Raw genomic sequence first — 142,843 nt, 5'->3', positions numbered from 1 at the left:
GGTAGCCATCCATTTAATTAGGGGTAGAAATCAAGTTGAAAGGGGAAATGCAGGGCATTGAGTCCAAACCTATTATTTTATAGGTAAGGACAATGAGATCTAGAGAAGGAAAGCAATTCTCCCAGAGTTCCAGGCTGGGGGCCGGGAGCAGTTCTCCTGATCCCCTGAGACCCTTCTACCACTGTGAGATCTGCTTCCCCCACACCCACCTCCCCATTCTCATTCCCTACAGAATCATGAAACTGTTGTGATTGCAAAAACATAAATGTGTACAATAGATAGACACCCTTTAATGAATACAGAAAGAGGAAAATATTCCATATATTGCAGGGGAAAGGCGTGAGCAGGAGAGTTTCCCATTTGTCTGTTGGGAGAGTAGACAAAATGCCTTGAGTGTTTCTGTAGCAGCAGCTCTCTCTTGAAAGCTAATAAAAATCATCTCCATCCTTCACCATATTCTCTCACCCTCCCTCTCTTTCTCTACCATGTTCTGATTGCTTTATCTTTCTGCCTTTCCCACCATCACTTCATGCCACTTCCTGGTTCTCCCTCTCCACATTAAGAATGAGTAAATGAATGATAGGGGACTTGATGCAGTAAGGGAAGCAAGGAGACCTGGGACACTGGTCAGACTCTTTCTTTCTAGGGGAAGGAGGAGCCAAGAAGGGGAGACACCAAGGAGACACACACAGAGGAACAGAGCTGCTTGGGATGCTGGGCTAATTAATCCTAATTGTGTCCTACAGTATTGTATTGATTAACAGTGATTACTCAAGAGCTCTCAATAAAAGAGAGCTTCAGAAGTCCAAACCTCAGGAAGGGACAGTTGCTTTTCTAGCCTGGCTCTTCACATGCATCAAGCAGCTCCTGAGTTGGACAAATCCAACCTATCAGGATCTCTGACCATTTACTGGGAACAAAACCTGGGGCTTTGACCCCATCACCACAGCATGCCCATCACCTTCTGTCCCCTTCCTTAAAACTTGGCAATAACCTGTACAATAATTACTTCTATTAGAAGTAATTCTCTACCTACTGGAACGGTGTTAATTAAGTGGAATGCAAATACAGTAATTAATACAGAATTATCCAAAACAAACATGCTAAAGAGCAGTCAACATAGGTGGTGGAAAGGAATTCTTAGGGGCACCTGTGTGGCGCAGTGGGTTAAGCCTCTGTCTTCAGCTCAGGTCATGATCTCAGGGTCCTGGGATAAAGCCCCACATCAGGCTCTCTGCTCGGCAGGGAGCCTGCTTCCCTTCCTCTCTCTCTGCCTGCCTCTCTGCCTACTTGTGATCTCTCTGTTGAATAAATAAATAAAATATTTTTTTTAAAAAAGGAGTTCTGGGACGCCTGGGTGGCTCAGTTGGTTAAGCAGCTGCCTTCGGCTCAGGTCATGATCCCAGCTTCCTGGGATCGAGTCCCACATCGGGCTCCTTGCTCATCGGGGAGCCTGCTTCTCCCTCTGCCTCTGCCTGCCATTCTGTCTGCCTGTGCTTGCTTTCTCTCCCTCTCTCTCTCTGACAAATAAATAAATAAAATCTTTAAAAAAAAAAAAAAGGAGTTCTTAGAATTCACACTTGACCTGGAAATTCCAAACTTACCTTGAACTAAGTTGCCAAGAGGTTAAGAAGTAAGTCCAAATTTTCTGCTCCAGGATGACAAGTCTGAGCACAGCACTGCCTCCTGCCTCCCACCTGAGGGCATTTTTCTGGGAGATCTTAGGTCCCTCTGGAAAACTAGAGTGCAGCTTCTCTCAGGAAGGCGTGTAGAGGTGTGTGTGTGTATGTATACACACCTGGTACACGCCCCAGACATAAACACAAATCTGCTCTTGTAGCAAAAGGGAAACAAACAACAGCCACACATATATTGATAGGAGAGAATTGAAAAGAAGGCACCCATCACTTAGAATGTCTGAATAGTTTCCTAGTCCCCAGTCACCTGCTTATTGTGCTTGGGAAAGAAAAGAAAAAAGACATTCCCCACCCCACCAGTCATTGTCAACTTGTGAACCAAGAGCACACTTAGGTCAGAGGAACTCAAGTGTCACTAAATGGCAGCTTTGCCATTGTCCTGAGCTAATGCAAGAGAAAAGACCTTCCTTCCTTCCTTCCTTCCTCTCCAAACATTTAAGCACCATTCACTAAGGCTGAGTGGAGAGGTCATAGGAAGAGGAGAGAGCCTGAGCCGCACCAGCAGGCGGGAGAAGCAGGCAGAATCACAGCAAATCTGAGGACTGCCTCGGGGCCAGAGGACCGCAGGCTCGTGGAGGGCCAGGGACCAGCTCCACTCGGCAGGGTTAGGAAGTCTTCATGGCACAGGGCTGGGAATGGAGACAGGGCTGGGATTCGCCAGACAGAGAAGCAGGAGGATGCAGAGTATTCCAGGCGGAGGAAATAGCATGTATGAAAGCACCAGGCGATATAATTAGATTTCTGTTTTGGAAGAATTACTTGGCCCCGGTTAACAGATTCAGAGAGCTGAAGCAGTAAATGTGAGCAGGTGCCTGGTGTTTGGAAAGAGCACTGCACCAGCAGTTAGGGCTTCTCAGTTGTAGGACCGGCTCAGCCACTGACGAGCTGAGTGTCCTTGAGCAGGCCTCTTAACCTCTCTGACCTCAGGTCCTCGAGGGTAACAGAGGGTAAGTGAGGGGTGGGTCAGTTGCTTTCCAAGGTCTTCTTGCTATGATTCTCACTCTTCTGCAGACACTCCTTACAATTATGTTCTTTACCGTATTTATGCACTTTGCCCTTTCCATGTGTAGAGCACTTCCAGCTTACAGAAGTATTTTTCCATTTTATATCTTTTGGCCTTCACACTCCTGTGAAGGGGATAGCTCCACTGACACTCTAGATGATTTTGCTGAGCTCCATGGTGGTAAACACCACCTCTGTGCTGATCACATCCAAGGTTGTATCCGAGGCTCTGACCTTTCTCTTAAGACCCAGATGTACAGACCTGACTATCTGCTGCTCTCCTCTATGTGAACATCTAATAGACATCTCAAACTTAACATTCCCCAAGCCTAACTTCCAATTTTCTTTTCTTTTTTTTAAGATTTTATTTATTTATTTGTCAGAGAGAGAGAGGGAGAGAGAGCAAGCACAGGCAGACAGAATGGCAGGCAGAGGCAGAGGGAGAAGCAGGCTCCCCGATGAGCAAGTAGCCCGATGTGGGACTCGATCCCAGGACTCTGGGATCATGACCTGAGCCGAAGGCAGCTGCTTAACCAACTGAGCCACCCAGGCGTCCCCTAACTTCCAATTTTCTTTTCCAAAGCCAGACCTTCCTCCAACTTCTCTAATCTAGTAAATAAAAACTCTGTTCTTAGAATTCCTCAAGGCCAAAATCTTGAAGTCATCTCACACCCACATCCAGGCCATCATAAATCCCATGGTCTCGACCTTTGAAATGTTTTTAGAAACAAACTGCTTCTCACCCCCTCCTCCACTAACACCTCAATTCAAAACAATGTCTTCTCTCACCTGGTTGTTTGCTCTTCCTGCTTTCACCTTTGTACCTACTGTCTTTGTACCTATCGTCTATTCTCTACATAGAAGCCATTCTAAGTAAGATGCTGTCACTCTTCTGCTCAAACACCTCCCATGGCTCCCCAGCTTGCCAGAGGAAATGCTCCATCCTTAACAAGCATACAAGGACTTGCTGACACCATCTCCTACCACTCTCCCCTCCTTCACTTCTCTTCAGCCTCACCAGCTTCTCCACTATTTCCAAAACACTTAAGACTGTCACCTCAGGGCCTTTGCACTTGATGTTCTCTCTGCCTGGAAAGCCCTTCCATCAGATACCCACCTGGGTCATTCCCTCGCTTCCTTCAGTCTGCACTCAAATATCAGTTCATTAGAGATACATTGTTATCCTTTCAAAAATAGTAAACCCCTTTCACTCTATCATCACCCAACATTGTTCATACCTATTTATTGTCCGTCTTCCCTGACCAGAATATGAATTCCACGGAAGTAGAGACATTGCCTGATTTGTTCATTACTATCATCCCAGCCCACAGAATGGTGCTTGATAAACAGAACTGTGCAATGACAATTATTTGTGTGAATTATTATTATCCCCATTTTACAGGTAGGAGAACTGAGGCACAATAGCAAAATTGGTCATTTTCAAAGTAGAGATTTGAGCTTAGGTTTTCCCATATTAAACTGTGCTCTCCAACTGGTTATTAATTAACATCTATATTTGCACTTAAACTTTTTAATGGAAAATGTATATTAGAGGGAAAAATATATTAATTGTTTTCCACCCACTTAACCACACAGGTCTATTGACCTACACAGTCAAGACAGAGTAGAGTTAGCTCTGAAAACCCAGAACCTCTAGTGTCACTAATCCCACATGCACATACTCATCCTGGCATCCTTTTTTTTTTTTTTAAAGATTTTATTTCTTTATTTGACAGACAGAGATCACAAGTGGGCAGAGAGGCAGGCAGAGAGAGAGGAAGAGAAGCAGGTTCCCCACTGAGCACAGAGCCCCATGCAGGGCTCAATCCCAGGACGCTGGGATCACAACCTGAGCTGAAGGCAGAGGCTTTAACCCACTGAGCCACCCTGGCGCCCTCATCCTGGCATCATTTTGTTTCTTGTGTTACAGTTCTGGTTTTTCTTCTCAATTCCTGAAAAAGTAAATCCCCTTCCAGGCCATCACATAGTTATCCTCAGACATTATCTCTGGCAACATGTATAAGTGAGTGTGTGCATGCATGCATGCTTGCACAACACACACACACACACACACACACACACACACACCATTTTCATGTCTTCTAAATCAGCGGTGTGGTGAGAGAGAAGGAAGGTTCCCTGCATAGCTCGCCCTGGGACCAACACTGAAGAGTAATCACATGTCTGTCCCTAGGCACTCAAGAGTGCCTCTCCACCTTCCTCTTTCCTGCTGTCCCAGCAAATACCTTCAGGTCTGGGCTGCGGATGAGTCGGGAGGAAGTGAGGTATGGGAGGGGTATGAAGAGCAGAAGGAAGGACAGAGGCCCAGTTGGCCCAACAGATGACACCAGACTTCCCAGTGGATGAGCTACATGGACGAGTCAAAGACTCAACGCTAAGCCAGCAAGCAGGGGTCACTGTCAGGACATTTGGATTCAAGGAAGAACACAAAGTGTGGTCACTCTTCTCAAAGACATTTGAAAACATAAGATCTGGGTCTGTGATTTTCTCTCAAGATCAGGGTGAAGCCACAGAGGTCCCATATTGATCAGGACAGGATGGATGTTGGCCAAGGAAACATAAGGCAGTGTTCCCAGAAGGGGGACCTGAATCCTGTTAAGAAGAGGATCCCAAGTTGTAACCAAGAAGAGATCCAGGCCTGGCCCTAAGAGGACCTGAGCAGGACCAGACCTCTGGACAGGAAACAAGGAGGAATGGGAAGGAGACCTGCTGCCTGAGTGGGCATGGAAAACCACTAACCTGGTTGAGAGGTTATGGAAAGATTCCTTTGCCCTGACCAAAACGTCTCTCCTCTGGTGTTCAGTGACCTCGGAAATCCTCCCACTGGGGGAACAATAGGTTGGCATAATGCCTTATCTAGACAAGTAACCCATAAACTAACAGCACTTTTGAAGGACTGGGGATAAACAATCATTCTTTTCAATTTATTTACTGAGCACATTTTCTTATTATTCACTGTACTGGGACCTCAAAATGGTCCCAGAACACTAGCCCGAAGAAAAGAATCATTCTAGACATTGTTACTCATTGAACACTAGGAAGATATAGTAGGGAGTGATGCCTGTCCGGCCTATGAGCAAAGCCAGATTGGAGAGGCCTTGAATGCCATGGAAGGGGGCTGGATTTAATCTTACAGGCCAGGCGAGGAGCATCATCTGAGGTTTGGAGCAGGAGTCTGATGGGTTCAGCTGGGTGGCAGTGGCTGGATGGGGGAGGGAGGCCAGCTAAGAGACTGTTAGGACAGCCCCTGCAAGCCACTGAGACTTTGACCAGGGCAGAGATGACAAAAAAGCATGAAAACCCATGTCCACCTTTGCTGCACGAGGTAGGAAGCTAAGGGATTGGAGTGCAGGATGGAGAATGGAGACAGAGTGGGGTGGAATGACTAGAAGCAGGAATACGCGCGCCCAGGAGAGCTGGGAGCAGGGGCCAAGTGAATAATGGGGAAGGCCTGAAGAAAAGAACTTTGCCACCCCAACCCCACCCCCAGTATGGCTTAGCCTTGACTCTTCCCCACATCCGGGAAATGCCGGGGGGGATGATCTGTGCCCTTAAGGCCACCTGGTGATGCCGGGGGTGGGGGTGGGGGGTGGCAGCTCGGATCTCAGACATTGGCTGAGAGGAACCGATACTCAGGGAAGAGCAGCAGACTCCTTCATTTCAATTAAATAAGAATTTTCCCCCCTCTGTTATTTGCTCAGTTCTGCAGCGAGGCCAGAGAAGACAACAGAGGATGAGCAATTCTTAGGGGATGATCGTGTTATTGGGAGTGTGAGGTGCGTGCAAGAAGTAAATAGCAGGTAAATGCCAGATTGGCTGTTGCAGGTGGTCAACAGCAGACAGGCTCAAGGCAGAGGGAGCCTGTGGAGCTGCATCTGGGAAGGCTTCTTGAAGATGGGAATTGCCTAGACCACACAGAAAATGGAGGAGCGGGCAGACACCGGGGAGGGAAGAGACCCACTTAATGGAGTTCTTTGAGACAGTAAAAAATATATATAAATAAATAGAAAGGAGAAATAACTATAATCTACTGAGACTTTTTTTCAAAACCTTTGACCAAGTTCTCTAAGAAAGGCTCTTTTAAAAGTTTAAGTCACCGGGGCGCCTGAGTGGCTCAGTGGGTTAAAGCCTCTGCCTTCAGCTCAGGTCATGATCCCAGTGTCCTGGGATCGAGCCCCACATCGAGCCCCACATCGGGCTCTCTGCTCGGCAGGGAGCCCGCTTCCTCCTCTCTCTCTCTGCCTGCCTCGCTGCCTACCTGTGATCTCTATCTGTCAAATAAAAAAATATATATATTAAAAAAAAAAAAGTTTAAGTCACCCTGTGGCTACAGGAGGGAATGAAGTCTCTTTTCTTAAGATTAGTGAATAAAATTAGGAGCAAATTTTGGTCTCTCCAGATGGTGCCCTGTTCAAACTCCCTTTCCAGGTATGGATGCAATGCGCGGAGAGATAAAATGAGGTAAGACATACAATGGAATAGTATTCAGCTCTAAGAAGGAAGGAAATTCCGTCACACCCTACAACATGGGTGAACCTTGAAGATATTATGCTAAGTGAAATAAGCCAGACACAGAAGGACAAAGATTGTCTGGTTCCAATCATATGAGGTACCTAGAAGAGTAGAGCTAGAATGGTGGTTGCCAGGGACTGGGGTGATGGGGAAATGGGGAGTTGGTACTTAATGGTATAGAGTTTGGAATGATGATAGAGTTCTGGAGATGGATGGTGGTGAAGGTTGTACAACAGCGTGAATGTACTTGATGCCACTCCACTGTGCATTTAAAAAATCATGAAGATCGGGACGCCTGGGTGGCTCAGTTGGTTGGACGACTGCCTTCGGCTCAGGTCATGATCCTGGAGTCCTGGGATCGAGTCCCACATCGGGCTCCCAGCTCCATGGGGAGTCTGCTTCTCCCTCTGACCTTCTCCTCGCTCATGCTCTCTCTCACTGTCTCTCTCTCAAATAAATAAATAAAAATCTTTAAAAAAAAAAGAAAATAAATCATGAAGATGATGAATTTTATGTCATGTGTATTTCACCACAATTAAAAATAGGGGGGAACCCAATATAGATAGGATAATCCAGTTTATATATTTTAAAGGAAATATATATTTTTTAAAGATTGTATTTTTTCATTTTTTGAAGTTTATATTGACTTAAGCAATCTCTACACCATACGCAGAGCTCGACCTCACAGCCCAAGAACCAGAGTCGCGTACGCCACCTACTGAGCCAGCCAGGCTCCCCTAAAAAGGAAATTAAAAAAAAAAATAGTCAACATGCTAAATGTTACATTATGTATACTTTATCACCAACACCAACACCACCACAACAAAAGAATCTATGCTGAGACTGACCAGATTTAACATGTGTATACATGTTCTGGAGGGAGGGAAAGTCACAGGACAGACCTCCACCTAGCAGACGACTACATGTAATCTGGATACGGTAGAAATAAACTAACAGGCTCTGAGCAGAGCAATGGTCCTCAATCCTGGATTGAGGATGGAATCGCCTGGGGGCGTTTTTATGGCTATTTGTATCCTGGACCCCAGTCCCCAGAGAATCTGACTCCACTGTCCTGTGAGGTGAGGGCTGGGAAATTGGTGCTTTTTTCCAAGCTCCCGGGTAATTCTAATCAACAGCCAGTTAACTGCATAGATCATTCAGGCTGAAAAATCTCAGCCTCTCGGGGGTTGAGTCTAGGCTCTGCCATTTACCAGCTGTGCAATGATCAAGTTACTTTTTCTCAATATTTCTTAATACTCTCATTTCTCAATATTCTCAATATTTTGCTTGTCAGTATTCTTGTCTTCAAAACTGGGTGATAATAATCCCTACCTCGGAGGGTTGCAGAGAGGATTAAGAAAGATACTGAGCATTTAGCATGGTGCCTGGGACATTTTCAGAGCTTACTAAGTGTTAATTACTATTGTTATTGACCGACTGGGTGTAAATTGGCAGGGAAGGGGCAGATGAATTTAACATGCATGTGCAAATATGTTTAAAAATAAGCAAATTCAAACTTTGTGACTAACACCTCTGTCAAAAGCCAGGAAAGAGCCTGTATCTTTGGAAGACACGAATTGGAGGGCTGCTTTATTCCAGGCCAAGAAAACAGGCATCCACAAGGGGTGGGGGCGGAGACTGAGAATGACTGAGTTCATACCCTTGTGTTTCTCTAAACACCATACATCTTCCCTTCATTGATTCGTGGTGAGTTCTAGTCAGCAAACCTCCGAAGGGATATTCTGACCCTGGAGAAGGAAAGGAGATAGTACAATTGAGGTCTAAGGAGGGCAGATAGGCCATAAAGGTTAGAATTCTCCAGCCTGGAAAAGGACACGATGGAAATCAGTAAACTCATCAATAACCAGGAGAAGGTGAACAAGGACTTATTCAACTCAAACACTCGCTGGAGGGGAAGATGAGTGAGGAACAGTTAGGACAAAAAAAGGAAATGGATAATAAACTCCAAGATATAGCTCATGAGGGAGATATAAATGAATTCACAAAGGATCTGGACAAATTAATGTCAGAATGTAAACGGATGCCCAGGGGAGCTGACATATGCCCACTTTGAAGGTCGGGGTTGGGGAAGACAATGAGCTTGTCCTTTCCAACAATGGCTGTGGAGACCGTGGTCTGACCAGGATGTATATTGCAATTTTCTTAGTGTCCCTATGGAGGGATTTGGGAAAGGGTTAAGAATGAATATGAATGTGCTACATTCAGCGGCAGTGAGAAAAATGGTTTGGCTAGAGTAAAGGGGCCATGTTAGGAAGTGAGGTGGTTTGGTCTGGATTTGCAAGACCGGGTTAGATTATCAAAAGTGCCCAGAGTGGAGCCGAGGGGCTAAGATTAGTTCAAGAACCACAGAATGTTGTAGCTCTTCCAATCTATCCCTTTCCTCTTTAGGATGGAAAACTTGAGCACAAAGAGACGAATTCACTTGCCCAGGATCCCACAATGTGTTAACAGCAGAGCAGAGGTAAGAATCCTGAGGTTTTTCTATGAAACCACACGGTGGTCTGGGTCTGGGAAGGACTTTGGAGAAAGATCATTACTAAATCAATAACCTTTAACAAGTGTCTTAACCTCCTCTGAGCCTCTGTGAAATAAATAACCCTCCCCAGGCTGCATTAGCCTGGGGGTAAAAGCAGAGACTTGGCAGAAGTCACAAAGTTGTATTTCTCGGACTCCACCCCCTTCAGCTTGTGGAATTGTAGCTTTCCCCCCAATTCCCTCCTGGTCAGTCTTTGCACACTCCCCAGAGATCTCAGTCAAGTTCTGGGCTCAAGACATATTGGCTGCTCTTGCTTTATTCTTCCTCTTTGCTTTGGTTGATGGGGTTAATGTCGTCAACCCCTACTGAGGTCCCATCGTGGTGGCCAACAGTACCTACAAGGCCTGTCTTGAGGCTGGCACACAGAACATTGTCCCACAGGATGCAGAAAGCCCTGTTTTCCTCCCACTGCCCTTTTGTATTGTTTTTTAAAAAATGGAACCAAAATGATTTTTGGTGTTGGTTCACTTTGTACTTCAGTTGTCATACCTTGGGAGAGGGGTTTGGGTGACAGGACAGTCTGAGTGGTTCACTGCCTGCTGCTCTCAGAATTCACCCTCCTCTCCAAAACTGGCTCATTGCCCTTCAGTTTCTCACAATTGTATCCGTGGTGCCCAGCACATTGTAAGGACTCAACAAATATTTGTCCAGTGAATTAGTGTGCAAATTTCTCTTGCAGTGGATTCTTTCTTTAAACTTAGGAAATTAATTTTTTTCCCAGGAGGTTCAAACCAGCCCCTGAATACTTGTTCACCTCATTCTTTCTACAGATTCCAGATGGGCTGTCTGAACCTTAGGGTAAACATGGCTTAGGCTTCAACTAGGATCCTACAAATTGAGGTGCGTGCAGTGAGCTAATGTAGATAAACGTGTCCAGCATAGAGCCTGGGATATCATAGATAACTCAGCATTGTTATCCCTTTTCTTTCTTTTGCCTAACTAGGATCACTGACTCAGAAGGGGGAAAAACATCAAAGGCTTCACACAAAGAAATTGACTCAAAACGAAAGCAATTTGGAAACAGGAAAATTATGGTGCATCTACGTATGACATAATGTGGGTAGTTCTACTCACTGAACCTTAAAAAGGCTACACGGATTTTATTTATTACAATTTTACTTTAGATGCTCATCTATTTCCAGACAGGATTGAAGGCAAGTAAAAAGGTTGGAAAACAAACACTATATAAGAAAAGAAGGAAAAGAAGAATAAATATGTCAACCAGTGTGAAAGGCATATGTGATGAAAGAATGGAGAGAGTAAGGCTGGGGACAGAATGACACGTCCAAGGTGCAAGGCCCGGTGGCTGGGGAGGGCAGAGATGGTTGTCAGCAGCACTCATAGGTGAGTTGTTTGGGGGCTGACACTATAGGGGTACATCTGTGGGAGCTCTTGGATGAGGGGAAAGTGCTCAGTGTTTCCTGGTCAATCTAAGAATAAAGTAGATCTGGTTAAAAGGGAGAGAAAAGGGGCACCTGAATGGCTCAGTCAGTTAAGCATCTGTCTGGCTCAGGTCATGATCCCAGTTATCTGCCTTTCGGCTCAGGTCATGATCCCAGATTCCTGGGATGAAGCCCCGCATCAGGCTCCCTGCTCCTCCCTCTGCCTCCTGCTCCCCCTGCTTGTGCTCTCTCTCTCTCTCTTCCAAATAAAAAAATAAATAAAATCTTTTTTAAAAAAAAGGAAAAGGCAACAAAAAAAGGTATGTTGATTAATTTAAACTTGGAAATGAAAAATAGTAGTGCTTGGAAGAAGACAATTCGTGTGGTGCAACAGAATGACTTTTGAGATGTTAACCACTGTGTTCTTTTCTTCACCTCGTTTTCCACTTCTCCATCTCATTCTGGCCTCAAAGCAAGAGAAGAGAAAGATCCCTGGATTTTCTAGACCTTGGGAGGGACGTGAGAGGGCACATCTAGCTCCTGTGAATGGAGCAAGAGCGTTAACTGAGAGACCACTGGAGAGCCCTCCAGAGAAAACTGGAACCCTGGGTGGAGTGTCTCAGGATCAAGAGACAGCCGTCAGGAGGTGTGATGTGGACAGTCCCCACAGCCAATCTGATGAGGGCGTGACCACAAGTCAGGGAGCACCAGCACCAGGACCGTGCAGTCTCCCTCCAAAGGAGGCCAAACGTTACCCCAGCCAGCCCCAAATATCAGGGTCTAAAGAAGTTATAGAAGGACACCACCATCCACCTCCCAACCCCACTGTAGGGAGAGCATTTGCAGAATTCCATCTTCCTCCAGGAACTCCGTACCATCCCCAGGGGGAAAGGGGAAATCATCTTAAACTGACTAAATGTTAAGTAAAAAATGGCCAAGAAATCTGAATTTTATTGAGTTTTCTTGAAAGTGACTAGAATATATTTCTTGCATCAAGCAGAATGAGAGCAGGAATTAACCTGAGTTATAAGGAAATGAAGTTCGATGTTTGCACACCCTCATCTGTGGATGTGAAATTTGTACCTGCTATTTTGGTTTTTATTGTCTCTGTTGCTATAGTAACACTTCAGTTAACCAGAGAGCAGCCTTCCAGGCTTTAAACTTCAGGCGTAGCCCCAAAGTGGAGACTAAAGCAATTTCTAATGACAAATGTCCCCGGATGTGGAGTGACAATGAAATGGTAAAAGCAGGAAAGGTCTGAAGAGCTCACACTGAGATGGTTGATTTGTATGCCAGAAGTCTTTACAGTCTTGTCTGTCTTCCACCACATCTTATTTGTGTGACCTTGGATAAGTCATCTAACCTCTCAGAGACCAAGAACTGCTGTGGGAGATGTGTGGGCGCACTTGGGAAACCGCAGGGAGCTACACATGTGCAATGCAGACTTTCCCTATCAGACCATGACTTCGGGTCACACTGGGCTGCGTTTGCCTCTCAGCCCCTGATCCAGTGCTCCCCAGGGCTAATTGCTCACTGTATGTGACTTGAACTGAGCTGAACAGGTTGACCATAGCTAGTAAGGTCGGAATGCTCCTTGGGAAAATGAAGAATAAAAGAAGAGGGATGAGGAGAGGAAGGAGAAGAAAAAGGGCAGGGAGCAGAGCAGAATGAACAGAGCAAGAAACAGTGGAAAAGTCAGGCAGGAGCACTCCAGAGCCAGACCCACTAGCTGTGTGACCTTGGCCAAGTTAGCTCATCATGCCAAATGGGAGTAATAATAGTACTTACTAAAATAAAATAAAATCTTTAAAAAGGGGGTGGTGGCACCTGGGTGGCTCAGTCGGTTAAATGTCTCTTGGTTTGGGCTCAGGTCACGATCTCAGGGTCACAAGATCCAGCCCCGAGTAGGGCTCCCTGCTCGTGGGAGTCTTCTTCCCTATCCCTCTCCCCCTGTCCCTTCTCCCTGATCACACACACACACACTCTCTCTCTCTCTTTAAAAAAAAGGAAAATAAAATCTTAAAAAAAAAACAAACAGTAGCACCTACTGCATAGGATCCCTGTGAAGATTACATGAGTTAGCAGAAGCAAATTAAGAGTTCTGCTAATTATTTTGATTATTAGACATATCCACAGGGCATATGAAAAATGGGTACTTATTAATAATTAAAGAAATGCAAATGAAAACAAAATACCATTTTCACCTGTTGGCAAAGATTATTTTTAAAAACTATAATTCTTGAATCCTTCACATTCTATGAAGATATAAATGAAGTACAGGGGATGGCGATTGGGGAGGAAATAATTACTTTAAGAGGATTTCTTGGAGAGTGTTGTGCTGAGAATCACACGCGTGTGTATACACACAGACACACACACACACACTCTCAAGGTAGGATCCCAGTGCCTACCCATCAACCCAAGCCTGGTGAAGGGGATTTCAACAGGAGGGCTCAGAAAACTAGATATGTGACCCCTACAGTTGGAGGAGGGGAGTGCAGGAGGCTGGTATCTGTTCCCATGAACCTAGAGGGCAAGTGAAGCCAATGGACCCCTTGGGAGGCTGAGAGCAGGAGAGCTGCCATCAAAGAGACACAGCAGGGAAGCCTCAAACAGATACATGAAAGTTCCCATAAGAGAGTCAGCTTTAAATATTTGCTGTGCTATGAGGAGCACAAGGCCATTTCATGATAGTACCAGTTAAATACTTTCTTTTCCTCCTTTCCACTCTCTCTTTCCCTGCTGTGACCACGGAGGGATGAGAACCACTAGGTAGTGAAAAGGAAAGAAAATAGGCTGACCAGTCACATTGCCAAAGGCAGACAGCTTGCCCATAGCTGATCCCAATTGGGGAATGGGGGAGAAGACCTATCTTTGAATGAAGATTAAAGAGCTAATAGCATTAACATTCTATTACTGAATTTAACACCATGTTTGCATCTTGGAGTGATCACAGGCTGTTTCACTCTTTAAAAATGAGTAAAGTTTATACATTCAGGGACAGAAAGTCGATTTTGTCCGCTAAGCGGGATTAAAGAGACATGGGCAGCAGGACAAAATGTTGTTTTATTATTGCATCCTATGATTCCTTGTTACTAATTGTGTATTGTTTTCAGGCGGCGGTCTGCTGTTGCTACGGATGGCTGTATTTGCCTGTCCAGCACCCACCTACCCCAGTAGCATCCCCTGGATTTCCTTGTGTGTCTGTGGGTGGGGGAAATGCCTTCCTCCAGGTGCTAGTTTGGGGAGACATGTTAATCAAGACAGACCCTCACTCTGGCTAAGAGAAGGGCACATACCCAAGCTAAGTCTGTCGGACTTTGTCTCCAGAGTCTTGGACCTTGAAAGCAAGACTGGTATGCTGGAATTACTTCATTCCTGCCCCTCTGATTAGATCCTCTACCCAGGATAGGAACTCTGGAACTTTCCCTCCCTCACTCCATGGGCCACCCCATGTCCTTCAAATAAATGTCTTTTATTTTAAGTTTTTTTATTTTTGGGTTTTGTTTTTGTTTTTGTTTTGACAGAGAGAGACATAGCAAGAGAGGGAACCGAAGAAGGGGGAGTGGGAGAGGGAGAAGAAGGCTTCCCACTGAGCAGGAAGCCTGATGCAGGGCTCGATCCCAGGATCCCAGGATCACGCCCCGAGCCGAAGGTAGACATTTAATGACTGAGCTACCCAGGTGTCCCTAAATAAATTTCTTTTGCACATATATGCGTCATTGCCAGTTTCTACTGCTTGTAACGGAAAGATCCTAAGTGTTAAACCAGAGAGAAACCGTATGTGACAGAACAGAGCTGGCCATGTGATGAGTATCCTCCTATGAGGGGGATTCCCAAGTTCCTCTAATGAAAATGTCACAGAGCACATCTCAGCTTTTGTAGAATGTGGACAGTTATGCAAGGTGGCAGGTAGGGAGGGAGGGAGATAGCCAGATGTATATGCAGATATGGATAAAACGTTTATTTCATATATTGTACAGCCGTCTCTCTAGCCCAGGATGGAAATGACATATGGCTGTGAACGAGCCAGTGTGGCTGACGGAGTCACGTATTTTCTGAAGAGCTGCTTTGGCATTTCAAAATGAGGCACATAATTAGAAGGTTATACCAAGTTAGTGAAAAGTAATCACTTCGTTACGAAGCTATAGACCAATTTTGTGGCTTTTTCAGGAAACTGTTTTCTGACTACTGTCTCTCTTGAGCAGTTTTATAGTGTTTCTGAAACTGGTTTGTTATTATGTGAGGCTTAATGATCTCTATCCCAGTAGGTGTCAATGAATCAAATGTCCTGAGGTTTAAGTGGAATAAAATAGATTAAAATTAAGAAATGCGTTGAGCCCTGTAGTAGACGCTGTCACTGCCCTGCTAAGAGCCATCCTCCCACCATCACTTCTTTGTTAATAGAATATGTGTGCTGTTCAGATGTCAAGCCGTCATGTAGTTTGAGGATATGTCACCCCAGCCCCAGTCCAACGGGTAATCTTAGTCCTTTAAAATAATTCTATTTATTTTTCTAGTAAACAGCTTTGAAAAGGACATGTGACTGAATTCTGTCCACTGGGATATTAGTATCTATTTGCTAAGCAGAACATTTCTTTTTTTTCTTTTTTCTTTTTTTTTTTAAAGATTTTATTTATTTATTTGTTAGAGAGAGAGAGAGAGGGAGCGAGCATGAGCACAGGCAGACAGAGTGGCAGGCAGAGGCAGAGGGAGAAGCAGGCTCCCCGCTGAGCAAGGAGCCCGATGTGGGACTCGATCCCAGGATGCTGGGATCATGACCTGAGCCGAAGGCAGCCGCTCAGCCAACTGAGCCACCCAGGCATCCCTGAGCAGAACATTTCAAGAGAGACTGCTGAGTCTTAAACAAAAACACCAGAAAGAGGGGCGCCTGGGTGGCTCAGTGGGTTGGGGCCTCTGCCTTCGGCTCCAGTCGTGATCCCAGAGTGCTGGGATTGAGCCCCGCGTCGGGCTCTCTGCTTGGCAGGGAGCCTGCTTCTTCCTCCCTCTCTTCCTCCCTCTCTGCCTCCCTCTCTGCCTGCCTCTCTGCCTACTTGTGATCTCTCTCCCTCTGTCAAATAAATAAATAAAATCTTTAAAAAAATAAATAAATAAAACTGTCTTACCTTTAGACTTCTGCAAATTAATAGTCTTTTTTACTTTTTTCAGTCATTTGGAATTGTTTTCCATATTTGGAAGGCTTGTTCCTTGAGGATTTTACATTCTCTTTTAAAATGTTTGCAGTTGCTGTCAGACAAAGATATTTTTCCTAACTGGTACTAACATCCTTTGAACTTTATATGAAAGATTACTTGAGAACCACAGAATTCCCTGGGTAAGCAAAGCTATCCTATTACTAGATAATTATAAAATGCTCCCTAAGGTTACGGTCTGATAATATTTTTACCAGCTTCCTGCCATCCCCCATCACCTTCCCCACTCCATGTTACTTTCCCGATCTGGCCCATGGACCAGAGGATATGCTGAATATGAAATATTATTACAAAACAAATATCATGAGCAAGCTGCTTTATCATGTAGACACTACAGAGGATTTCTTCCGTCTTGTGACAATATTAAAGATATGGCTTTCATATTGCTTGTGCCTGGGAGTCTGTCAAAAGTCAAACATTAAAAAAAAAACAACTTGAGGAAATCATGATCAATGGCATATTTGGAGAAAAGTGTCACTTGATGAGAAAGAGGATGATAATATCAATGATATTTAATAAATTGGTGTCCAAACACTCTTGCACAACTTCTTGGCCATGGCAAAATATAATCTTCCTTCACACCCCAACATAAACCTCCCACACATGTGAAGGCATAGTGGGACCCAGTACAATCTACCAGGTAGAGAGGATGGCCATGGTGAAAGGGAAAAGCTCTTCTGGAGGGCCAACCAATCATTGGGGAGGAGGCAGCTCTGACCTTTGGCTAATTAATTTTGCAGAAAGCCAAGTTATAGTACATTGCCCCCAAAAGCAGGCAAGATACAACCTTCCCCTAGCTTTATGAAAGAGAAGCAAATAGCCAAAAAGCAAGCTGACTTTGGGATTTTCCAGGAGAGCAGCGTGCAGGGTTTCCTGGGGTCAATGATCATTTAGCCCTATGGCCATCCTGCCTGCCACAATTACTACAGTGCAAAGTGATGGCCAGTGTTTGAGAGGCTGACGGGAGACTGCATGGCATGGGGGGTGGGGGGGACATCCCGGGCTTTGATTCCACCTACCTCCTACCACTCCTGCCTCCAGTCTTCACCCATCCCCAGTTCTGCGACCTCTGGCAAATTCTTGATCTTCTTTTAAACCTTATTTTTTCCTCTTATAAAGTACAGATAACAGGCTCACCTGCCTTATTATAAAGACTAAAGGAGATAATATGAATACAGTGGATGCTTATTGCTTTGTGGATCCATAACCCCTTTGTCTTAGAATACTTCTTTCTACCTATAAGATTTTCGGAGTGTTCATCTAATTGGAACCAAGACACTTGCTTCATGGCCACGGTTGATGGGCCCAAGACACACACTGAAGTGTAGGAACGGAAACAACCCAGAAAGAAAGGCTAGTCTCATTCTGAAACTGAGAACCAATAAACTGAAAAGAAGGTAGCCTTATATTGTAGAGCAGAAAAACATGGTCAGCAAAGAGAGAAAAAAAGGAAGGAGAACCCCAAAGATAAGTAGAGATGAGAAGAGGGAATTTCCCCTGCTTTCCCCAAAATTTCCCCACCCCCTCCCCCCAGGGCAGGGCTCCAGCTTGGTCCCAGTCATTTCCTGGTGCTCAGACCACAATTAGAGACCCCATAAATCGCTCTGATCATCTCCATTTTTGCCTGCCTTAGCAACAGTCATTTTCTGAGAATAGCAACAGAGTCCTCCGTAATACAGTGTATTATACAAGAGTGGGTTCTCACACATTCAACAAATGTATCTCTGTGCCCACTCTGTGCCAGGCATGTCTTTGGGGATGGGGTACACTGTCCCAAACCTCATGGAACTCCCAGTTCCTTGGGGAACACGGGCATTCACACAGATAATCACCCAAATAGATATATGATATACTCTTGGTGCTTTTCCCCTGCGTTATTAGAAAAAGGCTAAATTATGCCCCATACAGACCCTGATGAGATGGAGGACCATCTTAGTGGGGTTAAAGGTCAAGTCCTGGCACTTCAACAGTTAAACATCAGTCATGTGGAAAATGTCCTAATCCTAACAGCTTATCCCCTCCTGCCAGATGAGTGAGGCATCCCGTTTCCCATCATCACCTTTATTGCTCTCTTTAAATCCCAGGGTTTCAATTTCCCTTCCCATCAGAATGACTCTGCTTTTAACAACCCCAGACCTTTCTCCCTGTTATTCTATAGCCCCAGGGTGGCGCATCACATCATATAAGAGAGCCATCTCTCCCAAGCAGAGGGTTGCACAGACCCCAAGGAGCTGTGTTGTCACTGATTTATGACTCCCTGTCCTCTGCCTGTTGAGGGAAATCACTTTATCAAGATGAAAAGTCAGGGGTGGGGGTGGAGCGAGGTTTCCTGTTTGGCTCCGCGCACTCTCCTGCATATTCCAGAAGCACTTAGATCTACAAGTCATCAGGACTGCGTGTGAGTGATGGGGAGAGAAATTACCAAATATTGAACAGAGCTGTGTGATTTGCCTTACACATATTCAGTTATGCTTTTAAGGATTTCAACACAGGCTGGGGAGCCAGAGAAATTCTGAATGTAGAAATAAGGAGCGAAGGCACCGGTCTGCAGACATTTTAAGGGTCTGCCTCCTTAGTCTCCCATTCAACGACTCTGAATGCACCTGTCGCTCGTTAACATCATCTGCATTGTCACATTTCAGAACCGGACATTTCTTGGGCATCCTCCTCATTGAACCCATTGTTTCACAGATGAGAAAACTGAGGCTCAGAATGGGGGACCAATTTGCTCATGGTCATCCTGTAAATTGCAGGCGGGGACTAAAAAGCAGACCCTTTGACAATTATCAGGACTCTTGGGCTGGGTGAAGCACTGGGAGCTGTTCAGGGGCCTCCGCAAGGTGTGTAGTGACTTCCTCATTAAGGTGTTCCCAGTCTCAGACAGACGTCTGAAAATACACACAAGGCATTTGTTTCCATTGAAGTAGTAACGCAATCACATGATAAAATCTTGGGGAGTAGGGAAGAGAAAAAAAATGATCCTATCATCATCATCGTCATCACCACACAATCTATGTTAGCATTTTGTTCTTTTCCTCTCTAATTATTTTTCCTTTACATTTAGTCTTGCCTGCATGCAGTTGTGAAGAGCGTGTATCTGCACAATCTTCATTTGAACAAATGGAAACAAATTTTCATTTAACTTTATGGCACAAGCACTTTCCATGTTATTGCTTCGTCTCCATGACTATAATTTTCAGGATTACTTAATATTTTACCAAATAGATGTGCCACCGCTCACTTGCCCATTCCTGTATCATTGGACATTCAGGTCGCTCTGGTTTCCCATCAATACAAATAATGCCGCAATGAGCGTCTTCCGCATAGAGCGTCCCCCCCCCCTTATTTATGTTATTTCTCTAGGATAGTTTCCAAAAGTGAAATAACTAGGCCAACAATTCTAAACAGTTTTATGGCTCTTGACACATATTGCCAAATTGACCGCTAAAAGCTTCTTACCAATTTACATGAACAATTTTGAAGAAGGGTCAAAAAGGTGACCAAATAAAAACTTAGCAAGGAATTAAGAACCCCTTCATGTATGCACCATGTATGCACCCCAGGTCAGTGCACTCTGAGTTGTCTGTTGTGGGATAATCCTCTCTCACGGGGTTGAAAGAGAGGACGAGAGTAAAGACCCTCAGGCTTGTCACGTTGTTATCATCTCCTGGCTTCTAGGCTGTAGTTCTTGTGATTATACAAGAGAAGCACCTGAAATACTTCCCAAACTGCTAATGTCCCGGGCGGGTCCCCAGTGATTCTGGTTTAATTGGCCTGGGGTGTGGTCCAGCTCTGAGATTGCAGAAGTTTTCCAGTTGATTCTAATGGGCAAGCCAGCTCCCCTGCATGGACTCAGAGGCAGGCAGGGAGGCAGAAGAGGTCAACAGAAGCAAAGACCCTGAGTGATGTCTCCAGACATACTTCCTTCTCTGTTTCCTGTGCCCCAGGGAAGCCGCAGCCCATGGGTGCCAAAAAGTCTCCCACTGCTCCTCCCATCCTGAGGCCGGATGTGTCTGCTGCATTCAGCTCTCACACCCTGACTTTAGAGGCCCAGGGTGTCCAGCGATTAAGACATGTGGAAGAGTACAATGTCAGGGACAACCGGGGAGACTCTGAGTTGTCAGCCTTAGGGGACTTAAAAGGATGGGAATGTCCAACCTCGAGCACCTTATAGTACCTCCATTCACCTCGTGGAGTGTCATTCGAATATTACAGAATTTATTTGTGCTACAATGAAATGTTCTTCAAGATACTGAATGAAAAAAGTAAGGTGCAGAAAGGAAGTACAGAATGTTCTGATTTGGAGATAAAAAGAACCTATTGATAGCAAATTCACTTGCATACACACGGAAGGTGTCTGAGAGCTACATAAGGAAAGAAAAGGAGGGGCACCTGGGTGGCTCCATCGTTTGGGCCACTGACTCTTGATTTCTGCTCAGATTGTGATCCTGGGGTCATGGGATCAAGCCCGTGTCAGGCTCCACACTGAATTCGAAGTCTGCATGAACTTCTCTCTCTCCCTTTTCCTTTGTCCCTCCGCCTGCATTCTCTCTCTCAAATAAATAAAATAAAATCTTTAAAAAAAGAGGAAATGAATAGGGGTGGTTGTCGTAGCGTGGGGTTGAGGCATGGGATGAATGAGGGGAAATTGAGCTCTTCACCTCAAGCCTTTCTCTCCCGCTTCATTGTGTGTCTCAAGCATGTGTTACTTCTAACTGTAGGTGTAAGAAAATAATTACAAGGTTTTCCAGTAACAAGGGGCAGGAACAAAAGACAACCATAGCAATAATAAACTTGTACGTCCTTCAGTACCTTAGCGTTTTAAAAGCACTACTACTATCTCTTATGAGATGAGTTGTGTCAGTATTTTTCCTGTTTTAAAGACAAACTGAAGCTCAAAGAAGTAAAGAGCATTGGGACTACTAAGAAGTAGAGTTCAAGGCTCCAGACTTCCAGCTTCTGACCCCAGCATCCTTTCCATAATCCCATACTTCAGAAACAAATTCCAGGGGAACAGCGTTCGGAGGACCCAGAAAACACTTATTTTCATTTGCCCTAGCTTCTCCTGTCCCTGCCCCATACATGGTGAGGCCTCAGGTAGTATCAGAGGAGCCCAGAGGAGATGGGAGGTGAAGAAGAGCTAGGTAGCTCACCTTCCAGGACCTCAATGGCAGAGATGAGACCCAACAGGCAAGCAGGGTCCCTCTCCCAGAGGGTCTACAGTGATAGCTCTCTGCCTCCCAGCCTGCGGGTTGAACAGAGGAGAACGGCAGTCTGAGAGTGAGCTGGCTGGAAGGGTTTTGGGGGAGAGGAGAAAATACAATCATGGACAACTGAAAATGCAACACACGGCACGAAGCTTACTGGCAGCTCTTCAAGCAGCCAAGACCTGGCTCCCAGCCCAACCCTGTCAGACCTGGCCAGAAACGGTTAACCATCAATCACCACCTGAGTCTGGCCCTGAATTCCCCCAGGTCTGGGGCAGAGCCCTCCAGAGTAGAAGAGAGAGACTGAGTGAAACAGAGAGAGAGAGAGAGAGAAGAGAGAGAACCGGAGAGAGGAGAGAGGGAAGACAGAGACAGAGAGACATACACGGAGAAAGAGAGTGACAGAGACAGAGAGGTAGAGAGGGAGAGACAGAGAAGAGAGAGAGACAGACAGACAGAAAACACCTCCAACACTGTCAGAGCCCCATAAAACACCACACCCGCAGAGAGTATCTTTTAAAGGTCATCTGTGTAGCTGCCTTCCGTGCTGTCTCTTTTCACCTCTCCTCAAGACATCTGGAGTGCTGGAGGCTGAAGTGCTGGGAACGGGGCGGCAGGATGCCAGGGGCCACCAAAGCTCAGAGGGAGACCTGGACCAGATTCTCCTTCACAGCCCTCAGGAGGACGCCCTGCTGACACCTTTGCTTCAGATTTCCAACCTCTAGAACTGAGACAATGAATTTCTGCTCAAGACACCCAGTTTGTGGTACTTTTTTATGGCAGTCACAGAAAACTCATACACACTGCTTTTGGTGAAGGTCTCCTCCCCTTGCAAGCCCATGGTTTATTCTTCTGCCTTCTGCTCCTGCTCCCTCCTCAGGGCCGTGGCTGTCCTGATAACACAGAGCCAGCCAAAGGTCCTTCATGGTAGGCACCACTCCAAGCACTCTAAATGCAATCTTGGTAAAAATCTGTGAGGTGGGTCCTCTTGTCATCCCTATTTTACAGACAAGGAAACTGAGGCATAGCGACCATAAGTGCCAAGTGTCACACTGCTAATTAATCACAGCGGCAGGGTTAAAACGCGGGCAGTCTGACTCTGGCATCTGTGTTCGATCCTCTGCGCTGGTCTGGCACCCCTCCCACCTGGCCCAGGAGTGACAAGACGTGCCCCGAACTGGATCAATGCGAGCACACTCTAAGGATTTTCTTAAATTGGATTTTGTGGAGAAGAGCCAACCTTCTCAGGAGCCAAGATTTATCGGGTGCCATTAGTGTCCTTTACCATGTGGAAGGAGTAGGCGTACATTAAGGAAAGGACACTCGCAGGCAGAGATGAGAAGTGGAGAGATGAATGACATCCAGTCCCTGTTACCCTCTGTCCAGGAGGCCTCACGTCCACCCTACCCATCCTGAAGCTTGTTTATCAGAGCCATAAATCATGCTTTTGTCCAAGCTAGTTATGTTGGGTGTCCATCACTTGCAAGGAGAAGATTCCTGACGGGCACACCTGCAGATTGGAACCCAGGACGAGAGACTCCATTTCCACTGGGGAGTAGTTGCTTGAGTGATGGGGATAAAAATCAACCTTGGCTCTAGTGAGGCATCACCCTTGTCCCAGGGGCTGAGTACCAGAGAGAGCTCGGTGTGCGGGGGACATGGAGAAGCAGAGGCTGAGAAAGGCAGAGAGGGGATGGAGAGAGAACCCCGTGGAGTCCCGAGAGTTTTCCAGTTGTGAGGCTTGGTTGCATTCCTGCCCTTGGGTTCTAGGAAGTCTCCCCTTATCTGAGTAATCAACTCCTGTTCTCAGTTTAAGCTGTCACACGATGGTTTCTGCAGGCTGCATGCAAAGAATCATAAATAATACACACGCAGTAGGAACTCAATACTTCAACTATAATTGAAGCCCTATCTTTTAAGGGAAGGGCTGAGTAGAATGGAGACTGTTCCTTAGGAATCTCACTCTAGAGCCTGTGTGTGGGAGAGACTACTTGGGGGAGCCTTGGAGAGGTGCCTACAGAAGCCAGTGTGAGAGAGGGGCTGGGCCTCAGTGGCTGGAGAGATGTGGGGGATGCCAAGGGAAAGGACATGAGATGTGAGGGTAAAGAACAAGGAATGTCAAAGAGGACAGGGAATTGGAGCCTGGTTTCCAGGACGAAGGATGGTGCATTAATAGAAAGAGGGAGGCAGGCAAGAAATGAGCAGGCTTTCACACACTGATGAGCCACTGAACAGAAAGAAGTGTGTCCTGGCATTCGGGAGACAGGTCGGCAGTAAGAGTAGAGACCCGGGGGTCACCCTCAGCTGGGAGGCCATGGCAACTGAAGGAGAACCTACCGAAGAAAAGACAGAGGCACCTTGCTCAGGAAGCCAGAGAATAAAAAAACAGAGCAGCTGAGGGATGGGGCAGGCCCATGGCATGCACATTGTAGGAGAGATGGAAGAAGGAGATAGTTTCAGAAGTGGTCCTCAGGGGCCAGAGACCAGGCGTTCTAACTCAGCAGGGAGCAGAGCTTGGGAACTCCCAGGGAGGTGTGAGGTGATGATGAGGGTGGAAGACAGATATCAGGGAGTCAGGGAGAGGTGGGCCCTAAGGAATTGAATGCCACAGCAATCTGCAGCTGCTTTTGCCTTCTCAGGGAGTGGCGGGGATGATCTCACAACTGGGAAAATATCTGGACGGTCTGCCTGAGGGAGAAAGGTGAAGCCTTCAGGACAAATCTGGGCTATGCCTGGGAGAGCAAGAGAAACCTGAGCCTGAACTCCCCTGCCTGAGAAAGGGGAGGGCTGAAAGCCTGAGGCAGCAGGCTGGGGGACGAGGGGGAAGGTGTGAAGAGGTGGTACTAGCCAGCGCTCTCGGTTGCCAACAGCAGAAATGGACTCTAGCTAACTTCCACAGAGAAAGAATTTATTGGAAGGTTCTTGGGTGGCCTACAGAATCCACAAGGGCCTTCGCTGTTTATGCTACATCACAAAATGATCTCAAAAGTTAGAGGCTAAAAACATTATACATTTATTATCTCATAGTTTCTGGAGTCGGGCATTCGGAGCAGCTTAGTGGGGGTGGTTCAGGTTTGGGGTCTCTCAGTAGGTTGTAGTCAAGATGTGGGGGGCGGGGGGGTTCAGTCATCTGAAGTTTGACTGGAGCTGGAGAAACTGCTTCCAAGTTGGCTCACTCACTTGAATGTTGGCAGGAAACTCCGGTACTTCATTGGCTATTGGCAGGAGGCCCTTTTCCCTTGCATATGGGTCTCTCCATAAGGCTGCCTGAGTGTCCTTATGACATGGTAGCCGGCCTCTTCCAGAGGGAGTGATCTAGGAGAGTATAAGGAGGGAGCTGCCATGCCTTTTATGACCCAGTCTTGCGAGTCACACGTTGTCACTTCTACCATATTCCGTTCATGAGAGGCGAGTCACAAAATCGAGCCTATCCTTGATGGGAGGGGAAGGAAGCCCCAGCTCCTGAAGAGAGGAGTATCAAAGAATTTATCGGCATATTTTTGAGTGAAAACCATTCCAGGAAAGTCGGAGAACTAGACTTGAAAAGCAGGCTGGAAGAGGTACCACAAATGGAGTCCTCAGATGACCCCCACTTTTGCCTGCCTGACTATAAACTTGGGGTTTCCCACAATTCCTCTCAGGTTTGATAACTCACTAAAATGACACACGAACCCAGGAAAACACTGTACTTATGTTTACTGGCTTGTTACAGAGGATATTCCTCAGAAATAGCCAAACAACACAGTACATGGCGGGGAGGGCACACAGAGCTGCCAAGCCTTCTCCGGGGACACCACCTTCCCAGAACATCAGTGTGTTCACCAACCCAGAAGCCCTTCCCAATGTTATTTTTCAGGAGTGTTTACTATATCTCAATCTCCAGCTTCCTATGCCTCCCTGGAGGTTTGGGTGGTGGCTGTAAGTTCCCACCCCCTAATCAGGTGGGTCTTTTTGGTGACAGGTCCATCCAGAAGCTCTCTAGGTTTATACTCCTTAGCATAAACGCAGATATAGTCAAAAGAGGCTCTTTATGAATAACAAAAGACACTCCTGTCACCCCTTGGGAAATCCCAAAGGTTTCAGAGCTCTGTGCCAAGACCTGGGGACAGAGACAAAATATGAATATGAATATAAATATGAATATTTTGGGTGGGGCTTGAATCCAGACCCTGAGATCAAGACCTGAGCTGAGAGTCAGATACTCAGGGGCACCTGGGTGGCTCAGTGGGTTAAAGCCTCTTCCTTTAGCTCGGGTCATGGTCCCGGGGTCCTGGGATGGAGCCCTGCATCGGGCTCTCTGCTCAGCAGAGAGCCTGCTTCCTCCTCTCTCTCTGTCTGCCTCTCTGCCTACTTGTGATCTCTGTCTATCAAATACATAATAAAATCTTAAAAAAAAAAAAAAAGAGTCAGATACTCAGGGGAATACAAATCAAAACCACAATGAGATACCACCTCATACCAGTCAGAATGGCTAAAATGAACAAGTCAGGAAACAACAGATGTTGGCCAGGATGCGGAGAAAGGGGAACCCTCCTGCACCGTTGGTGGGAATACAGGCTGGTGCAGCCACTCTGGAAAACAGCATGGAGGTTCCTCAAAAAGTTGAAAATAGAGCTACCCTACAACCCAGCAATCATACTACTGGGTATTTACCCTAAAGATACAAATGTAGTGATCCAAAGGGGCATGCACTCCAGTGTTTATAGCAGCAATGTCCACAATAGCCAAACTATGGAAAGAACCTAGATGTCCATCAACAGATGAATGGATAAAGAAGATGTGGCATATATATACAGTGGAATACTATGCAGCCATCAAAAGAAATGAAATCTTGCCATTTGCAATGACGTGGATGGAACTAGAGGGTATTTTGCTGAGTAAAATAAGTCAATTTCATTGAGTGAAATTGAGTGAAATAAGAATTATCATATGATCTCTCTGATATGAGGAATTTGAGAGGCAGGGCAGGGGGTTTGGGGGGTAGGGAAGAAAAAAAGAAACAAGATGGGATCAAGAGGGAGACAAACCATAAGAGACTCTTAATCTCATGAAACAAACTGAGGGTTCCTGGGAGGTGGGGGAGGTTAGGGAGAGGGTGGTTGGGTTATGGACATTGGGGAGGGTATGTGCTATGGTGAGTGCTGTGAAATGATTCACAGACCTATACCCTGGGGCAAATAATACATCGTATGTTAATAAAATAATTAAATAAAAATAAAGAGTCAGATGCTTAACTGACTGAGCCACCCAGGCACCCCAAAATATATTTTGATTATACCATAGTTCCAGAGAGAGGGGATGTAGTAGCATGGTGATGGGGCAAGGAGGAGGTCTGAGAAGAAACCCCAGCCAGCGAGGAGTTCCTTGGGGCAGATGCCACAGGCTTTTATTATTTATTTTTTATTCCATTTAGGCCATTTGCCATTTGTGGTGTTTGCCTGTTAGTCACATATTGCAACTCTCCTCCCTAATCAGTAAAGCTTTCAATAAAACTCTGTTGGATCCTTGTGTTTATGCTTGTGGATCCTTGTGTTTATGTTTATGGGAGGAAAGGGGACTGCATCATGTTTGTGCCAGCACAGGACGGAGAGAAACCAAAGTGCCAGTGAGATTCAAAAGCTTCAGTGGAAATCAGATTTGCGTTCTCAGCCCTGAGACTTCTCAGAACCCTATCCTTGATTATTCCCAAAACCTCTAGAGGTACTTGGTGGGGGAGGGTCTTGGGTTTTCCACCCTATGTGGGATGGGGTTTTGAGCCATTTACATGTAACTATTAACAGAAGGGTGACCCCACAAGGCAGAAGATATGAGGACATCCTGGCTTTTACACTGGGCTTTAAATGTCAACTCGAAGTCTTCCATAATGTGAATACCGTTGTTAAGGAAGAAAGTGGTATCATCTAAAGTCAATTCAGGATTTAGTTTGAGCAAGCCAAAGATTTTTTTTTTTTTTTTTAAATGAGCTAGAGCCTGAGGCTGTGTAGGTGAAGTCAGATAGAGAGCTAAGTTCTAAGAAGAAAGGAGAAAGTGAAAAAGAGGTCAGGGACATAACTCTCTCGGACATCTTCTGACCATGACAAAGGAGTCGGGGTGCACAATTTCAGGGTGCTATGGTCTCACCTCTAAAAAGACCTAAAAGCTCAGGCCAGAGGACAGTCACATGGAAAGGATGACGGTTCCAGCCGAAGGACAAGAGGTCAGCTCGAGGGGCCTCGGGTTTAGGCAGCAGCCTGCTAACCATAGGTAGGAGAGGCCAGTGGGAAAGAGGGTGAGGCAGTTGGAAGAGAGGGATCAGTCTCCGAGAGGACAGCAGAAAAGTGCTCTCACTGACTCACAAACTGGGCTTTTTAATGTGATATTTTTTTTAATGAAATGTCAGAGGGAGACCCTGCAAACGAGCCTAGGATGGATGTTCAATCAATGTCCAATAATGAATTACTAATTATTATTCGATGAACAAGCACACTCTTTCCAGGCCTGCCATGGAAACGGGGGCTGACAGAGACCCTGAAGGGGTCCCCTCCACACCCTGGTTTTGGGAAGGACATGCTCTAACCCAGACCTGTGAGGATTATTTTTTGGTCTTCAAATTACTTGATCAGCCTGTTCTGCCATTTGTCTGGATTAATGTTGAGAAGGTTTCCTTTTCTGTGTTGTCAAAGCCTTTTGCTAAACTTCACTTCAAACATTTAATGAGCTCCTGCTATGTGCCAGGCACTGGCTGACCACTGGGGACAAAGGCAAACAAGGTAAACCAGAGGTAGTCTTTGTCCTCAAGGGTTCGCATCTAATGCGCATGTGTGTACGGGGGTGTAGGCAGTTATGGTGGTTGAGAAACGGGAAGCTGTAGGAAAGTATAATGCTTTGTAAAGAGGGTTGTCAAATAAGAAATAAACATTCATACAGTAGAAATGCTACCTAGATATTTTGCACATATAATCCCAAGTAATCCTCAATACTGCCCTGTGAGGAAAGTACTCCTCCTGTCCCATTTTACAGAATGGGGATCTGAAATCACGTGACCTCTCCAAGGTCACACAGCTAGTGAGTGGCAGAGACAGGACTCAAATGTGACCTTTGTAAGGTCACATTTCATTTTTTTAAAATTGTGGTAAAATAGACACAACATAGAATTTACCATTTTAATCGCCTTTTACAAAAAAACTAGAGTCTTATTCTTTTACTTATTTTGACATTTGACATTTCATTTTTTATACTTTCAATTGTTTTAAGTTTGGGTTTTTTTTTAAGATTTTATTTATTTGACAGTGCGAGACAGTGAGAGAGGGAACACAAGCAGGGGGAGTGGGAGAGGGAGAAGCAAACTTCCCGCTGAGCCAGGACCCTGGGATCATGACCTGAGCTGAAGGCCTATGCTTAATAGCTGAGCCACGCAGGTACCCCTATACTTTAAGTTTTTAAAAAATTGTGGTAAAATATACATAACATAAAATTTACCATCTTAACCATTTTTAGGTATACATTCTGTAGTGTTCAGTATACTTACACTATTGTGCAACCAATCTCCAGAACTCTTTTCACTTCCCAAAACTAAAACTGTATATCTATGAGACAACAACTGTCCATTTCCCTCCTCCACCAATCCTGGACAACCACCATGCTGCTTTCTGTGTCTATGAGTCTGACTACTCTAGGTACCTCCTATAAATGGGCTCACAATATTTGTCTTTTTTGTGACTGACTTATTTCACTTAGCACAATATCCTTAAGATTCATCCGTGTTGTTCACATGTTGGGATTTCCTTCCTTTTTTTTTTTTTTTTAAAGATTTTATTTATTTATTTGACAGACAGAGATCACGGGTAGGCAGAGAGGCAGAGGCAGGCAGAGAGAGGGGAGGAAGCAGGACCCTTGCTGAGCAGAGAGCCCCATGCAGGGCTTGATCCCAGGACCCTGAGATCATGACCGGAGCAGAGGCTTAACCCACTGAGCCACCCAGGCGCCCTGATTTCCTTCCTTTTTAATGTGGATCATACTCCGAGTCTTGAACAACACAGAGGCTCTTCTGTACAGTTGAAAATCCACATATGGGGGTGCCTGGGTGACTCAGGCGATTAAGCAACTGCCTTTGGCTAGGGTCATGATCCTGGGGTCCTGGGATCAAGCCCCAGGTTGGACTCCTTGCTCAGCAGGGAGTCTGCTTCTCCTTCTCCCTCTGTTTCTCCCCACCACTCGTGTTCTCTTTCTCTCTCTCAAATAACTAAATAAAATCTTAAAAAAAAAAAAAAAAGAAAGTCATAGAGAATAAAAAACACATTTATAGTACTGTCCTGTAAACAATTTGCTTGTGAGTGGACCCTCGCAGTTCAAACCCATATAGTTCAAGGATCAACTGTATATTCCACATCTTATTTATCCATTCATCTGTTGATGGATACTTGGGTTGCTTCCACCTTTTGGCTATTGTGCTGCTATGAACACCTATGTACAAGTATCTCTGAGATCCTACTTTCAATTCTTTTGGGTATATACCCAGAAGTGGAATCGCTGGATCATTTGGCAATTCTATTTTTAATTTTTGAGGAATCACCATATGATTTTATATAACTGCTGCAACATTTTATATTCCCACCAACTGTGTGTTAGGATTCCAAATTCTCCACATCCTTGCCAACGCCTGTTATTTTTTGCTGGGTTTTTTTTTTTAATAGTAACATCCTAATGGATATGAGATAGTAGTTTGTTGTAGTTTTGCTTTGCATTTCCCCTGATGATTAGTGATGTTGAGCATGTTTTCATGGGCTTGTTGGTCATTTGTATATCTTCTTTGGAGAAATATTTATTCAAGTTCTTTGCTTGTTTTTTTAATGTTGTTGTTGTTATTGAGTTGTAGGTATTCTTTATATATTCTGGATATTTACTCCTCTCAAAAGAAACATTCAGAACGTTTTATTTAGTATGAATATTTTATTGAGCAAGAAACAAACTGTTCAAAAACAAAGGCTTCAAACCCAAAGTGGTTAGAAGCTTGTTTCCAGCAGTGACAGCTCAGTTTCTAAAGGATGAATGAGGCACACCTTCTTCTCTATTGTGATTGATTATTAGAATCTTATATTCTTTCTCATGGCATAAGCTTGCTTATTTGTAGTTGACTGGCTTGGAAGCTAGAAGATCTGAAGAAAGCTTAAGTTGAAGCTCTAAGTCAGCATTTGAGGAAAATTGGACGAGTTCTAAATTCTGGTTATGTGACTATGAATGATAGGTCCAGGGGTATATTCAAACCGTGGCCTGTGTTTTGGTTTTTCTTTAATGTCTCCTTGAATATATGATTTGCAAATATTTTCTTCCATTCTGCAGGTTGCCTTTTCACTCTGTTAATGGTGTCCTTTGATGTAAAGTTTTTGTAAAATTTTGATGTTGTCCAATTTATTTATTTTTACTTTTGTTGCATGTGCTTTGGTTTCATATTTAACAAATTGTTGCCAAATCCAATGTCATGAAGTTTTTCCTACGTGTTTTCTTCTAAGAGTTTTATGGTTTTAGTTCTTACGTTTAGGTCTCTGATCCATTTTGAGTTAATTTTTGTATATGGTATATATAAGTAAGGCTCCAGCATCATACTTTTGGGTACAGATATCCGGTTTTCCCAGCACCATTTGTTGAAAAAATTATCCTCCACTTTTAACCATTTTAAAGTGTACCATACAGTCGTAGTAAGCACTTTCACATTGTGGGGCAAACATCATCACTTTCCATCTCCAGAACTTTTCATCATCCGGCTGAAATTCTCTACCCATTAAACAAAAACTTGTCATTGTCATTCCCCTCTCCCCTCAGCTCCTGGAAATTACTGTTCTACTTTTTTTGTCTAGGAATCTGTCACAATCCCTGCTCTTAAGGACCACGTTCCAACAGGATGGTATTAAGAGCTCCATGCTCTGTGGGAGCCCAGAGAAGGGACACTTAGACCCAGATGGGTGGGGGTATTGGTGGGAGGCTGATGAGTGTCCCAAGAGGTGTTTGGAGCAGAGGGGGGAGGGTGCCCCATCTGGGTGTGTACCAGCCGAGCAGGGGAGGGGTGGGGGAGCAGCACACCAGCTGACATGAAGAACAGAGGCAAAGGTTGGTGAACAGCACCAGGAGATCTGGGCACTAGGAGTCATCGTGTTCAATCTCTCTTTGTTGGGACTAGATGCTCACCCTGGTGTAGGGATTACAGAATGATTTCCCAGCTACCTCTTCTTCACAAGTTCCCTTCTTTTCACCTTTCCTTTTCAGAGCTGAATTTTCTTTCCCTCCCTCTCCTTCCTCTTTTTTTTTTTTTGTTCTTAATTGTAAATTGTAATTGTAAACTTAATGAAATGTAACATATGTTCAGCTTCCCCTGTGAATATGGGTGATGAATTTTCACCAAGTTGGCCTCCCCAGGTGCTCTGTGCTCAGAGTCACAGAACCCCAGCACTCCAAGAGACCCCTTCTGGCGATTCCCCACACCCTTCCCTCAAAGGGAACCACTACCTTGACTTCTCACAAAATAGGTAACTTTTGCCTTTTTGTACCTTAAATATATGTGGCATCATATGGAATATACTCTCATGTCTGGCTTTTTGGCTCATCATTCCTCCTGTTTTGTTCTGGCCAATTCTCATCTGTGCTTGAATGTCGTGAAAATGGTCATTGTGTTAGACCTCATCCGAGCTGAGATGATGGAGAAGAGCTGGCTACACAAATATAAGGTGGCGACACAATTCACAGTAAACTGCAGGACAAGAAGTTTCTCTGGCCTGACCCCTGTGGCCACTGCTGGAAAATGGATGGCTCCCACGGAGGGCTGTAATGGAGGAGGGACAGCACTTGCCCTGTGCTAGTCTCCTAATATTTCAAGGAGAATGGAGCTTAGAATTGTTAAACAATCCCAGAAGGGCCATAAATCTCATTTTAGTTAGTTTCAATTGCAGAATGAAATGGCCTGTTTTCTTGGCAATTTTTATTTTCCCCTCTCAGTCCCTTGCCCTCTGGTTCTCTGGCTCACAGGCTCATGACTTCCTTCCTTCCTCTCCCGGACTCTTTCCCTTTTGGCACTTAAATTTCTGCAGAGTCCAGCCCTCTTCCCAACCCGGGAGCTTTTAGACAGCCCTGGACTCTGGAGATACAAGAATTACAAGGGATGATAAAGATGAGTGGATTCACCCTACCCTGCTTTTTTTTTGACTTAAAAAAAATTGAGCATGATTTACATAAAGTGCATGAATCTTAGAGTACAGCTCATTATAATTCAGCTCAATTAATAAGTCAATTTTTACATATGCAGGCTGTTATGTAACTATTATTTAATCAAAATACAGAACATTTCTAGCACCAAGATTTGCTCATATTTTTTCCCAGTTGATTTCTCCTTGCCATCTCGCCCCACTCCACAACACCCCGCATTGGTAATTCCTAGTTCTCTTCTAACACAATAGATCATGCTTGCCTGTTCTTGAACTTCTGATAAATGGAATGATACAGTATGTACTTTTTGTCTGGTTACTTTCATTCAACATCATGGTTTTGACATTCATTCATGTTGTATATCTCTACATTGTTCTCTTTGCTGCACAATATGCTATCATTTATTTAACTATTTTTCAAGGGCATTTGGACTGTTTCCAGTCTTGGCTACTGTATTAGTTTGTTAGAGCTGCCCTAACAAAGTGCCACAGACAGGGTTGCTTAAACAAGAGAAATTTACTCTTTCACAATTCTGGAAGCTAGAAGTCCAAGATCAAGGCATCAGCAGGGCTAGCTGCCTTTTTTTTTTTTTTTTGAGTGGGAGAAGAATTTTTTTAAATTTCTTTATTGAAGTATAGTTGACATACAATGTTATGCTAGTTTCAGGTAGTTTCACAATTCTACACATTATGTAATGCTTACCATGATAAGTGTACTTACCATCTGTCACCATACTAAGTTATCACAATATTATTAGCTATATTTTCTGTGCTGTGCTGTTCATCCTCATGTCTTACTTATTTTATAGCTGGAAGTTTGTGACCCTTAATCCCTTTCATCTGTTTTGCCTGTATTCCCTATGCTGTACTTTTTATCCTTGTGACTTAACTGGAAGTTTGTACCTCTTAATCCCCTTCACCTATTTCAGCCACCCTCTTTCCTCTGGCAACCAATCGATTGTTTCTGTATTTATGGGGGGTTTGTTTGTTTGTTTGCTTGCTTGTTTTCTTATTAAGTTTCCACATATAAGTGAGATCATATGGTATTTGTTTTTTGCCTGGCTTACTTCACTTCACATAATACTTTGTAGGTCCATTCATGTTGTCACAAATGGCAAGATCTCATTCTTATTTTTTAAAGAATTAATTTATTTATTTGAAAGAGAGAAAACAAGAGAGAGTGAGAGAGAGAGAGCACAAGTGGGCGTGGAGGGAAGGGCAGAGGGAGAGGGAAAAGCAGGCTCCTTGCTGAGCAACAAGCCTGATACGGGACTTGATCCCAGGACTCTAGGATCATGATCTGAGCCGAAGACAGATACTTAAATGACTGAGTTGCCCAGGTATCCTAAGATCTCATTCTTTTTAATGGCTAAGTAATACTCCATTGTATATTATGTGTATATATATATTACATCTTCTTTATCAGTTCATCTATCAATGGGCATTTAGATTGCTTCCATATCTTGGCTATTATAAATAACACTGAACTAAACAAAGGGGCACATATATCTTCTCAAATTAGTGTTTTCATTTTCTTTGGGTAAATACCCTGCAACAGAATTACTGGGATTGTGTGGTAGTTCCATTTTAATTTTTTTTAAGGACCCTCCATACTGTTTCCCACAGTGGCTGCACCAATTTACATACCCACCAACAGTGCACGAGGGTTCACTCTCCTCCACAGGACTGGTTTCTCCTGAGGACTTCTCTTCTTGGTTTGTAGATGGCTGTCTATCTCTGTCTTCACATAGTCTTCCCTTCTGTCTTCCCTACTGTCCCTTTTTGTAAGGACACAAGTCACACTGGATAAGAGCGTCCACCCAATGAATCCACCTAACCTTAATTAATTCTTTATTTTTTTTAAAGATTTTATTTATTTATTTGACAGAGAGAGATCACAAGCAGGCAGAGAGGCAGGCAGAGAGACAGGAGGAAGCAGGCTCCCTGCTGAGCAGAGAGCCCGATGCGGGACTCGATCCCAGGACTCCGAGATCATGACCTGAGCCGAAGGCAGCAGCTTAACCCACTGAGCCACCCAGGCGCCCCTTAATTAATTCTTTAAAGGCCTTCTCTCCAAACAGTCAAATTCCAAGGTACTGGGGGTTAAGATTTCAATATATGAACTTTGGGGGACACAACTTAGCCCACAATAGCTACTATGAATATAACTGCTATGAACATTTTGGTACATACCTTGTACTGTTGCCCAAAGTGGTTGAGCCAGTTTTCACTCCCATTAGCAAGTGTGAGAGCACAGTTGTCCTAACATCCTCACCAGCCCCTTCATCAGATAGATGAGAAACAGAGACCCACAGAGCTGAAAGGCCCACTTTCCCCAGTATAGATCATGAACTTGAAGTTCAGAGCAGAACATACAGAGAAAGTCCTGTTCCCAACCTGCATTAGGATTTCTTGAAAATCCCCAACATATCCCCTTACCTAATCATCCAGTCACTCATCAAGAACTCTGAGAAACACCAGAGGCTCTGGTCCTATGCTAGGCTCGGAAGGTGGGTGGCAAAAAGAGAGATGTGAAACTTACATTTCGTTTGTAGCAATAGACAATGCGACTAAGTGTATATTGCAGATTGTGGTAAGTGCTGAGCAAGAGATGAACAGAACCTGAGCTAGAGAATAAGGGGCTTGGGAGTGGGGAGGGTAAAATCTCCTGGAGATGGGTGGCTCCAAGGGCCCATCTGAGTGGAGAGTCATGGAGGATTTGAAGGAGCCAGTCAGACCAAGGGCGAGGGAAAATGTCAAGGCAAGGGATATAGGAGGAGTATTGTCCCAGAAGCAGTAACAGCTCTCAGGTGGGAGATGGGCAGAAAAATGATGGTCTGTGTAACTGGAGACAAGTGCACAGGGTAGGGGAGAGGCAGGAGATGAGGTCTAGAGGGCTGGGCCCAGAGCATGCAGGGCTTACAGGTCATGTGGAGGGTCTGAATTTCATTCTAAGGGCAACGGCAAGCCATTAGAGGGTTTCAAGGAAGTGACAGGCAAGCTCCAACTGACATTAACAAATGCATTGTAGCGGGTATGAGGAGGAAGAAGCAGGAAATGCACCAGGAGATTTTACCCTTGCTCAGGTGAGACATGTCAGTGACTTCAACTCAGGAAGTGGCAGAAGAGATAGATAGTGGAGGTAGAAATGATGGGACATGGTGATGGGTTGGATAAACTCACTGTCAGTTGAGAACCGACAGTGAGTCAAGGATGTCTTCTAGGTTTTGAGCTTTGAACCTCTAGACAGTGAGCAAAGATCTTTCACCTATAACCTACTAAGCCCAGTCTGTGCACTCCCTTTTTATCTCACTAGTGTGTATCTTGAGCCTCAGGATGTAGTAGGTGTTCAATAAACATTTTTGAATGAATAACTGCATGCAAGAATGTTTTAGCATGGAATGAGTTCAATAGAGGTTTTTTTTTTTTTAAAGATTTTATTTATTTATTTGATAGAGAGAGCACAAACAGGGGAAGAGGCAGGCAAAGGAGAGCAGGCCCCCCACTGAGCAAGGAGCCCAATGTGGGACTCGATCGCAGGACCCTGGGATCACAACCTGAGCCAGAAGCAGACACTTAACCTCCTGAGCCATCCAGGCATCTCAGTAGAGTTTTGTGGGTTTTTTTTTTTTAAATTTTTACTGATGTAAAATTCACATAACATTAAAGTAACCATTTTAAAATGGACAATTCAGTGGCATTTAGCACACTCCCAATTTTGTCCAATCATTACCTCTTTCTAAAATATTTTTACCACCCTCAAAGGAGGTCCTGTACCCACTGAGCATTCACTTCACAAACCCTCCTCCCTGCCAGCCCCAGGCAACCACTAGTTGCTTTCTGTCCTGATGGATTTACCTATTTCTGGATATTTCATTTAAATGTAATCATACAATATGCAATCTTTTGTGTCTGGCTTCTTTCTCAGCATAATATTTCAATAGATAATATTTTCTAGGTTCATCCACATTATAGCACGCATCAGTACTTCCTTTTTATGCCTGAGTGATATACCACTGTAGGGATGTACCATATTTTGTTAACCATTAATCCTTCAATGGACACTTGAGTCGGAAAACTCTTGGCTACTGTGAATAATGGTGCCAGGCACATCTGTGTACAAACATTTGTTTGAATACCTATTTCCAATTCTTTTACGTATATGCTTAGAAGTGGATTTTTAGGTCATGTGGTAATCCATGTTTAACTTTTTTTGAGGAACTGCCATAGTGTTTTCCAATAGCTCAGTAAAGTTTTTCTGAATGAACAAAAGACAACGTAAGTGTGAGATTTTTCTACCCTCCACAAGCAGCACGTTTTGCTGCCTTTGCACCTTTTGCAAATTATGTGATTTGAGGCAAATTACTTAACTTCTCTGGGCTGCCTCTTCATCCTCAGAGTGGGGAAAATAAAACTTACCTCCGTTTCTGAAACTTCAGGCACAGACTTAGCCCTGCAAATTAATTGTCTTCCCTTACAGGCTGACCTTGCCATTTCGCACTCCACTCAGGCGCCTCTGTGCCCTTAGGGCCAAGTCCACGCTAGAGGCTCCCAGCCCAGCCCTGCTGCAAACTACGACTCCCAGCAAGCACCTCTTCCCGGCCGCCTCTCCCACCCTGGTGCGCATGCTTTGGCAGACGTGGCACCGGGAACTCGGAGGCGGGGAGCGACTGGGAAGTGGCCGTGGCTGTTGGACCCTACGGAGCTGCGGGCGCGGGAGCGGGAGTGGAGAGCGGAGCCCGCCGTAGGCAGCGGCGGCAGGGATGGCGCGGGTCGGGCGGGCATGGCTGCTGCTGCTGGCGATCTCGGTGAGGCTGCGGAGCTGGGGTCCGGGCGGAGGCGGCACGTGCGCCCGGCGTTGGGGTCCGCGCCCCCTGCTCCCGGCCCTCGTGGGACAAGCGGGGAGAAGCCCCCAAGTCCCGGGGTGGAGGCGTGCGTGCTGGGCAGGCAGGGACCCGGTGGCCGTGGGGGAGGCGGCGGGGCGGCCCCTACACCCTCCTCGCGGAGCGCTCCAGGGCGCAAGGGTTGGAGGGAGCCGCGCTGGATGCTTGCGCCGCGGGCACAACTTTGCGGGGGTGCAAGTCAGGGGGCATCCGCCGCCTAGGGCGGGACCCCGGCGGATTGTGGGGTGCGCGGCGCCCGGGCTTTGGGCCCTGCACCTGTGTGAGTGCTGGGTGGCATGGGGGTGCTTTATACCTGCAATGCCGGAAACCTCGCTTTAGGGCCACCTCGCTCTCGGTTTTCACCCTGAGCAGCCGGGAAACTGCCTGTCTCCGCCTGGTCCCCCGCCTGCAGGCACTGCCGGGCGGGCTGGGTGGGGTCCGCGGAGGAGTTCTGCTCATACACCCAACGGCCTCCCGCTCGAACCCCAGCCACTTTCTAGCTTGTGGCGCAGACTATCACTTAATATATCTGACTTAGTCTTTTCATCCACGAAATGGGGACGGTAAAGGCACCCCGCTCACAAGGCCGTCAAGGGGGTCGGATGAAGGAAGTTTTGGGAATTGCAAAATCGGAGGAGAGTGAAAGAGGGGTGGTCGGGTCGGTGTGCTGGCAGTGGTGGACTCTCTGAGAGGAGTGTGCTACACTTGGGGTTGGGGGTGGTAGCTGCCCCGGGGCATCCCTAGAAGAGGCCAGAATGTGTGTGGCCACCGTGCCCTGGACTCTCTGGGTTTGGCCTTGGTGTTACTGTGGGGGTGTGATGGGATAATCCGGCCTGTTTCCACTTATCTCCATAACTTCTGGTCTCCCTTGTTTTAGGGCAATCTTGGTTCCTTTTTTTCTTTATTCCCTGAAGTTCCAGTGGAAAACTTTATGCTGCTAGCACCCTCTCCAGCCCAGATTTTTCAGTTTTTTTTTTTCTTTTGGGTGTGGCAAGGATGCAGGGCAACATGAGGAAAACTGGAGTGTGGATTTAGTTACTTGAAACACTTCCATCTCCAGATACCCTGCCTTTTGGGGATCACCAGTGAGGAGTGGCCCTGTCTCTTCGGGTTATCTGGAAGTGGGTGGGAAAGGAAGCTCCCTGCCTCCTGGATCTGGCCTTTCTCCCTCTGGGAGAGAGTGTGGAGTGGGACCGTGTCCCTTCACCTGCATCTGTGTGTGTAAGATCTGTTTTGCATTCTGTTTTCCGGAGCCAGCTGGCCAGGGCTGGCCTCTAGGCCAGGTGGTGCTATAGGACTGGGCAGAGGGGGCCAGCTCCAGCAGGAGCCCCTAGCAGGTCTTTCCACTTGGGCTGTTTTAGGGGGTCCTGCTTCCCTCTCCCAGCCCCCCTTCTGTAAAAGTAGAGGGCTTGGGAACCTGACTGGGAAGAAGTTTCATTCAGCAAACATTTATTTGTCAACCACATTGTTTGGCGTTGGATTGGATTTTGGATGGAGAGCAAAGCACAGATTGTCCCTACCCTCCCCAGTGCTGCGCTGGTTTGGGCAGGGGAGTCAGTCCTGTGACCAAATAAAGACAGGACAGTGAACTCTAATACCCGAAAGGCTGAGAGCCTCCATTGAAGAGGGGGCCACACATTAATTTGGTGGGAAGGTCAGCCCCAGCTTTCTTGAGGCAGTGGGTTGTACAGTCTGGAGGGAGGGTGGGGAGAGTGCAAAGTGCCAAGACCAGCCTTTGAGGTCTGCTGGTGCGTTGAGGTACGGAGGGGTGGTGAGTAGGTTTTCCAGGAGCACTAGAATGGGGAATCTGCAGCATGAAATAGACATTGTCCTTTCCCCACGCCCTAGCTCGGCTCAGCAGGTGTCATTGGTGCAGTTTCATTGTCGAGTGGCTTGTGGATACCAGGGTGGGCCTCTGTAAATTTAAACTCTATGTCCATCTGATAAGGGTTCCCAGGTCCTGGGAGTGTATTGGGTTTCCTTGTTCACTCAGTATTTACCGAGAGCTGATATGTGCAGACCACTAGGCTGTGACCCAAGGAACATGAAGCAGTATAAAGGGGTCTACAGAGATTCATGGACAGTGATCCATACCTACCGCATTTTTTACAACAGCAAAAATTAGGAAATGGCTTAAATGCTCAACAATAAGAGCACGGTTTAAATGACTTTTGGTCCTGCCCATGCCGTGGCAAGTGATGTTTATAAAGAATGTTTGTAGTTACTAGAATGCCATGATTATCAAAATATTTTATGATGCTTATGAGGAATATTTAGGGACGTGGGAAAGTGCTTGAGTGTGATAATTAGGGGAGAAGCAGGGTACAACATGAATCCCAGGGTGGCTGATGGTAGCTGCGTAACTGGTTGAGGAATTAGCCCTGCATTGGACCGCCCATAGCGATTGTTGAGGAAGGCACAGTTGTGGGTGATGTTTGTTTACTTCTTTGCTTATGCTTTTTTTTTTTCTGTTCCCCCAAGTTTTCTCTATGAATATGTATTGGTTTTTGATCAGAAAAGTTAATAAAGGAAAAAAAATGTTCCTTTGGGTCCGGCCTCTCAGCCTTGCACAAGAATATGGGGATGAAGAGAGTCACAGTTAATTCTTCGGACCAGTTAGTTCCAGCCCCTCCCTCCTGGCTGGCTGTCTCTGCCCTCGGCCTGGGGAGGCTGTGCTGTCCTGCCCGTGTCTCTGTGGCTGACTGTCCCTTCCTGCTGCCCAGCTCAGCTCCCCTCTGCGGCTGCCCCTTCCCCAGACCGTCCACGCTGACTGTGGTGTAGTCTTTTTCCAGTTCTCAGGATGGAGACTTGTTGCAGCTGGAGAGGACGCTAAGTCACCCAGCTCAGCTGGTTCCACAGTCAGGCCAAGGACCGAAGCTGGGCTCTGACAGTTTTCATAGGATAATAGACACATTGGAAAAGTAACCACAGTGAATGCTTTTTCCATGAATCCAGATATTTTCAGTTTAAAAACTTGTCTGCTTTTTTTTTTTGACGTGATGTCATGTTGGAGGGAGGGGGTGGCTTTCAGTGTCCTTTTGAAAAATTAAAGTAGGAATCATGTATCGTGTGCTTTTTAGAAGGTATTGATAAAATTCTTTTAAATATTGAATATACATTATATATTATATTTAAAACATATGTATTTTAAAGTATTTTTTAAATATATGAAATATATTTAAAAAACTATATATCCTGACAATCTCTGAGATTCAGAAGTCTGAGAAATACCAACGTAACTCAGCTCTTTCATTTTAGAAAAGCGAGGCTTGGCGAGGGAAGGGTCTCGAGGCCACCGTGTTTGTAAAAGCAGAGCTGGGATTGGTGCCAGGCTCCTGAATTATAAATCAGGTTTCCTACTGCTCCATCTCTGCCGTCCCAGCCCCCTACCTTCCACCCGCTTCCCCCTTCTCCAGCCCCTGCTCTGGCCTCTGCCCTTGACAGTGGCTTGAGGCTCAGCACCTGGTGGGATATGGGCAGGGCTGCAGGAAGCGGGAGATGTCTGTCCCCAGTCTTTCCCGAGGAGCTTTCAATGTACACGTATTTAGGTTCTACACCATTATATATCTAATAGGCTTTTGTGGGCTGGCCTGGGGACCTAATTGCCATTTATAATGCTGTGTGGAATCTGGAGTGCACTTTTCCCACAGAAATAAACACATTACAGAGGAAGTTTTAAAACAGAACCGGCACGTGAGTTGGAGGAACAGCTGAGAGCCATATGGGAGGGAGACACTGAGCGCTGTGGATCTGGGCCAGGGTGGGGCCACGGGGCACCTTGTCACTGAGCGCTGTGGATTTGGGCCGGGGTGGGACCATGGGGCACCTTGTCACAGAGAAGGGTCCCAGCTCACGCCGTACAACGAGAGCTGACTCCTGAGCTCTGTGCCAGTGGGGATCCTCCTGGTTCTGCCCATTGTGTCCCCAACACCTAGCCCAGGACCCAGCATACAGTCATCCCTAGTCCATAGTTAGCCGAGGGAACCATTGTCACAGGCAGAGAAAGGAAACTGTCTGAGACAGAAATACGGGCAATGAGGAGTTATGGTCCAGGCTGAATGGAAGGAAAGATTTGAGTCTGGGGAGGGGGAATAAGATTGGGAAAGTGGATAGTGAAGAACCTTACATGACTGGCGAAGCTTTGGGGACTTGATTCTGTAGGTAGTGGAGAGATGTGATGAAAGCTGCCCTTTTAATAACAAGAGCAGTCAGTGCACAGTGTAGGCTTGGGTTGTTGTGGAAGAGACTGGATGAATTTTCCCAGAACAACACTTTCTTCTCTGTTATCTACAAGATAAAGTCAAGTGTGATGCTGTGGACAGAACATGGGTTTTTAGCCAGCCTGACGCTCAGGAGCTGTGAAACCTTGGGCCCTGCCTCCGTCTTCTTTCTTGTTAGTGGTGGTGATGATACCCTTTTGCAGAGTTGAAAGCATCAGAAATAACACAGGAAGCAGCCAGCACAGTGCCAGCACACGGAGGGTGGGGGGGTAGTAAATGGGAGCCATGGCAGTTATCTCAAGTTGGAGAGGAGAGGTGCTCAGGAAGCCAGTTAGGAGGCTGTGGCCGTGGAGGGCCAGAGGGGGTGTGAGCAGAGGCTTCAGGCTGGGAGTTGGGGGGCTCTGCTGCTGGGATTCTCCCGTCACAGGCCCTCTGAGCTGGGCTCTGGACTCTCCGTGCCTCTCAGTGGGTGGGCCCCCACGGAGCCCCTGGATGAGCGAGAGGGGCTGTGGAGGGGCTAAAGATTTAGGCGCTCTGGGTTTCTGTCCCGTTTCTTCTGAACGTGGATCCTCTCTTGAGAATGAGGAGAGTAACCACACCGTCTCCCCAGAGGGTTTGCTCCAGCTGTGTGGTTTTGTTCCCTGGGGCTCTCGTGTGTCATTTAGTGGTGGTGGCAGGTTTGGGAGGCTTAGTGACAGTGGGTCAGAGAGTGATGCATGGTGTGTAAGGAGCCCAAGTTCTCTTGTGTTCCTAGGACTTCGTGGTTTCTTTGACTCCCACCCGCCCCGTACCTAGCATCTTAGGTCCCAGCGGGGACAGGAGGAGCAGTGATGCCTGTCCATCGCTGGGCTGCCTGGCGTATCTTGCAGCGCTGACTGGAGCTTCTGGCTACCCAGTTGATCTGTTGTCGAGGAGTATATGACATTTGGCACATTTGTAGAGGATGTTAGAGTTTGCAAAGCATCTCCATGTATTTTATGCTGGTGAAACCACTTCTAAATACTAGCTTTGCCATCATGGGGTGGGGGATTAAATACATTCAGATGGACTGTAGGGTTAGAATATCCTTCTGATGTCTTTTTATTCTCCAAGGTCATCCTGAGCCCCCAGGTAGACGCGCATTTTGTTGCCAGATGGCCTGATGACAAGCCTGTGGCTGACTTCATGGCAGCTGGCTGGGGTCAGGGTAGAGGTGTCCACCCTCTGCCCCGCCCCCCCATCTTACCATTCCCCCAACCCTTTGGCTTGAGCAGATGTCTTTAACTCATGAGCAGATGCTTTAGTCCTTGCTTTGGAAGGTATTGATGGAGACCTAGGTCGAGGGCTCTGTGCTGGGGCTGAAACATGGAGGTGATCTAGTATCGAGTTGAGAAGTGAGGTTGCCTGGAAAGTTCTGTTGTTGGGTTGAGTAGAGCTGGCTTGCAAAGACTAAGTGGGTCTGCTTTTGTCAAGGGGTCTGACTTTGCTAGGCCCTGGACAGAGTACGGTACATGCTCTGTATCTCTAAGGCATGTGGACAGACATCTGCATGCTACTTGTGTCATGGTGTTCATTCATCCCCCAGGTCTTTCTTTTTTCTTTCTTTTTAAACAGATATTTCTTGATGGTCTTACATGTTAGATATATCATGCTGAGGTATTAGGGCCATAATGGTAAATAAGATGGACATCATCCCTTCCCTTGTCTGGTGGGGGAGCCACTAATTTATTAATTCAGGTAGGAAGTGCTGGAAAGAGGAAATATAAGGTGATAAACTAATGTATAACATGGGTCCTAACCTTAATGCAGGGAGGCAGGAAAGGCTTCTCTGAGGACTTATGGACCCTTTCTTAGAATAACGTTTTTTTTTGTTTGTTTTTTTTCAAAGATTTTATTTACTTGACAGACAGAGATCACAAGTAGGCAGAGAGGCAGACAGATAGAGAGAGAGGGGGAAGCAGGCTCCCTGCAGAGCACAGAGCCCGATGTGGGGCTCGATCTCAGGACACCGGGACCATGACCTGAGCCGAAGGCAGAGGCTTTAACCCACTGAGCCACCCAGGTGCCCCTAGAATAACGTTTTTAAATATATAAAACAATGCGTAAGATTACAAAGCAAACCAGTGGTACTGAAATACAGTTACCAAAATACTACAACAAGTACGTGATAAAAATATTTATATTCATAAATGCATCATTTAAGAAGAACTGATGGCAGGTTTGGTATTTTCTGTACTATTTAGTGATGAGCATCAACGGTGTTTCAAGATCTCTGCACCTTTTGTTATGAGAAAAATGTGGTTTCTGGGGGATGAGGGTAAAAAAATTTGTACGATTTCTGCGTCACAGACACCTACTAGTGCTTCTGTAGTTTGTTACCTACCTTTGTAATAAAGGTAAGGCTAAATTTCATTTACAGGTTAGTGAAAATAAAGATAGAATTTTTCCCCACCCAAGTTCATAGACCTCAGTGTAAAGAAGAATTATCCCAAAACTTGGAAAGAAAAGCTGATTTAGTGTCTTTATAATGTCATACTAGAGCATTGTCTAAGAAGGATGGCTAAGGGCCACCTGGTGCTCTAGGGAATATAACTTTGTATATTATTCTTTAGGACACATACTCTATAGGTAGATGAGATGCAAATGATTTCTATTTGGTAGAGAAGAGAGTGGAGGTGGTGTCCCTGCAGGACATTAACCAGTTTGACACCAGATTTAGCAGCCTTCTAACAGGATGCCTTTTCCTCCCTATGACCTGTATGCATATTAGTTTCTTATAACTTCTTTTTTTGAAATATTTTTAAGTCTTTTTTTCCTTATATCTTTTTTTGATGTCCCTTATTAAGAGCTCAGTAACATTTTGGAAGAGGCTCTGTGTCTCTTTGTATGAGATTTAGGTTTTTAACATTTGAGAATTCTATGTGACCCCCATTTAAGAGCCACTGAGTAGGTATGATGTGAGGACATGGCATCGAGGAGGGAGGTCTGGGCTGGACATGTTAACTCAGGGGTGCTGCTCCAGAGGTGGGTGAGGCCCCCATGGTGAGTGTAGAGAGGGGAGAGAAGGTGGAGGCAAGTGAACCCCGAAGAACTTCCACATTGAAAGGCTGGGGGGACAAGGGATTGCAAAGAAGATGGGAAGCATGGCTAGAGAGGTAGAGGGAGGCCAGGAGTGACCCACTGGGGCTCACAGGTGAGGCACAGAACTGGAGATGTCTGTGGGGCTATCTGTGTGGAAATCATTGCGGGTCCTCCTCAATCAGCGTCTTCTTGGTGGTGGTGGTAGGGGAGCATCTGAGGGGGCTGAGGAATGGACGGGGGGTGACCGGAGTTGGGGGATTCCGGCTGTGAAGGAGAACGGAGTGACGTGGAGTCCAAACATGGGTGGGTGGCAGAGGTTTCCCAACCTGGCTGTGGATCCAAATCCCCTGGAGGGGATACGTGTACGGTTGGATTCCCCGCCTTCCGGGATCTGTGGGCTGATGCTCTTCAAGGATCAGGCCCAAGAATCTCTTTCTAAAAAACCTATACTTAGAGCTGTTGTGCCTACAAAGCAGGAAGATTTACCAGTTTTTGTGCATAGTGTTTTGCCCGCCTAGGCCATTACTCTGGGCTGAGTGGCATGGAACATGCTCTCCCATGTCGTGATCCATGGGACGCTGCGAGGTGGCCCTTGGCTCGAGCCTGCATTGCTTTGCTTTCCTCTGAAGGCGTGTAGGGAACTGCAGGGAGCAGGTAGCAGGGGAAGATGGGTCAGGTTGTCGCTGCAGCTCCTTGACTTGATGTCCCTTAATGGCTGCCCCGGAGGGGAAGGCGGTCCTGGTGGCCTCTCTGGTCTTGTTTTGGGTGGAGCTCTAGGGAGCCCAGCAGGCTTGAAGGATATCTGGGAAGTGTTCGTGTGGACTCGCTGTGCTCAGAAGTCAGGCAAGTCTTTGGCTTCACCTGAGGGCTGTCCCTTCGCTTCCGTGAGCCTCAGTTTTCACGTCTCTAAAGTGGGGATAACACAACCTCCCGCCCAGATTGTTTATGACAGTTTTTCGATCATTTTTACTGCAACTGCTGCAAACACAACTCTACATTTTACATCATTGCCAAGTGTATATGTATGTAACTACAACAGATATAAAGGTTTTACAGAACACTTAGTCTTGCTGTTTATGGTACATACTGATGTTTTCTAGTTAGCGTCATTTTTAAAATGCTGGTGGTAATCCACTGAATTGATTTTGTGACTCGGCTCGTGAGTTGAAGCCTGAAGGGGAGAAAACACTGGTTTAAACCCTCAACCTTAAGGGACTGAGAGAGAGAATGTGTGTAAAAGCATGGATATACACCATGGGTCGTGAGTGCCTGAATTGTTACCTTCTTATCAATTAACGGAGCTTTGAGGCAGAGTTGGATTTCCGGAGTGGGAATTTACCTGCTCTCCCTCCCTCCCTGCTGCCTGATTCACTGCTCCCTCTACCCCCTCTTCCTTGTTAGCAGGCCTGGCACACCAGGCTGGCAGCGGCCCAAAGCCCTCTTGGCACTAGGAGAGGTTTTTCAAAACATTAAAAGCTTTAGGGACTTAAGTCCGGTTAAATGCACTGCAGTTGCAATTTCAGGATAAGAAAACCTGTTTTCGTAAGCTCTCAGATCAGTTGTCCTGCCCCTGAATTGTCCCTTGTTGACCGCCACATGCTGTGGGGAGCACTAGGGAGGAACCCTGTATTTCGTGGCCCACATGTGCGGTGTGGTGTTTAAAGGAAGCAACATAGAGGAAGTGCACCTGGCTTGGTGTTTAGACGACCCAGCAGGGACATGTGTGTGGCTCCAGGGGTCTGTGGTCTCTGTGCTCCGGCTGGGGCATCCGAGCCTGTGAGATGGGGCTCTGGGTCACTGTGCACCCATCTACTCGCTGTGTGATGTTGAGCAAGTTTCTTAGCTCCTCCTCGTCTCAGTTTCCTTATCTATAAAATAGTGATACCAAAAGGACCTGCTGAGTTCTCTTGTCAAGATGATTAAGTGAGACGGGCATGTGGATTTCTTAGCTGCTCCTGGTTACACAGGAAGCACTCTGAACTTGGAGCTGTTGTCGTGATTGGGGGCTCATCCCTAGGCCCTGGATTTAGGGACTGGAGAATTTGGTCTTGGGTTCTGTTCCATGCCAAGTGCTTTCCTATCTCTCTTACTTAATAAGCACATTTAGCTCCTAAGCTGCAGCTAGTCAGGGCTCCACCACTCAGAGCCAGGCCCTCTCTGTGTGTCTGACACACACATACACACACACGTACACACACACTCACACACACACCCCGTTCAGGGACTCACGGTACTTGTTTTTATTTCAAACGCTGCTGGGTAGACATTTACACATTGGGAAGGATCAGTGGTGAAATTCCCAAACTTGGTTTCTGGTGAGGCCTTCATTCCTGGCAAAGAGCGCTGTTTAGCCGTGGTGGTTGGTGACAGATGCTTAAAATTTGCCTTATTAAAGGGCATAAATTACCCATATTTAAAAATGAATGTTCTTTTGTATTTCTTTTTCTCTCTCATCAAAGCCGTTCTAGGTTTGTGCTGCGTGCAGAGTGCTTTGCAGATTTCATATAATAGATCCTATAAAAAACTACAGTGTCAGGTGAGCAGAGGAGCAGAGAGTCAGCTGGAAGGGAAGAAGGGCAGATAAGCACTCCTCCTACCTTGGAAAGTGCCCCCAGTGTGTGCTGGCTGGCACAGGGTTTCCGGAAGAGTTGGGGACAGTATTTGCTTGTGTTCTGGGTATCTTTTTTTTTTTTTTTCTTCCCTGTCTTTTTTTAGGGAATTTTTTTTTCCTAACTAATTTCAGACTTACAGAGGAGTTGCAAGAAGAATACAAAGGATTCCCATCTGCTCTTTACCCAGATTCCACACATATTAACCTTTTATCGCATTTGTTTTATCACATTCTCCCCCAACGTTTATAAAATTCAGAGACATGATGCTCCTTTGCCCCCTTCAGTATTTCCTAAAAGCAAGGCTATTCTCTTACATAGCCACAGTACAATGATCGCAGTCAGGATTGTGGCATTTGGCTCAGAACCCAGTTCAGAATCACACGTTGAATTTAGTTGTCGTATCTCTTTAGTCTGCTTTAATCTGGACTAGTTTCTCAGTCTTTGTCTTTCGTGACCTTGATAATTTTTAAGAATGTCCTTCAACTTTTTTTTTTTTAAGATTTTATTTATTTGTTTGACAGAGAAAGCACAAGTAGGCAGAGCCACATACAGACAGAGAGGAAGAAACAGGCTCCCCACTGAGCAGAGAGCCTGATGCAGGCTCAGTCCCAGGACCCTGGGATCATGACCTGAGCTGAAGGCAGACACTTAACTGCCTGAGCCGCTTAACCGACTAAGTCACGCAGGCGCCCCTCAGCTGGGTTTTTGATGATGTTTTCATTCAGTGCGTTCTGTCTGGAGGCATATGATGTCAATTTTACCCATTATCTGTGTTGCTAGCACTGGTCCCTTAGTTAAGGACATTTCTGCCAGGCTTCTCCCCTCTGAAGTTATATTTGCTTATGGGGTGATAGTGTGAGATTGTTAATTATTTCCATGATGGTGTCCAAATGGTGATAATTCCTTTTTTTTTTTTTTTTTAAGTTTTAAATTGGACATGCATATTATGGTGACAGAAAAATAGACAAAGGGGAAGAAGAATAAAATCTATCCAAGGACAGAGTTTTACTTTGGTGCATTTTTTCTTTTCTTTTTTTTTTTTTAAGATTTTATTTATTTATTTGACAGAGAGATCACAAGCAGGCAGAGAGGCAGGCAGAGAGAGAGGAGGAAACAGGCTCCCCGCTGAGCAGAGAGCCCGATGCGGGGCTCGATCCCAGGACCCTGAGATCACGACCTGAGCCGAAGGCAGCGGCTTAACCCACTGAGCCACCCAGGTGCCCCATTTGGTGCATTTTTTCATCCAGTCTTTTTCTGAGCATAATTTTGTGTATAGTTGTAATCATACTATGCACATTTGAATTGTTTTTAATTTAATTTTTATTTAAAAAATTTTATTTCTGTATTTGAGAGAGAGAAAGAACAAGGGCCCACACACAAGTGGTGGGGGGGGCAGAAGGAGAGGGAGAAGCAGGCTCCACGCTGAGCAGGGAGCCCAATATGGGACTCGATCCCAGGACCCTGAGATCATGACCTGAGCTGAAGGCAGACCCTTAACAGACTGAGCCACCCAGGCGCCTCCCTGGATTTTATTTTGTAACACATAATATTAAAGCAAATATTTTTTCATTGCGCAGTCTTTGAAAACATCACTTAAATGGCTGTGTTATTCCATTGAATGGTTTCCTCTAAATAACCATTCCCCTGCTCTTGAATATTTAGGTTGTTTACAATTTTTGACTCTTACGAGTGGGACCCTGTGAGTCATCTGTCAGAACCTCTGCTCATTTCCTTAGGACAGATTCCCAAAAGTGGAATTACGAAGTCAAGGAGCATAAATACTTTTAAGATACTTGACAAATTGTGCCAAGTAGCTTTCCAAAAGAACTGTACTTTTGCCAGCGCTGTATGACATTTGGGCGCCATAACTTAAGAGATTCGTTAATGATGTGTCTCGGCATTTTTTTTTTTCTTTCTCACTGTGACCCACTGGTCAAGATTTGTGTTGAGATTAATTTCCTATATTTTGAATTATGAAAGCAGAGGTATTTATTTCCCAGAATAAATTCTAGGAATATAGCACGTTGTTCTTTCCAAGCTCTAAAACTCTGCTGCTGGCATGGGATAGCTCCGAGAGTCATGAGCATCATCCTGTCTGAGGTACATCATTCAGGACGGTGAAGGGCTTGAGGGCATAGGTGAGGAACTGAGGTATTTTACCTACAGAATCCTAAGAAGGAATGTATTTGCCATCTTCAGAGTGTGATGGGCTGATAGAGTGGCCTGGGAGAGGGGGCCATTTTTACTTTCTAATGACCGAAGCTATCTGGGATGAGATGGTAGTGTGGAGGACATGGACCTATGAATATTTAGTTCCCAAAGCCTTGGGGGCCCACTACGTTGAACAGTATCCAGTTTTGAGTCCTTGGTCTGGAGGGCTACCTGGAGGCTGCATATGGCATGTGAGGAATGTGGAGAGGAGTCCTGTATCAGGGAAACTGACCAGCCCTACTCTAGCCTGGGAAGTGCAAGGCCTTTTGGTCTCCTGCAGTGGCCCCACTCTTTAGTAGTAAAAGCCTGAGGTTGCTGGGAAACTGAAGAGCTACTAGCTAATTTTCCTTTCATTTGTGGGTAGTTGTCACTAAGTGACCAACACACCTGCTTGGAATAGACATAGTGAAGCACACAGTAGATCAAGTAGATCACAGTAGATCAAGCCTTTGATAGTTTCTCTGTCTCCTTCCTTATAGCAATTTATCTGAAGTATAATACATGATTTAATACCTTAGACACTTTGAAATATCCCAACTGGAGCAGGTGTTAATATTTCTTTCTAGTTTAAGCTTTTGTTCCACAATGGATCCTCAAGATCTATTTGTATGTGTGCCGGAACACCCAGAATGATAGTACCTTACAAAGATCATATATTTCACTCATGTCAAAGCCTAGAAAGCAGTGTTCTAAGGCCAGTATATACCCGTGGAAGTCAGGGACCCAGGTACTTCTATCGTACTACTATATATCTTTAACAGATCCATTCTCCTCATTGTTTCAAGGTGGCTGCCTGAGTTCCAGCCATCTTGGCAGCCATCTGGCAGGGGGAGGAGGGGACTAAGACACAGATGTCTATTAGGAACAGTTCCTAAAATTTGCACATGACTCCTCTGCTTATATTCCAAGGGCTGGAGTTCAGTTACATAGGTACGCTTGCTGCAAGGGAGACTGAGAGGAGTGGCTTTTAATGTGGGTGGATGTATATTCAGAGAAATTTGGCAGTTTTTTTTTCACAAGGTATAATTACTTTGAGGTACTCTCTGGTAGTGTCATGAGGATGGATTTACCACAATGTCACAGTTGCAAATAGCTTTGGAAAAATCACTTTTGGTCCCTTTATTTTACAGGAACTTAGAGAAGAGAGAGGACTTGTCCAAGGTCACACAACCAGTAAATAAAGCTAGTGCAAAACTTCGGTTTCTAGCTGTTTCCACCGAACCTTCCGCTCTAAATTCTCAGCCACCTCAAGTTCTCTGATCTTGGGTTCAGGTCATCTGTTTTTAACATTTTTTCCTGGATTCGTTTACCACCAGCTTCTTAAGAGTCTAGACTTTCAGATTCTGACATTTGAAAACTATTTTGAGCCAAATGTGGGTTACACTAAATTAAACTGGTTTCTTCACAGCTCCCAACATAAGAAGGGTATCTTTTTTCAGGTGACAGAGTGAAAAAGGTCAAGTCCCACCTCCACCCTTTTTCCTAAATGCTAAACTTCTGTCTTCAAATCCTCTTTCTTCAGCGAACTGCTTTTACATAACGGAATACCTCCAGCTTCGTGGTCAGCATTGAGGAGTGAATCTGTAACACCAGCCTCCCCGGCTGGAGGGAACATGAGGGTGCCGGCATGCACCCCAGAGAGCTGGAGCTTTTTAAAGCCGAGGGTGTGATATGGCAAGGAGTGTTCTCCCTGTTGTTTTCAAGAATTGTATTGCTCTTTATCTCGTTAGTCTGGTGGGGATCATGGGTGAGGTTAAGTGAAGAGAGATGAGCTTATGCGTGCTGTGGGTCAGGGAGAGAGGGAGCTAGAAAGGGGCACAAACTCCTGTACATGACCTCTGATGAGCAGCGTATCTGGACCAGTTGCCCCAGCAAACTGAGAACCAGGACAGACAACTGGGCCCTGTGTGCTTGTAGGAAGCAGAAGTTTAGAAATCCCTTCTTGCTGTGGGATTCTGGAAGTTCAGGGCTTTTCTCCAAAAGGCCCTGCCTGGGAAAGAGGTGCTCCTTTTCTGCATAGGTCCAGGGAGCTCATAGGGTTGAGAGAAATAAACTTCCTCTGGCCAGGAGCTGGGAGACCTGAGGTGTAGTCCCAGTTCTGCTGCTTACCTACTGTGTGACCTTGGTAAGTGATAGAACCTTGCTGAGCCTCAGTTTCCTTTTCGTGGGATGAAGCTAGTCCCCAGTTATTGGGTTTGGTGTGGGGCAAACGGGCCTGAAATCTGTAAGGAGCGCTCTGCCTGTGCTGTGTGGGCTCCTGGTCTGGGTTGCCATGCGGGTGGGTGATGATTTCAGGTTTTACATCCTGAGTGTGTGTACGTGCATGCTCCTTCCTGCCTGGACTTGCTGTTTTGCCTGATTGCAGCCAAGGCCCTGGAGAGGAAGAGGTGGTGCCCATTTCACTGTTGTTTTTGCTCTATCTCTGATTTGTCTCACTAATAGTACTAATAAAGATAATTATGATTATTATGTACTTCTGTGTGCCAAGCATTATGTTAGGTTCTCTATGTACTTTTCTCCTCCTCATTTAACCCTCAGCCAGCCCCAAAAGGGAGTATCAGTACTGTCCTCCCCTCTTTATGGGTGGGGAGATGCCCCCCTGAGAGGGCTACTAACATCTGAGGTCATGTTGCTGTAAATGATGGCCCCTGGGTCTGACCCCAGGTCTGTATGACTCCAGAAGCAGTGCTCTCTCCCTGGTGTCTGAGGGGTGGGACTCCGATGAGGGTGGGGGTTCCAGGCTGGCCGTGATACAGGCAGGAGCACACTCGGGGTGTCTGGAAGATGAGAGGACCCATTGCCTCCAGCTCTGGTGGAGGTGGGGCGAGGGCTCCTGCCCCTGAAGAGGGCCTGGGGCCGGTGGGTGGAGGCCCGAGGGCGGAGGTGGCTGCTACTCTGATGGAGGTGCCTGCTGTTCTGAGGGGGTGTGTGCTGTGATGGGGTCGGGGGTGGCATTGGGGGCCTGGATTCCTGGGCAGCAGAAAGAGGGCAGCTGTCCTTCCCAGCCATGGCCTGCCCTGCATTGGGTGGGGGGGGCAGTTTTACGGGCCTCAGCCCAGCCCATGGTGGGCAGCCCAGCCTTGCTGTAAACACTGCTGAAGCTGAGGGATGGTGAGCAGAAAGAAAGCAATCATGGGGAAAGGTCAGAAGGAGTTTGCATGGTGGACAAAGGGGATTTTTTTTTTTTTCTCTCTCTCCTCTAACACCAAAGCTAGTGACTTAGAATGTAAAGAGCCTGCCGCACCCAGGGAAAGTTCCGTGGCTGGCTGGGCAGGTGGCTGGCTTCTCAGATGCCGCCCTCTCCTCCAAAGGCTTGACAACCTGAGCATGTGTGCACCATCAACATGGTTGTTATTGCTGTTATTTGTGGGTTGTGACTTAGGAAGTCTGTGGGAATGTGCTTGGCTTGGCAAGGCGATCCGAGGCTCACTGGAGCGGCGTCTCAAGGAAGGGAAGGAGCGTGCACTCTGCAAAGGTTAAAGAATAGACAAAAGTAGAGGAGAAGGGAGAATGTTAAGTGGCTGGAGGAGAGGCTTAGGGGAGGGCGGAAACCCTGGTTGTGAGCTAAGGGGGTGGTCCCTCCTGGGCCAGGCACCAGGGGGCCTTTCATCCTTACCCCTCTCAGTGATGTTAAGCCTGCCACCTTTGCTAAGCACACCACGCCATCTGGTTCCCCTGGATCTGGCTCTCCTGACTGGGTTTCCTCTCTTGCTCCTGAATCTCCTCCTCTCTAGGCAGTCCTGCTCCCCTGTGCCCACACGTACATCCCTCCACAGGGGAGACCGCCCACCCTTCTCCTGACTGGCTGGGCCACCTGTGCGGCTTCCTGTTGTCAGTCACTGCAGCTCCCAGGCTGGGTGTGCAAGCTGGCTTCTGGCCGCCCTCCCCTCTTGCTGCTGGGGTTCACTCATCATGTCCCAGGGGACTTCGCCATGGCCTCGCCTGCAGGGTCATCACCCCCTTTTCTGTGGTTCTCCTCCCTGGTCTGTGTTGATGCAGCACTTCCCACCTTCTCCTTCCCGACTTTCCTCTCAGTCCTCTTCCTCCCCTCAGCTGAGGTGTTGCCTTGTTGTCTCCCTCTGAACCTGGCCCTGGAGCCTTCACTGGCCTCAGGGCCCACTCTCCAGCCTGGAGGATGTCTGTACTGGCCACATGTCCACACCTGAGTGTATTATCTACCACCTTCCTCAATAGAAAACCACAGCCTTTCCTGCCACCACTGCTCAGTTCTTCCATTTTGGCTGTCGTTGTGCACGCCTAGCCCAGAACCCTTGGAATCATTTTAGCCTCTTCTCCCTTCCTTCCCTGCTTACATAGGAATAATTGCCGAGTTCTCTTGTTTCCCCCTGAGGCCCTTGGGTAGACCCATTTCTTTCCCCTTGGGCAGCTGCCCAGATGGTCCTTTCACCTCCAGGTGGTGGCTGCCCAGTCTAAGGTCATGGCTGGATGAGGCTCTTGAGCCAGGTTTTCCAGACCCCCCAGTTGGTCCCACCCATGCTCTCCCACAACTCTCCAGTCCAGCTGATGACTGCCCTGTGGTCTGTCTGCTTTTGGTGGTCCCTCCTGGGTCTCGCAGGAGCTGCCACAGACTCACTTTATGACCTCCTCTGTAGAGGTCAGGAGTGTGGTGACCAGTGTGATTCTTCATGGTTATGATGCTGAGCAGACACTTCCTGAGGGCTTTCAAGGGGCCAGGCACCATGCTGGGCCCCGCCCTCCAGAGCTCTTAGTCTAGGGGTGTGGTAGGGATGGAGGGAGAGGGGGAAGGAGACACTTCTATAGGGAGTTCTAAACCAGGCTGGCCACGGGCAGTGCCCAGTTTAAACCCTAGCATCATACTGGGTGATAGTGTTCAAGCATTCGGTTAGCTCAGTGCGTTTCTTAGGGTGAGCTTAAGTTCTCTGCTGTGTGAGGGTAAATGTTGGGTCAGAGGCTTTGGTGGCTGGCTAGAGAGTGGTTTGTTTACTGTGAGGGTAGCTATTGGTTAGATGATCGGAGGGACTGACTGGGTTTTAGAGAAAGGAAGCTGTGGGTATGCCATTGGACTTGACTCTTGAGGTTTCTGCTGTAGACCCTTTGCTGTCAGTGGCCCAGTGGCATGCCACTGCGCTGCCCAGGCAGGTGGGCACTGGGCCTGGCCTGGCTCCTTTCCCCTCCCCTTCTTCCCAGTTCCACAAGGGTAGGTGCCTGCCAGTCTCAGGAGGGCTGGTCTACAGGGCAAAGTACTGAGGCACTGGGCAAGGGCAGTTTGTTTTCCCCAAGTTACCGTATTATCTGAGGATTAAAACCACAGCAACATCAGTGTGTTTTTCCAACAGATTCTTTTCTTTTTTTCCTTCAGTCGTGTGTATTGAGCTATGGACTTTTTAGTCTGAAGTCCATTGGCAACCTGAGAGCAGTAGAATAACAGGTAATAATATAAGGGAATGAACTTTTTAGTGGGCTCTCAAGGTGGGTTGCCCGGCTCTGGCAGGACAGAATGGGGGACACAGAGTTCTTCAACTCTTCCTCTTTGATGGTTTGACCCTGGGGAGAAGGAATGTTTGAATTCCAAAGGCAGATCAGATTTAGAAATGCTAGAATATGGCCACATTTTGGTTTTCTACTCTGCAGAAATGGAACATTGTATTATATATAATACTGATACCGTTCAACTGGTTCAACTGATACCGTTGGGGTGCTTTATGATTTATAAAGCATGTTTGAGAAGTTACCCCATTTCATCCTCACAGCCATCCCACTAGGGAGGTATCATTATTTCCATGTCAGATGCAAGACACTAGGCTGTAAAAGGTCAGCTGATATTGACTAGGCCTCTTAGCTACTGACTGGTAGAGCTCAGATGCAGCCCAAGACTTCTGGCTGCAAAGAGGCAATGGACTAAGAGGGCATTGGGTCTAGTAGAGAGACTAGGGTTCAGGTTCTGGCCCTGTTACTTATTAGTTGTGTAACTTTGGTCAGATTATTTAACTGATCAATACAGTTAAGCATATCAGATAATCTATAGTTGCCTCCTTTTATTGGCCACATTCGTCCACGACTCTTTGTCCTTGCTCCATTACGGGCTGGTTGCTGTGTAGACTACAGGATATGTATCCTGGACTCCTGTTCACCATCAACATAGTAATTCTCCTTGCCTCCCTCTGTGGGATCCTTTGTTTCCTAGATTCCCTGTCTTTCTCATTTTTTACTCATTTGTTTTAATAGAGCAAGACTTCCAGTATTTTCCTTCGAAAGGGCATATTGGTGGTAAGTTTTTCACATCTGAGCTCTTAAGCCTAAGTAAATCTGTACTTATAATTGACAGATAATTTGGCTGCATATAGAATTCCAGTTGGAGATAGTGTTGCATGAGAATCATGGAGGCAATGCTTCATTGTCATCTTGTGTGCTGATGAGCAGTCTTAGGCCAGTTTTGACTCCTGATCTTTTTGTATGTGGTGGTTTTTTTTTTCTTTGAAACTTTCAGAATCTCTTCTTTGTCAGCAGTGTTCTGAAAGTTTTCAGTGATGTTCTTTGGTGAGAGTCTTTTTTTATTCATTGTGTAGGACCTTCTCAACTGGAGACTTACATTCTTGAAGTCTGGGGTATTTTCTTGAAGTTGGGTTTTTTTTTTCTTTTTTAAGTTTCTTTTCCTCGAGTTACTTTAATTTGGCTCTTGCACTTAATGGATCCATTTTCTTATTTTTCTTAACTTTTTCTTCTATTTTGTATTTCTCAATTTTGTATTTTATTTTCTAGGAGTTTTTTCAAAATTTTATTTTCAACTCTATTGGATTTTTTTAGTTCTTTGAGAGTTTTACTTTCCAAGAGTTTTTCCTGATCCTCTTTGACTATTCCTTACTCATGACATTCTATTCTTTTTTTTTTTTTTTAATTTTTAAAATTTATTTGACAGAGAATACGAGCAAGAGCACAAGTGGGGAGAGCAGCAGAGGGAGAGGGAGAAGCAGGCTCCCAGCTGAGCAGGAGCCCAATGTGGGGCTTGATCCCAGGACCCCTGGCATCATGACCTGACCTGAAGGCAGACACTTAACCGACTGAGCCATCCAGGCGCCCTGCATTCTATTCTTGTTTTATGGATGCGGCATTTCATTTCTCTGAGAATAATAATTGTAGTTTTTCTGTTTTCTGTTCTTTTTCTTTTCTTCTAAGTATCCTCTTTCTTTTAATTTGTTTTCATCCCTCTCTTTTCTATTGAGGGCTTTCCTCAAATATCTGGAGAACTTGGGTTATCCATATTGAATAGCAAGTCACTAGCACATGCACTGGAGACTGTGAGTGTGAGGAGGAGGTAGAGGGCACTTGTTTACTGAGAGGGTCTCACAGTGGGCATTTTAGTGGGAACTCAGTTATTTCATTGGAGGCTCTCCAAAACACCATCTTTAGGCTGTTTTTCTTATGCTCCTCAGTTTCCACAGAGAATCTCTAATCTCCTGCCTGGGAGAATAAGACTGGCAGCATTCTGGAAGAGGGAAGGGAGATGTCAGGGGAGTAGGGGCTCAGGGGGATGGGTGATCTCCAAGTTCAGTTTGCAGACTTTCCCTTAATCCCCTTGTTTTCTCTCAGGGCCATACTTCTACTGTTTGCCTGGTGTCTCCCAGCAGAGCTTTTCTTATTCAGTCTCTCCATATAGTAGCCCTGTGTTTTCCGTCAGCTAGGCAAGGGGCTGCTGGCCAGCTCTGTGGGCTGGGTAAGGAGATCTGCTGTGTGACTGTTCCTTATTCAGACTTTTTTTTTTTTTTAAGATTTTATTTATTTATTTGTTAGAGAGAGAGGGAGCATGAGCACAGGCAGACAGAGTGGCAGGCAGAGGCAGAGGGAGAAGCAGGCTCCCCGCTGAGCAAGGAGCCCGATGTGGGACTCGATCCCAGGACGCTGGGATCATGACCTGAGCCGAAGGCAGCCGCTTAACCAACTGAGCCACCCAGGCATCCCCTTATTCAGACTTTTAACACATTTCCTCCCCAGCCTGCTTCCAGCCCACTCCTCGTGCCTGCAGAGGTGCTTGGGGCCTCCAGTACCCAAGGTTGTTCTCCGGGTTCTCTGGGAAGAATTGCTCGTTTCTTGTTGGCTGGCTTCCTGAGATCACTGGCTGAGTGGGAAAAGCTGAAAACCTTCCATTCCCATCCTAAATATGAGAAGTGATCTTATTTCTCTGTGGATTTGTGCTTCAGTGCTTCTAGGTGGGATGGAGTTTGCACATTGCTCTGGTGTGTGGTGTTGGGATGCGGCGTGGGGTATAGACACTGACTTTCCAGAGAGGTCTGGATTGAGTAGGTGACTGGTACATCCATCAGCCTGCTTGTGTGGAATGCAGCTCCTACAGCTTTGTACAAGGACCTGAAGAGGAATGCTGAGGTGGAGACTGGGAGTGGGCTGGGCAGTGTCCTGGGGGAGAGCTGGTGGTTTGGAGAAGCAATAAGGTGGAAAGGTTGATGCAGTGTCCCGAGAGGGGTTGGTGTGCCCTTATCCCTCTGAAGTAAAGTGGGTTCTAGGCAGTGTGTCTGCAGGCACCCATCCTTCCTTAGGCCTGGCAGGAAGCTGCGGCTCACGGTCCTTGTCCTCTCGATCCCCAGGTGGTCCTGCCGACGTGGCTGTCCTCCACAAAGGTCTCCTTGCTCATCGAGAGAATTTCTGACCCCAAGGACTTGAAAAAACTTCTCAGGACCCGGAATAATGTGCTGGTGCTTTACTCCAAATCTGGTGAGTGCCCAACCTGGTTTTGAGGGTCATCTGACCCAGGGATGGGTCGGTTTGAGTTCAGGGCACAGGTGGGAGGCAGAGACCTCAGGACCAGAAAGCATTCAGGGAGGGCCTGACGGTCATCAGGCTTGTCAGCTTTCCCCAGAAAATGAGGCAAAGTCACAGAGGGGTGTTTGTTTCTGTCTTTTTGGATCCCTGAGAGGCTGTTTCCATTCCCTGTAATCAGTCGTTCTTAGGTAGAGCCTCTGGAGCCCTCACTACATCAGGAGGGAGAGGGTGTGTGTGAAGGGGGATGGAGGACAGTAGTCACTGGGCATGGATATTCTGGCTTCCTGGACAGGGGCAGGCTGGCCACGACGGGCTATGTTTCACCAGAGGTGTTGATTCAGTGATGGGGCTGGGCTGTCGTCAGCTGACTTGGTCCCAGGCTCGGGAGCACACACCCAGGCTGGCAGCTTTGGTCCTGCCCGATCCCCATCTGTCCCACTCTGGGGTCAGAACACGGAATGGAGTTGGTAGTGGGCTCCAGGAGCAGGACAGAGTAGTTTCAGTGGAGGTAGGAGCCGTGGCTTGCCTCCTCTGACCTTGAGGCTGGCCAGGGCATAGTGGCTAGAGAGAGGTTTGCTTAGCTCTTGGCCGTGAACATCCGAACATCTGACTGTTGATGTTGTTCCCGCAGAGTTAAGTGTTTTCACTGCTCCTCAGGATGCCAAGTTTTCTGTGCCCTGGAGAAGCAGCAGCCAGAGGCTGGGCCAGTTCCGGGCCCAGTTCTCCCTGGCAGCTCATCCTCGACACTCATTGGCACTGGGGGCTGATGGATGTTTTGGACGTGTGTCTCTCCTGAAGCCTGCATCCGCTAAGCGCCCTGGCACTTGCTACTTCTTGCCCTTTGGAGGGCTTGGCACACCCTTCCTGACTGAGCTGGTTGTTGGGAGCCTGGCCTGTGTCTAGCATTTCTCCGTTGTCAGGAGTAGGGGGAAATTGAGGCAAAGGAGAAGCAGAGCTGCTCCTGAGGCCTGGGTTGCAGGGCTCTGGATAAGCCTGGCTTACCTCCTGGGATGCTTATGGGGCTGCCAGTGCAAAAACACGCTCCGTCCCTTCTCTGGGTCCGTCCTGTCACAGGAGCTCATCATCTTACATGGGCTCCACAGGAACTTGTGGGACATATTCCCATCTGCTCCTTTGCCATGAGGGAGGCACTGCAGGTTGTCAGAGAGCGTCTGGTTTTCTGGTGGGGAAACTGAGGCAGAGGGAGACTAGCTGACTTGTCTGAGCTTCACTGGCTGGTGGATGATACAGCTGGCCCTCTGTGCTTCCCCCACCTCATTTCCTCTGCTGGAGCCTAGGAAGAAATGTGTGAATCCTGCGATGGCGGGAGGGCTCTGAGATCAGGAGATGATTAGGGTAGCTGTGGGGCAGGACGCAGGGCCTGGACCACTCTTACTTTCTCTTCTGCCCCTCACCCAGCCTCTGGCTCACTCATTGGCTGTGGGGTTCCAGTGCTTCCTGGGCGCCTCTCCGCCTTGGACTGCCGGGCAGTAGGACCCACGTGAAGATTTTACCTTCCTGCCCCTTTGGCCGGGCTGCCTGAGCTGTGACGAGCACAGTGGGCTGTGGAGCAGTGCAGTAACTGGATTTTCTCCACTCCCCTCCTCTCAAGCAGCATCTCCCTTACCCCGGCTGAAAGATGGGGTTCAGAGAGGGGTGCTTCATATAGCTCGACTTGAGCTCCCCCGCTGCTCCAGTGAGCCCCATCTGAGCCCCAGTGCGTGGTGGGGCGATGGCTTTTCCCCACTCTGCTGCACCCCCTCCTCCGGTTGGGCTTGTGGGGGTTCCCAGGAGTGCCTCCTTCGGGTGGCTTCATGCAGTTCTCTAGAAAGATCCTTTTTGTTCACTTCTGTGAAAGGCTCAGCATGCTTTGTATTCACAAACAGCTACCATTATGCCTGCTAGAAAAGGGAATCTGTGGAAGCAAATAATTCAGACATCTTTTCTGCTTGGCTTTGGAATGTATCTTATGGTTTGGGGTGGGGGGGGACAGCGGACCTGCTCTCGCTCATGATGTCTGCACGGTAGGCCCTTCAAGTGGGCTCCCAGGTGTGATGGGGAAAGGCAAGGCGCTGGCCACAGACCCTCGCAAGCTGGCCATCTTGGAATCCTGGCTCTGTCCCCAAGCACCTGCCCTCCCACCGTAGGTTCCAGGGCTTTGCCCAGATGCCTGCATCAGTGACAAACTTACTTTCTCGTGCTCATTCCACCCTGCCCCCAAGGCATAGTGCCTGTTTTTGCAGGTGACCCTCCAGGTACTGCCAGGGCTGGCCCTTCTGTCATTGCTGGGGAAATGGGCTGTGAATTGTGACCTGGGTCCACTTGACATTGGTCCATCAGAGACCAGTGTCACATATAAACCTCCTTTGACCACCAGGCTGTCCTGAGCCCCTGTTGAGGTGAGGATATGACGCACAAGTAAAGGAAGAGTTTGGTCCTTGCTCTTGTGAGCTCCCAGCATGGGCTTCAGGACAGAGGAGTGTGGAATGGGCAAACTTGTTCCTAGTGTTAGTTATAGAATTGTAATCGTTTGGTTATAGGATTTTCACAGTTTGTCCCAGAAAAGTAATGAGTCAGAGATTCTACTGAGAGTTGAGCATCTGGCTGAGAGAGTCTTAGAAGAATGGGGTGTGAGGTGTGGTGGAAAGGAGGGGTGAGTTGGGGGCTCTGTGTCTGTGAGGAGGGCTCTGGAGGCTGGCGGAAGCAGAGGTTTCTGAGAAGAATTCTCACCGAACTATTGATCCCAAGGTCAGTGTTGTAACTGGTGCTCTAGACCTCCTCCCTGGGACAGGTTTCCATCCTTCCTTGCTCCTGAAGGAAGATGGCTGGCATGCTCGGGCACAAATGTTTAATTTTTTTTGTTGTTTTTTTACAGAGGCTGCAGCTGAAAGTCATCTCAGGTTATTATCCACTGTGGCCCAGGCAGTGAAAGGACAAGGCACCATCTGCTGGGTAGACTGTGGGTATGTCCGGGGGACATGGGGCACGGGGGCTGAAGGGCAGGGCCTCCTTGGGGATTTTACCCCTCCTTTGGGTGGGGTAGGGAACGGTTCCTGACGAAGGCACTGGGAGAGAGGATGTGATGGAGAGACTGGGGTAGGAACGCCTTTCTCACCTTACCGCAGGGTCACCTGTTTTCTGGAGAAGGGGCAGTTCTGGCTTCCCACCTTTTCTTTCCAGCCCCACTACTCTTCTTCCCTTTTTCCATAGTGCCACGTATCACATGACTTTTTTCTTCCCAGTGGGTGGGAGAGGGGGCCTTGATTTCCTGAGAGCAAGGTTATTTTCAGGGTCACCCGGCAGGCTTGCGTAGAAGGGGTCTGTGGCAAGAACCAAGGGCTTTACCCCCAGCCCAGGTCATTCATAGAGCTCTCTGCTGCCCACAGCATGAAAGTGGTGGAATCAGCTGGTCTGAGGGACGGCTGCCTTGCCTTCTGAGGCAGCTCCATTAGATCAGGCCTGGACAGGTGGCGTTGTCCTTCCAGCGCTCTCTTTTGACCCATGTCTCCCTGCCCGCCCCTACCTGTCCCTGTGCCAGCACTGCCCGTTCCTCCTCCTCCTTTTCCTCCTTCCTGACCTCCCTCTACCCAGAGACCTTCTTGTCAGTGTTAAGGTGGCAGGATCAGACACCAGCCCACAGGTAGGAGTCTGTAGGAAGTGGGGCCACTTCTTAGGGTGGGGATGGGGTTTCTTGATGGAATTTTCTTGATGGAATTCCTCTGATTCTTCCGAGTGTGGGAGTTTGAGTCTAGGGTGTGCTCAGCTTCTCTTTCCTTTCAATCATCAGGAATAATTTCCACATCTGTCTGTGCTTTGTGTATGTGTGTGTGTGTGTGTGTGTGTGTGTGTGTGTGTGTGCGCGCGCGCACATACACACACCCCCTCATTAGATAATTAGCTCCCAATTTGGTATAGATTCGCCTAAGTACAGAAAAGGCACATGGAGAGTGAATGAACGTAGGAAAAACTGTAACCGGGAGCAGGTTTGTCCTTTGTATGTTTGGAGCACCTACTGTATGCAAGGCTCTGTGTTGCCCTTGGTGGATGCCAGCGGACATCCGCTTCTGACTGAGGACGGGAGGTGTTTCCAGAGCCCCTGTGTCTAGCCACATGTCACCTGGACTTCGGGTCCCTCAGGGGTATGGGCTTGGGAAGAGGAGGGGCAAGGAGGATATTGCACTGTTGTTAGTATGAGGAAGAGGCGGGGCTCTGCTGGGAAAAGAGGCAGTTCTTTTCCAGGATGACCTACAAAGGCCATCCTAACCTTTCCTGTAGCTGTTCTTGCCCCGGCCACAGCCCAGCTACGAGCCCCTGGGTTAACTGGGCTTTGCAGACTTCGCTCCAGTCCAGTCTTCTCCCACTCCAATTGGAACTCGAAACTGCTGTTTTGGGCATGAACTTCTGGGACACACCGATTTATAAGCTGACGGCCTCAAGTCTGTCTTCCGCATGATTGGTGAAAATTGAAGGGGGACTTTATCTGACAAAGCACTGGATGAGACCAGGAGGAGAGGTCTTAGCTGAGTGCTGTTTGCCGTAGGGGTGTCTGCATGTGTGCGCGCTCCTGTCTCTGGCCTCACCCCTCCTGATTAACTCAAACGTTGATTTAGTGGAAGAGACTGCTCACCAGACATTTGGTGAGATCTTGGCCACTGGTTAATTCTAGTTCATAGTTGCTGCAAGAGTGTTCTTGCCTCCTAGTGTGTCTGAGTCTTCTGCATTCACCCAGGGGTGCACTGTGTGACTGGCAAAGCGACAGAGCCTCTTTGATGGGACAGGGCACTGTGGAGTCTCCATATCTGGAGATGACAGCGGCCTGCCAACCAGGAGAGCCTATCCCAGAGAGTTCATAGGCTTGCAGCTGGCAGAAATGGGAAGGAGAGCTTTGATGTAGTTGTTTCCTTCTCTTGGAACATTCCTAAGCACTTCCTTTATGCCTTAAGGTACACAGATGGATAATAGTGTCCTCAGCGTGTGAGGCGGAAGCAGACACTGAACCTGGTGATTACAATTCTTGTGAGAAGTGCAATCAGCAAAGGCTCTGGGTGTGAGGGGTATCCCTTTATTCTCCCTGGAAAGGTTGAGAAAAGCTTCATGGTGAAAGCAGAGTTACAGTTTGGGGCAAAGACCTTTGAGTACCTGGTCTTTAAAAGTGCCCCGGCTTTGCCTGCAGGCAGCTCCCTGTGGTGTGGGCCCCGAACACGGCCTGGGGCCCTCTGCTGCCTGGCGTGGAGGCAGCAGTTCTGCTGTGCTTGCTGCAGGGGCAGGACTAAAGGGGGCCAGGTTAGAACATCAGAATCCAGGGCTTGCTTGGAGACATGACATCTGGAGCCAATAAGAGTACCAATGGGAGAAATAACCCTATGACTTCTGCTATGCTAAGATGAAAATCTAGGGGGGCACCTTAGAGCTTAAAGGGGTGACCTTAAGACAGAAGGACACACTGTGCCACATAGTTGCCACTCAGTTCATCCCTCCAAGAGGAAGTAGGAAATGAAATGTTAGATGGCTCTTAAAATAGCTGAGATAAGTAGATGGGTTATGGAGCTCTAATGGGTTGTGTTGGAAGCAGGAGGAGGAGGATCTGGGTCCAAATCTGAAGTCAGAGGCAGGGTGCAGTGAGATCTTCCCAGAGCAGCCCAAGAGACAGAACCCGGGGCTCTAGTCCATGCAGGCCACTGGGGTTGGCGGTTCTCAGGGACAGCCGTGACACAGGGAGTTCCCCAGGGGCGTGAGCTGGTTCTGCCCTCCTGCTCGGCTGCTCCAGGTCATAGACTTCTGAACATGCCCTATAAACCATTATGGGAACCCACCACGTTGACACGAGGGCCCGGTGATGACAGCTCTCATTGTGTCCTAAATGTGTTCAGTGTGTGTTTTTGAGTCTGAATGAGAGGCTCAGGGATGGGCAGAAGCGCTCGCGGGAGGACTTCCTCTTGTTATCTGCAGTGGAGTGTGCAGGGGGAATGGAGCCAACGTCTGCTCACTTTTTATCCTAGCAGCTACTAAATAGCAGGTGGTCAGCCCGAGCGTGCCTCCCCTCACGTGGGCCCTCCTGAGGTTCCCCTTCTCTCCTCCTTTCCAGCTGTGCCTTCTGGCTTGCCAGCAGAGGGTTGGAGGCTAGAATGAGGATGCTAGGGCTTGGAAGAGGGTGACAGGAAGGTCTCGAGTGAAGAGCCCACTCTGCTTTTCTCCCTCTGAAGGCAGGTGAGGGAGATAGAGGGCATCCTAGGGCAAGAGAAGGCAATGCTGTGGCGTGAAGTGTCTGTGTGCGGAATAACGGCAGAGGCCTGGGTTGAAGGGTCATCTCTGCTACTTATGACCCGTATGACCTTGGACAAGTCTGTTTCCTCATCTGTAAATGCAACAATAGTATATATTCTGCTGCCTTTCCAGGTCCGTGGTGAGGAGCCCGTAAATGCAAGTTCTTTCTAGAACGTAATTTAAGTGTGAGATCCCATTTTTTCTGTTACTTTTCATCTGGGCAGGATTGTTTTGAGCATTCCCGGAAGTAGCTGAGGGGGAGAAACCGTGCATGCCTTCTTCAACGGCTTTCTTGGGGGAGGGTCCCTTGGGTGTTGAGAGGATGCCGCTGAAGAAAGTTCTGAGCATGAGAGTCAGCCCCAGTGCACAGGCTGTTTTGCTCTGATCTTTAAAAAGTTTAGGGTACAGTGGGACATGTAGGACTGTAGGTTATGGGACCTGGCCTTGAGTCTAGATGGACAGCTAATAGCTGTGGGACCTTTGGCAAGTCGTTGCCCCTCTCTGGGCTTCAGCGTAATCTAGTGTGAACCGTGGAGTTTGGCTTTCCGGTTTGCTCTCATCCCTGAATAGCACGGCTCAGAAAATCCTGGAAGCTGCCAGGGTTGGTGTGTGTGTGTATGCACGTGAGTATGTGGCAGTCTTCAGAGGGGGGGTGTCTTCCTCTGTGTCTCCCCCCATTCTGGGTGTCTGCTCCCATGTTTCTCCTGTCCTTCCCTCGGAGCTGCTGGCCTCTCTCTTGCTTTGTTCCCTCTTCCTTACTAGTTTCTACCGCCTCTTCCCCATCTCTGGGTCCCTGCCTCCCCCAGGTTTTTGGTCTGTCTTCTCCTCTCTTTTCTCTCTTTTCTTGATTTTCAGGCTCTTCCCTCCCTACCCTTGCACGTGTGGCTGCAGGCACACGTGCCCCTCTGTGTCGGTTTTCTCCCAGGTCCCAGGCCCTGTAAGCTTGTCGCTGTGAGGGGTCTGTGGGGTGTCTGGCTTCTGTCCAGGTATTTGTCAGCTATCCCTTCCCCTCAGTCCACCTCCAGGCTCAGAGCTCAGCAGCCACGCTCGGGTTGGCTGGCGACGGTTGTCCGGCTGTGAAGTGGGTTGTGTGTGAGGGCGTTGGTATTCCCCTCGTGCCCCGCAGCCTGGCATCGCGCTCGGCCTTGGCGTGGAGAGCTGCTGTCGGGGCAGCTGAGCTGGAGCCAGGAGCTGGGAGCTGAGCCTGGTATGCTAATTCCTCAGGCTGATTCTCACTGGGCCGAGACTGCGCGTCTATCTGGAGCTCACTTCTCGGCTCTTCCTGAGGGTGTAAGGTCATTACCTAGCCACAGTTTCCGCCTTCCCTGCTCTCTTTCTCCCATCTGCTCTGCTTCCCCCGGAGTGGTGCTGGCTTCCCAGATCCAAGCCATGGGGCCTTCCAGGGCAGGTATCACATATTTTGAAGTCTTCTGTTTTCTTCTAAAAATTCTTTGCGTTTAGCATTTGCTTCTTCATATGTAAGCATGTTTAACACTACTTACCAGGGGATAAAGGGGACTCCAGGAGAAGTGCTGTGTTTATGTTGTGGCTTCAGATGCCTTCCAGCACATCGCCCCATGCTAGTGGAGAGGGGGGCCATGCTCCTTGCTGAGGAGCACAGCCTGAGAATCTCTGGGCTGGTGGGGGGTGTGGCGAGGGGAAGGAGAGGGCTGTGTATATCTTCTTACACCCTGTGCCGCCCGGAGGTAGGTACCATACAGAACAGCCAACCCAGGATGATCCCTGTTTTTGCAAGTCCCTCATCAGAAGGTGCTATGTAACCACTAAGGCTGTTCCAGGTTTAAGATCCAGCCCTTCCAGGCTGTTCTCTCTCCTTCCTCAAGCCCTCCAGCAGCGTTCTTTCAGGTTGTCCTGGGTACGTGGCACCTAGTGGTCACTCTGACAGCGTTTTCTTGCTCACTCGCTCCTAATCCTCTCCCATTTTCTTCGTGTCTTGGGAGTGAGACCCTTCCTACATTTCCTGTAGGAAGTCCCAGGTCCATCTGCTCAGAATCCCACCATGTTGGACCCGGCAGATGGGAGAAAGAGATTTATTGCTGCTTTGAGGGGGCGATAGAACCTGGAAAGTCTGGGTTAGCCAGCGGGCACGCCATGGCTGGGACAGCGTGCTCCACATCCTGCCCATGTGGCTCTAAGGATGCCGACTTGTTCAGCCAGGACACGGTTAGGGGATGGAGGGAGAAGCCCGAGGTTCTGCTCTCTCTGAGTCTTCACCTTCTGTCCTGGAGTCTGGCTCCTGATTCACTTGTCAGGATATAGGCAGCCCGCTTTATGTGTTAGTAGTATTGGATCCTGCAGAGGAATTAAGAGCTCCACTTACCTTGTGTGGGCAGCTCCAACATTTTGCAGCTCGGGATACCACAGGCCCCACCAGAGGTCACAGGCTGGAAATGATGGCTGGGCGGGATCTAGAAGCTGTCAGTCCCTCCTGCCGGTAGCTAGACCTTCCTCCAGGGAGGGCGTGGTTCCATAGGCTGTGATTTGGGAAAGGCATGCCTCCCCTCTCTGAGCCTCCAGCGCCTTGTTTCTTCTCTTCCTTCCTGCTGTCTCCCCCAACCTTTCATTCCTGGGTCTGATTCCCTGGAGCAAGAGTGGCCAGCCTCTTGCACAGCCGTGCCCCACAGGAAGATATAGTAAACACGGCAGCATGCCCCATGGAGGCCACACCAGGCTCCTAGCTCGCCAGCTCACAACACCTACAAATATACGTGTGTGTGTCTTTGTCTCTCCGGCCTGGCAGCCTCTGGAATCTTTCCCTCACATTCTGTGGCGAGGAGGGCCAAGGGGGGGTGGTGTGGGACAGGACACAGCGGGTCTAGGTGAGTAAACAGCAGAGAGAGGCAGGGCTCCAGCCTCCCTGGCAGACAGACCTGCTACAGTCTGTTCTTGCAGGACTGTGGGGAATGGCAGGTGAGGGCCTTTGCATAGCAGTCCGCTCTCTGATCCACGCTGGTTTTCCCCTCCCTCCTTATCCCAACAAAGCCTCTCATTTCCCTGATTGCTGCCTTTGTCTCCCTGCGTTTTTTCCCCCAGAGCCTCACTCACTGGCTGGGGGAGGGAAGCAGAAAGGGAGCTAGCCAATAAATCAATTAGTTGTGCTTAATCTATCAGCTCAGATCCTTTTAAGGTCCTGAGCTTGGGTAATTTCTCTGCCTTTCTTGAACTCTTGAAGACTTTTATTGTGTGTACTGAATGATTAGCATGTGCATGTGTGTGCACACACATACACACGTACTCTGAGAAACAGGAGGACGGGGCGCCAGTCGGAGGAAGTACTATGAGGAATTGTCACCTGGCAGGATTCCTGGCACTCAGGAGACAGAGCCCAGAGAGCCAGAAGTGTAGAGCCTTACCCCAGGAGCGACAAGACACCCTCATTCGCTCCCTCGATCACTCAGGCTACAGAGAGTGCCCGCTATGGGCCAGCTGCAGAGTTGTCTGTGAGCCAAACAAAGCCCTCGCCTTCCCAGAGCAGACATTCCGACGGGGGTGACAGTGGACATGGTCAGATGTGGAGCCACACTGCCATGGACAGAAAACCACAGGGAAGGGCATGCGGGCCCGAGGAAGGTGCTTGGCTGAGGCTCTGGGGTCTGGGCCGGAGGTGCTCGGACAGGCCAGGAGGCCACCTCCCCACAGTCCGCTCTGAGCACGTATGCATTCATAGTTGTGTATGTGCGTGTGTGAGTGTAGGGAGCAGGGAAGAGGAGGAGATCCCTGGGGAGTGTCATGACCCAGAGGGAAGCGCATTGCACCGAGTCTGCAACAAGGAATCCTGTGGCAGAGGCAGCTGTGACTTGCTTCACTGGGGCGGGGGCTGCAGCTTGGGGGTCCCTGCTGAGGAACAGGCGGGGGACCCTCTGTACCCTCCTGGCTCCTCTCAGCCCAGCAGGTTGCATCGGAGCATCAGCCCCTGAGCCTGTCCTGAGCTCACCAAGGACCTATAGCTGTGGCAGCCAGACTTTTCTTTGGAGCAGGTTCTGGCAGATCAAGGCGGGGATTGGGGTTGGAATGACTCTGAGCCTGTCCCACCTAAACTCTGCTTTGTGAAAGTCACAGGAAGAGGGTGCCAGCCGGGCTTCTGGAGGAGAGCCAGCGTGGGGTGGCACGTCGCCCCTCCATTGGCTGCCTTGTGCAGTCTGAGCGACCCCCTCGGGTGTGGCAGTGGAAGCAAGCTGGTTGGGTGCCCCTGCTGGGCGCTGGGATGGGGCTGAGGGAAGCCTGAGTGCTCAAGATCCCTTTCTGACCTGGCCGCAGTTTCTTGTTGTGGTTGGACAAACGGCAGGTGATCGCCCAGGAGAACAGTTGAGCGCAGCAGAACAAAGCTGGACCAGGCCAGGGCCAAGTGAATGGTCATAAACACCCTGAGTGGAGTCCTCTCTTGTGGGGAGTGAGCTCAGGCAGGGAAAGGGCACCTTACATGCAGTCGTCTGGAAACAGACCTCCCCACCCCTTCAGCCTGGCTTCACTACAGAGCCTCTGCCGCCAGCGCGGGCCCAGACTGTAATGGCTCCTGTCAGTGGAGGTGTGTATGGCATCCCCACAGGGCTTCTGGGTATGGCTTTCTAGCTCCTGGATTCTGGGGGCTGCCTTTCCCCTAAGGGCCTTCTGCTGCATCCTCTCGGCCTATCTGCATCTCCTCCCTGCCCCTGCTGATCCCTTCTCTGGGGATTCCCTGTCTCTGAGTGCCCTTGCCTCCTTGGGGGAGCAATCACTGTCATGTGAATTAGCCTTTCATTTTGGAATTCATCATGCATTTCGTTTGAGTCCCCGCTGTTTGCCAGGCCTGGGGTTGGAAGCCACAGCGGCTGCAGGGGTGGCTGCCCCAGGTAAGACTAGATAGGGAGGGAAAAGCCTCGGCCTGAGTTAGGCTGGGGGCAGGAGAGTGGTCTCCTCTCTCATCCCCACACATCTCTCCAGTCAGACAGGCTTCTTGAATTGCACAGTGCTTATTCACACTGAAAATGAGGTGCCACCATGTCACTTGTCCATTGATGGGAGTTGCTTTTAGAGCTGAGCTGAATGGTTTAATCTGCCTGTCCTGAGGCCAGCACACAGCTATGTGGAGCCAGTGGCTGTAGAAGGTGGTGGGATGTATGCACAGGTGGGAGATGAGGGGACTTCCCTGAAGTGGCTGTCACTCTCAGCAGAACAGAGTGGTTCATGCAGTGTAGCCAAGGGAAACCAGTGGGGACCTGTGGCTGACATACCCTCGCTGAGCCGATGCTGATCTGGGGAGATGGCCTTGCGGGGGTGGGGCAGCTGGCTGCCTCTGGCTGGGCAGACTTGGCTGAGTATGGTGAGGTTATGGGGAAAGCCCTGAGTCAGATGAGGCCACTGAGCAGCTGGTGGAGGCCACAGGAGACAACAGACCTTGGAGAGGTTGGGGAGAGGAGGAAGAGCCCAAACAGGACAGGGGCCTACATCAAAATCACCTTGCAGGCTCTTTAAAACACACTTGCTCAAGTCCCCACAGAGTTTTGATTCAGTAGGTTTGGGATGGGGCTAAGAATTTGCATTTCTAACAGATTCCTGGGCAGTGCTGATGCTGCTGGTCCAGGGACCCCATTTTGAAATCCATTGATCTTCCAGGAAGGAAGCCAGGTCAGGTGAGATCAGGCATGAGCACTCTGTAAGCCATCAATGGCATGGAACCGATGCCATCGATGTTTCGTAGGAGAATTGCTGAAGTGTAGATACTGTAGATGCTGCACTTGGCAGAAGCTCGCTCCTCTCTCCCGGTGGCTTTGGTCAAACCTGGTCCAATTTCATATCTTCGTCAGCATTGTAGAACGTCTTCCTCTTACCCCGGTCAGATGGTGTCTAGCAGGTGGCATATGGCACACATTTGTGCTTTAAAAACAAAAAACTGGCGTGGCCCTGAGGCAGAGAGTCTGAAGTAATGATCTGGGGAGGGCTGGGCTAATCTGTCTTTTTTTTAAACTTCCCCAGATGATTCTGATGAGCATCCGAGATGGGGCCCACATATGTATACCGTAGTTTGTTTTCTTCTTAGAATGGGCTGCCCACCCTCTGTGCTACCGGGCCCTGGCTTTGTCCAGAGCTGTCCGAGCTGCCCCTCACATGTAGGGAGACACTATCCACACCTGCTTGTCTCTTTCCTGATTGAGCCTATCTCCTGTTGGCTACCCTCCTTTTCCAGTCCTCGGAATATGTGTCTGCCATCAGGACCTTACCTGCTGTTAAGAATTCCAAGGTACCAGGCTTTTCTTAGACCAACAGCAAATTTTACTCTGTCAACACCTTTGTGAGGACCTCCAGTAACAAATGGTTCCCGACATTTGTGTCTTTCAGTGATGCCGAGAGTAGAAAATTGTGCAAGAAGATGAAAGTTGACCTGAGCCCAAAGGACAAAAAGGTTGAATTATTCCATTACCAGTAAGTACCTGTGGGCATTTCCAATTTCCAAGTAAGTGCTGAAAGCTTTCATTGGTATTCTCAGGGATTGGTGGTTTTTAGTTAGGTTAATTTTATTTCAGAATGATATTTTTTCCCTGTGTTTACATTTCGTTCGTTCTTCTTTCTTTCTTTCTTTCTTTCTTTCTTTCTTTCTTTCTTTCTTTCTTTAAATCTTGAACCATGTTCAATAGCTGAATGTTACTGAGATGCTGCCGGAAACCAAAGGTATGTATCTTCACAACCATTCTTAAAGTTAACACCTTTTTCTCCTCATTTGACAGGGATGGTGCATTTCATACTGAATATAACCGAGCTGTGACATTTAAGGTAAATTTACTTCCCTCATTCTCAGCAGAGATAGCGTCTGAACAGATGCCAAAGGCCTGGCAGGTTCTCTCTGAGAGAAGGAAGGGCAGATTGCAAAGATAGCTCTTCCAAATGACCTGAGGGATTCTTATCTCTAGAGCACATGTCAGCAGAATATCTGGAGAAGTTTGTAACTGTTAACACAAGGGGGACTGGCCTCATAGATAAGTGTGCGAATCTATCAGCAGTCATCCTAGGAGGCAAGCCACCATCTGCCTCTTCCCTCCAGAGGCCTGGGTCTCCCTTCGCTGTGGTGTGAACCCTCCCTTGTCTCCGCGGCAATGTCCATGCTGGCTCTTCAGAGGCTGGGTGGGGGGGCGGGGGACTCCCTGTGCCCAGGTGAGCACAGGGGGTGGGACATAGGCAGGTAGGCCCCTGTCAGCGGCTGCAGCTCAGTTCAGATGACATCCCCATGTCACCGAGTTGCTCCCTGCTACAGAGCCAATTGGGAAGTCGATGGAGAAAAGCATCAATGAAAATAAGTGTGGAGGGGCTGTGACCCGCAGGTGCTGTCACCCCAAGGCCCCAAGACCTTCTGTTGCCCTTGGATTCTCCTCCTCCAGCATACCCATCCTCTCTATCACGCCTGTCTCCTTCTGTGTCTGGTCCAGGCAGAATCCCCCTGCCCCAGAAATACCTGAGGCCATGTATTTCCTCTCTTCCCAACGTAGGCGGAACTTACTTTTTCAGACTCTCCTGCTTATCTCACTGGCTTGAACCCCATGCTCCTCTTTCTCTGTATCTCTCCATCTCCTTCCATTCTTTCTCGTCCATCCATCTGTCTGTGCAGCCGCCAGGACCCCTCTCCTCTGCCGTTCATCCTCAGCTCCCAGGTCACTTCCTGTTTACCTACCAACTTTCATTCTTTTTTAAGTCTACAGATTTTACCTTCTACAGACTCGCCCTGATTACTCATCTTAACACCCACTTAGACACTTAGAGAAAGTTCTCCCAACTAGGGTTGCTTAAGCTTCTTATTAAGTGTTGTTAAGATGTCAGCTAAAGCCCTGGGAGAGAACATGTGCTCCCCGGGAATGAGGTGGGGAAGTGCTGTGCAGGGATGGAAGGGGGTGCTGGGGGCTCTTCGTTTTCATATCGGAGGCTGTGTCCAATTTATGTTTCGTGGCTCCTTCGGAGCTGGCTGTCCTGGGGTCATGGAGCAGGAGATAGCAGCTGCTCAGAGCTGTGGGAGCAGGGAAGGAGCAGGGAGCCTGAGCACTTGGAGCTGGCCTAGGTAGGGGAGGCTGAGGGCCTGGTCTTTGTCCACCCCTTTACCAAGACAAGGTGTGTGGCGTCTGCTCACTCTCCATCCTTCCTGTGACTTCCATCTGGAGAAGAGGGCTAAGCGTTGGACAGGATCAGGGTCTTCAGTGGAGAGAAAGCATCCTTAGTCCCAGGGTCCCTAAAGCCCCCAGGGCCATCAGGGCCTGGGGTAGAGCCCCTAGAACTCTCCAGAGCTAAGAGGAAGTGCCATAGTGTTTCCCATGACTGCCTGATGGCTTCTGCTCTTCATCCAGCAGGAGTGGCCAAGACCAAAGCCCTCCTTGGTCACAGGTTGGTGTTCCTCTCAGGGAGCTTCCTGGGCCTCGATGTGCAGAGAGCTAGAGGAGTCCCAGCCCGGCCGGGTGCCTGTGCAGGCCCCTGCTCTGGCTGCTGTCGCTGTCCTGCTGGATGGTTTGGCAGAGACCTGGCCGCCGGCACTGTGCGGTGGCCCCTGCAGAAGCCAGAGGCCAGACAAGGGAGGGGAAAGAGGGGACCTTCCTGTGTAAGTGGACTTCTGCTGGTTAGCAGTCTGTCCAGCAAAATCCTTACTGTGTGTAAGCAGTGAGGCCCGGAGGTGCCTGGAAGCCAAAACTCAGATGAGCCTCTGATGACCTCCCAAGGCTGTGTAGCTGTGTGTTTTCTCAGACACCAAGATGTCCTGAGAACCCAGTGTGAGTCATGGGGCCATTTCCCCGGGATTCAGAGCGCAGAGAACAAGAGGGCTGGGGGAGGGAGGCATTCCAGGTGCAGACCTCCACTTCAGATGTTGTCGGGCAGATGGACTTAGAGAGAACCTGTGGATGGGGTTAGTCATCTTCAGTTAAACAACAGTAATCTCCACCTGAAAAGCAAGTATGAGGATTTCAGTTACTCCATCTGCAGAGGTGACCTCTTCCCTTTGGTGTCCCCATGTCTTCTCTCCCTGATGCTGAGGCGGGGCTGGGGCTGGCATAGGGGGGATGGGAACCAGGCTCACTCTCCAACTCAGCTCATCCTGCTGTGTGGACAGGAGCCCCCTGGGAGCAGGAGTTCCTAACCTATTTTGGGTTCCTCATCCCACTGAGAATCTACTGGAAGGCATAGATCTTCTCCCTAGAAACAGTATATTTGCATAAAGTAAATGTAAAACGTGGGCATGCGAGTAAATGGAAATGCTAAGTAAAGTAGTGTATAAAGTAGGGCTCTCGTGGGAGTCTGAGGTCTCACAGCCTCCCGAAGGCTGCCACATGCCCTGCGTTGGGAACTGCTGCCCTCGGTGTTTCTGAAACAGGTGGGCGCCTAGAAGCATCTCTCTCACATGGCCTGGGCTGCAGGTGCCTTTGCAGCTGTGGGTGAGTGTGGGTTTCAGGAGGCCCCGCCATTTCCATTTTGGCTTATCTTGTCGAGGCGAAGCTTTGGCAAGCAGTGGCGAAGCTTTGGCAAGGACAGACCTGCCTTTGCCATGGTGCAAATGGCCCCTCTTCTCTTGCCAGGAGTTGTTTCACAGCTCCATTTAGACAAACAAGGAGCATTACCTGAATGAAATTCTGCGAAATCTTAGCTGTCTCCCACTGTTCCTTGGTAGCTCTTTCCAAATAGGAGTTTCCAGAACTAGTTGGCCTCCCTGAGGTCCTGTGTCTGTGACTAGTGCCTGGGCCAAATGAACCACCTTGCTAAGAGGGTGTTTCCTTTTCTCACCCCAGCCCACCTCCTTCCCACCACACTTGTGGACATGCCCAACTTGTCATCTGCTTGTTGGAACTTTATCAGAGTGGAAAAAAGTCTCAAAATCTTGCATCAAACTGGGGACACTGCGGGCTCTGTGTGTTGACACGGAGACCATCAGCTCCCCTCTGGGGATGGTGGCATGGAGGTTGGCTGGTTTCTGGTACTCATTCCTGGCTCTCACAGACTTTGAGCACCGTTTCCCAGAGTGGCTGTCTGAGGGAAGGGAATGCCACTCCTCTCCCGGACCAGTGAAGTATGGCAGGGCTGGAGGGCAGTGGAGGGACGTGGCCCCTATTTCCTGTCCCATGTTTGTCTTCCACAGAGGGGGGTGAGATTTGAGGCAGTTGTCCACATGACAAAGGCTAAGTAAGCCCTTTAACCTGCAGGTCTTTGTCAGATCTTCATCCTGGGCATCTAGAAGGGGGCGGCAGTCTTCAGGGAGAGAAGTGCACCAACCAGGCAGGCCTGGGGTTGAGCACCCTGCCTGAGCCCCACAGAGGATGCAGGATTTAACCTGCTCCCTAGCCAGTTTAGATCACACAGTGTTGGGTAGGTGACAAGTAGGTGTGCTTACCTGCTGATACAACTGACAGTTTTGGTGCCTGAATGTGGAGCACTTGGACAGGACTGGAGGCCTTTAGTCAAATTGATCAGAGAGCTTCCTGGAAGAGATGAAACCTAGCCAAAGCATGAGTGTGTCTCTGATTTCAGTAAACTAGTAAATTGTCTCAAATCTCATTTCTGTGCATGAAGAAGCACAGGGGTGTGGATCAGCTGACCAGAGTCAGGTGTCATGTGGCTGAAAAATTTTGGTGGAGGTGGTGGGGGTGCGTTTTTAGGGCCCTCAGCAGGGATGTCCGTGGGCAGTGGAATTGCACCCCTGCCCGCCATGCGGTTGGCCACATGCTACACGTAGACTCTTTCCATAGGTGCATGGGTCTCCGGGTAGGGAGATGGGGCAGGTTCCTGATTTCCCCACCTCCCTCTTTACCTGGCTAAAATGAGTTTTTCCTTCTCTGTTCCTTTCCTCAGTCTATAGTGGCCTTTCTGAAGGATCCAAAAGGGCCCCCACTGTGGGAGGAAGATCCTGGAGCCAAAGATGTTGTCCACATTGACAGTGAAAAGGTAATTTATTCCCTATCAGTTCTGGAAGCCTCTCCCAACCAGGCGCTCCCTAGGAGCGATGCCCAAGGAAATGAGAAAGGGGAGTCTTTGAGGACGAGTTGTGCTTTCCTCCGAGGGAACTGGGCTGCCAGGCCCCTAATATTTGTTCTCCTTCCCAGCTCCATGATGGAACCCACAGGAGATCACAAGGCTTGCTGCCTGAGAGCTTCTTCCCTTCTTCACCGCCTTATTTAATGTATTTTAATGGGTTTAGATTTTCCTCATAGGAATATCCATTTAAACATCCTTTCCTTATGTAACTCAGTTGTTGCTGGGTTTGGCTTTGTGCGTGTGTTTTTTTGTTTTGTTTTGTTTTGTTTTTTAAGATTTTATTTATTTGGGGCGCCTGGGTGGCTCAGTGGGTTAAAGCCTCTGCCTTCGGCTCAGGTCATGATCCCAGGGTCCTGGGATCGAGCCCCGCGTCGGGCTCTCTACTCCTCAGGGAGCCTGCTTCCTCCTCTATCTCTGCCTGCCTCTCTGCCTCCTTGTGATTTCTGTCTGTCAAATAAATAAATAAATCTTTTAAAAAACAAAAAAAAGATTTTATTTATTTGACAGAGAGAGATCACAAGTAGACGGAGAGGCAGGCAGAGAGCCCGATGCGGGACTCGATCCCAGGACCCTGAGATCATGACCTGAGCCGAAGGCAGCGGCTTAACCCACTGAGCCACCCAGGCGCCCCTGTGCGTGTGTGTTTTTAAAAGCATTTTGTTTTGTTTTGTTTTGTTTTTTTTCTTTTCTTTAAGAATAATCTTAGAGGTTTGGGTTGGATTTCCAGAGACTTGGGTCAGGTCTCTACAATTCTAAGTAATATAAATTTGAACAAATTATTTATCCTTTTAAGCTTTCAATTCTGGATTTGGCTAGAATGGGGTGTTGGGGTGGAATGGTGGTTGAATTATAATCTTCAGACAACTGTGACCCTCCTTCTTTCTAAACCTGCCCTACCTGTCCTGAATGTGCATCTTTACCCATGGGTACCTTCACATAGGATGGGCAAGAGCTTCTTTGTTATATTAACAGGGACTATAACAGTGAGGCAGGCAGTGCTGTGTTGTAGATGGAAGGAGAATGTCCTTTTTTTTTTTAAATATGAAATACTGTTGACACACAGTGGTGTATTAGTTTCAAATATATTAACAATGATTTGATAGTTCTGTATATTACATAGTGCTCACCATGAAAAGTGTGGTTGCCATCTGTCACAATACAAAGTTATTAGTGTTATTGACTATATTCCCTATGCTGTACTTTTCTTCCCTGTCACTTATTTTTCTATAACTGGAAGTTATACCTCTTAACCCCCTTCACCTGGTTCACCCATCCCCCCACTCCATTCCCCTCTGGCGACCACCAATTTGTTGTCTGAATTTATCAGTCTGTTCCTGGTTGGTTGGTTGGTTTTGCTTGTTTGTTTTGTTTTTTTAGATATATAAGTGAAGTCATATGGTATTTGTCTTTCTCTGACTGGCTTATTGCACTTAGCATTATACTCTCTAGATCCATCCATGTTGTTGCAAATGGTAAGATCTCTTTATGACTTATGGCGGAGTAATATTCCATTGTGTACACACACCACATCTTCTTTATCCATTCATCTGTCGACGGACACTTGGGTTGCTTTCATATCTTGGCTACTGTAAATAATGTAGTACACATAGGGGTGCATATATCTTACCAAATTAGTGTTTTCATATTCTTTGGGTAAATACCCAGTAGTGGAATTACTAGAGCATATGGAATTTCTATTTTAATTTTTGGATGAACCTCCCTACTCTTTCCATAGTGGCTGCACCAGTTTGTATTCCCCTAATATTCATATTTTCTCCTAAAATGTTTATGTCCTGAAACTCCAAAGATCGTTCTTCTGTAACTAGAAATATTAAGCAGAAAATTTTTTTTCATACCTGTAGGCAGTACTCTTGTTACACTTTGTGCTGTTTGCTCTCTTTTAGAAGTCTAAGGTACAGCTGCCTTTCTCCTGATTGAGTCCCCACGTAAAATAACGAAAAGTTCCAAATTCAGGTTTGAATTGCCGATCCGTATGTGTGAGCTTAGAATTCCACACTGTTGAAGGCAGCTAAGGATCTTTGAATGTAATGTAATATTTGTTTCTGCCCAGGGTATGAAACCACATTGTTACAGGCCCAGAAAAACCTTTTTGTCTCAGATCTTTACGAGGTTTTATCTCCAGGGATTTCAGAAGATCATTTTCAAAGCGTTTGCATTTTCTACCCATTGTCAGGGTCAAAGATCTTAGTAATTCTTCCTTACAGTGAGTAGAATTACATATTTCTAGTTACTTAAATAAGAGTGAACATTTTCAGAATTTATTATAAAATGTTTTGAATTCCTACAAAATCTTTGTAATGTTTTCTATCTAACTGAAAAATTATGAGTAATACATATGCATTGTTGAAAATTTGGAAAATACAGCTGAAGCTTAAAAGAAAAAAAGTTACCCTTTCCCTTCCCATTGAGAGATACCCACTGCTGGTATTTTCTCTAGCCTTCCAGGCTTTCAACATAATGCATGCATAAATATTTTTACTCACAAAAGTGTCGTTGCATTTTATATGCTGCTTCGTAACTTGCTCCCCCCCCCATTTAATGTAACATGCATATCTTATTGTGACGTTAAATATTCCTCTTCATCGTTTTTAATGATGCACTAGTATTCCATCGTGCGGGATGAACTCATCTATTTACCTAATGCCTTGTTGTTGCCAGAAAGCTGCATTTTGTAATCTCCTTTTATTTTCTTTATTATTTAAAAGAGAAAAACCTCTAATTTTCTTCTGTGGAAACTGGTTAGAGAAGCAAATCATTTTAATCAAAATATGCTCTGTCATTGCACTTCTCTGCAGTCCCTCAAAGATTTGCTTTTTCCGGAACATCGTTGACTCTCGTTGGAAGAAAGGTCTCCAACCCTGCTTTACACCAAGTCTCTCCATTAGCACTGTTGTGACCGTTTGTCTTTGTACATTTATTGTATTTATTTAAGAAAACAGTTATATATTGCCTAATAACATGCCAGGTGCTATTCTTAGGGTTTTACAAATACAGACGATCTGTTTAGCTTGTAACCTCCTGGGGCTCTGGGGCTCGTTTCCTCTGTATGCTTCTGTGCCCACAGTGGACTCCTGGCCGCTTGGACAGCAGCAGGGCTGGGGAAGGAGATTAGCGGGTGTGGGTTAACCCTGCGTTACCCTAACAAGCAGCTAGATCCCCATCTGGCCAAGCTGGGCTGTGAGAAAACAACCACAACCACCCCCAAGACCAAACCACTCCATAAATCCCATGAAGGGGCAGCCTCACTCAGCCACGTGGGATGAGATTAGCTCCTTGCAGTCTTTGAATGGTTCAGGCAGAGCTAAAAGCGAAGCTGTTGGCCTGATGCTGACTACTTCCTCCCACTCAGTGGCCTTGGGAAAGCTGTGTGCTCCCCATGGGGCCTCTGTTTCCCCATCTGTCACATGTGGAGATGGTACAGATTGTTGCAGTCCTCCAGCTCCTGACTGGCTGTAACTCTGACTACATGTCCCTCAGCTCAGGTCAGCCCGTGGTGCTTCTGAAGTGCCCGTCCACCCTCTCCGGCCGAGGTGCTCCCCCACCCAGCGGATGCTGACTCCCCATTGTGTTCTTTCATGCCTGACGTGCCTGACCTGCCATGTTCTCTGTTTGTGCCTCAGGACTTCAGACGGCTCCTGAAAAAGGAAGACAAGCCACTTCTCATGATGTTTTATGCTCCCTGTGAGTGATCTTTCTCCTCCCCTTCAGACTTGTGGAGGGACAGCTGGGGGGTGGGAGGCAGGGGACTGGGAACTCGCCTCAGCTTCCTGAAAATGCAAAGTGTGTCCCTCACCCTGCTCTGTCTCTCTGCTTCTTTGCCTTTTCACCAGGCTCCTCCCTTTCTGCTGTCCGCATCAGTTTGTCTCTCACTAGAATGTGTCCTTCTGCCCTCCTCGCCCTGAGCTCCACCCAGTGACAGCACAGGTCTCCTCTCCAGATCCTCCCACTGGCTCCCCTTCCCACCCCCCCTGCACCTAGGGGGCCTGAAGCCCTTTCCCCCCAGCTTCCTGCCTGGCGGAGCCATGTGCTCCTAGAGCCCTGCCTCCGTCTTGGTGTCCTCTCCGAGGTGCTGCTGCTGCTGCTCACCCTGCTGAGGCTGGCTGGCCTCCCGGGGCAGCTGTTCACCCAACAGAGCTGCTGGGGCTGCCTGCGAGGCGTGGGGGGATTGGGACCACAGAGGAAAGGGCCCCAAATTCCGGTTCAGTCTCTAGATGAGACAGGAGGCCACAGGAATAGCAGGAAGACTGTTGAGATGACAACCAGAAGACCTAGGTTCTAATCCCAGCTGTGCCACCAGCGAGCCGGGTGACCTTGGACAAATCCTTCACTTCTCTGCCCCTCAGTTGCTATTTCTATAAGAAAGAGGGTTGGATCAGAGCAATGGCTTTCGGAATTTGTGACTGTATTTCATAGTATTCATGTAAAAATATTTTTCGGGACACCTGTGTGGCTCAGTCGGTGAAGTGTCTACCTTCAGCTCTGGTCATGATCCCGGGGTCCTGGGATCGAGTCCATCGGGCTCCCTGCTCAGGAGGGAGCCTTGCTTCCACCTCTGACTGCCGCTCCCCCTGCTTATGCTGTCTTTCTGACAAATAAATGAATAAAATTTTTAAAAAACCATAAAAAAAAATTTTTCATTATAGCCTAGCACTGTAAGTATACACAAATTATATATATATACACACATATATACTATTTATGCACAAATGATATATATACATACATTACAGAATTTGTGTATACTTATAGTACATAAGCTGAAACAATTTTATAAAACCATACTTAAACCCTTACTACTTGCCATCCACTCTGCCAGATGTAGTACACACTATTTTCTTTCATTTAGAAGTTATTGGTTTTTCCTACTATTTCATAACCCTCTAATAAAGTGTCCACAAACTGTGGCCCATGGACTGTCCACCTTTTTGGTAAGTTAACTTTTGTTGGAACATAGACATGTTCATTTGTTTACACCTTGTCTATGGCTACTTTCAGGCCAAGCAGAGTTGAGTCCTTGACAGTATGTTCTACAAAGCCTCAAATACTGCGCCTGGGCCACCCCTGTGATCTGATGGGTCCCAACCCACTAACTGAAAATCCTCAGATTATAGCCTATGGGAGGCCCCTAGTCACTCTGTGTTCAACATATGCCCTTCAGGAAACCAACAGCCCGAAGGCTGGGGCCATGCGTGGTGGAAGGGCAGTGTGCCGTAGCCTGTCTGTGGCTTGGATGAGGCTCAGAGGCTATGGCATTAGAGTTCTGTTTAGTTTTTTGGTTGGTTGGTTTGTTTTTTCCATTTTGGAACTACTATGTTTATTTCAATAGTATGCATAAGACACAGTGTAGGTGCTCAAATCAATTATATATCACCCCGCCTAGACTGGATTTCTGCCTAGAAATCCATGGCATATGGAACATTTTCTTTTTCCTTTTTTTTAAAATTATGTAAGTTTCAGGCGTACCAGTTATAATTTGACTTCTGCATATACAGCAAAGTGATCACCCCCAAAAGGGTAGCTACCATCCATCACCCCACAGTGGACTCCCTTCACCCACGCCCAAGCCTCTTTCCCCTCTGGTAACCACTGAACTGTTCTCTGTACCTAGGAGTTTGCTTTTTTTGCTTTTTTTTTTTTTTTTTAAAGATTTTTATTTATTTGCAGAGAGAGAGCACAAGTAGGCAGAGTGGCAGGCAGAGGGTTGGGGAGAAGCAGGCTCTCTGCTGAGCAGGGCCCGATGCAGGGCTCGATCCCAGGACCCTGAGATCATGACGTGAGCCAAAGGCAGCCGCTTAACCAACTGAGCCACCCAGGTGCCGCTATTTTTGTTTTTTTTTTTAAATTCCACATGGAAGTAAAGTTACGTTTTTTCTTCTTTCTCCCTCCGACTTATTTCATTTAGCATAATGCCATCAAGGTCTATCCATGTTGTTGCAGGGGGCAAGAGTTCATTCTTCTTTATTGCTGAGTAGTATTCTGTTGTACATATATCCCAGATTTCTTTATCCATTCATCCATTGATGCTTATGTAAGTTGTTTCCGTATCTTGGCTATTGTAAATAATGCTGAACTAAACGTGGAGGTCCATATAGCTTTTCAAATTAATGTTTCTGTATTCTTCAGGTAAATACCCAGTAGTGAAACAGCTGGGTCATATGGTAGTTCTAGTCTTCATTTTTGGAGGGATCTCCATACAGTTTTTCATAGTGGCTGCACCAGTTTACATTCTGAACAACATTGTACAAGGCTTCCTTTTTCTCCACATCTTTGCCAACGCTTATTATTCCTTATCTTTTTTTTTTTTAAGATTTTATTTATTTATTTGACGGACAGATCTCAAATAGTCTGAGAGGCAGGCAGAAAGAGAGGGGGAAGCAGGCTCCCTGCTGAGCAAAGAGCCCGATGCGGGGCTCGATCCCAGGACCCTGGGATCATGACCTGAGCTGAAGGCAGAGGCTTTAACGTACTGAACCACCCAGGTGCCCCATATTTCTTATCTTTTTGATAAAAGCCATTCTGACAGGTGTGAGGTGATATATCATTATGGTTTTGATTTGCATTTCCCTGATGATTAGTGATGTTGAGCATCTTTTCTTACTCTCTGCTGGCCATCTCTATATCTTCTTCAGAGAAATGTCTGTGCAGATCCTCTGCCCATTTTTTAATCGGGTTGTTTGGGGTTTTTTTTTTGTTGTTGTTGTTGCTGAGTTTTATGAGTTCTTTATATATTTTAGATATTAACCCCTGATCAGATATATGATTTGCAAATATCTTCTTCTATTCTGTAGGTTGCCTTTTCATTTTGATGATAGTTTCCTTCAGTATACAGAAGCTTTTTAGTTTGAAGTAGTCCCATTAGTCTATTTTTGCTTTTATTTTCCTTACCTTTGGAGTCTGTGCCACAAACACGTAGCTAAGATTCATGTCAGGAAGTTTACTGCCTACATTTTCTGCTGAGAATTTTATGGTTTCAGGTCTTGTGTTCAAGTCTCTAATCCACTTGGAGTTAATTTTTGTGTATGGAGTAAGATAATGGTCTAGTAGTTTCATTCTTTTGCATGTGGCTGTCCAGTTTTCTCAACACCATTTATTAAAGGGCCTGTTGTTTCTCTTTTATATGATCTTGACTCCTTCATTATCAATTAATTATCTATATATGTGTGGGTTTATCTCTGAACTCTCAATTCTTTTCCTTTGATCTGTGTCTGTTTTTATCCCAGTACCATATTGTTTTGAGTATTATGGCTTTGCAGTATAGTTGGAAACCAGGGAGCATGATACTGCCAGCTTTGTTGTTCTTTTGTATGTTTTGACTATTTGGGATCTTTTGCAGCTCATAAATATTTGAGAATTATTTATTTTAGTTCTGTGAAATATGCCATTGGAATTCTGATAGGGTTGGCATTGAATCTATAGTTTGCTTTGGGTAGTATAGACATTTTAACAATATTAATTCTTCTAATCTATGAGTGTGGAATATCTTTTCATTTATTTGTGTCATCTTCAATTTCTTTTGTCAATATCTTATAGTCTTCAGTATATGTACAGGTCTTTTACCTCCTTGGTTAAGTTTATTCTTAGATATATTATTCTTTTTGATGCAATTTTAAATGTGATTGTTTTCTTTATTTCTCTTTCTGATAGTCTGTTATTAGTGTATGGAAATGCCACAGATTTCTGTAGATTGATTTTGTATCCTGTGACTTTACTGAATTTACTTATTACTTCTAACAGTTTTTGGGTGGAGTTTTTAGGGTTTTCTATATATAGTATCATATCATCTGCAAATAGTGACAGTTTTACTTCTTCCTTTCTGATTTGGATGCCTTTCATTTCTTTTTCTTGCTGAATTGCTGTGGCTAGGATTTCCAATAATGTGTTGAATAAAAGTGGCAAGAGTGGGCATACTTGTCTTGTTCTTGATCTTAGAGGAATAGCTTTTAGCTTTTTCCTGTTGAGTATGATGTTAGCTGTGGGTTTGTCGTATATGGCCTTTATTATGTTGAGGTATGTTTTCTTTATACCCACTTTGTTGAAGGTTTTTATCATAAACAGAAGTTGAATTTTACTGAGTGCTTTTTCTTTATCTGTTGGGATGATCTTGTGATTTTTATCCTTCATTTTGTTGACATGGTGTATCATGTTGATTGATTTGCAGGTACTGAACTATCCTTGCATCCCTGGAGTAAATCTCACTTGATTGTGTTGTGTGATCTTTTTAATGTTGAATTTGGTTTGCTAATATTTTGTTGAGGATTTTTACATCTGTGTTCATCAAGGATATCAGCCTATAATTTTCCCTTTTTGTGGTGTCCTTCTCTGGTTTTGGTATGAGAATAATTTTGGCTTCATAAAATGTGTTTGGTATTCCCCTCCTCTTCAATTTTTTGGAAGAGTTTGAGAAGAATAGGTATTAAATCTTTAAATGTTTGGAAGATTCATTAGTGAAGCCATCTGGTCCTGGACTTTTGTTTGTTGACAGGTTTTTGATTACTGATTCAGTCTCATTGCTAGTAATTGGTCTATTCAGGTTGGTTTTCTGTTTCTTACTGATTTAGTCTTACAAGATTTTATTATTTTTTTTTAAGATTTTATTTATTTATTTGACAGAGAGAGAGAGAGAGATCACAAGTAGGCAGAGTAGCTGGCAGGAGTGGGGGAAGCAGGCTCCCTGCTGAGCAGAGAGCCTGATGCAGGGCTCGATCCCAGGATCCTGGGATCATGACCTGAGCCAAAGGCACAGGCTTAACCCACTGAGCCACCCTGGTGCCCCGAAGATTGTATGTTTCTAAGAATTTATGTATTTCTTCTAGATTGTCCAGTTTGTTGGTGACCAATCATCCATACTAGTCTCTTATGATCCTTTGTATTTCTGTGATATGAGTCGTAACTTCTCATTTCAGGTCTGTTTACTCTTGAAAGCTAGTTTTAAATCCCCCTTCTTGAGAAGTTCTTTGAGCAGAGACTCCTCCCATTTCCACCTGAGTGATCATGCCTCCCTGGATGGCTGTCCTTCTAGGAGGATCTGGTGGTTCTGCCTGACTTGGACCTATGGTTTATTCACCATGACAATAGCCTCTCCGATACCCCTGTTGATTGCCAGGTGTCCCTCTAACCCAGCCTCTTCTCAGACACCTTGCTTGCCTATAGAAGGGAGGTCCTGTTGTCCCACTTGTTGTTAGAGCTGGCTCTGCTCAGAATGATCTGCACTTTAACCCTGGGTCATTCTCTTCATTAATGTTCACTGGTTGGCTTCCCCCCTTTTTGTTTCTCCTTGGAGGGACATTATTAATGGCCCAGCTGCGAGTTGCCCCAGGAATTGTCCTGCCTACCCAGCCCTTGAGGACAGGGCCTCTTATGGTTCGTCTCAGAACACTTCAGAACTCAAGGCACTAGTTAAATGAGACTAAAACTGAGTGTATATCGGTACATAGTACGTGTCACAAGGCAGGATCATGGTTCAGTTGTGTGGGTTTCAGGATAATGACACTAGTTGACCACTTAAAAGAGTAGCTCCCTAGCAGTTTGTATTAGAATATGCGAGCCATCTCTCCCTAGCCCTTCCCCAGGCTGTCTGGCAGTGGGCCCATCCTTCTCACCATAGCAGGCAGAGAGGCAAGCATAGTTATTGTCTTTATAGAATGGAAAGCTGGGGTAGGAGAAGTTAGACCTCTTATTGGGGTCACAGAGCAATTAGTATTGGGGAAGGAGGGAGAAAACTTGGAGCTGTTAAGTTCGGTTCTTGGAGGATTCATATTGGATGGCCTCTTGGGTCCCAGGTAACCCCAGGACTCTCTTTCGTGGTTGTTTTGATCGGAACAAACTTGTGCTTTTATTATACTAGTCCACTCAAGCCTTCATAGCTTCATAATTCAGCTTATTGCTGGAAACACCAGATCCCTAAATGGGAAGTCTTTTAGGACTCTGATCCTTTGATCGTGTTTGGGGTGAATGAACCCAAAGGCATTGGGAGGCTTTACTTGTGACAAAGAATCAAGGTCCTCAGGACCTCCTGCCTATTCAGTGAATGTTTGTTGACTGAATTAGTGAGCAAATAAAAGAGTGACTACTATAACTCTGGGGATTTGAGAGGAACAGTTAGTCTTATTTCTTCCCCTGCCTCTCACTTGAATCCATTGAGAGATAAATTCAGATAGGGATCACAGTCCCATCTCTATTTTTGGTGAGGTTAAATTGGAAACTGGCTGGCCTGGAGCTTCCTATTACTCTTCCTATCACCTCTTCACCTCACTAACTTCTTCTTCCAGAACTGCCGAGCTCCACCCACGGGGAGTTGGGAGGGTGTGGAGTTGGGAGGGCATGGCGGCGGGTAAGGTCGCTGCCTCTGCAGAGGGTCATAGCTGGACGAGAGACGCCACCCCTGTGGGGACAGTTCATAAATTAGGCTCCTGACAGATGAACATGGCCCAGGGGGTGTCTGACTCTCACCCCCTCATCCGGTCACCAGGTAAAGGGTGGGTGAAAGCAAATACCCCCCACCCCCATTCGTTTTCCCTCCCGAGAGTGACAGCCTGTGTCCGCTGTGGAGGAGTGTCCCCCACCCTCCGAAATTACTCTGCTCTCCCGCCCCCCACAGATGCAGCAGGGACATACATTCAGGTCTTGTGTTCACAGTGCTGCCCTGCTGGGTGTCAGGCACTGTCCTTAAGCCTGCGGGACAGGTGCTGTCCCCACTGCACAGATGGTAAAGCTAAGGCTCAGACCACGTGGCCGGCCTTTCAGAGGCAGCAAATGGCCAAGGGGAGGCACAGGCCTGGGTCTCCTACTCTCCTCAGAGCCGAGCTTCTTACTCTTCTGTGTGGCCTGTTGTCCCTACTGTGTGGCATCCAGCATGGGGCACAGGCACCTGGCCGAGGCGCCCTTGTTGTCCCTGTGTCCAGCCTCTGTGCTGTCCCACAGTGGGAACAGTGTCCCCTGCAAATGTCATGTTCCTTTCTTCATGACACTTGTGGGGGTGGTGCTGTGTGGGCTGCTGGAGAGAGGTACCTCTCATGTCTCCTAAGGGCAGAAGCGGTGGGCTTGTGCTGCATGCTGGCCTGGCAACAGCTCCTGCTCTCCTGAGTCTCCCGGAGTCTAAGCCTGAACTAATGGCATGAGCCTGAGCCCATGCTTGATATGCTGGCATGTGTCCAGTGTGTGTCCGTCGGTCTGCCAGGCCGGCATGTCAGGGACGGACTGTGGGCACTTGGGGGACTCCATGTCAGAATAGCCTGCGTTACATGTGGTCCAGTAGAATTGGTTCTGGGGAGGTTCCTGAGGCCCCGGGGTAGCTTGGACCTGCTCACAGTTCTGCAGTGTCTGTGTGTGGCCCAGTGGGGAAGAGCACCTCTCTGATCAGTATCACTCTGCCTGAGGTCTGCTGTGCGTTAGCTAACATGGATTAGAGCTTGTCGGCCTGCTGCCGCTTGGCCCTGTCCTACGGTGTCATGTTGAGATGAGATCTAGCCTGACGTGGGGTTCTAGGCAGCTTTGGTGTCTGCGGCCTTCGGGTTGCATCTCAAAGCCTTTTTGCAGCAGAGCGGCTGTCAGAAAGAGGAACAGCCTGTCATGTCAGAATTCCTTGTCTGAAGAAATCTGCGCACGTGTCCTGGGGGACTCAGTGCTGAAATGTGGACTGCTCCGACTGATGCGGGGTGGGGCAAGCTTCTAAATCCAGGTCACTCAGAAGTAGTCGTGGATCTTTGGAGCCTGACTCTCTGGGCCCTGTGTCCCCCAAGGCTTGGGGGACCTTCAGTGTCCTGGGAGAAGAGTGTGACCATGGTAGACCACAGAACCCCACAGAAGGCTGAGCTGAACTCATAGGATTGTCTGATGTCAGAGCTGGAGGGGCCCTGAGGTTGTGTGCTCCAACCCTCCTCATTTGCTAGAAGGAGCCATCGGCCAGAGAGGACAGGTGACCCGTCCAGGGCCATGCAGTGCATGATGGGAAGACGGGCACTCAGGAGCACCAATCCTGGCCTGGCGCTCCACTCACTGCCCAGCTGTTCTTGTGGGTGGAAGGAAAAGGGCTGTGGAAATCCAAAGCTCATTGTCTCGGTGGCTGGACCATTTTCTTCCTGATGGCATGTGGTTCATGTTCATTCGTAGCCCCTGACTGGGCAGTGCAGGGAGGCTGTTAACTGAGCTTTCCTGTCTCCATTCTGGTTCCTGGAATTCCTGGTGAACTCCTGATCAGCCCTAAATTATTCCCTGCTTTGCTTCTCCAGCCATGTCATATTTGCTTAGGCCCATGTTTGATGAGGGACTGCTGGGCTGTATCCTATTTTATGCCATCGAGACTGTACGCTCTTTGGAGAGCCAGGCCTCTGCCTCCCGTTCTTTCTGTGTTCCCAGGCCCTGGGGTGGCCCTGCCCTTCTGCAGGCTGGGTGAATGTTTGCTGCCAGAGGTCAGCCTGGGGGAGGGCAGGGGACAGGGGCCTGGTACCCGGTGTAACGGCATCTGCTTTCTCTCCCACCCGTGACCAGGGTGCAGCATGTGCAAGAGGATGATGCCACATTTCCAGAAGGCTGCCACCCAGCTGCGAGGCCACTTTGTAAGTGAGGCCCATGGGCCTGGCAGGGCTACTGGCTCACCCGGAAAGTTGTCGGAGGAGGGGTTCAGGGCAGGAGGAGGGGGAGGGCGGGTAAAAATTGTGAGTACACACCCTCCTGCTACTGCCTCTGTTCCCTGCGCCTGTGACCCAGACCTATCCTTGATGGATGGTAAGAACTCTGCAGAGTTGCTGAGACCGGGAGAATCTGGTGCCTGTCCAGCCAAGGCCAGTGATGCAATAGCCAGGAAACCAGCAAGAAGCACAGGTGGGATTGCTGGGTGACCAGGGGCCATCAGCAGACCATCAGGGCTCCAGAATGATGGGTGCTAGGCACCAAGGTAGGCTGAGGCTCTTGGTGCTGGGTAGCCCAGTGGTAAAGAAAGGGGCGTGGTAACCAGTGGTGGGCCCAAAGTACAAGCGGGTTCAGGGGCAGTTCCCTGCCAGGCTGGCCAGGGCTCTGGCTCCTGTGCTGTGGGATGACTATGGAAATGACAGCAGGAAGAAGCAGTCCAGACAGGAAGCTGGAGACCTGAGCTTATAGGCGCTCTCTGAAAGAGGGGGTGCCGAGTGTGGAGGGATGGGAATCCGACAGGAGGCAGGGTTGTCTTGGGGTTGCCCACCTTTCAGGAACAGGAGGGGGAAGAGGAGTCACTGAGGAAACGGTCCTCAAGAAGGAAGAGCAGCCAGGATGGTGCAGGAAGGGCAGGGAAGCCGGGCAGTCGGCGCTCACCAAGCTGAGGACCCCTCACTGATGGTCTTGGTTATCTCTGTGTGGCCCCCACCTGCTGACCTTGTCTCTTTTCTACCATGTGGTCTGGTCAGTTTTGCATGTATCCTGAGCCACAGAGATTTGGGGTTTTGTTTTGGTTTGGTTTGGTTTGGTTTCTGTTGGTGGCAACAGAAAAAGAGCTGCTGGCTCCTCCAGGGAGCATGGAAAAATTCATACACGCCTTAGGAAAGGTTGTGGGGAGGCGAGCCGTCGTGACGGAGCCAGCCAGAGTCCCTTGAAGGGAGTTCTGAGGTCTTAAATCCGAATCATGATATTTACAGATCAAATTAAGTTGGTGATTAGTTCAAAGTCAATTTAAAAAGTTGACATGGCAGCACCTGGGCATAGTGACAGCCCTGCCAGCCAAGCTGGCTGCAGGATTGGGTTGCAGAGAACTGGTGCTTTCTCTCTCGGCCTCATGTTGGGGCGACACGAAGGTCGCCACCTGCTTGTTTCTCACTAATGAATTTTTAGCAACTTGCGTAGAGGTATTTGGCCTTGGGGCACAGATACATCACTTGGGCAGGGGGAGTTTCACTTGGCATTTTGGGGCCTCGGTAGATGGCATATTTCACGAGTATTTCGCCTGGAGAAAAGACTTACCCAGTGTTCTGCCTGCCCACACATACCCTTAGAAAAGTCCTTGACTCCACTTCTTGGCTCTGTGCTGTTGTGGAAGTCAAACAACTCTAGCCCCAGTCAAATCACACAAAGGCCTGGCCAGCTCCGTCAGAGCAGGTGAGGTCCTGCGGCCAGTCTTATGCAACATCTGGAAGATTCTCAGCCAACGGTACATCTCCCTGCTGAGCTCAGTGTTCTTCCCAACCCCTCCTGTGCTCCCACAGAGCTTGTCCCTGCCATGCATGGCCAGGTCTGCTCGTCTTCGCTTTTATTCCAGATCACGTTCGCCCGTTGGTACTAATTGATTTTCTCACTGTAGTGTGAGCTTCTTGAGCACTAGGGCTCTGTTTGGTTTGTGTCTAGTTCTTCAGCACAAGCACAGGGCCAAGCTCAGAGTGGTGCCCCATATGTGTTGATGAATGAATGAATGAGTGTGTGGCTTAACCCTCCTGGGGACGTTGCATTTTAAGCTCTGCATTTACATAAAAAGTGATGTTCCCCCTTTTTAAGATTTTATTTACTTATTTCTTTGAGAGAGAGAGAGAGTGGAGGGAGGGGCATAGGGAGAGAGAATCTCAAGCAGACCCTGCACTTGGTCCCACGACCCTGAGATCATAATTTGATCCAAAACCAAGATTTGGATGCTCAACCGACTGAGCCATCCAAGTGCCCTGATGTTCCTCCTTTTAAAGGAATTCAGAGCATCAGTTATTAAGGACAGAGACAAAGTGGGATGGATGTTTGTGGGATGAGGGCTTTCCCATTAGCCTTGGGCTCATATGAGGCTCTTTCTCAAGATTAGCCTTGAAAATTACTTGTTTTAAGGGTACTTGCTTCCCAAAAAATGAAACAAACAAACAAAAAAACCCAAACAAGCAGTGTATGCTTCTCCTGCCTGGACCCAAGTTCAGAAACATGAAAAGTGACCCTTCCAGTTCCCTAGACAACATTACAGAAAATTCAGTAGGATTGTCCGGGTGCCTGGAGAGCCTGGCTGATCAAGCCCAGCTTTGGCCAGGTGTTAGTTACGTTGACCTAAGGCATCTGTGTTGTGTGAGCTCATTCATTGCCTCACTTCTGTGTCTTCTTGCTTGGGGTACGTTTATACAAAACGTTTCTTAGGAAAGCACCTTCAGAAAATTCTCAGCCTTTCCCAGCTCCATAACTGGGGAAAGATGTGGCCGCACACACACAGCCCACTGCAGGAAGCTCCTGGAGTCAGGGGCTCATGGTACAGCCATAGCTCCCCAGAAAGAGGGTGACCAGAAGCGTGATGCCTTAGTGTCCTCACGTACAGGGCAGAGATGGATGGTAGGCCCCTGAAATCAAACACTTGCCCCCTCACCACTGCTGCAAGCAAGCTGGACTAGCACCTCCGGTCTCCTCTTCGTTTCCTTCATCTGTGAACCCTTTTGGGCAAGCTGTGTCTGTGGCAAGGGTCAGAAACCTTCCTTCTCTACAGATTTCTTGGGACATATTCAACTTGATGATGTCTTTAAGATGGAAGCCAGGCCAGGTCAGTGATGCTCATCAGCCATTGCCATTTTCCAGACTCAGATCGGCCTCTCTTTGGCTGTCATTAACATCTGCTGACTCATCGGTGTCTGTCTGGTGTACTGCTGCTAATTGACGTCCTCGTCAGCAGCTGTTGCTGCTCCCTCTCTGAGCAACTTTCAGAGCCTCTCCCCATCTGCCTCCTCTTCCCAGCTTTGCTAGTAACTGAGGTCCACACTGAGTCTTTTTTTTTTTTTTTTTTTTTTTTTTTTAGAATTTATTTATTTGACAGAGAGTGAGAGAAGGAGAGAGAGCACAAGTGGGGGGAGCAGCAGAGGAAGAGGGGGAAGCAGGTTCCCTGCTGAGCAGGGAGCCCGATGCGGGACTTGATCCCAGGATCCTGAGATCATGACCTGAGCCGAAGGCAGAGGCTTAACCCACTGAGCCACCCAGGTGCCCCCACACTGAGTCTTTTGTTAACCTTGGCTGTGAGGGCTATCTAGGTATGAACACCATGACAGGCGTCGTCATGGTGACAGACTGGGGCAGATCAGACTCTGGTGCTTGCTCTTACTACCCAGCTAGGAGATCTTGGGCAAATATACTTGGAGTCTCTGTTTCCCCATCTGTAAAATGGGGATAATGATGCAAACCCCGTCTACCTCACTAGGCTGTTGTGAAGAGTGAATGGCTGGCATGTGGAAACAGTTCTGTAACCTACAGATAATTCACAGACCCACATGACTGACTCCCTCCACTGCCCTATGCTTACCGTTCCTCCCACTCAATAAATGAGGGTGCTCCCAAGCTTCCTCTTTTCAGCCTCTTTTCTTTTTAGCATGGTGGAGCAAAGGCTCGGCACTGTGTTCCTTGTTGTGATGGCCTCTCCCTCAGTGATTTTATCTATGTTCACAGTTTCAACAAAATGTAGCTCCGTGGAGCCTGAGTCCCTAAGTTCCACGACTGTGTATCAGACTCCCTGCTTGACATCTTGGTCTGCATTTTTCTCCTTTATGTCCCAAATGCAGGATGTCTAAAATAAAATTCCATGTCTTCCCATCCAGCAGACTGCCAGCTTGCTTTCATGACTTTTCCCAAGTACCCCAGGCTCCTCTGCCAACATGCCTTTTTGCTGGGGCCTCATCATACATCTCTCTCCCTCATGTCCTCTGTCTTCTCTCTGCCCACCATCCTGGGCCAGGCCTTGGTTAGCCCACACAGGGTGATTGCCGGAGACTGCTGACTTTTCTCCCTGACCCGTGACTTGCCCCTTACACCCTGACCTGTTTATATTTAAAAAAGAAAAGGGGGTGGGTTGGTTCCTTGGTGGCTCAGTCAGTTGAGCGTCCAGCTCTTGGTTTCGGCTCAGGTCATGATCCCAGGGTCCTGGGATGAGCCCCGCTCAGTGGGGAGTCTGCTGTTCCCTCTCCTCTGCCCCTCCCCCCACTTGTGCTCTCTCTGTCTCTCTCTCAAAATAAATTAAATCTTAGAAAAAAACAAAATGCAGCTAGAAAAGCCTCCAGCACCCCCTGAATAAAGTCCTGGTTTCTTAGGCATTAAAGCCTTTTCCAGAGTGAGCTCAGTGAACCTATCACCCTTCTCTTCCTACCCCCTTCTGTGTCTTACAGTCCTGTTAAACCGGCATATTCCCTGTTTCTTGGGCTGCGTCTTATTTTGTCTCACTTCCATGTCTGTGGAAATCTTACCCTCCCCTGAGCACCAGCTCCATGAAGCTTCCATCTTGTTCCTGTCGGATCGTGAGGCACAAGCACGTGTGGTTCTAAGTCAGGACTTGTGACCTTAACTTTTAAGCTGAGACCAGCTTTTGCCTCATTTGGCTTTATGGACTCCAGAAAGTGTTTGTATGTTACATAGTTTTTAAAAAAAATATTTGTCTCGGGGCACCTGGGTGGTACAATCAGGTAAGCATCTGACTTCAGCTTAATTCATAATCTCGGGGTCTAGGGATAGAGCCCTGAATCAGGCTCCTTGCTCAGCAGGGAGTCTGCTTCTCCCTCTCCCTGCCACTCTCCCTGCTTTGTGTGCTGTCTCTCTCTCTGTCAAATAAATAGATAAAATCATTAAAAAATATTTACCTAGTTAATAAGTATCCCCAAGAAGCAAAGGGTACTAAAAAAAAAAAACAAAACACTCAGAGAATTAAAAGTTCATCACAAGCAAAGGTGGTTTGGAAAGGCTGCACAGGAAGGTAGAATTTGATTTACCTTCAAGGATGAATCAATTTTTGGTAGAAATTGAGAGGTTAGAGTGGGCATCCTAAGCAAAAGAACTAGAAGACACAAAGTAACGGTCAGGGGAACACAGCATGTGTTCAACAAATTTGGGCAGAATCACAGAGCTTCTCAGTAGTATTAATGAAAACAGGTAACATTTTTTTTTATTAATTTGTTTTTTAAAATTTAAATTCAATTAACTAACATAATGATATGTTAGTTATAGAGATAGAGGTCAGTGATTCATCAGTCTTATACAATACCCAGTGCTCATTATATCACATGCCCTCCTTAATGCCTGTCACCCAGTTACCCCATCTCCCTCCCTCTGCTCCAGCAACCCTTAGTTTGTGTCCTGTGATTTCATCTTGTTTTATTTTTCCCTCCCTTCCCCTCTGATCCTGTTTTGTTTCTTAAATTCCTCATATCAGTGAGATCATATGATAATTGTCTTTCTTTGATCAACTTATTTCACTTAGCATAATACCCTCTAGTTCCATCCACATCATTGGAAATTGCAAGATTTCCATTGTATATATATATATATACCACATCTTCTTTATCCATTCATCTATCGATGGACATCTGGGCTCTTTCATAGTTCAGCTACTGTGGACATTAACAGCTAACGCATTTTGAGAGCTGTAGATACTTGAGTGTTGAGGATCCCTTCCCTTTACCATCTCCCAGCAATCACAGAACGTGGCTGCTGATGAGGAAACTAAGGCACACAGTTGTTCAAGGAAATGCATTTATTGAGTGGGGAGTTAGGACCCAAATGCAACACCCTGATGCCTGTGCCCAAGCATCCTAGCCACGATGGTATACCCCTATCTGCCGGGTCCCTTAGATGACAGGCAGTCCAGCTTCCTCCCTGTGCAGCCGTGTTAGACTGTCCCATTCCTGGGATCCTAGCAGGTGCACGGTTAAGGGTTTTGTAGGAAAGAAAAACTCAAAAATGAGATAGGGACCATATGGTCTCTGAGTATGGAGTTAGATGCTAGCCCGTATTCTGTGGGATTGAAAGGTTTTGTGCGGGAAAGTGATATCACAAACAAGGAGGACATGGAAGATTAATCTCATGGTGGATGTGTGCCCACACTAGGGAGATCAATTAGAATAAAAACAGAACTTTAAAGTAGACGATTATTACTGGAACAGGCTGCTGAATCAGTCTGGGGAAATGAGCAGAATGGCCATTAGAGGGTCCCAGGGCTTCTAGTAAGTTCTATTTCAGGCTTATTCTCGTTGCAGCATCCCACAGATGGGGCAAAATCAGTGATTTAGTAAGCATTAATTGTGTGCCTACTGTATGCCAGGCATTGTACTAGATACCTAAAATAGTTGGGAAGATGTGTTTAGGTGCCTCTAGGGATGACACTGCCCAAGGCTCAGGTGACTTCCATCACTGGGAGAATTTGGTGGGAAATCAAGAACTTGGTAGTTCTGAACTTCCTTTCCCCTCCCCTCCATGCTGCCTTGCTTTGTGGAGCAGTCCTCCCGTGTCTGGCCACTCCGTCTTCTTTCTCTCCAGGGACTCTGGGTTGTTCTTAGTATTTAGTAACCCAACTACTACAATTCTCCTTTCCCACCTAGGGCTATTGGATATGGGGACCCTGCAGCCAGAACAAGTTCAGACTTTGGAGGTGGTTCCACCAGGCTGTCAGGGATGGTTACAAACAGTAGGAGAGAGGCGAGGGCTCTAACAGTCCGGAGGGAGGAGAGTCAGGCGGGTAGATTGCCGCACACTCTCCTTGGCCGCACAGGAGCTGTGAGGTGTGAGGATGTTGCACACAAAACCGAGGTAGGCAGATGGGGGGCAGGCCACGAGGACGTTGTGGAGTGGCTGAGTGGTGGCTGTAACTCAGGAGTTAAGCCTGAGTTCACGTGGGCAAGGAGAAAACTAACGCGTACTTGGATGGCAGTAGGAACTGTTTGAACTTGGTAGAAAGGCCAGGTGTCCTCAGCCCCTGGAATTTTGTTTTTGCTCTGGGTGGGCTCCCCCTGCAGGGCAAATAAAAAGAACGCCTCTCCAGAGGGCAGCTCCTGGCCCAGACCCTGTTGTCTTCCAGAGCTCCGGGCCGTCAGTCCCAGCTGGGTTAGCTTGCCTTGCTCCCCAAGTGGGATAGGTGGATAAGGCGGGGGTGTCTGCGGGGCAGAGTGTAGATAGGCCTGTTCTCCCCTTGCTCCTAGGTGCTGGCTGGGATGAACGTCTACCCCTCGGAATTTGAAAACATCAAGGAGGAGTATAATGTGCGAGGCTACCCCACCATCTGCTATTTTGAGTAAGTCCCCTGCTTCCCTTCCGATGCTCACTTGCCTCCCGGATGGCGTTTTCCCTGGCTGAGTCCACGTTGTCTGTCCACATTTCACAGGAAAGGACGGTTTCTGTTCCAGTATGACAACTATGGGTCCACAGCTGAGGACATTGTGGAGTGGCTGAAGAAGTAAGTGGGAGAGTTGCCTGGAGGGGGCGGCAGGGTTGTGCCTAGAGGGAGGGGCCTCAGCTAGACCTCGGGCTGGCCTCCAGTCTCGGGGCTGTGGCTGGGGTTGGGAAAGAGAACCCGGAAGGGAAAGGTCCCATTGTGCTGCCCAAATAGTGGTTTCTGGGTTAGTTCTAGGAGAAGATGGGGTCTTTGTGGGTTTAGGATGTGGGAATTAGGAGGATTTGGTATGACTCTGGCCATGGTGACTGCATGTCACATAGTTCTTTTCCCCTTACTGTCTATCCTGTGATAGGGGTATTTCTCATCTAGGATGTCAGTTTTGAGAGAAACTCCCCCACAGGCCTTTCTGAAAATTGCATTGTCAATTGAACTCTTACTTCAAATGCTACACTGTATTAGGTGCTGTGAAGCTTCTAAGAAATACTCTGATACCTTGGATTTGCAGAGTGCTTTGCCATTCATGAGCACTCCCCACGGATGCTGCCTCGTGGCAACCTTGGGATCCTTGTTTGTAATGTGATTAGAGCTTCATAATGCAGAGTATCCCTTACCTGGACCCCCACCATGCTAGGCACGTGACTGGCATGTCCTTGACTGGTGTGTTGGATGGGGAGTCTGTGTCCCCCACTGTGGGAGCTGGGGAGAGGCCACCTCTCCTGGCAGCCTCCTTGGGCCATCCCAAGCACTGCTTTGAGCTCTGCCTGTCATCAGTTTGGCACTCACCGGTCCCTGCCAGTGTGTGGCTATTTGTGTGTAATTCTTGGAATAATACCAGCTAACATTTTTTTGGGCTCCACTTCATGGCTGAGCCTATTCTAAACACCATATATGGATTCTCATGGAATCCTCAGAACAGCCCGGTAAGGAAGACATTATTCTCAGCTCTATTTAATGAATGAGTAGTGGAGCACAGTGATAAGGAACTTGTCCAGGCTTTTGCTGTGGACAGGTAGCAGCACGGGACTTGTTCTGGGCGGCAGCTACCCGGGGTTCTGGTCGGAGCCTCCTTTCCTGTCCCTAGTTGCTGGCACGGTGGATATTCACTGACATCGTTCCCTGAGCAGCACAAGGTTAAAAAGAATTAGTTATGCAAAGATACGAAGGTTGAAAATGTGTATTTTCAGAATGGGAAGGAGGGTGAATTTTGTACCCACCCCCACCTCAAACAAACTGGCAGATTCTAAAGGTTGAAACTCTCAGTCTTCCGTCCTATGGGTCCCTGGGAGATAAGACCCAACGTTAACCCTGTGTGTGCACAGCATGTTTTGTTCCTCGGAAGCATTTTCGTGTCTCTGTCCCCATCGATTCCCTTGTTTCCCGCTTCTGCCCAGGAAGGCGGCCCCCTGTTCTCATGTATTCATTGTTTTAACCTGGGTCTTCACTCCCCTGTTTTCCTTTTTCATTTGATAATAAGCATGTCCTCTCCTCCAGCCAGACACCTTTTACTCTGCTTCGGGAAAAGGTTTCAACAAATAGCAGTCTCATTTGTCACCAGAGCATAAAATCTGTCTGCCTCCCTCCCCCTTCTCTGACCTTTTCTGGTTTCAAAATATACTCCTATCTTTTGGACAGATAAGGTTTAGGTTTTTTGTTTTGTTTTGTTTTTTAAGTGTTGAGAATTGCTTGCTAACCCTACACAAGGGGAGCATGCCGGGGAGTTTCTGAGACAGGTAATTGTCTCTGTAGTGGAGCCTGGCACTCTGTCCCCCGTCCCCTCCTCTCTGCCCACCGCCACCCCAGCTCCTCCTTCAGACTCTGCTCTGGATGGAGACCTGGGGCAGCCCAGGGCTGGTGCCCCCTTGCCCACTTCCAACCTCTTTTTTTCTCCTTCTTCTCATCCATATGGGGAGGAAATGTTAGCAGTTCCTGGTTCAGTCCTGGTCTCTAGGCTGAGAAGTTTGGTGGAGTGACTCCAAGGAGTGGGGCACAGCATCTGGGTCTCCCTTGGCAGCCCTGTTCAGCTGTCTGACCACCAGTGATCGCTGTGTCAGGGGCACTCATGAGGGCAGCTCCTCTGAAGGCATAACTATAGCCCACCCCCCCCAACACAGCAAGGGTAGTGAGACCACCTCCTAAAGGACCCCCAGTGAGCCCCCTCATCTCTCACCCCAGCAAGAGCTAGGATCTGTCTGTGCTGCCAGCTGCCTTAATTTTTAAGAAAATATTTTTTGCTTTCAGGGTTCTTCAAGTGTGATATGTTTTTATAGAGAAACTTAAAAGATATATATATTATATAAAATATATATTTATATATAAAATTTTTATCTACATATTTATTTATTTAAGATTTTATTTATTTATTTGACAGAGAGAGAGGGAGAGCATAAGCAGGGGGAGCAGCAGAGGGAGAGGGAGAAGCAGACTCTCTGCTGAGCAGGGAGCCCAATGCGGGACTCCAACCCAGGACCCTGGGATCATGACCTGAGCCGAAGGCAGAGGCTTAACTGACTGAGCCACCCATTTGCTCCTAAAAATATATTTAAACAAAAGGAAAAGCCCTTCCCTGTTCCCCACCCAAAGATAATGTGTTGTAATATTTTGGTGAACGTCCTTCAGTTTCCTCCTACGTGTATGTGATTTTTCCCTGTGGCAGGTGTTTTAAGTCTTTACCAGTTTTGACCCACATCCTGGTAGCTGGCAATGTTCCTACCTTTCCTGGTTTCTAGCACCTCTTCCCCTGGTCTTTCTGTTGGCTGCTCAGGGCTTCCGTGTGGCCAAGTATGAAAGAATGAGCGTGGATCTGGCCTTACTGATACTCTGCATGACTTTCAGTAGCCCAGGAGAGAGGAACCCAGATCTCGCCTCCCGCCCCCCCACCCCCACCCCAGCTATGAGTGGCTGGCCACTGGGCACTGTGTGGGGCCAGGTGGAGACTTCGGAGTCTGAGTGTACAAGGACTCTGGAGTGGGTGGGTTGATCATGGCAGGTGTGCCCCCTTGTGCTCCCACTGGCTACGTTTCTCATTCTCTCCACAGGCTTCATGCTGCTGTGTTGGGCTTGGCACCTAGAGGGTGTATGCATGGTAGTCTATTTTGACTGAGCCATTGTTTCTGCCTGTGTATTTTTATTTCAGCCAGAAGCGTACTGAGCACAAAGTTTGCTTGACTTATAATGCTTACTGCATCTTCTTATCTACCGCATGGGCACTGGCCTCAGATAAGGGTCTGATCTGTATGAACTCCCCAGTCTGGAGAGCCCAGGAAATCGGAGTCGCAGGGTTGGAAGGGAATAGAAACATCAGTGACTCTGCCCCTAGCAGTTTGCCTTGTCATGTTTGCATGACCTCAGAACACTCGTCGTTACCCGAGCCCCACTCAAACATCTCAGAGAACAAGACCTTCACTCATGTTGGGGGTCATCTACTTCTGCTGGAGCAATTTCTGGATTTCATATAAATGATCTCTAGGAACATGCAGGTAGGACTTTACACATTCTTAAAGTATCTTCCTCTGGAGCATTGTCTGTCTAGATGTAGCAAAGAGGGAAAGAAAGGCCTCCAGATATACTGTCTTGTAGATGTTTGAAGTCAGGTTGGTTGCCTAAGCCCTGGAACTGGTGAATGGAGGAAAGGGGGCTCAAACCCAGCTCGTCTGACTCCCAGCGTTCCTTGAGTCTGCTCTAGAGAGAAGAGTCTTACTTCTGGTGACTGGTTTCCTTCTCTGGAGCTTCCACTTGTTGGCATTGCTTTTCTTCTTCAGAGCCACAGAGAAGTTAATTTCTCTTTCTGACGCAGACTGAAATATTTGAAGATCGCTATTATGTTGCCTATGTCTTCTCTTCTCCAGGTTCCTTCAGCTGTTCTTCTCTCATTCCATCATTTATTCAGAAAGCATTCACTGGTGTGTGCTGCCTGTTCAGTGAGGAGCGGTCAGAGATCGCCCCGGTCTTCAGGGAGACAGATTGTGAAAGGTCTAAGGCAGGAATAGTGTTTGGCTTCAGACATCTACTCAATCCTTCTCTTTGCAGTGAGCCCTCTTACCACCATGCCTAGCTTTGCAATCCTCTTTAGAAAGTTCAGCGGTTGTCTGCTGGGTAGGAGAGGGGTGTTCACCTGGCTGGTAGCCTGAGGGCCTAGCTGCTCAGGCTTTTGGTATATGCCCTTATTTCCAGCCTCTGCCGTGGCCCTGCTTCCAGGGGTGGTGCCCTGGGGTCCTTCAGAGCCTTCGCCTTTGTTCCTGGTGTGGTTGTCCGGCCCCGGACCCCTGTCTGCACCTGCACCTCAGGTCTCTGCCCTCTGTTTTGCTGGGTCACTTTTCTAGCTTCTAAAATTGCACTGACCTCTTTTCCTCTCTTCACCATCATCTTCTTTCCCGTTCCTTTTGCTCCTGTGGGTTCTTAAGTTTTTTAAGTCCTGTTCTGTTATTTAAGTGGTCTTAGAGTGTGTTCTCTGTGTTTAACTAGAAGTTTCTAAGGCGCTTTCATATGCTTGTACCGCATCTAAGCCGTGGCTTCTCCATTCTGTGCTCTTATAGGATGTTTAAAAGTTATTTTAATTTCTGAATAGATTCCATTCACTTAATTTAAATAATTCTTTAAAAGATACTTGAAAATTATACATTGAAAAGTCTCGCTTTCACCGGTTTTCTTCATCCTGTTCTACCTCCTTCCCCCTTGAGGCAACAACTTTGATTAGTTTCTTTATGCAGATGCAAGCAAATACGGATGACTATTTTTTATCTCTCCCTCCTTTATGCAAAAATTAGTACACTGTGGCCTGTTCTGTGTGTCCCCGTGGTCTATCCACGTCAGTGCCTTGAGAGATTTTTTTGTTCCTCCTTATCATGCTCAGCCTCCGTTGTGTGGCTGGACTGCAGCTTACATAACCCTTTCCTCCCAGTGAGCACTGGGTTGTTCTAGTCTTTGGCATGGCACACCGTCTGCAGTGAATGCTTCAAACGTACATAGTGTTGCATGTGTGCATTTGTACTGGAACGGTAAATTCCCTGAAGTGGAATTGGTGATGTTTGGAGCCCAAGTACGGGAGCCTGGGTCTCTGGGTGCTGGTCTGGGACTATTGTCTGGCTAGGGACTCATCCCAAGGCATGATTTTGCCACCAGCACCATCTGACACTGCATGTACATGGGCTGGAAATGGTTTGCCCCCTTCCCACTGCGTCTCTCTGCCTGGGCCTAGGAGGCCCTGCTGAGGCCTCCAGCAGGGAGGGCTTCTGAAGGTGATATTGAACCTGGGCTCTCCAGCTGGTGGGGGCGGCCCATCCTGTTGTGTCAGCCATGTTCTCACTCATGATCTCTACCCTGGCTGCCGACACTGTACACATTTTTCTACAGTAAGCTCTCAAAGACAGAAAACAGTGGTTGTCTTTTCACATTTGTCATCCTAAAGGGCTTTTTCAGCACGGCAATTAAGGGGCTCTGGCAAAGGTGCCTGTGGCAGCAAAGTGGCTGGAGCTTGTGGCCCCCAGCAGCCTTGTCCTTCCCTCTGGAGCAGTAGAGGGCCCCTGCGAGCCTCTCCCTGGAGCAGCTGGTGACGCAGCTAGCGTCTTGCAGCCTGCCGAGGTTTTCAGCCAGCAGGTGGGGAGTGGGCATCTGACCTCCAAGCCCGGCTCCTCCTGCTCCAGCTCTCTGCCTCTGGGGGAGCTGGATAGCTTTGTTCCTGGTCTCTGGGAAGGACTAGTGATGTGGTATAGATGCTGTCAAGGCTAGGGTGCCTCCGACGTGCTTCCCCCTTGGCCCCCCACTCTTCCTCCTCATGACCATCCTCCCATGCTGGTCAGGGAACAGGTTGCAGCACTCATGTGACAGCCCCCCCCTTTCCCAGCCCGGAACCCCTTTCCCCCTTCCCCCAGACTTGGTCCTTCTCAGACACTCGGCCTCTCTTTCCTCCTTACCACTGCGCGCACCACTGCCCCCCCCCCCCCCCCCCCCCCCCCCCGTTCTTTCCTCTCCCTACTCTCCGCCCTTGCCTGTGGGGAGCTACCAAACCAAACACAACAGTGAGCCTTGCCAAAGGTCACTCTTTGTTGTTATTTATTCTCTTCGGGTTTGCTGGAAGTTTGAAAGAGCTTGAGATGCTGTCAAACCCCCAGATTCCTGGGAGGCAGGGGGATTTCTTGAGCTGCCTGGGAAGCTCTAGCTAAAAGCCACTGTTTGTAAGAAGACATTCGGCTAAGCCCCCGTGGGGCTCTGGGGGGACAGCGAGGTGGGCAGGGCCAGATCGCTCAGCCCCTGCTCCTCCACTGAGGGGTTTCCAGTGAGCCCCGGCCACAGGCAACAAGAGCTGTGGGGGCTACGGCCAGGGGGCTGGATTTCGGAAGGGCTGCCCAGGCCCCGGGCTTGCTCTGAGCTCTGCCTGTTTTTGGTCTTCCAGTCCGCAGCCGCCACAGCCCCAGGTCCCCGAGACTCCCTGGGCAGATGAGGGCGGCTCCGTTTATCACCTGACCGATGAAGACTTTGACCAGTTTGTGAAGGAACACTCCTCTGTCCTCGTCATGTTCCACGCCCCATGTGAGTGGAACCTTGCTCCTCCTGCCATGTCCTCTCCTCCCTTAGCATAGGGCGGGCACTGCTCTGGGACGCGTGTCCAGTGAGCCCTTGCCTGTTGGATGCCTCCCCTGTGCGGATGCCCTGGTGCCAGGCGAGGTCCCCACCCCCACAGTGCACACAGTCCACCCCATGTCACCATCGGAACAGCTCTGGTGCCCTGATCAGGCCACAGAGCTCCTTGCCTCAACCTGGAGGGCCTGAGCGGCTTCCTCTAAGTCAGCACAAATTGGGAAATGCAAACGAATTGCCCAGAATTGGAGGAATTAGGACTGGAAGGGCCCTGAGATACCAGCTAGAACAGTAATCACCCCGAATCTAGGTGGGGAAATTGAGGCCCCAGCAGGCCCTGTATCTTGCCAAATAGCTAAGAGGGCCTGGGCCAGGGCCAGAGCCTCAGATCCCCCAGCATCTGGAATGCCTTCCTTCCGCTTCAACCTGAAAGTTTCGTAGCCTGAAGCAGCCACAGTGGATCAAGGAAGGGAAATGTGCGAATGCTATAGAAGGCGTTTGCAATAATGACTGGAAAGCCTGCAGCCCAGGAATTTCCTAGGCCAGTGTCCTCCCCATTCCCACGGAGAATGGAAAATTGTTTATAATTTGTTTCCAAGCGGGAGCAGATTGCTCCTGTGGAGGTGAGCAAGGGGAGGACAGCCCAGGGATGCAGAGTTCCTGGGAAAGGTGGGCCCACCGCCCACCCCCATGGGTGAGCAAGGTGGGTCCTCAGAACCCTGGGACAGGTGCATATGTGGCGGCGGGGGGGCAGCGGTGTGCTCTTCTCTCAGAGCTTCTTGCTGGCTCTTTGGCCCTGTGATGGTAGGGAAGGATTATGAAGAAGAAAAACGAGCAAGAAATAACTGCTTTGTAGACCAGTGCCATAACCGTCCAGTCCACGGAGGCACCTTCAGCAGGGGAATGTAGTGGTCATCAGCACAGGGTGGGGATCTGTGTGCTAACAGTTGTGTTTCAGCCTGTGGCGATAAAGCAGCTGCCCGCAGGGTCCCCTTCTTTCATCTTACCCACAGTGCCGAAAGGCCAGGAAGATGAGCCCCATTTTACAGATAAGGAGACTGTCACACAGAAATGGCCCAAATTGTTCACTGCTCCGCAAGTGCAGTACTGCTGACCCCCTCCCCACGCCCCTGCCTTGGGGTGGCACGTGGGTTTGGTTAGTCAGGAGCTATTCGTAAGCGGATCACTCCCTGCTCGGGATTTCCCCAGCTCCTTCTTTCTGAGAAGTACCAAATTCTTGAGCGGATCCAGAGGTAGTCTTCTTATGACCCTTCTTCTGAATTTTTAGAAAACTGACAAATTGCCCCCAAAAGCTAAGTTTCAGAGAGCCTCCTGATTAAGGGCAACGATGGGGCCTTAAGAGCACTTCACCCCCAGCTCTGCCCAGGCCTTAATGAGCACAGCGCAGTGTGCACGTGGCTGACACGTATTCTCGGCCCATCTCAGAGCTGCAGCAGAAGCCAGGCCGGTGGGAAGTCAACTTGGCACGTGGAGTTGGGATCAGCCCACCTGCGTCCCTGTCCCCACAGAGCAGGTCAGTAGTGACTGGCCGTTTTCATTTCCTCCCTGGGAGCTTTGTCCCTTGCAGCCCGACACAGTACCAAGTAGTTTGAGCAGGGGTTCATGGTTGATGCATCTGAGCGTGAAGAGTGTGTATCCCCTTTGATGAATCCTGTGTAGTATCCAAAAACAGTATGTACCACATAGACTGGAATTTTTTGTCTGTGTTCTTTCTTATAGTCTTAGGTGGTGAGCAACTCACTGTAGGAGCTAATGCCTCCAGGGTCTGGGGGCTGGAGCTTGTCTGTAGTGTCCCTCCCTTTCTCTTCCCCTCATGACTCATGCTCTTCCCTTCCTGATCCAGAAGGATCTTGTTCATCGCTCCCCCCTCCCCCACCCAAGGGCCTCTGTGGACACAGAGTGAGGGCTTAATGGACAAGAAACAAACCAGTGAAGTTGTTTAGAGCTAAGTTAGAAAAAGAGAACGGGGAACCAAATGGCAGCTTTTGTTTTCCCCGTCAGTCATTGTTATTAATAAATATTTTGAAACCCACCGCGTTCCTTACAGAGCCCTGTTGAGGGGACTCTGATTTCAGACTTAGCAAACAGAGACGTCTGAGGCTTCTGTTGGTGGGTGTTTGCTTGGGAGGAACCCTGCGTTCTCTGATGAGGCTAGCCCCGTGTGTGTGTGTGTGTGTGTGTGTGTGTGTGTGTGTGCGCGCGCGCGCGCGCGCACGCACACACCTATGTGGGTTTATTTCTGCTGGACTGACAGGGATCAGGACAAAAGCATGCAGTGAAGCTTCCTGTTAAAGCTCCCATTGAGTCCTAGCTCTGCGCAGTCACTCCGTATCCAGGAGCATGCAAAGGATGTCATCTGGCAAAGGATGGACTGTGTGTGGTTTTCGAGAGGATTCGGAACCCAGGAGGAGATAGCTGGGAGCAGAGAGCTCTTGGCTGCCTACCTGTGCAGCTCATGCTGGAACTCCAGGGAATCCAGAGCAGTTGTGAACCACTTTTGTGGGGTTTGGGTAACCAGGAGAAAAGGACAGACATCAGGAGGCCAGAGACTGGCCATGCTGTCCTAAGTTTCCCAAGTGCATAAAAGGTGAATTCTGGAAATCACAGCACTATGACACATTTCCATCTCAGACCAAACAAGGAGTGGTTTAGAAACAGACCATGCTGGAGAGTTAGAAAAACAAGTTGGGGTCTGTCAACAGAAAAAATCATAGTTTATATAAAGGATCGCTGGTTTGTTTCTTGTTTTTTTTTTTTTTTTTTAAGATTTTTTTTTTTTAATTTATTCATTTGACAGAGAGAGAGAGAGATCACAAGTAGGCAGAGAGGCAGGCAGAGAGAGGAGGAAGCAGGCTCACTGCTGAGCAGAGAGCCCGATGTGGGGCTCGATCCCAGGACCCCGAGATCATGACCTGAGCTGAAGGCAGAGGCTCAACCCACTGAGCCACCCAGGCGCCCCCGCTGGTTTGTTTCTTGTGACAGGCTTACTGGGTTATGAATTAGCATGTCTTTGTTCTGTTTTGTTTTTTAATTTAATTCTTTTTTCAGTGACCCAAAATTCATTGTGCACCACACCCAGTGCTCCATGCAATATGTGCCCTCCATAATACCTACCACCAGGCTCATAGCATGTCCTTGTTTTATCAAAAGCGAGTCTCTGCTTTCCTGACTGTCATGGGGGAAAAGGGGCGGAGTGGCCCACCTTCTTGGTGCTGAATGACTGTGAGTCTAGCTTCGTTCTAGCTGGAGGGCGGTACTTGGTTTTTATTCAGCAGTTTCATTAAAACTATATATGTAAAAAAAAAAAAAGGCATACTTCTAAATCTCCAAAGGTTAGAGCTGGAAAAAGGATAACTAGCTAAAATATTGAACAATTGCATGTAAGATTTTTGAAGATGCCAACAGACTGAAATAGTAGGGCCCAAACCGAAAAGCTGAATTTATTCTTAGGACTTCCTGGTAATTAAAGAGGAATGCATGTACATATTATAACAAGATAATACAGGAAAATATAGAGAAGAAAATTCACACTCGTGATACTGACTCCCAGAGAGAGCCGCAGTCCCTCTTTACACTGTCATTTCTATATACAGACTATATGCTCAGTGTCTCTTTCTTCCTGGGTTCTGCTCTTGAAAGGCCAGGAAGAGAAAGGGTCTTCAGCTTTCCGTCTGACTGTTGCCTGCCTCGGGTGGCTGTTCCCTGGCACGTGTAGGTTCCAGAGGCAGATTACTTGTTTCCGTGCCTAGAACCTTCATGGGGCGCCTATGGAACTACTCTCCTGGGTTCTTGAGGAAAGGCACACGGGCCCCTCATTGTTGGATATCATCAGCAGTCCAGTGGTCTGCTTCTCTCCCTTTTCCTCCACTTGCCCCCTTAGCCTCATCACCTTCTCTCCCTTCCCCTCTGATTCTAGCTGGAGTAGGTTAGAAACCTCACACAGATCCTTCTGCTTCCTCTACATCCTGATGTCTGAGTGGTCACTGAGCAAATAAGCACAGGCCCAGCACAGGGTGGGCCCCTCCACACACATGAGCTCCAGTCCTGACCTAGGTCACACCGTGGGAGTGATGGGAGCTGAGATTTACAAGCGGGCTTGCCCCATGGACCTTGCCTTCCAGACTCAGGCTGAGGCTCGTGGGGAGTAGCAGGCTCCGAGAGGAGGGTGTGCACTGCACAGGGCAAGGACCGAGCTGGGGCCTCACGTAGAGCCCTGGGGGCAGCCTGCCCTCACTCTGCACTTCCCCCTTTCCTCCATCTGGCCCTCAGTGTGGAGCCTGGCATGCGTGCAGGAGGCTGCAGCACTAGGCCCAGCTCTGCGATCCCCAGAGGACACAGTGTCCACAAAGGGTGTGGCAGCAGGACACAGACTTCTGCTGCTCCCCGGGCCTTTTGTTTCTTTTTGCGGCATCCTGAAGGAGAAAAGTCAGACTACACGCGTTCCCCCCTCTTCTTGTCCTTCTTACTTTGCTGCACTAACATCCACCTGCTCCTCCTTCTCCAAGAACCTCCGTTGGGCCAGAGGAGGTCACAGCGCTGAAATAACACCGCCTGAGCAAGCATCACTCATGTGGGGACAGCAGAAGGAACATAGGGGTGCTCCTGGGGAGGGTGTCCCTGAGGAGCAGCCTGTCTTCTTTTTAGGATTTTATTTATTTATTTATTTTAGAGAGAGAGAGAGAGGGAGAGAGGGCATGAGAGAGAGAGAGAGCATGAGCAGGGGGAGGGCAAAGGAAGAGGAAAAGGCAGCCTCCTCGCTGAGCAGGGATCCTGATGTAGGGCTCAATCCCAGGACCACAAGATCATGACCCAAGCCGAAGGCAGATGCTCAACCAACTGAGCCACCCAGACGCCGTCCTCCCCCTGATGTTTTCTTAGAAACGTGTGCTGGAGGCTGCTGGGCTATCCCTTTAGATTTGGTGGCAGATTGCTGTCAGACTCCACATTTTCTGCTTCTTAGTTTCCTTCTTATTCTCAAGTAATATGACTTTTGTAGAAAATCTAGGAAGTACAGAGAAGTATAAATGATATTGGAAAAAAAAAAACCCTAGCTATAATCCTATTATCCAGAAGCAACCATTTTTCACTTGGTTTCTAGTTTCTTTCCCCCCATTTTTTAAGGCTTTTCAATTAGCATATAGTTGACTTACTTTTCTGATGTGTAGATTTATGTAACCATCATGCCATAAACTCCTTCGTACTATCACTTTAATTTTTTAATTGTACCAATAATGTAAGGATAATAATGGCATTTTTGTTACTGACCATCCAAGGTCCAAGGGAGACATAAGACTGTAGGGCAAACACTGAAAGCCCTTGCTGCCCACCCTGCCCCCTGACCAGAGCAGACCACTGCCAAAAGTCAGAACAACCTTCTCCTTCTGTGCTTCTACCTAAATAACAGTGTTTTTGTTTTTATTCTTTATGTAAATAGGATCATTTCCTGTCTTTCTGTTCTGTGGCTTCTTTTCACTTAGCAGTGGGTTGTGAAGATTGTTTTGTGTACATGTAGATGTTGGTGTATAAATCTACCTCAGTCTTTTTAATCTTTGAATAGCATTTAATCATTGAGATACAGATTTTTAATCATTTCCCGTTGATAGACATTTGCTGACAGCCTTTGATTATTCAAACAATGCCATGAACATTTGTAAACATATGTATTTGGGAACACGTCTAAATATTTATGACTAACTCCTGAAACCGCAGTTCTGGGCTGCAGGATGTGTGCTTGAGCTTCGATACATACTGCGAGCTTCCCTGCAGAAAGGTTCCACCACCCCCGGCCGTGTGTGACAGAGCCTGCACCCCGGCTATGTGTGACAGAGCCTGCGCCCTGGCCATGTGTGTGACAGAGCCTGCACCCTGGCCATGTGTGTGACAGAACCTGCTACCCGGCCGTATGTGACAGAGCCTGCGCCCTGGCCACGTGTGACAGAGCCTGTGCCCCGGCTGTGTGTGTGACAGAGCCTGCACCCCAGCTGTGTGTGACAGAGCCTGCACCCTGGCCGTGTATGACAGAGCTGCATTCCGGCTATGTGTGATAGAGGCCATGCCCCAGCCGTGTGTGACAGAGCCTGCATCCTTGCCAGCTGTGGACACTGTCAGCCTCTCATCTTCCTGCTAAACTGGGCAAAAGGGCAACTTGTGCACAGCTCCCCGGCCTCCAGAGAAATCGAGTGTCCTTTCATGTGCTAGTCAGCCTTCTGTATTTCTGCGAACCACCTATTTGTATCCTTTGCCCATTTTTTTACTGGGTTGTCTTTTTTTTTTTTTTTTTTTTTGGGGGGTTGTCTTTTTTTCTTGACCTAGAACTCTGTACTTATGGGTAGTAATATTTATCTCTTTTCTGTGTTTTAGATGTTCTCTTTGTAGTCTATGGCCAGCTTTTACTTTCGTGAGAGTACCTTTCATTGCACAAAAGTTTTACCTTTTGTGTGGTCAAATAGGAAGAAGAATATTTATGGGGTACTTACTATGGATCAGGCATTCCTTCTAAGCACTTTCCATATACTAACTCATTTAATGTTCATAACAAATCTTATGAGGTAGGTATTATGATTATCCCCAGTTTACAGGTTAGGAAAGAAAGGCATCTGAATGTTGAGAAACTGGCCAGAGGTCACTTAGCTAAGAAGGTAGAACTAGGATTAAAACCTGCACCCTTGAGCCTTCTGCAAGACTGCCTTTCCCCACCCTGACCTCTGGGATTCATGGCTTGCTTGGGAAATCCACCCCTTAGATATAAAACTAGTGCCCTGTGTTTTGTTATATTTTTTTTTGTCTCGTTCTTTAATTCATCTGGATTCTTCATTCCATTGTGCCAGATGGGAGGAAAGGATTTAAGTTTATTTCTCTAAGTCCTTTTTTTTCCATGCATGTTTTTCTCTTACATTTTTCTTAAGATTATCTTGTATTTTCTTATGTTATTAAAAATGCTTTTCTGTACATGCTTTTTGTGGTCACATAATATTCCATTGTATAATGGCACCATAAATTACTTAACCAGCTCCATAATGTTGAAGGTTCGAGTTGTTTACCGTATTTCTGCTTTATAAATCACACTGCAGAGAACAGTTTTATGCATAAATATTTGTCCACATGTCAGATTATTTCCTTAGGATAGAAGCCTAGAAGAAAAAATTTAAAAGCCTGTTATCTATATTTTCCACTAATACAAAGGAAGAAAAAAAAACCCACTCTGTTTTTGCACACGAAGAGGGCCACATGATGGATGGAAGCATCCATCAGTGTGTGAGTCTGCCCCAGAGTATCTGTGAGTCAGCTTTGTTGTGTAGACAGCTGGAAGCCTTAGAAGAGCCCTGAGGTCTCTGGGGGTGCTCATCACAATGTTAGAACATGAGTGTTTCTGCTGGCATCTGTAGGAGCCCCACTTCCCTCACATGCCCTCAGCCAGGTTCCAGGCAAGGCAGCAGGAATGTGGATAGGAAAATCCAGCCTCCTGTAGAGGCTCAGCTATAAGAGAGCTTTCCAGATTAATCTTGGTTCCCTGGAAATTCCTGTTCCAGGATCCAGGAACGTCTCCATAGCTGGTCTGTAATAAAATCGTAAGTGTATCTAAAGTTAATGTAACCCAGGGGAATTGGAAAGCTTGGGGTTGACAGGAGGCAACATTCCCATAGCCAGGAAGGAGTGTGCTCAAAGAGTTGACGTGCGGCCTCTGTGCCAGGCCATGAAAATCAGCATCCGCACATTTACACAGATGATAAAAACCCAACAAGGAACTTCGGCAGTAAAACTTAATGGCCTATCAAATCACAATCAGAACACTAAAACGCAGTGGGGTGGAGTCCTGCTCCTGCTTTCTAACCTCTCCTTCTGGCTGTCCCGCAGCCCATGCCGCCAGGACGTCCTGAAGGCCAGGCCCAGGATTTTAGGGCTGGGGTCAAGGCAGGCATGACCCAAGACCCATGGGTCTCCAGAATAGGTGGGTGCCAGCAGAGGACATGTTTGTGCAGCTGGATCTTTCTCCTCTTTGGGGCCTGGCCAGTGTCCTTCTCATAAACTTTCTTTACAGAAGCTTGTTGCTTGGCCTTCCTATCTGTTCAGATTGCTGAGGGAATTCATGGCGGAAGCACAAGCCACGATTAGTTTAGGGTATGAATGAGAAGCTGTAGAACAACATCCATAGATGGATTTCCAGAGCTGTTTTCCAGACCTTGTAAGGAGCAGGAGAAGTGTACCACGTGGTGGTGGGGAGGGGACATGCCTAGTGACCGGCTTGGCTGCCAGTGATGCTAGATAGAGGTGTTTAGTCAAACCAGCAACTGTTCAGGTCCAAGCAGGACTCTTGCCCCAAAAGAATTTCACCCAGTTAAACCTTGTGTGCACAGGTGTAAACCTCAACCATCCAGCCATGAGGTTAATTCATCCAAAAAGCGTGCGGACTGTCATCCTCAGTACCAGGGATGTGACGGTGAGCCGGACAGATGGCAAAGCCTGTGGGGAGCTTCCACTCTGGTTGGGACGGACTGGTTCAGATAAGCAGGTTACTCCAACTGTTCTGAGTACCATTGGGAAGATGAACAGGATATTGGAAGAGACGTGATGTGTGAGGCTCCTTGGGGTTAGCTGGTCAGAGGATTCTCTGTGGAAGTGAAATTTGAGCTAAAGCCTGAATGATGTGAAGTGATCAGCCATGCACAGACCTGGAGGAAAGATCGTGTTCCAGGTAACTGTACTTGACGAGCCCTGAGGTGGAAAGGAGCTTGGTCTGATAGAACAGAAAGAAGGCCACGGGCTGCAGAGCAGAGGACAGGAGGGAGGAGACTGGACCCGCAGCTGGTGGGTAGGAGAGACCGATGGTGCGTGGCCTGTGGCCATGGTAGGGTCTGGATTTTGATCTGCCTGTGACAGGAAGCCATTGCAGAGTTTCAGCCGAGGGAGTGTGACCTGATTTATGTCTTGAAAAGATGTCCTGGCTGCTCCTAAGTATCAGAAGACAGCAATGGAACAGTCATTAGGCCGGCCAAAATTAAATGGCGTGGAAATGTATGCATAAGAAGAACTTTGTGAGTGGAAGAGGAGTGGGCAGTTTGGTGGGGTGGAATGAACTGAAGACTCAGAGCAGGGCCCGAAGCTTGGTAGGCACTGTGTGGAGATGCCTGGTCCATCGGGGCCGTGGTTGTGGTGATGAGGAGCAGGTGCTGGGGGCCAGGAGAACTTTGGAGAAAAGGTGGGCTCATGTGGACATGGTGATGGGAACTCCAGCCAGAAATTCCACCTTTATCCCATATGGAGGCCCCACGTTTGTCACTTCATCTCCCAGAGCCACCATTTCTGGCTCTAAGGAGCTTTGTCTTGTCTGTCTCATTGGGCTGCCAAAGAAAGTATGTGGAAGCCCAGGACAGAGGGCAAGTACTTTCATTATTTTAAGGAGAGTCCTGGGAGACTGAGCTGCAAGTTCAGAAGAGAGGTGTGAGTGCAAGGTAGAGAGTCTGGACGTTTCCTGGCATATCTTCTACCTCTCCCTCCTATGTCTGACAGACCCTTCGTCCCAGTGAGCGAGTTCTCGAGCTCAGAGTGTATCTCTGGCCCACCACTGAGAGAAGCTGGCCAGTGATATGGAGTCTATTTGCCCCTCATCTGGGCAGTGACATCAAAGGGCCAGAATCTCATAAAGGTTTGAAGGTGAATTTTCTCATCTTCACGGATCCTGCCATATTGACTGGGATATTTTGGAAAGAAATCATGGTTTTTCTGTCAGGGGCAATGGCTGGCTTTTCTTTGTCCTCCCTCCACCCCCTCCCCACTCCATCCCACTGCCCACCTTGACTGCAGCATTCATCTCCTGTTTAGGGGAGAGGGTGATCAGGGGTACATCTCCCTGCCTGCCCTGCCTTCTTTGGAGGCCAGTTGGAGTCTTGAGCCCAGGTCCTTTTAGGCCTGCCCTGATGTTCTCCCTTGTGCCTCCTGGGCTGAGTGGGTCTGGACTCAAGCCACTCACTTCCTCCTTTCTGGGGCAGGCTGAATTCTTGGGTGACAGATCAGCACCAGGAGTGAGCTTCCTTTTCTCGACTTGTCTTCATGTTAGGTGAGCCTCCAGCACCCCAGTCAGGGAACGCCAGCCTAGCAGCAGGCCAGTGGGGTGCTTGATACCTTGGGGTGGGTGGCAGGGAGCTGTCTGCCTGGAGGTAGGTGGGCAGGGGGATCCCCATTAAGAGTCTAGAATCCCTTCATCCCCACCATAACCCCCCCCAAAATGACTTATTCCTTTTATTTTAGTGAGAACCAGGAAAAAAAAGTTCATTTTTACATATTTTGTGTTATGTCAGTGGAATCTTCCTGAGAACATCTCATTACCTGGATGGGTGTGAGAGGGAACCCAAGCCTGGACTCCCATGGGGCAACTCTGTGCTCTTCTGCCCCGTCCCCCATGGGAAAGTAAATGCCTCAGAGTCGGGCCTCGTCTGCCATGGCTTTTAACCTGGGATCTGGGAGTCAGTCAGGGGATTGGATCCCTGTGAAGTGATACATAAATTTGGACTATATTGGCATCAGTTTTGGAGGAGGGAAAAAGAAGCTTTATTATATTCTCAAGTGTGTCAGTGACCCAGGAAGGCCCAGATTCCCAAGCTGAGCCAAAGGAGACATTCTCCATTCGCCACTGTGGGCAGCCATTGCCTACAGCGCGTGTGGGGAGAGGCCGGGGTGGCGGACGGTGGGCTGCCTGTTTTCCATCTGGGCGATGGTTCAGTGGAGTAGAAGTAGCAGTGCGTGCTCTGTGTGCTTCGGGCACATTCTGTTAAATGGGGTTTTGTGGCTGTTCCTGAAAATCTGCAAGGAATCTTTGTTCGAAATTGTTTCTTTGGGGAAAACACATTTTCAGTTCCAAACAACCCACTTACCAAAACAAAACAAAACAAAACAAAAAACCTTTGTAACCTGGTGGCATAGAATGTTACAAATGGGTTGTGATAGCATGAGATGTTTCTAGCTGGAAAACGACATTCTTGTGTTTCAATTTCATGACAACCATGTCACCCCTATGGCTCATGAAGTCCTGAGTGGGCTGTAGTCAGAGCACAGGCCCATAGGTGTCCCTCATTTTGGGGCCCATTTGAGAAGGGTCAAAATGCTGTTGCAGCTGAGAATCGTAGCTGCTCCCTGGGCTGGATGCCATCAGAGACTGTCCGATGGGTCATGTCATGGCTCCCGAGTGCTCTGTCCAGGCGAGGAGCTCGGCAGCTCTCCAGCCAGGAGCTGAATGATCATTTACAGTTTCTGCTGTCAGTACCTGATGGGTGCAGCGTAGCCACTGTGGACCCCTTGTCCCTACAAGGGACAGGTGTGCAGGGACTGAGGAAGCTGGGGATGGGCAGCAGCGGAAGGGACAAGTTTGTGTCCCAATGCCTCCTACGACTGGGCTTTGCGGGAATGACCTGGAAGAGAGAGGCACTTTTGTCCCAGTCCCCTGCTCCAGTTAAAGCAGGAATGCCCGTTCTGTGGCTCAGTGGCTTCTGGAGGCTGTCAGAGGTGTCCTCGGCTAATCCTGGAGGTCTGTCTGCCTCCCTATTTCTCAAGGCAGTTATGAGAATCACGGTGCTGTCGGCTGCCACACAGCAGCCCCCGTCATGAGAAGGCGGTGGTTTGCCCCTGTCTGCTGCTTAGCCTGCCTCCTGTCTGGAAAGATCCTGAAGCTGGCTGTGTGGGGGCCTGAGCCAGTCTGGACCACCTCGCTGAACAGCCCCTGCAGCATTAAAAGCCAGAAAGTACTCTCTATGCAAACAAAAGTTGTTTGCAAATGTCCTGACGTCACCTATCAAAGTGATCATTTACTTGTTAATGAATCATATTGATTATTCATGACATTACTGAATTTGCGTGGTGGTAAGGAGAGGGCACAGCAGTGTTCGTACCAAGAAAGAGGCATTCAGAAAAGATGATCCAGATCCCTGCGCCCGTCCTATCATACGTCCTCCCACGTGGGAACAGTTGGAATGTATTCTTGCTTCTGGGAATGCTTATTCCCAATTCAAGGCACAGACCCCCTTCTGCCTAGAGGGTAGGGGGGATGACAGGGGTAGTGGCATGGGGCTGGGAGGCACATACTGCTGGTGGCTGTGTCTGTAGCCTTGGCCAGTTGCCTACCTTCTTAGTGCCTTAGTTTTCTCATCTGTGAAATGGAGATAATATCAGCTTATACCTTTGTAGGGCTGTTGTGAGGTTCTGAAGCACTTAGAGCAGTGCCTGGCCCTCAGGACCTATATATATATGTGTATGTTGCCAGTATTTTTTATGTAGTTGCTTTGGTTTTGCCTCTGCCCCCCCCCCCCCCCCCCCCCCCCGCACTGAGTGGATTAGGGGAAAGGTTTCTGTCCTCTGCGCTGGTGCTGCTTTTCTCTCAGGTGCCCCTGGTGTCTGGGAATAGGGCGCCGCTGTCTTACAGAGGCAGGGGACCTCACTGGAGCCTCCATGCCATGGGAGTGGTTTCTCTGCTTCCCACAGGGTGTGGACACTGTAAGAAAATGAAGCCAGAGTTTGAGAGCGCAGCAGAAGTCCTCCACGGAGAAGCAGATGTAAGCTTCCTTTCCTGAACCTCCCCCCCCCCCATTTTTCCCTGAAGACTCAGTGACACGGATCCCTGCAGGGACTTTCCCCTGCAAGCTCCCGGAGGTCTACAGCACTTCACCGCCCCAAATACACATGTCTTAGGTTGGAGGGGCCCCTACCCGGGATGGAGGGGTGCAGAGTGACTCTAAGGTCCTGTTCCCACCCTGTCCATGTGACCTCTGCCAGGTTGTGGCCCTGGGGTGAAGCTCCAGAGTTCACCCTCTTTTCTCTGGGACCTTGGCTCTTGGGAGCAGCCAGGGTCTACACAGCCTAATTGGTAGGACAGATTTAAAAGTCTCCCTTCAGCCCACAAATAAACCATGGACACCAGTGGACGTATCCTGGGGATGTACGAGCCCTGGGGGCCAGCCACCCCAGAGAAGTGCTGGCAGGTCCTGGGGGCGTTGGGGGCTGGCATCTGGGCTCCTCTTCTGCCGGCACCGTGTCTGAGGCTGTGATGCATGGTTGGCCTCTCCCCCATCCCAGAGCTCTGGTGTCCTTGCAGCTGTCGATGCCACCGTCAACAAGGCCTTGGCAGAGAGATTCCACATTTCCGAGTTTCCCACACTGAAGTATTTTAAGAATGGAGAGAAATCCGCAGTGCCTGCACTCAGAACAAAGAAGAACTTTATTGACTGGATGCGAAAGTAAGTGTGGCGGGCTCAGCAGCACATCCCGACTCCTGGCCACAGGCCCCTGGAGCTGGCCCCATGGACACAGAGGAGCCCTGAGGAACTGCTGACCTTGGCTCAGGGCCACAGGAGCCAAGGCGGACTTGACTTCCCCAGTTCCAGAGCCATCTCTGGTGTGCAGGCCACGTGTCCTCACCCAGCCTGTTTCACTGGCACCAGGGGCAGTGGGTGGCATGTTTCTCTTCTTGAGGGACCCCCCTTTCCCTGTGTCCTAGCCCCAGGCTTCATCATGGCATCTTACTCCATCTGCTTGAAATGGCTGAAGGACATACACAGCTCTTGACATTCAGAGCTAGACTCCTTCAGGCCCAGGTCTGCTAGTGGTTGACTGGACCTCTGGGAGTGTCCACGAGGCAGCCTGTGGCGGTTTGGGGTTGAGAACATAGACGGTCAAGTGCTTCTTCAGTCTGTGTAGTAGTTTGCTGATTTACCACAACAGGAAACACAGACTTATGGCTCAACGGCAGGAGTTTACTCTCACAGTTCCACAGACCACAAGTTCAAGATGAGATGTCAGCAGGGTTGGTCTCTCTCCTTGGCTGTCTTCTGCTCCGTGTCTTCACAGGGTCTTCCATCTGCGTCTGAGTCCTAATCTCTTCTTGAAGGACACCAGTAAGATTAGGGTAGGCCCCACCCAAGTGACGTCATCTTAACTTAATTATCTCTCTAAAGACCCCCGTCTCCAAAGACAGTCACATTCCAAGGTACTTGGGGGCTGGGACTTTAACATGTGAATGGGGAGCAGGGCACAGCTCAGCCTTTAACGGCCTACAAGTCCAGAGAACCCAAGTAGCCTCATAATTACTAGCCCAAGGACCTCCCACTCCCCCAAGATCTTTGGAACCTGCAGTTCTAAGCATTTCCCTCTCCTGTGAGGGAGAGGAAGCTGTCACTGACCGTATTGCTATGTAAGTGGTAATTCCCTCCCAGCCTTTGCCAAGTGCCTTTTTATCTGCTGCCCATTTCATGCTCAGATCCTGTGAGGTCATGGGTTTTAGTTTTTGTTTTTTTAAGATTTGTTTATTTGAGAGAGAAAGCATGCACGCATGCGCATCAGGGTGGGGGCGGGGGAATCCCAGGCAGACTCCCCACTGAGCACGGAGCCCCGAATGATGCAGGGCTCCATCCCACGTGAGATCATGACCTGAGCCGAAACCAAGAGGCAGAAGCTCAACCGACTGAGCCATGCAAGCACCCCCAGGTCAGAGTTTTTATTCCTGTTTCCTTGATGAAGGAACTAAAGTTCAGAGAGAGGATAAGGGCCTTGTCTAGACACAAATAGCACTTCTTTTGGGAGCTCAGAAAGCATCCTCAGGCAGGACTGAGATGTGTCACCCAGGAGCAGGGTGGGCACTGGTGAGTCCGGTGGTGTTTCCAGGCTGTGCACAAGGGGCGTGCTGTGGGTGACTGTGACGTGCTCACCAGCAGGCTGGCCTGGGGACGCAGGAGCCCGGGCAAAGGAGCTTCTATCCCCATGCAAGAGGATAGCTGGTACCTGGAGAGGTGTCCCGCCCTGAAAGGGGCTCGGGTCTCCCACACCTTCACAAAATGGCTTCCTGATAGGCTCCTCAGAGGGAATCAGAGTATCTCCGCGGACGGTACAGAGTTGTTTGGTTTAAACTCAGCTTGTGAATTACATTTTAGAAAGGATGTGAAGTGATTTCTTCTTGAGTGCTCCTCTGGGTAGGGGTGGAAGTGTTTGCCCTCACCCAAGCCTCTCCTTATGACTCTCTCCCCACCCTTCCCCCCATTCCTGCAGCCCTGAGGCCCCGCCACCCCCCGAGCCCACCTGGGAAGAGCAGCAGACCAGCGTGTTGCACCTGGCCGGGGACAACTTCCGGGAGACCCTGAAGAAGAAGAAGCACACCTTGGTCATGTTCTATGCCCCTTGTAAGTAGCTGGGGGTGCTCACCATGGTGTGAGGCAGAGGGGTGGGCCAGACCAGACCAAGAAGACCCCTCCCAGGGACCAGGGCAGCCACAGGGGGACTCTGGGCTCCTCTGTGCTGTCTCATTCCAGGCTGATATCCTTCAAAATCCAGGGCCTCCTTCTGTCTGTTCTGTCAGGGTCTCTCCCTCTTTCTGGGGAGCCTTTCTCACATCGGTGCTAAAGCCATCCACTTCTATTTGTGGCAGGAGCTGCCGTAAAGTTGCTCAGTCTCCTCTGGTCCCTGGAATCTTCTAGGCTGCCTCCCACTTGCCCCTTCCTTCCACCCCTTGGCTCTCCTGGCATCCCACTAGGCACTGACTTCACCTTCAAACCTTGGAATTTAGCTGACCCATTTTGGCCTCTGCTTTCCTTGTCTTCCTGAACATCCCCAGCCCAGCCCCCTCCCTGACCTCCCCACATGGCTTTGAGGCCATCGGGTTTGAGGCTGTGGGAAAAGCACACTACATTCTTCTGAGCTAGCTTCCCCTTGATCCCTATTTTCATCAGAGTTTAAGTTGAGGAAGTGACACGTGTGTTTGTGACCTTTGGATTTTGTGCATAAAATTTTGAAGTTAATTGATACTTAACAGGGAACGCTCTTGAATTTCCCACTCTTCCGCTGCCCTTGTCTCTCTCCCCCAGGTTACAGCTCTGCTTAATGGAGTGGGGATAATAAAGCTCCGTGCCACGGAGAAGCCAGGCGGCTCAGTCTAGTCATAAACGCGCTTGCTTGTAACCAGCCCTCCTGTTGGCTCCCCTCCTGCCCCACTTGTCCGGCCTCAGTAATACCTAATGCCTCTCCTCCCTCTCACTTTCTGGGAGGGGCTGCCTCCGCCTACCTTTCCCAGCCTCAGACCTCCACCCTCGGGGGCTGCCCGCGTGTTGCTCTGTTTTTGCCTTTTCTTCTCCAAGTGGGAGTGGGACTTTGGGTTCTTTCTTGCTGAGCTTCTTGCTGTTCTCATCTGTCCTTAGGGCATGCCTGGAAGGCTGAGTGGGGTTTAAGAAGCTGTCTTCTGTCTGGGCAGAATGGGGTGTGCAGGACGGACAGCAGAGGGCATGTGACCGGCCCGAGGCCTCAGAGCAGCGTATGACAGAGGGGCTTTTTCTGTCACAGACCTCGTTCGGAGAGGAGGAGCTTCCTCAGCAGCAGTGAAGGCCTGGCCGCACAAGTCAGGGTCCTTGGCCGGCTACTGGGTGGGCTTTTGTATGTCCAGACTAAATACTTTCCCCCCAGAGATGCTCCCCTCTTACCCCAGACCTCTGGGGTCAGGACTCCTACCCTCTGGGCTGCTGATGAACCCCCTCACAGAACCACTGGGTGCTGGGTGGTATCTGGGGCCCAGGATACAAGGGAAGGAGGTGTGGTCCCTGCTTGGCCTCAAGGGCTTCCTAGTCCACTCTGGCAAGAAACAACCCCATTCAGGGCTGCTCCACCCCTCGACTCAGCTTCTGTCAAAGGGCCTCACACCTAGAGGTTCCCTTTTCCTCCACTGCATGTTCCTGTCCCTGAACTCTGCTCCAGATTCCTGAGACGTGTTCATCAGGGAAGTGAATCTATCCAAAGACAAGTCTTTCAAAAATTTTTTCAATTACAAAAATAATACATATTTATGTATTATGTAATACCTCTTGATGCTTATTTACATATAAAGAACCAATACTACAGGAAGGTCACACCCCTGCTAAAGGTAGGTATAAAGTGAAAGCAAAAACCAACCCCATAGCCTTCCCCAGTCTCCCTCCCACCTCCTGCTTCCCTGCCCCCTGCCCCACTTCCCACCTCCCCACCATGTCCCTTGCTTCCCAGCTTCCCCATGTACCCAGCCTCCTGCCTCCCCCCATCTCCGGCTTCCCCAGTTTCTACACAGATCTTCCTCCAGCTGTTTCATTGTTCTCTCCTGTTCCAACATTTCCACCCCCCAACACACACACACACTTTGCTCTCAGTGGTCTGGTCCAGGTGGCTGCCCTTCTTAGGCCGGCTTGCTGAGTCTCTAGCTATGGAATTTTCTATCCTGTCCTCAGTCTTTGACTCCCTGTTCTGGAAATCTTTGGTTTCCTGCTACACAAAGGTGGTACCTTTTCAAAGAGCCCCAATTAAAAAAATCATGTCTCTTCTGGCCCACCTGAGACCCCTGGGAAACGTCTTCATGCCCTTTCTAAATCAACCTCCCCTCCAGTTATCCATTTGCCTTGCCTTTTCTTTTGGATAATGATAAAATTAGATACACCAGGTGATTAATCTGAGACCTAGATACTTTAAATTGATGGTAATAGGAATTTGCACTAAGCTGACAGTTGCTTTATACTTTCAGTAAGCAAAGAGTAAAAGGAAAAATTAATAGTGATACCAGATTTGGAGGGAGGGGACGACTTATTTCCAGCCAGCCTAACGCTGTTAGTGGGGCATCCATGTGCCACTCCTGAGGGACCTCTAGGGCTGGTGCCCTGATAGGCCTTGTCAGCCAGCACACTGTGCCCTCTGAATGTTTTGGAATGTATAAACCATCGTTCCTTTTGAGTGTAACATTTTCATGAATCTGAGCTATTTTTCCTCTGCTGGGTCAAATTAGTAAAGTGTTCATATATAATTGCCATTGAGCCAGTTAAACAATCATCTGTTAGACCTGCCATGAGCGAGGCTGTGCTAGGCACTCTGTCGCATTCGGTGCTGCTCGAACCCATAGGCAGCCCAGCTCTCTTCCCCACACCTGCAGTGGATGTGGGCAGAATCCCTTGACTGCCCCTCCTCGTCACTGTGCCCACTGCTCTGGGGCCAGCTGGCTGCTCTGCCAGCCGGCTGTATGGGGGGCCCCCGCCCATCTCAGGAATTGGCTCACGTGTTAAATTCATATTAAAGTTGTAGTCTAGCCTTAATTTGGTTTCACAGAACTCTTTGAAATGCCGGTCATTGTTACCTTATTTTAAAAAGAGAGAAAGCAGATGAGCAAAGCCATTTCTGTCTCCGCCATGGCTGGCCCGACTGTTCGCCAGCTCTCTCTGTGGGGCATTCGGCCCCTCCCACCTGTGTTTTGATCAGAATTAATTACCAGCATCAGGGAACTCCTCCCTCAGAGCAGTTCTGCTCTCCTGGCAGTTGTGTGCAGCATCTGGGGAATGGTTACAGGAAGGGGGCTTGGGTTTGGATCGGCTAACACTGAGGGAGGTTGCCAGGAAAGGGGGTCTGTCATGTCAGGTGACACTTGCACCACTGTCACACCCAGGGCCTCTGGAGTTATGGGTCCTTGTCCATTGTGATCAGCCTCTTCCCTCAGTCAGGAACCCGGGCCCTGAGAAGCGTTGGGGACTCACTGTAGCTTATCCTCCTTTCAGCCTGACATTGGATCTCCTGTCCCTGAATCGCAGGTTCAGGTGGACTGTAGAGTGAAGGGTGGAAGGCTAGCATGAGGACCAGGGGCTTGGTTTAGCCATGTGGTCCGGGGTGGAGATTGAGCAGTGGGGGCTCAGGTGGAGTAGTTCCTCCTCCCCACACCTTTCCCAGTCCCGTTCTCTCAGCCATGAAGTGGATAGCATATACCGCAGTCCCTAGGGAAGAAGAGGACTCTGTGACAGGCTCAGAGAATCCTGAGCACACGTCCTCCTTTTCCGAGCCTAGAGCTCCCCACTCTACGCTGGCTCCAAGGGCAGCCCTCTGTGGAAGGAGCTTGCAGAGCAAGACTGCAGCAACTGTCTCCCCCACCCCCAGCCTCTTCAGCCCCAGTGTGTGACGGGAGGATGGGGTGGTAGGTCCCGTGCAAGAGCAGACCTCTCTCCAAAGTCCTTGTTCTGACAGCAGACACACAGAGCAGTGTTTGAGTGGCTGGGTTGACACGTGGACCCTGACAGTCTGGTGTGTAAGGAGTGGGAGTCAGATGAACCCTCATCTGCTGTTGGGTGGAGGGAAGCCCCTGGAAAGGCTTCTCTTCAGTGCCAGGAAGGACCCCTGGCCCTGCAGCCTCCCTCACGCGCAACACTTGATCCTTCCCCTCCCCTACAGGGTGCCCGCACTGTAAGAAGGTCATCCCACACTTTACCGCCACCGCCAATGTCTTCAAAGAGGACCGAAAGGTAAGGATACCCTTCTTCATTTCTTGTCCTGCCCCTGACTTTGCTCAGCCCTTGGTTCCTCTACTTCACTCCCTTCCACTTCAGCTCCCTTTCCTGAATAAACTCTGCTGAGATCAGGGAATTCCTGGGAACCAGGACATTTTTTTCATAAGGCAGGATTGGGCAGGCTGAGTTTCTGCTGAAGAATCAGCTCGCTGAAATGGGTACCCTGAACTGTTTTAGCCCTTTATGGGAAGAGGGGATTGAAAAAGGGGTCACCTGCTTATTTTTAGCATTTGACTCTTTTTACAGTAGGATTTGTAGTCACGCATTACTTATGTAATTGAAAATACAAATAAAAAATATCCAACGAAAGTGAACTGGAGGCAGTCAAGGTGGAGGAGGGCAAAGCTGTCTGCAGAGCCTCGTCCCGCCGAAGTAAAAGGCTCCTGCAGCTGCCGACTGATGAAGCATAAAATTAACAAGTTAGAACTGCAGATTGGATTAACGTGTGGGGAGAGGGCACCCCCAGGCACCTCCCCAGGCAGCTCCAGCAGCCAGAGCAGCATGGGTGCCACCGGATGAGGGCAGTGTGTGACTCTGGGGCCAAGGGGTGGCGTGGCAGGGGCAGACCTGGAGCTCAGGCACGGTGCAGCTTGACTGCTGCTGAACCGTGGTGGCTTGGATAAGTCCTGTCAACTCTCCAGGCCTTGAGTTCTCCTCTCACGAGGTTGGCATCCTGCTGTAGATGATCATGAAGACTCTTCCCAGCATGGGACTCTTGTGGGAACCTGTCCCCCACCAGGCCTCAGAAGTGTGCTGATACACACCCAACCCAAAGCTGCATGTATGTGCACCTGGTGGGGTTTTTAGGAGCAGCTAGAGCAGGCTGGACACACACGCCAGAACACGCTAGAGTTGGCCCTGGGTGGGGTGACAGTGACGGCATATAAGCTCTGTAGGGACAGAAGGTCAGAGGGAGCCAGGCTGGGGCATAGGGACATGTGTGGGGAGGGGGACAAACTTGGGACTCAGATCCCTGGACCCTTCCCTGGACTCAGGATGTCCAGTTGTCACCCACAAAGTCTGGCTATGCCTTGAGGCTCCCTTCATCACATCAGGAGGGAATATAAGGACCAGAAATCTTTTCTCCTTTGCCTGCCCCTTGGCCCGTATCAAGAGGGGCGTGGCAAGAAGGGGCTTCCTATCTTCCATCTCCCTCCCCACCCAGACCCCTCTGCCACCCAGGTTCAGTTCCGGCACGACTCCGTCACAGTCTGAGTGTTAGTTGGTGTGGGGAAGACTTTGCTCCCTGCAGCCAGCATGGGACTAGCAGTCAGTCCACATTGACCCCCATCACCCCTCACCTGGAAAACTCTGGACAGACAGGAAAGTGACTGAGGCGTGGGTCTCCCTGTCCCCTGGATGCTAAGGTCTCTATGGCTCCAGGGTCTGTGAAGGGATCACCTCAGTCCAGGTGGGGCCAGGCTGGCTGTGCCCACAGTGAGCAGCCAACGGCCAGTCCTCTTCTCCCTCTCTCCCCTCTGCTGATGCACAGGGACTCCATTTCCACAGGGAGCCCTCCTTCTCCAAGACACTTGAAATGCCTTTGCTTAATTGTCTCAGCTTGGGACAGTAATGTTACTAGCCTTTTCCTGGGGTCATATCCTGTCTGTTATTTCCTTTCTTCTCTCCTTCCAGCTCCCTTTATCCCAAGCCAGAGATTACTCTCACTTGTTTTAATCTCGTGTCCTCTCTGCCAGACAGTTGGCAGGCCTGGGGTTCCTGGTTCCATGGCTCTCGGTAACACCAGGGAAGCATTTGCTCTCGGCCCGGAGGACTAAAGTTACCTGTGTCACAACTGCTGGGTGCCATCCTAGAACTGTCCCATCAGAGGTCTAGGGATGATTCTAGAAATTTGTAATATTTATCTATCTTTCTCTCTCTCTCTCTGTGTCTCTCTCTTCCTCTCCTTTCCTCCCTTCCTTCCTTCCTTCTTTCCTTCTTTCCTTCCTTTCTTTTTAGAGAGGGAGGGGGAGAATCCTAAGCAAACTCCACACTCAGTGCAGAGCCCAACATGGGACTCAGTCTCACGACCCTGAGATCATGACCTGAGCCAAAATCAAGAGTTGGATGCTTAACCGACTGAGCCACCTATCCACCCCAGGGATTTGTAACTTTTAAGAGCTGCCTCTCGTACTGGCCAGTGGCTGCTGTTTGGGGTCCAGTGGCCCATCCAGCCCTCTCCTGCTCATGGGGGTCATGGCCCAGAGAGGAACTGTGTCCCTTGCCCAGGGACAGCCAGCCGCCAGTCGCTGACAACCAGAACAGAGTCTCTTGACTCCAGACACCCTGTGCTGCTACCTCTTAGCTAGAATTGTATTCCACCCCCCAACACACCCAGAAGCCAGTCCCTGTTCCTTCCCCAATCAATATGCTGTTGGTTGTTCACTTCCATTTTCATAGCCAGAGTCAATATTAGCTCCTGCAGAGATTTATTTTACTGAATCAATAAAGCCGCATGAGGCAGCTCATATCTTAGGTGGGGAGCCTCCCCCACTCCTAGGAGCTTCCTAGGGAACCTGAGCAGTTGACACACTGGCTGGAGAGAGGGCTGCGTGCTGCTCATGTTGGCACCGAAGGCCGTAGAGAAGGGGCCGCAGAGGACATGGGCCTGAGGTGGAAGGCTGGCCGATGCAGGCAGGGGCAGGGTTCCACTGGGCCGGCAAGGTGGGGCTCATCTCTCATGGCAGATCCAGGTGTCCCCAGCCTGGGTCAGGCTGGCCAGCGAAGTGGGAAGGTCATCCCAGGACAGGCGACCCGAGGCAGAGGGGACTGCTATAACTTTGGCCATGGTGTGTGTACTTCCTTGCGTTGACAAGGCTGTCTGTCCATCAGAAAGGAAAGCTCCCTGAGCATAGAGACCTCATTGGTCCTTGAATTCCCTCCAGCCTTGATGCGTGAAACCTCTGTAAATGTTGACTGAATGACCACACAGTAGCATTTGATATTTTCAGAAAACTCCTCTTCCACTGATGCTTAAGAGGGTTATGTCAGGTCCTTGTAGTAGTCACAGTAGCATAAGCAACTAAGTATTCTCTCTCCCATTTTACACAAGAATTGAATCTTCGAGAGGTTCAAAGCTCTCCCAAAGTCGCTCAGCTGGGAAGGGGCAGCTCAGAACCAGATAAACAGGCTTTGTCAGAGGTCTCCCAGAAGCAGACTCAGGTTCTGGGACTCGTGTGTAGGGGGTTTATTTGGGAAATGGTCTCAGGCCACAGCCTCAGGGATGGAGGAAGAGGGGACAGTCAGGACAGGAGCCAGAACATTTGTATTAATGAACAGATTAGTGCATGCGTAATTGAGTTCAGCCCTGGAGGCATCACCAGGGACAGAATCGCCTCACCCAAAGCTCAAGGAAGCCGGGAGACCTGTCCTCAAGTTCCGGCCAACACTGGCCTTCCTTGGGGCTCCCTGCAGCCAAGAATTATGGGTGCCAGTGGCAAGTGTTTGGCTAAGGGGTCTTGGCAGGATACCAACTATGGCAGAACAAATCTAGAAATGATCATGTACCTTCAGTGACAGTTCAGTCCGTGTAAACCTAGAGTGGGTGTGTGGGGGGTGGGCAGGCATCCAGACAGGAGAAATTGGGATAGGTGAGAAAAGGTTTATTTGCTATCTCCTTTCTAGAGTCTAAGCTGCTTCTGTGAGAAAGAGCCACGCTCGACTCCTCTCCTCTCGTAGAAACGGAGTGTGGAGGAGCCTTTGCGGCCAGGAGCAGCACTCCCTGTGTATGTGGCTGGCAGCTAGTTTAGGGGATTTGAAATAAGTACACATTTTTAATTTAGTCGATTTATAAAACTGTACACTGTATTTCCCACAGCTTTGGGGCATGTATACAAATTAAATTCATAATTTAAAGCAGATGCAGGGAGAGCAGCCACCCACAGCAACCCTCATCAAACACTTCCTCAGCGTAGCGGAGAGCCTTGGCCCCTCGCCGGGGGCCGACGCAGAGGGCTGCCTGGGGTGCGCCACCTCCCCCAGGCTGGGCCCCAAGAACTGATACGCTGAGGACAGCTGGAGGAGCATCTGCCTTATGTTTCTAAATAATTCAGAGAGCACTTTAGAGGGTGAGCTGGGGTTCTCAGAGGCTTGCAGGGGCTCGTCTGCCGGCCCGGTGAATCGGGCTCGGGGCGGACGCCAGCCAGCGGCTCGTTGAACCTGCCCGACAGAGACAGCTGCCCTCCGCTCTAGCCAGTGGCTGCCTGCGGGAATGCAGGGTGAATGCCGTCCAATCTGGCTTTCACACAGAAGCTGGAGAGCCAAACTTTTATATAAAATCTTCTGGCTCTTTTTCTAGGTTGGCAGCTAATTCAGGTTTATTTTTTTTGTTGTTGTTAAATTCTATGTGGGCCAAATAGAACAGGACTGAGAGCCAGATACGGATCGTGTGCGGCGAGTTTGCAAACTCGGCTCTAAGAAGTCTTATCGTACAGACGTTCTGTAGCTGAGGTGGGAGGGAAGCAGCAGAGCAGGGGGGCGGGGGGCACTGGTGGTCCACTGGTGACAGGAGGGGAGGCTGCCCCTCGCTCCGCACTCTGTCGCCCCACTGCCTGCAGAGCGGGGTTCCTGCTCACCTGGGCACTAGGTCAGTGAGCAGCAACCAGGACTGTTGTTGGCCTGCTGGGTTCTTCTACTTGGAAAGGGGTCTCCATCCCCATGGGAAGAACCTGTAGCCATAGAACCATGTGAGCTGTGACTATGTAATCACTTGAAATTTCAAGCATGGTGAGAGTTCAGTCAGAATGCCTTAATGGGCTCTGGTTCCCGGAGGCTGCGTGCTCAGTCCCCTCCAGTCCTGGGGTGGGCGGGTCCCCCTGGACGGGTACTTCCTGCTCAGGCCTTCTTGCACCTGCTGCCTAGTCCTGACTCAGGTTGTAGATCAAATCCTGTCTCCTGGGAAAGGCCTCCTTGGCCATAAAGCAGCCCCTCTGGCTATTGTCTTGAATCACCCTCTTTTAATTTCTTCAGAGCATTCACCAGGCTCTAAAATGATCTCACTTGTTATGTATCTATTAACTGCTTTCCTTCGGTAAGAGTGGTGGTCACTAAATGGCCGGACTTCTTCAAGGTCACCCGTGTACTGCTAGCACATAGCAGCCCTTGGGTTCCTGCTCACTCTTAATCAGAAGCTGCCCGCCCTGCTTCTGCAATGCTTGCGTTTGGTGTGTTGCCATAAAGCGACCTTCTTTCCTCCTTCCCTGCTTTCCGACCCTCAACAGACAGGAGGTTCCCCAGGTCTGCTTTATACCCTCTTATTTTAAAAGAACAGTAAAAAATAAGGAAAAACTAACATTCTGTGGAATTTGTTAGACAGGCAGGAAGAGGCCAGTGGCCAGTTTGGGAACCTCCTTCTGACTGAAAATTCCATTTGCTTTGGTCATGCTGAGCTCTTCTGGGCCCTGGAATGTGCTCCCCCAGCTGGAACTTCTTTCTCCTCCTTCAGGCCACTGCTCAGATGGCAAACGTGCAGAGCACCTCTGTGCCCCTCCCCTTGGCACCCTGGACCTCCTCCATCACCTCATACCTCCTTTCGTGCCTTGGAATTGTTTCTCTCTGACCCCTCTGACCAGACGCTGAGCCCCTACTAGGGGCAGAGCTCGTGTCTGGGGGCCGGAGGAGTGATTAAGAGAGCCGTGAACACTTACTGACTACTAACTACGTGCCGGGTCCTGCGCCAAGTCACCGCCCCTGGATTCTCTTGCTCAGTCCTCATAATAGCCTGATCATTTAGGTATTGTTATTACCCCCATTCTACAGATGAAGAAACTGAGGTTCCAAGAGACTAGGTCATTTTCCGAAAGTCTTCCTATGCTGCCAAGCCCAGATTTACACTTCAGAAACTCGCCTTCAAAGCGCTTGTTCTTAACCTTGGTACTCTACTGCCTCCCCAAACAGACATTCGGAAAGTGTTAGTTGATAAATGAATGAGTCCCACCATGCCTCACAGAAAGCATCACAAAACCTGCAGTGTTTACAAATGCTCTCAGGTCATCATTTCCTTGATGGCCATTATGCTCTTGATTTTAAAGGGTGGTCTGAGGCCCCTGCAAGCGGAGTCCCCTAACCTTACCCATCTGCCTTGAGAACTGGAAGCAAGCCGTGGCGGTCTCAATGGAGCTCTGAGCTGGGGAGGCTCTGGTTCAGCTCTTCGTCGCTATTGAGAGAAATCAGAGAAAGCACACAGTGTGGGCCTAAAGTGCGGTCCATGTGCAGAGGGTCCAGGCCTCGGGTCTCAAACGGGAGGCCGCCTGCGCTGACCCAGCCTTTCTCCGGGCCCACAGATTGCCTGTGCTGCTGTGGACTGCGTCAAAGAGAAGAACCAGGACCTGTGTCAGCAGGAAGCCGTCAAGGCCTACCCCACATTCCACTACTACCACTATGGGAAGTTTGCAGAGAAGTATGACAGTGATCGGACGGTAAGCTGGGGAGAGGCATCTGCTCTGAGCTCTTTCTGTTGGGCAGGGAGACAGCCACTGAGAAGGGCAGCAAAGGGAGACTTCCCAGACACCGCAGAAGTTAGCCATGTGCACGCTGCTGGGAAGGCAAGGGCTATGGGCCTGGCTGGGAGAGTGCCCCCAGAGATTGTTCTGGAGTCCAGCTCCCAGAGCCTGGGTGGGTTCCAGGGGTGGGGTGGCAAGTCAAGTAGCCAGGCAAGCCCTCCCGACATTGCCAGCTGCCTCTACTAGCCACTTCTCTGTGTCCAGAGGAGTGAGCACCTGGAGGGTCAGGAAAAGCGGAGAGGGGGAGAGGGTGCACATCTGCATCAGGGGTTAAAGGCTTTTTTCTCTTTCTCTTCCCCTTCCCTATAGGAATTGGGGTTTACCAATTTTATTCGAACGCTCCGGGAAGGAGACCATGAGAGACTAGGGAAGAAGAAGGAAGAGTTGTAATTTCTGCCTCAGAGAAAGCTTTTCCATTACACTGTGAATGATACCTGTTTTGTTGTTCTTTCTGAATTTCCATGTGTTCAAAAGACAAAATTTTTTATAGCCGCTTATGGCCATTTTGTACAATTTTTGAAATAAAATTAAACCGATTGTTTGGTGGTATGGGTTGTTTCCACAGAGCCTGTACTAACAGAGATGAAGAGGTGGATACTCGTGTTATGTCTCATGCCATGTCCTCTCCTGGGAGGTGGGGAGCTAGCTGCACGCCAGTGTCCCATCTGCCCAGGAGAGACACATGAGGGCGGAGAGTGGGCACAAGGAGGATGGCATGGGACACTGCCCCTCTCAACCACTGGAAACCAGGACAGGGAGATTGGACCACAGCACATCCCGTTAGAAATGACTGGTTTGGAGAGGAAGTATGTTACAATAATCAGAAAATGGGCAGCTGAAGCTAACGGTCATTAAGTACTAGCTTTTTCTGGATCATTTCAGTTTCAGCTTGGATGTGTTTTCCTGGACTTCATTTACATGTTTCTCTTTCTTCAACCATTTCTTGTCTTCTCTTTTCCTCTCTCTAGTCCTCCCTGCTCTCCCTTCACAAAAAAGCTGAGACTTCAATCCAGAGTTGAGTGCAGTGGTCAAGCCCAGGCTCAAACGGGCTTCTAAGAATGGAGTAGGAGAGGGGTCTTTGTGCCGCTGCTTGCTCTGCACACTGGAAGGGGCAGACGTGGGTGGCATATTCTTCATAGGCATGCAGGTGCTGGGTCAGCCCCCCCCTCACCCTGCCACAGTAACCTCCAGACATTACTCCCATGTTCTCTGTGGAAGGATGCCACCCAGGCGCCTGGTCTACCCTAGTGTCTCACTCTGCTTCCTTCCTCCATTCCATCTCTCTCCCAACTGGCTTTTACACCAGTCATGCTTTCTGCATCGCTGGGTGACTTAACACTAGCCCTTGGAGCTGGAGAACCCTGTCCTGTGTCTTATCTGCTCACGGGGTAGAATGGCCCCTGCTCCCTCTGCCTTGACTTGACTTATAAGCTGCCATCCAAGCCTTGGATTTGGGCAGTTCAGAAGATGGGTTGCCCAAGCTGCAGTGCTTAGCTTCTGACTTGCGTGTTTCTGTTGGCAATTTGGCCTTCAGGAACAACCCTGTTTCCTAGCCTGGTCCCCTCCTGGTGGCCTCCAGCCTTCCTGCTAATGGGTCTGCTGAGAAGGGATCAATAACACAGAGCCGCAGAGCTCCTCATGGCTGTGCTGACAGGTGCCATGGCTCTGTCAGGTGAAATTGGAGGTTCCCAGCTCCCCAGTCCACCCCCTGCCGCTTCAGCCTTGCTTCTATTCTCCTAAGCGCGTACTTTCTCAGCAGTGGCCCTGGTCTTGCCTCAGGTGAACGGGCATGAAAGAAAGAAGCATGTATTTAAACACATGTCCTGCGCTCCTGCTGGGTACTGTAGGCGGCCATACAAGGAGGCACGTAAAACTGACACCGTGTAGTGTGCAGCCATTCCTACAAGGGGCTCCCGAGAGCATATGTGTGCACAGACATGCTTTTTCCCTAATGCTGACTTGGAGGCTTTGTGGGAGGAATGTATTTGCTTGTGTGTTAAAAAAAAAAAAAAAAAAATGTTTTTAACTGCATCTTTAGAACAATACCTGACAAAAGCCACTTCCCGACTGAGGACAACTGGTGCCCACCTTCAAGGTGTGGGGCTTTCTTTTTGTCTATCTGAGCCTCAAGGTCAGGTTTGCCTGGCCTGGCTTCTTGGTGTGGGCTTGAAAGCACTGGGAAATGGCATCCTCTTCTGCAGGATTTGATTCTTATAAGGCATTGTCAAAATGTCTAGTGCTTACCATGACTTTGGGCATGACCTGAGCAAGTTCACCCCAGCTCCAGGCAGTGGCCTCTATGGACAGCGCACCCTTCCTCCACTCCCCACCCCACCCTCATCTGTACACTGTCTCCCACCCTTCGCCCCCATTCCCCTGTTCTGGAGCTCTGCGCAGACGGTGTCAGTACTATAGCATCTAGTTAGTCCCATTCCTCATGCCCACGCTTGTTTCATGTGAAGTTCATTGATCTTCAGTGCAGACCCCTCCCTACTCCTCGAGGACCTGCTGTCATCTCACCCACCTCGGTTCCCCCGAACCCTGCATTTGCAGGCAGATTTCTCTGCAGAAGGGTCTGTGGGTTAGGGGAGAACTGATTCCCAATCTTCTTTCTGGGCTTTGACATAACCTTCACCTCAATTTCTATCCTTTGGGTTACTGCTTCTATTTCCCCTCCCCGCTGGTTTGCCTTAGCTTCCTGCCTTCCTCTGCATCCGCCATGCTTCTCCCCACACCAGTGATTCTCCATCACTGCCTAACTGGAGCTTTCAAAGCTGGCCCCCCAACACTTCTTATCTTCTCCATACTACTGCCTCCCTTTCTAGAAGTGCTTGGCTTCCAAAAACTTAAGGAGGTGATGCTCTGGGTTTAAGAAGTGATGTGTGTGTGTGTGTGTGTGTGTGTGTGTGTGTGATCTCATTGTGGTTTTGATTCGCATTTCCCTGTTGAGCATATTTTCAGTGCTTTTTGGCCATTTATAGATCTTCTTTGGAAAAACGTCTTTTGCCCATTTGCCACGTGTTGTTTGTTTTTTTATGATTGCTGTCTTACAGAAGTTCTCTATATTTTCTAGATATGAATCCCTTATCTGATCAGATATGCAAATATTTTCGGCCATTCTGTGGGTTATCTTTTCACTTTCTTAATAATGCCCTTTGATGCACACAAGATTTTAATTTTGAGAGAGTCCAATTTATCTATTTTTTCTTTTGTTGTCTATGCTTTTGGTTTAGTATCCAAGAAATCATTACCAAATCCAGTGTCCAAAGCTTTTCTCCTACGTTTCCCTCTAAGAGTTTTATAGTTTTAGGTCTCATGTTTAGGACCTTGATTCATTTTGAGTTAAATGTAAAGTAAGGGACCAGCTTCATTGTTTCACATAAGGCTATCCATTTTCCCCACCACCATGTGTGGAAAAGATCATCATTTCCTAATTGAATCTTGGCACCCTAGTCAAAAATCATTAGACCACATATGTGAGGTTTTATTTCTGGGCTTCCTATTCTATTGCATTTTTCTAGACGTCTGTCTTTACGCCAGTACCACAGTTTGGATTACTGTAGATTTATAGTAAGCTTTGAAATTAGGAAGGGAAATTCCTCTAACTCCACTCTTCTTTTTCAAGATGATTTTAGCTGTTCAGGGTCCCTTGAAATTCCACATGTCTGTGCCATTAATCGTGTGTGTAATTTGTAAAACCAACACTGTAATCAAAATGCAAAACTATCCACTATAGAGATTTTTGCTGCGTTCCTTTATGTTTACTCCTGTTCTCCCCTCCTCCTCACAAACATTGGCAACCACTAACTTATTTTCCATCTCTAGCCTTTGCTCCTTTGGGGAATGTGATATAAATGGAATTCAACAATAAGTAATCTATTAAGATGGACTTTTTTCACTCTGCATAATGTCCTCGAGATCCATCCAGATTGTATGTATCAGTATCTTGTTTCTTTTTATTGCTGAGCAGTATTCCATGGTATGGAGGGATGTACCACAGTTTAACTATTTACCCAATAGGGAACATTTTTGTTGTTCCCAGTTTGGGACCATTACAAATGAAGCTGCCTTTTGTCTAGAGGTTAATTTTCATCTCTCTGGGGTAAATACCAGGAATATGATTGCTGGGTCATATGTTAAGGGTATGTTTAGCTTTTAAAGAAATTGCCAAAATTTCCAGAGTGGTTGTACCATTTACTTTCTCACCAACAATGTATGAGAGATAAAATTTCTCCATATCCTGCCCAACATTTGTCATTTTAAAAATTTTTAGCTGTTCTAATAGGTGTATAGTAATATGTCATCATGGTCTCACTGTCCATTTCCCTAATGATTAGCAATGTTGACTATTCTTTAATGGGCTTATTTGCCATCTGTATATCCTCTTCAGTGAGATGCCTCTTGTCTTTTGCCCATTTTCTAATTGGACTGTTATTTTTTTACTGTTGAATTTGAAAGTTCTTTATATATTCTAGATACTAATCCTTTGCCAGGTATATGGCTTGTAAATATTTTCTCTTATCTGTAGTGTGTTTTTTAATCTTAACAGTGTCTTTCAGAGGCAAAAGCTTTTAATTTTAACAAAATTAATTTAACTTATTTTGTGGATCATGCTTTTGGTGTCATATCTAAGAACTCATCACCAAGCCCTAGGTCCTAAAGTTTTCCTTCTATGTTTTTTCCTCAAGTTTTACATTTAAATATATGATCCATTCTGAATTAATTTCTGTACAAGGTATGAGACTTAGATTAGGCCTGTGGTGTCCAATTATTTCAGCACCAGTTTTTGTAGACTATCCTCTACTGCATTGCTTTTGCACCTTTGTCAGAAAACAGTTGGCTGTACTTACAGAGGTCTACTTCTGAATTCTCTGTTCTGTTGATTATATATGATATATAGCGTATATCATATATGATATTTATAATTATATAAGATTATGCTTATATAATGTACTTGTTATATAGTAAGTCTCAATATCAAGTAGACTGATTTCTCCCTTTTTCAAAATTGTTTTAGCTGTTGCCGTATTCTAGTTACAATTAATTATTTTCCACATAAAATTTATTTTATTTTTAAAATTTTTGTATCTATTTTAGATAGTAAGCGTGCATGGAGGGAGGGGAAGAGGGAGCAAATATTCAAGCAGACTCCCTACTGAGCATGGAGCCCCTCATGGGGCTCCATCCCACAACCCATGAGATCATGAACTGAGCCAAAACCTAGAGTCAGACGCCTAACTGACTGATCCACCCAGGTGCCCCTTCCGTATAAATTTTAGAGAACCTTGTCTATATCAAAACTTTTTCTGGGATTTTTTTCCTTTCCGGTGATTCAGGAAAAAAGTATATATGTATATATATGTGTGTGTGTATATGTACAGAAATGTGTCTGTGTACACATACATACATACGTATATACAAACACAGAGAGAAAGATAAAGCCAAAGACACAAAATATAAATAACTGGTGAATCTTAGGCAAAGGGTATATATAACTTTTTATAAGTTTAAAATTACATCAAAATAAAAAGTGCTTCTCTTACCCGCCCCCTTCCCCCACAGCCACACACAGAGAAATTATACATGGAAAAAAAAAAGCCTGCCCTCAACACATAAACTCAGTGACCCAGTTTAACAGGGAGGGCCTGAGTTTAACTGTCTCTAGGCAGCTGTGCGTCCTGCGTGGCCAGGACCCAGAGTTCCCCTGTGCTCCCACAGAAGACTGCAGAAGTTGGCAGAGTCTGGCTGAGTTTGCTAGAGGGTGTCCCCTCAGTGACATCACAGGCAGCCTTGGGGGTTGGGGGGCACGCCACCAGCAGATATGAGGTGGTGCCCAGCCAGGACTAGAGAAGGAAAGTTGGCGCATGAGCCCCAGAGTACCCCAGAGCAGGCCCAGTTGGCCCTCAGCAACTACCACTCCAGGTGCAGTGTTGACTACCAGGGCACGCAAGGATCTGCAGGACCCGCTGTGGGTCTAGGTCCCTACTTGGCTGCTCAAGGGTAAAGTGAAAGTTTGTCTGCACCTTGTAGGAGAAGGCGGCTCTGAAAGACTGGGCATTTACCTAGGGAGTCATCCTATAGTTACCTGAAGAGAATTTTCAGTTTATTGGATCAGACAGAGATCATGACTTCTACTAAATCAATTAGTAGGAAAACACACCCACTTCCAAATTTTTCTGCATAAATAGGCACTGTGTAAATATACAATTCCTACATTTCTTTTTTTTTAAGATTTTATTTATTTATTTAACACACAGAGAGAGAGATCACAAGTAGGCAGAGAGGCAGGCAGAGAGAGAGGGGGAAGCAGGCTCCCCGCTGAGCAGAGAGCCCGATGCGGCGCTCGATCCCAGGACCCTGAGATCATGACCTGAGCTGAAGGCAGAGGCTTAACCCACTGAGCCACCCAGGTGCCCCAATTCCTACATTTCTGATAAAATGTAGTGCCCAGTACTGAGCACAAGAGTCCAGCTGAGAACTGACCAGTATAGTGGGAAAAGACCATGAATCCCTCATTCCAGATCCTATAAGATATATCTTGGCTAATCTAGTCCAAGCTTACGAGCTTGCTCTCAACAAAAGCCATCAAAACTTTCGTACTGTTTACAGAAAGACCAACCCTTGATAGTTCATTTTCATTAAATTTTTTTCTTCACTGATCTTCAAGGTAACACATGTGTTGTAAGAAACTTGGAAAAATTCAGAAAAGCATGCAAAAGAAAACTTAAATCACTCATAGCCTTGCTACTCATCAGTTATTCAATAGGTTGGTGTACTATCTTTTAATTTTTTAATAAAGATTTTATTCGTTTGTTTATTTGAGAGAGAGAGAACGCACGCGCACAGGTTGGGGGAGGGGCAGAGGAAGAGGGACACGCAGACTCAGCTCCTAGCACAGCCCCACGCGGGGATGGATCCCACCACACCAAGATCACAACCCAAGTGGAAATCAGAAGTAGGATGCTCAACTGACCAAGCCACCCAGGCACCCCTGTCTTCCAATTTTTTTTTTAATCACACACAAATGAAATCTCTTAGTATTTTATGACTTGAAAATTGTTTTACAGAGTGTGTACAAATTTTTCTGTATCCTTAGGTATTCTTCCTCAACTTAATTTTTAAAGACTGTATAGTAGAGGGTCTCAACATTATTTCTTGGCACTATTGACATTTTGGAACATAATTCTTTGTTGTGGGGAGCTTTCCTGTGCATTGGAGAATTCTTAGCGGTATCTCTGGCCTCTTTCCCCTAAATGCCAGTAGCACTCCCCTTCCCAACAGGTCGTGATAACCGAGAGACTCCAGACTTGGCCAAAATCACCCCCCCAGTTGAGAACTGCCACTATATATCATTTCAGCCTATGTAACTACCATCCTTTACTTACAAATCTGTGTATGTTATTTATAGTTATTCTCTGTCATACATAGTGCTGGGATGGACATCTATGGTTTTGTTATTTTACACATTTTCAGAAGTGACTTTCTGGGTCAAAGAATATACTTATTTTTTTTTTTAAAGATTTTATTTATTTGACAGAGAGAAATCACAAGTAAGCAGAGAGGCAGGCAGAGAGAGAGGAGGAAGCAGGCTCCCTGCTGAGCAGAAAGCCCGATGTGGGGCTCGAACCCAGGACCTGGGATCATGACCTGAGCTGAAGGCAGCGGCTTAACCCACTGAGCCACCCAGGCGCCCCAGAATATACTTATTTTTAACACCTGTGATATATACTGTCAATTCTCCTTCCGTGGTGTGCCTATTTATATTCTTACCAAGAATATATGAGATTACCTGGGTTGTTTGTTTGGTTTTTTTTAACTCTGGCTAGCTCTGGGAATTAGAATTTTTCAAGATCTTTGCAAATTATATTTTTTATATAATTGTAAGACAAAATTATTCTAGTTACATTTATCTCGAAAATCCATCTTTGTTTTAGCCTGCTAGGATGTTTTAGATTCTGTTTTTGTCTCTGACAAGCTTTCTATCTTTAACTTCATATCACTTGCAAATTTGATAAGAATTAAAATATGAAAGACAGAGGATAGTCTGGAACTTTGTCACAGGCCAATAGAAACTTTCTGTCAATCCATTAGTTCCGCATCCATAGGCAAGAGTCATCAGCAAGTTCCTAACCCAGTCAGTTGTCTCAGCCTCCAGCTCCTATCTTCCAGCCTTTCCTGAAAAATACAGTGAAAAATGACGTCAGATATTTTGTTCAGGTCTGGATATACTATGGCTACCACATTCCTGTGCTCAATCTAATAACCCCCTGAAAGAATAATAAACCTTCACCTGTGCACAACCCCTGCCGCTTGGAAGCATCTTTAGTGGCCCCGTTTCATCCAGGGCTTATACCCCTCCATGGTGTTGTGATGGAGAGGAGAGGCTCCGGGAGGCCAGATGAGGTTAGGCAACTTGTCCAAGTGGGTGGCTGAGCTCGCATGCAACTCAGGGGCCTTTTCTCTCCCCCATAACCAACAGAACTTTCAGTTGCCTCCTTTCCAACACCCACTAGTGATTGCTGAACTAACCAGCATAATGCTGCTCAGTACCACTTCCCTTTCCTGGACCAAGACGTCACCACCTCTCACATTCTTTCAGACCCCGATGGAGAGATTCTTCCGGGCCAAAAAATTTGAAATTATACTTAGAGCAAGAAAGTGCTTTTCTTCAAACTCTCAACCAAAGTTGATTTTTTACAAATTTGTCTTTGTTTTATATATCTTCTCTGCAAAACAAAATCAACTAACACCTAATACTTAAATATATATGAAATATATAACATTTATATTATACACAAAATATGTATTTAGTTATTAACTTAGTGTGCATATATTTTTAGATATGTATGTATACATATCTGTATATTTATATATAGAAGTATATATATTTATGTACACTAAGTTAAATTATATACATATATGTAATTCTATGTATAGAGAGAGATTGAGAGAGAGGGAGAGAGAGAGAAATTTTTTTTATGATTTATAGGTTATTCAAATCTAATAGCACTATTAGTAAATACTTTTTTAATTAACATATAATGTATTATTTGTTTCAGGGGTACAGGCCTGTGAATCATCAGTCTTACACAATACACAGCGCTCACCATAGCACAGACCCTCCCCAGTGTCCACCAGCCAACCACCCCATCCCTCCCACCACCCTACCCTCCAGCAATCCTTAGTTTGTTTCCTGAGATTAAGAGTCTCCTATGCTTTGTCTCCCTCTCTGGTTTCATCTTGTTTCATTTTTCCCTCCCTTCCCCTGTGATCCTCTGTCTTATTTCTCAAATTCATCATATCAATGAGATCATATGATAATTGCCTGAGAAACTGTCTTTATTGTCCTCCAGTTTCATGCCCCAGAAATAATTGCTGTCAAGTTTGATGTGTATCTGGCCAAGAATTTGTTTTGTTTTCTTTTTGAGGCTCACAAACATACGGTATGCTTTTTATGTGTGTGTATGTATGTGTGTACATGTATATGTGTATGTATATGTATGCATATATAGATACCCAGATCCAGAAAATTCTTTTCCACTAAGGTCACATACATTTGACCCTCGAGTAACATGAGGATTAGGGGCACCAACTTCCCCATGCAACCAAAACACAACATATAACCTTTTCCTCTCCCAAAACTTAACTGCTAATAGCCTACTGTTGACCGGAAGTTTTACTGAAAACATATAAAGTCAACTAACAAATATCTGGTAGGTTATATACATTATAAACTGTATTCCTATAATAAAGCTAGAGAAAAAGTGTCATTTAAAAATCATAAGGAGGGACGCCTGGGTGGCTCAGTTGGTTAAGCAGCTGCCTTCAGCTCAGATCATGATCCTAGCGTCCTGGGATCGAGTCCCACATCGGGCTCCTTGCTTGGCGGGGAGCCTGCTTCTCCCTCTGCCTCTGCCTGCCATTCTGTCTGCCTGTGCTCGCTCGCTCTCCCTCTCTCTCTGACAAATAAATAAAATCTTTAAAAACAACAACAAAAAAAAAAAACTCAAAAAAAATAATAAAAATAAAAATCATAAGGAAGAGAAAGCACATTTATAGTACTGTACTGTGTCAAAAAAAGTCCACGTTTAAGTGGATTTGCACAGTTCAAACCTGTGTTGTTCATGGGTCAACTGTATAAATTCATTTGTGTTCTTCCTGGTATTTTAAAGTACATCTCAAATTTATTTCAATTTCAGTTTTTTTCAAAATGGCTAGCCACTTCCCCCCAACACCATTTTGAAGAGTTTGTCTTGTCCCCACTGAAATGCCGCTTCACCTCATAGTAAATTTCAAAATCTATTTGGATGCCATCCATCATGCCCTGTTCCATTACTTTGTCCATTTTCATTTCATTTGTTTTTTTAAGTCCCATTCTAGGGATGCCTGGGTCGCTCCGTCGGTTAAGCGGCTGCCTTCGGCTCAGGTCACATGATCCCAGCGCCCTCGTATCGAGTCCCACATCGAGTTCCTTGCTCCGCAGGGATCCTGCTTCTCCCTCTGCCACTCTGCCTGCCTGTACTGTCTCTATCTCTCTGACAAATAAATAAATAAAATCTTCAAAAAATAAAATAAAATAAAATAAAATCCCATTCTAATTACTTTTTTATTTTCAGAATTTCCCTGGCTGTTTTTGCATATTTTTTTCAGTTAAACTTTTTGTCTTGGATCTCAGTTCCTTATCATCCAAGATCCTCCTATCCTTTTCAGTACAGTAATGGTTCTTTTTGATGGAGTAAACAGGAATAATCATTGTGGGGTTCACTCTTTTACCTGGTCCATCAACATGAGGCAGTTGGCTCTGAGCAGTGAGCCCAGGTTTCCTTCCCCTAACCCCTCACTCTTGACTTCATTACAGCAGCACTTTTGTCTTGTCCGTAGCTCTTTGTTGCAAGCCTCAGTCCGCTGGGCTTCCCAGGAATCCCCTCTGGATCTCCTTATATGCCCTCCTTGTTCCCTGTTGCTTTCTGATATAAGCCAGCCTCCCAGCACGACCCCCACTGGATTCTTCCCCGTGTGTTCCTTTTCTGTTCACTGAGATCACTTCCGATTGTAAAGTCAGAAAACATTTCCAGGAATGTCTTCATCCTCTCCAGCCACATCTCCTACTCCAAGTATTTCAGCTTAGAGGAAAGGCATTCTTTCCATGAGAGCACCGCACAGCCTGAGCTGAGGACTATGCCCCATGGGTCCCAGATGCCGTCCCCCCTCAAGCTCCAAGTCCCTCACAATGAGGAAAAGGAAGGAAGAGATGCCATCAGCATTTTGTCGTTGGAAATCAGTAACCCCAAGGGGTGAATTTCCTGCAAATCACCAGAATTTTCTGCCTCTTCACTCCTTGGGAAAAGGATAGATTGACATTCTTGCCCATTTTTTCCCCCAGGTACAGTGGTGCCCAATCCTGGCTCCATGATTAACCACTTGGGGACCTTGAAAAATTATCAGGGCCAGGGTCACACCCCAAAACCACCGAATCAGAATCTCTGGGAATGGGTCCCTAGCATTGACACGTGTTGAAAGATCTCCAGGTTGTTCTAATGTGCAGCTGAAGTTCAGAACCGGTGGGTTGAGTCCTGCAGGCCTCACCGGGGTGCACCACTGAGCTTACGTGCACATATGGAAGCAAGGCTAGGGGAATTTGGAAAAAATGAAGGGAAGGACGTTTTTCCAATGTTATTCTCCAAAGTTGGAAAGTTTTCATTATGATTAAGTAATTAAGTTGCTTGTGATCTACCGCTACCTTTAAGTCTCCTAAAAGTTGTTTCTAAAAAACATTCATTATGAAGCTATATATGTAAATCTGTCCACGTTATCAATGCAATGCAGGGTCCAGGCAGCTAAAATATTTTGGCTCCACTACTCAAAGGCAGTCGAGCAAGTGACAGTAACACCACCACTGTATCTGTGCAGACTAGGGAGGGAGCAGGACAGGCAGAACATGACATTTCAAATGCGGCCACATCACTGGGTGATCAGCCTGGCAACAAGGCTGGAAGTCTGCCAAGCAAATGTCTCCTCTAACAGGATGTGAAAGCCTCGGCAGACTAAGACTAATTCCTGTCATCATCTGACTGCTTTCAAACCTTCCACTTTCCGCAGCATGGAAAGAAATTGGTCTGGGTTTCAAAACTCTTCTATCAAGAAATAAACTAACACGTGAAAGCATGGGGGGCTTATCTGAATGCAAGCAGACGCGGGGTTTTAGAAGTCTTTGACATTCTGGGAAAGAAAAGAGATGTCTGAGGAAGGTAAATTGCTGATAGCAGTAACTCAGAGGATGGACTGGAGTAAACCAGGTTGCATCAGCCAGGGCGGGCTGGGGGCTGTTCCACCGCACGAGGGAGCCGTGGAACCTGGGAGTACACCTTTAGCTCTGTGTGTATTCCACTCGTCCTCTTGTTTGCAGCCTCACTTTTGGGTTTACTTGGGGCCCCCTAATCCTAAACCTGCCCAGGGTTCTATGATGTCAATCTGCTTCCAGGCTCTTCCCCTGCCGGGCTGGGCCAGTGACCACACCACTGACAGATGAAGGATGGATGCCCAAAACCATTGTTAAGAGGTACATCCCTTAGGTACAGAGAGGTACAGAGAGTGCCTCGAGCCCTGAGTTCACCATCGGTGGGGACTGAAGCCTATACAGTTTAGGGACCCTCTTTAAGGAAAAGATTACAAAATTAGGGACAAAGGCAAATATTTATTCAGGATGAAAAGAAATCACAAGTGAAACACTTAACCTGAAATATACCAGAAATAACACCAAATCCAGAAAAATAATACTTCTTTCTCTTTCTTTCTTTCTTTCTTTCTTTCTTTCTTTCTTTCTTTCTTTCTAGGATCTGCTCAACTGTCATCTCCTCAGGGAACCTTCCTCTCTCACCTCACCGTGCAAAGGGGCCAGCTCCCTTCCCCATCACCTCCACCCCTTACCTTGCTTTCCTTTATTTCCCTAGCACATGTCTCTTGGAATGTCATGTCTATTATTATTTGTTTGCTTATTGTCTTTCTTCCTCACTAGAATGTAAGTTCTGGGAAGGCAAAGACATTTTCTGTCTACTTTTCCATATTGTCCCAACATGCAGGATGTGGTAAGTGCCTGATGAATGTTTGTAGAGTATTTTGGAAATTTTCATACAGAATTCAATATTCTACAAACTATATTTAGAGTATTATCTAGTTTTTATAATAATATGCACAGGAATACACATAGGAAAGAAGACCAGAAATAAATAGGTCAAAATATTAAAAGTGATTATCTCTGGATGATAAAATTTTGGATGATTTTCATTTTCTTTATCCCACTTTCCTAGATATTCCAATTTCTTTTCAATGAGGTATTACAAATTTTAGATAAATTAAAGGTAAGGTGCTCATGGTGAAATGTGAAGTAAGAAAAGGTAAATAAAAAAAATCTAATGTATCTAATAAAGGGGCACTCGGGTGTCTCAGTTGATTAAGAGTTCTTGGGGTCCTGGGATCGAGTTCCGCATTAGACTCCCTGCTCAGTGGGGAGCCTCCCTCTGCCCCTCTCCGCAACTCATGTGCTTGTATGCTCTCTCTCTTTCTCTGTCTCTCTCATATAAATTTTAAAAATCTTTAAAAAAAATGTATCTAATAAGATCCTGATCCTGATTTGTTCAGTTGTGTTTTGTTTTTTAGTTTAAAAAAAAAAAGACTTTTTTTGATAAAAAAATCAAACCATTATTATAAAGGACTTTACCAAAAACTGCCATATTTCCCCATCCCATTTGCTGGAAGTCAGTAAGAGCATCTAGCACTTTGTGTTCATGTCAATTGTCAGATCAGAGCATCCTAACGAAAAGCAAAAAGAAAAAAGAGGGGGGAAAAAGGAAAAAAAAAAAGCCACAACAGAGAACAAAAAAGGAAACCCCTAACCACCCCTAACCCCTAACCACTGGGTGGCTCAGTCATTGGGCGTCTGCCTTCAGCTCAGGTCATGGTCCGGGGGTCCTGTGATCAAGTTCCACATGGGGCTCCTTGCTCAGCAGGAAGCCTGCTTCTCCCTCTCCCTCTTCCCCGTGCTTGTCTTCCCTCTCTCACTGTGTCTCTCTGTCAAATAAATAAATAAAATCTTAAAAAAAAAAAAAAAGACTTGAAGAAAATACAGCAATAAATTAATAGTGGTTATCCTTGGAAGTTGGAATAACAGGAAGTTTTCATTTCTTACTTTTTTGTGTTTTTGCAGTTGTTGTAATAGTCATGAATTACTTTGATGACCTACAAAAATTAAGACAAATATTAAGAAAATGTCTTAAGAAATAGTAAGAAAAAAACACAGAAATTGTAAAAAAAAAAAAAAAAAAAAATGAAGTCCCCTTAACTAGATACAGCTAGATATTTGGTGGTTTTCAAAGAAAGGGCAGGAGACAACAAAAGGAAGGGCACCCAGAAGGAGGGAGTAACCTGGGAATGCAGACCTTGATGAGATTACAGTAAAATAGTCATAAGGAAAGAAAGAAGAAACCAACTACAGGGAGGGACAAACATGATGATGGAGAAGGAGAAATGGAGCAAAGACCTTCAAATTAAGTAAGTTGAATTTTCCTTCATTTGACTCAAATAAGTGCCCACCCTTGGAGCTTCCTA

The 142,843-nt window shown here is 47.8% G+C and overlaps 1 protein-coding gene across 1 annotated transcript; it reads left to right on the top strand.

The window, feature by feature from the left end:
• The first annotated feature begins 37,400 nt into the window (after window positions 1-37,400).
• Window positions 37,401-128,788, top strand: PDIA5 (protein disulfide isomerase family A member 5). The gene is made up of 17 exons (XM_047735278.1): window positions 37,401-37,570; window positions 58,328-58,454; window positions 61,378-61,465; window positions 71,103-71,186; window positions 71,489-71,534; window positions 75,576-75,668; window positions 79,400-79,460; window positions 88,266-88,333; window positions 95,645-95,736; window positions 95,827-95,898; window positions 102,227-102,363; window positions 114,901-114,971; window positions 115,492-115,652; window positions 117,457-117,587; window positions 121,624-121,694; window positions 128,021-128,155; window positions 128,549-128,788. The coding sequence occupies exons 1-17, from the start codon at window positions 37,526-37,528 to the stop codon at window positions 128,627-128,629; spliced, it is 1,563 nt and encodes a 520-aa protein (XP_047591234.1). The 5' UTR covers window positions 37,401-37,525; the 3' UTR covers window positions 128,630-128,788.
• The last annotated feature ends 14,055 nt before the right edge of the window (window positions 128,789-142,843 follow it).

The sequence above is a fragment of the Lutra lutra genome, chromosome 1, assembly GCF_902655055.1.
Source record: "Lutra lutra chromosome 1, mLutLut1.2, whole genome shotgun sequence".
Taxonomy (NCBI): domain Eukaryota; kingdom Metazoa; phylum Chordata; class Mammalia; order Carnivora; family Mustelidae; genus Lutra; species Lutra lutra.
This window is presented reverse-complemented; position numbering and strand designations above follow the sequence as displayed.

Coding starts and splice junctions, on each gene's coding strand:
- PDIA5 (XM_047735278.1), top strand. CDS start 37,526: ATGGCGCGGGTCGGGCGGGCATGGCTGCTGCTGCTGGCGATCTCG. Junction 117,588..121,623: donor GGTCATGTTCTATGCCCCTT/GTAAGTAGCTGG, acceptor CCTCCCCTACAG/GGTGCCCGCACTGTAAGAAG. Junction 121,695..128,020: donor TCTTCAAAGAGGACCGAAAG/GTAAGGATACCC, acceptor CCGGGCCCACAG/ATTGCCTGTGCTGCTGTGGA.